We start from the raw sequence: 144,179 nt of genomic DNA on the forward strand, positions 1-144,179 counted from the left end.
AAACGGGGGAAGGGAAAAAAACAAACAAACAAAGGCACCCAGTGTTCTTTTTTACATTAATTGCTCTTTTTCACTTTAATTATTATTCTTGTTCATTTTGTGTGTGTGGTAATGAAGGTGTCAGGGATTGATTTTGGTGATGAATGCACAACTATGTAATGGTACTGTGAACAATCAAATGTATGATTTGTTTTGTATGACTGCATGGTATCGTATGTGAATATATCTCAATAAAATTAATCATAATTAAAAAAAGGACCTACTTACAATGGGTTCACACCCACAGGAATGGGTTAGATTTAAGAATGTGTTTTTCTGGGGTACATAGAGCTTCAAACCACCACACCAGGGTTTTGTCCTTCCCACTTCTCTTTTCATAGTATACACTCCCCTTATCTGACCCTATCCATAAGCATGGCTTTAACTACTACTAAAGACATCTACATGTCTAGCCCAGGTGGCCTGCCTGATCTCAGGACCATTATACATTATACCCATTGTATGTCTCCAACTGGATGTCCCCAGCTATATTCATCATCTTCTGATATGTTAGTTTCTGTTTCAATAACAGGTAGTATACCGGTTTGTATATATTATGACCCCCCAAAAAAGCCATGTTCTTTGATGCAGTCTTGTGTGGGCAGACGTATTGGTGTTGATTGGATTGTGATTCTTTGATTGGGTGTTTCCTTGGAGATGTGACTCACCCAACTGTGGGTGATAACTCTGATTGGATAATTTCCATGGGCATGTGGTCCCACCCATTCAGCATGGGCCTTGTTTCATTTACTAGAGCACTATATAAATGCAGAAAGAAGGAGCAAACTTGCCACAGCCAAGAGGGACACTTTGAAGAACGCACAGGAGCTGAGAGAGTAGCTGCAGTTGAGACAGACATTTCGAAGACAGCCGTTGGAAGCTGATGCAGACATTTTGGAGAACGCCATTTTGAAATGCAACCTGGGAGCAAGCAGATGCCAGCCATGTGCCTTCCCAGCTAACAGAGGTTTTCCAGATGCCAATGGCCTTTCTCCAGTGAAGGTACCCTTTGTTGGTGGACACTTTATGGCCTTAAGACTATAACTGTGTAGCCAAATAACCTCCCTTTTAAAAGCCAATCCATTTCTGGTGTTTTGCATTCTGGCAGCATTAGCAAACCAGAACAGGCAGTTATCAACCAACTAGACACCCAAGCCAAAAAATTGGGAGCCCTCCTAGACTCCACTGTCTCCCCCTACTTTTTCTTTCACCTTCCTTAGGTAATCAGTTATTCTGTCCTGTCAATTCTATCTCCTGTATATTGCTAATCCAGTCCCTCTTTTCCACCCTCACTGTGCTGCTTTGTTTAATTCTTCCTCATCAAGACCTCCCAGGATGCTTGAAGGAGATTCTACTTATTTCACTGCCTCCAGTCTTATTCTTCTACAATCTCTTCCCCAGAGAGTGATTAAACACACACAGACACACACAGACACACACAGACACACACAGACACACACACACACACACACACACGGTCCTATTTTTCTTCTACTTAAAAGCACTCAGTGGCTAATGCTTGCCAGCAATATAAATTTCAAACATCCAGGCTCGACATGGCTGACAAGTCCATTCATGCGTTTTGCAGCCTTGTCTCTGACCACTTTCCTAAACACACCCTGAGCTGCAGTCATTCAGGCCTACTTGTAATTCCAAAAACAAGCCTTGACCCTTCATGCCTTTGTGCTGCGGCGCATGCTGTGCCCTCCACCTGGAACACCCTCCACTCCCTTCTCCTCTCCCTCCTTTTTGCCTGTTTTTTTTTTTTTAACTTTATTTATTGAAAAATTAAACAAACAACAACAACAAAACACAACATTTCAAAACAAAGCAAAGGATTAAGAAAACAAATAACCTAAGATAACTACTTTGCTTCTGATATGTTCCTTCCATACCCCAAGAAAATTAATGAACTAAACTCAGCTAAAATGTCACCTTCTTTTAGAATTATGTCCTGATTGCCCCAAGCTACTCTGGAGCCTTCTGCTTTGTAGTTCTCTGTATCAGCCTGTGTAGAGCTCTACCCTACTTCTTATCAAACTGTCTTAATATTGATTTTCTTTTATAGGACACTTGCTAGGCTAATTATTGAAGGCAGGAACTGGGCCAAGCACATGTTTGATATATAGTTGGTAACAAAAACATGCCAAAGGCATGCTTCTTGCCTGGAAAAGCAACCCTTTTAGCCCAAATAACAGTAGGTCGGTAGACAACCCCTCCCAGCTCAGAGAGAGATGCCCTGAGGGCTCCTTGAAACCCCAAGGTTGGAGGGAAAAGAGGAATTGATTCAGACCTGAGAATCAGATCAGATTTAATGGACATTAGAGACATAAGAAGGACAGTAATGAAAATAAACCTGGATTATTTGGTGTGGCTGTTTGTCAGTGTAACTGGGGGCATCTCTTGTTTTTGCCTCCCAGCAATCCTTCCCCTTTATTTTATACCGTATGCCTTTGGAATACCAACCCTCTTTCACCAACCCAATCCTGGTAATTCAGAAGGGGCTAATCCCAGGGTCCACTGCAAGACTTATGACCTAGGCCAGTCCAGTCAGAGCACTCCACTCCTTTGTCTTCAGCAATTGGTTCAGAAATAGACACATGACCTAGGCCTGTCCAATCAGAACGCTCCACTCCCTTGTCTTCAGCCACTGGTTCAGAGATAGACACATGACCTAGGCCTGTCCAATCAGAACGCTCCACTCCCTTGTCTTCAGCAATTGGTTCAGAGATAGACACATGACCTGAGCAGATCGAAGGTGTGAAACACCAGGACTTTCTCTGGAGCTATCTAGTGAGAGTTTTCCTTTTTCTGCTGGGGTTGTTTGGTGGAAATATAAGGTAGATTCTATAAGTTTGTAGTGACTGGTTGTCATCTTTGTCTCCATATGTTAGAAGTCTTGAGAAAAGTTACATGATAAAATAAGTTCTCCCTTTTTAATTAGGTAACTTGATATGGGTCTCTTGTCACATGCAACCGAAGAGTCTTTATTAATACAGAAATCAGGATAGTCAGGAAAACCAGAGAGAAAATGTAAATACAGAGAACTCTGGTTTTGTAGCCAAGAGACAAGGATGTTTTACCCAGTGATCCTCTGGATATCTGGTAATTTCATCTCTGGACATATGGTGGAGTTAAGAGTTCCCTAGGGCTAAAGTGTATCTCAAATTGCTTTAACTACAGCCCACTTAGATGGAGTGCATCTATCCCATTCACACTTTCCAAAAAAAGTAGTTTTCAAAAACTGTTGTTAACAGAACTGGGCCTTGGATTCCATCCAGCATGACTCAGCGAGCACCCTTATACTGGGCCAGTCATGAGCAGGCTACGGGTGTCAGTGAGACCCATGTCCTGTCCCCCAGGAGCTCCCAGTCTCAACCCATGGGCCAGTGGTCACATTGGTGAGTCAGGGACATGCAGGGCCAGGAGAGCTGTAAGGCCTCGGATTCCACCAGGCAACAGGGGTCTAAGGCCAGAGGTGAGTCCTGAGAGGCAGGCACTAGAGCAGGGAACCATCTAGCCCGCTGGTGCCCAGCCAGAGACTATTAAAACCTGGGGGATGTAGCAGCTAGCCCTGGGGGCAATGGTAGGACCTGGATAGTCACAAGGTTTTGAGGTCACTAGTCAGGAAACCAAGGTTCTAGTCTTATCTTTGCCAGGCACTCACTGCATGCAAACTTTTGCATATCACTCACTGTTCTCTCAAAACAAGAAACAAAAAAACCAAAACCCCCCAAAACTCCAAAAACTTATTTTGTTTTACATTTATTTATTTGTTTATTTGTTTTAACCTTTTTATTTTGAAATAACTTCAAACTTACAGGATAGTTGCAAAAATCATACAAAACCCGTGTGGAGAACTCCAACATACTCCCCACCCAGATACCCCAGATACACCAACTTTTAATATTTTGCTACATTTGCCTTATCATTCTATTTATCAACTGATTGATCCATCTCCTCTTTCCTTTTCTAAACATTTGAGAGTAGGTTGTGTACACCATGCCCCTTCAACACTTAAAACTTCCATGTTTTACATTTATTTTGAATTACTAAGAAATGCATGAATACATTTTTCTTGTAAAAATGGAAATATTATAGAAAAAGCAGAATGTCTCCTGAATTTTACTTGACCTTGCCCCTTCAGAGGTCACTGTTTATTCAGCTTATCTCCTTTAAAACCTTCCCTTTAGCTCAGAATAGGCATATATAGGAACAGAGAGGTTTGTTTCACACAGTGGCCTTCTAGGGGATAGTGACTGTGATTATGTAGGTTCTGCCTACATATACACTAAGAGTAACGTTGCATTAAAAAGTCCCAGATGCAGAAAACACATCCCTTCTCCATCCTTCCAACCCCAGGAGTATCTGAAACTTGAAATCCCTTTTATGTACTTAGGAATCCTCTCTAAAAGTCTGCTATTAAAAAGTTTCCAGGAAAGGGGAGGATGAATGAAACTATATTTTTTCTTGTGTTTTTCCCCTCATTAAAAGATTACATAAGTAGTATATGGGTGCTCGCTTAATGCATAAGATTTTAAAAATACAGAAATACATGGAACACAAGGTAAAAAAATTCACCTCCATCTCACAATCTCACCATTCCCCTTCTTATTATATCTTGCATTTTCCAGTCCTTTTTCTATGCCTTTTCCTTGTATATATGTAATCCAGCAATGTATTTTGGAAATTTTTCCATGTCAGTGTCAGTATCATAAAATTAAAGGATTAACTTATGAAAAACAGAATTTGCCTTTAGGTAATGGGTTACAGGATGGGCAAGTTTTGGAGGGTGGGGAGCAGCCAAGAAACTGTAATACACAAGAGACCCATAGGGAAAGGTGGGCTGGGTCTGGTATTAAGAGTTTGAGGTGCAGCATTCAGTGGGGCTGTGCCAAAAGCAAACTTCTTGACTTCCCACTTTTTCTAACCCTTCTTCTCAGTTCCTGAGGCCGAGAGGATGGTTGTGCTAGTGGCAGTAATGGGACTATCTAATTGTGTCTATTCCCAATTGCTATTTAATGTTCAATTATGTTATATATGTGTGTATATATTTTTAAATTACCATAACATTTCTTCATGCCTTCTGTGGATAAATCAAGCTAGGTATCTTTTTTTCTTCCTACTTGCTAATATTGTAACTTGAGATGGAAGGACTTTGATGAATGACTCTTGTTTTGAATTCTCTGGTTCATCTGGCAGAAATTTCCTCTTCCTCATCCTCCTCTTCCTTGTTCTCTTCTTCCTCCTCCTCTTCTTCATTACTCTTTCCTTCCTCCCAGTATTTAACATTTTTGGGGAGAAAGGGGAATGCATTTTCTTTATTTTCTTTCCATTTAATTCAGGTTCAATCTTATGATTACTTATCTCATCTGCTAACTATTTTATACTGAGGCTTATGGAATGCCAAATGCAGATCTGAAATATATGAATATATGGGCATTTGGTGTGATATAAGCCATTACAGCAGGATTACTGAGAATGATGTCCAGTTCTGGGAAACGATGTGGTGCCATGGACAAAATCATGGACCAGGTTTGACCACTCACTAGTTTCAGGATATCCAGAAGGTACCTAACAAAGTCTCAGTTTTTCCTTCATGGGGAGGTTATCAGATTAAGTAAAATAATATACATGTAAAACATTGGTTCAATGAATGCTATTTTTCCATCCAAGCATTTTGATTGATTTAGAGAACAGTCAATGGAAATTTCAGGTGTCAACTTGGCTAGGTTATGGTGTCCAGGTGTTTGGTCAGCAAGCAATGGCCTGATGGTTACTGTGAAGGTATTTTGTGGATATCAATCATTAGTCAGCTCATTGCATCTATGGCTGATTATATCTACAGTCAACAAAGAGATTGCCTTCAGCAGTGAGAGAAGTCCACGTGAAGGCCTTAAAGGGAGAGCTGATGATTCAGCAGTCAAAAGGATTTTGATCTCTATTCCAGACAGCCAGCTTCTCCTGGGGAATCCGTTATCTCGGTGGAATTTCCAACTTGTGGCCTGCCCTATGGAATTCAGGCAGGCCAATCCCCACAGCTGCATGAGCCAACACCTATAATAAATCTCATAATATATGGCAGTACGTATATATATATATATATATACACACACACACACACACAATACGATACATATTTATATGTATACACACATATCCTGTTGTTTCTGCTTCTCGAAGAACCCTGACTAATACACTATCCATCAAGTTAACAATAAAGGACAGAAAAGGAGACAGTGATTCAGGGCAGATCTGTCCAGAAGGAAACACTACTTTATGCTCCCCTTTTGCTGTATTTACTCAGATACCCAACTGTGCCAGTTTGGATGTATTATGTCCCCCAAAACTCCATGTTCTTTGACGCAGTCTTGTGGGGGCAGATGTATTAGTGTTGATTAGGTTGGAACCTATTGGTTCAGTGTTTCCATGGAGATATGACTCAATTAACCTTTCATTGGATTATTTCTATGGCGGTGTTGCCCCACCCATTTGGGGTGGGTCTTTATTGGATCACTGGGAGTACTTTAGAAAGAGCCACACAGACCCAGACGCAGAGCAGCTGTGAGTGACATTTTGGAGAGCAACTTAGAGATACATTTTGAAGATGGCCATTGAAAGCAGACTTTTGCTCAGGAGAAGCTAAGAGATGACAAACGCCCGAAGAGCAACATTTTGAAGAACCCACAGGATCTAAGAGAGGAGCTAGAACACAACCCAGGATCAGCAGATGCCAGCCACGTGCCTTCCCAGCTTAGAGAAGTTTTCCTGGAGGCCACTGGCCTTCCTTCGATGAGGGTATCCAATTGTTGTTGCCTTACCTTGGACACTTTATGGCCTTAAGACTGTAACTGTGTAACCAAATAGACCCCCTTTATGAAAGCCAATCCATTTCTGGTATTTTGCTTAACAGCAGCATTAGCAAACCAGGATACCAATCCTAGTACAGGAAGAAAAGGAAGCCTAGAAATATGATCCCTGCTTTGCAGGGAGAGGATTGTGCCAATTTGAATATATTGTGTCCCCCAAATGCCATTATCTTTGATGTAATCTTGTGTGGACAGACGTTATCAGTGTTGATTAGATTGTAGTTCTTTGAGTGTTTCTTTGGAATGTGCCCCACCCAGCTGTGCGTGAAGACTCTGATTGGATAATTTCCATGGAGGTGTTGCCCCGCCCATTTCGGGTGGGTCTAAGTTGATCAGTGGAGCCATACAAATGAGCTGACATAACAGAAGGAACTCAGTGCAGCAGTGAGTGATGTTTTGAAGAGGAGCTACAGCTAAGACGGATACTTTGAAGAAAGCACAGAAGCTGCAGAGGAGAGACATTTTGAACATGGCCGTTGAGAGCAGACTCTTGCTCTGAAGAAGCTGAGAGAGGACAAATATCCCAAGTGCAACCAAGAGTGACATTTTTGAGGAATTGCAACTCAGAGAGGAACATCCTGAGAGAAAGGCATTTTGAAACCAGAACTTTGGAGCAGACGCCAGCCACATGCCTTCCCAGCTAACAGAGGTTTTCCGGACACCACTGGCCATCCTCCAGTGAAGGTATTTGATTGCTGATGTGTTACCTTGGACACTTTATGGCCTTAAGACTGTAACTGTGTAGCCAAATAAACCCCTTTTATAAAAGCCAATCCATTTCTGGTGTTTTGCATTCCGGCAGCATTAGCAAACTAGAACAGGATGATAGAATATGTGAGAAAAACAACTGGTAATCAATTAATGACTGAAGATCCAGGAACCAGCATAGTGCCTTGCATATAAACATTTGTTTACTAAAGATATAATGCAATTTTACAATAGTAATAGGCTGCCTTCCTCAGCTACAGTGACTTTTATTTTGAAATCCTCCATTTAGAATTTTTCTTGTTTATATACAGGAAGTTTAAGTGGCTAATGACCGAAAACTAGCATAGACACACACACACATCTGAGTGTACTGAGTATTTTACTGGAAAGAATGGGAAGGTGTGGTATCCTCTAACACCACTAGATCTGGGGATTCTGACCACACACTTTCCTGGGCTCCCCTCTGTGAGTGTGGGTCTGAGGGCTTCTGAAAGAGAATACGTCTTAGGAAACCAGTCAACTTCCAGCTCAGATCATAACAACTCAGCCACTCTCTTAGAATACAGATGTAAAATGCCAAGTATGGACTCTGATTGGTCCTCCTCGAATCATGTGACCACCCTTTGCACCAAACCTGTGGTGAGGGGGACGGGATGCTCTGGCTGGCAGGTGGGGTTCTGTACTAAAGGCTGTGGCCAGTGTGGGCAAGGTTTGCTGAAAGGAAGTTCCACTAGAAAGACATGACAAGGATAGGCGGGTCCCCAAAGGGAAGGAGGTTGCTTTTAATAGAAAACATGGGGGAAGGGTTGCTGGGCAGACAATGCAACAGATGTCCCTGCTAGAGATAATCTTTTATAAATGATCTTCTGGACATAATTTTAGTGTGATTGAATAGATTAAAATGGAGCTTTGAAATTCATGTATCATTTGTTTTATGCCTTACAAGTGTGGGGTTGTCACATCGTTAATTGAGTAAACATATCCTAAAGTACTGAGGGAAACTATTATTTTCCAGAGCTTTTTAAACAGTGGCAATGATGCAGTGAAGGGCTATACTAGGGTATCTCATCCAAACCAACAAATTCTCACCATTTGTCCATTTGGTGGTTTGCTTTTTTCTGCCCTTGCTAAGAGCAGCTGACTGAAACGTGGATAAATGAGAATTTGTGATTTTTTAGTTAAAATCAACCCATGGTGAACTACTTTGATTTTCTTCAGTTAACACCAGGGTGAAAAAAGAGGTGGGGGAACATGTTCTGACTTTGTGAGTGCTTGCTGACATCACTCATTCAGGCCCTTTTGAAGATGGGAGTGGGGAAGGCTGCCTTTGAGAAAGCTAGGATCACTTTTTGAGAAACATGGCTCTTTTAAACATTTAAGTACATCTTTCTACTTGGCACAGATGCTCAGCAGTTTGGAGGAGCACCTGCCTTTTGGATGAGTAGGAAACAACCACTGATAAACCTCAGGTCTGTCCAGCCATCACCCTTCCTCCCAGCTGTCCCCTCCGTCTGTGGAAAGCTCCATCATGTCGCTGTTCAGAGTGTCAAGGCACCAGAAATCAGGGATACCGTATCTGGTGTCTGGGTCAGTTGTTTTTTAATTTCCATCCCTGGCATTCGGTGTAAGTAACAAGTAAATATACATTCGATGTATATTTTGAGTCAGTTCTTCTCAAACTTTAATGTCTGAGGTATGAGTCTCCTAGGGATCTTGTGAATCTGTGGATGTTGATGCAGTAGTTCTGGGGCAGGGCCTAAGAACCTGCATTTTGAACCAACTCCAAAGTGAGGCTGATGCTGCTTGTCTATGAGCATGTTTTACATAACAAGGCACTAAAGTCACCGTTAAGCTCTCCCAAGTTCTAATAAAAGTTGTTCTTACCTTGGTGCAGCAAATTAGAAACTCTCACCAGATTTTTAGTTAATGCTTTGAAACTTCCAAAACTGATGCTAGTTTGAGAAATACGCTCTTAAACTAGGTGTGATAATGTAAGGAATACAAATGTGTTGTGGGTTAAATATGACAGAGAGAATACATAAAATGGAGAAAAACACAAAAATACATTTTTATATTTGTATGGATCCTAGAAATGTTCACAAGAACATTAGAGATCCAGTATAAACAGGAATTAAACTAGCAGGAGACACATAAACAACCTTCACAAGTTCATTTAAAAAAAACTGGGGTTTTACAGCATGATCTTTGTTAAGAAATTTCTGGACTAAAAACTGACCTTATAATGATAAGAAAAGTACAAATGATAAAGTTTTTCAATAGTCAAGATCTGGAGGAGCAAGAGAGAAGATGCAAAAATGCTTTCTTTGCTTTGACTTTGACTGTAACTCTCATTTCTGTCTGTCTGATGCCTCTAGCTTTGAGGAGGTGGAAAGAGAAGAAAAGAAGGAAAGAAAAGTGGCAGGGAGAGAAAAAAAGAGAGTGAAGGAAGTGGTGTTTCAGATTGATTGGTACCTTCTCAAAAGTGGAGCAGTAAAATTAAGAAACACAGATCCTGGAGTAGATGCTACCCTCTTTTGCATACCCAGCATTCTTTCCTCTCACCTGAGGGAGGTTTTTCCAGCACTCTTCCCACTCATCCTACATGCTGTCTACCATGGTTGACCCCACCCCCACACTAAAGATAGGACCTGATTAACTTAAGCCAGAGAATTTTCTCTCCTCCTGCCCAAGACTGGTTTTGAGGTATCGATGGCAGGTTAATTCAGTCATAGCCAATCTGATGCAATGAAGTCCCTGGACTTCTGAGAATGATAGGCTTTCTTTCTTGTGGTTGATTTGCTGATTTGAGGAAGAGCGGTTTAGAGCTTCTGCAGGTTTGGACAATGAGGTCAACCCATGAAGGAAGGCAGCCCCAGAAGGGAGCCTGTTGACTTGTGAGCTGGACAAAGAGGCACCAGAAGCAAACTCTACCTCTAAAGTTTCAATTACATGACTGAATAAATGCCCCTGTTAATTCAAATCACCTTGATTCGGGTTTTCTGTCCCGATGAGAATGAAAATGATCTTAATTGGCAAGGATATACTTGGAAGAGCATTAGTATCTCATTCTTCTTCCTGTCTCTTACCCCACTGGGCACAGCACAGTGTTTTTGCACATAGTAGGTGCTCATGAATAAATGAATAGAGTGGAAGTAGCTTTGGGTTGGGAGTTGAAACCTGATGGTCTCTTCCTAGTTTTTGCATTAAGGGACGTGTAACTTTGGATGTCACTTTTTATTTGGACTCCATGTTCTCATAAGAAATGAAGGGATTGAACTGGTTCACGTATTTTGCCAGTTCTCACCAATATGGCAGTACTGGTTGTTAACATCCTGTGTTGCTTTTGATTGCTACCAGTACCTATCATGTTTGGTCAGTGCGTCTGCTGTCCTGGGTAAATATTTTAAATGCTTACTTTAACAAACATCTATTGAGTGTCTGCTACATGTAAGGTGCTACACGTGGGCAGTGTGCTAGGCCTGGGATATAGTGGTGAGAGAAGCAGATATGGTCTCTTGTTTTCATGCCTCTTACAGTCTAGAGCTGTGCTTATCAATATAGTAGCCACCAGCCACATGTGGCTCTAGAGCCCTTGGAAAGTGGCTAGTTCAAATTGAGATGCACTGTAAGTGTAAAATAAACCCTTGATTTAAAAGACTTAGTACCCATTGTATGTATATTTCTAAAATAAAAATTAAAATAAAAAATCTTCCAAACCAGACCAAATAAAGGACATTTGGGGACAACTGAAAAAATTGGAATATGGACCGTATGCTTCATGTCAATGTTAAATTTCTTGAAATTGATAGCTGTACTTAAGGTGGTTTAATAGGGAGTGTCATTCTCAGGAAATGTACCTGGATGTGTTATATGTTAGAGGAGAATGATATATAAAATCTACTCTCACATTTTTAGGTAATAGATAGACAGACAGACAGACAGATATAGACAGATACATACAGATAGATAGAAAGAATGAGATAACAGATGTTGCAAAATGCTAAAAGTTGGTAAATTTGGGCATCTGGGTGAGGGAGTTCTATGTATTGTTTTTGAATTATTGTTGCAACTTTCCTATAAGTTTGAAATTATTTCAAAATAAAAAGTTAAAAAAAGACTCAGTACCCCCAAAAGGTATCTTAATAATTTTTATATTGATTGCAAGTTGAAATGATAGTATTTTCAATATAGTAGGTTGCATAAAATATATTATTAAGCTTTATTTTACTTGATTTTTTTTAGTTTTTTTTAATGTGGCTACTAGAAAATTTAAAATTACTTATGTGACTCCATTATATCTCTATTGGGCTGTGTTGGTCTAGACCAGTAGCTTAGCGATTCCCAAACTTTAATGTGTCTATGAATCACCTGAAAAATTTTATTAAAATGCAGATTCTAGTTCAAGTAGGTCGGGGTTGATTCTGCCTTTCCTGCAAATTCCCAGGTGAAGCTCCTGCTGCTAGCCCGTGGGCCATAGCTTGAGAACTAAGAGAATAGAAGGCATTCAAGACTCTTCTCAGCGTGGAATTCTCTGATTCTCTAAAACCTAAGGACAATGCTCTCTAGGACCAACAGTAGCTTATGAATGAGGAAAAGATGTTACAAAATACCTACATGATGAAGTTTGTGCTAGTGAATTAAATATTCGTAAGTCAAAATTTCGGTCAGAATTAAAACAGAAAATGATTATTCTTACTGCCACAAAATGTAGAACCCACAATTTTTGCTCTTCATATCTACTTTAAGAAATTCAAGATAATACTTTATCAGTAGAAGGAGGATTTGTGCAATTAGTGATTTCTCAAATGGCAAATTAAATGAGATTGAAAGATATGATTGAGAAGAAATATACAGGAATGAGTTCATTGTAGAAAGCATCAATATTAAAATAAACTATAACAGAAGAAATAACTGAAGAAAAGTAGCATTTGGAAAGTCTTTCAGTTAAACTTTTAAGAAACATTTTGCTGTATTGTGAGAGATTTAGATCTCTATCAAAGTAGTGGAGTTGACGTATCCCTCTAAATACGTGCATGTATGAGCTACTGTTTGTGCAGGTGTTATAACTACCAGCACATTGGGTAGATTTGGGGGATAAAAAGATGAAGAAGACTTGCTTCTTGCTATCAAGCAGCTCATCCTGCAGTTAGAGAAAGATAAACACAACTGACCACATATAGTGCAAGAAGTGCTAAGCTCACAGTAGCGGCCACCATGTTTTTGCTCCTGTTCACCTTTCTGCTAATGTTCACATGCTGATTTTCCTGTAGGGAATCTACACCCCCCTCCCAAACACATTCTCACAGTGCTTTTGGGGTGCAGACTCTTGAACTCCACATCAGGATCCAAGGGTGGTGCAAGTGAGTCAGGCCTGGGCACAGAGATTGGGCAAGGAGGGGAGCAGAACCCAACAAGAGGAAATGGGTTTTCTGGAAGAGACTTTGAGTTTCTGGTGGGATAGGACTTTGAGAGGGCCTCTCAGCCATCTCGTTGAGGACCCCACGGGGCTTCAGGTTGAAGCAACATCAACCCCAAGGGAGCCAATCCCAGGAAAGAAGAGAGTCAAAATTACTCTTTCAGATGTAGTTTGAGCCCTGAATCAAGCTGTCCCTGAAGGCAGATATACTCCTGGGCTGTTTAATTTTCTAAGCCAATAAATTCCATTAGCTTAAAGCAGTTTATTTTGCAATTTTGATTTATCATAACCTAAAGCAGCCTAATCTTAAACCAATAGTTTGAACAAAACATACAGAGAACAGGGCAAGTCGTTTTGCTTGGGAGCTTCATAGAAGACGTGGTATTTGAGTTAGTCAAATGATAAAGGCTCTTTAGATAATAGAACTGAGTTATGGATTCTGTAAATTGGGCAGGATTCCTAAAATTGCCAGGTCAAGTGCACCCAATACAAGAATATGTTCTAGTCCCTGAGAGAGTCTCTCTAGAACTGGAGTATGATTTTCCTGCTATACTTAGCAGCCAGTTCCTCATTAAAACATAAATGTCACCTTGCTGAGTTGTCTTCCCTGACCTCCTATCCCAAATCACCTCTATTCCTCCTTTTTTGCAGTTATCCTGTTGAAAGGTCCCGAAATCACTTTTGACACTGACATAATCTTGTTGGTATATTTATTTGTAACAGTTATCTTATGTTAGAATACCAGCTCCTTGATGGATGGGACCTTTTCTGTCTTAAAGTGCTGTATCTGCTGCTAGCACAGTACCTGTTGTCTGGTCACACTTAAATATTTGTTGAATTAATGTCCAATTAATTAGAGCACTGAGTCCATCCTTGGCTTCCACACATTTTATAATAATTTAGAGAAACCACAGCAGGCTCAGAGTAAAGACACAAAAAGCATAAACGGAGAAGTAAGTTCAGGAAAGAACTCCAAAAGAAATTAAGACATGATTCTGAAGAAGAGAAGGCTCAGGGTTCTTTATATAGTTCACAATTATATGAGGGTCTGTATCAGAAGAATGGAGACCAGATCCTCTCTATTGTCACAGACTTCTAAAACAAAAGGAGAAATAAACAGGGGTACTTCCATTGGTCCTAAGGAAGAACTCGAGAATCATCTGATTAGAATGAAGCATTTCAGTGTCCATCGTATCGTGGGTTGCATCAGCTACCCCACATTTATCGAGGGACCAGAGATTGTTGGTTGCTTACGAGTTACTGTTCTTTCCTTCATAGCTAGTAAAAGAACCCTAAATTTCCTAGCATCTAGGAAATTACATTTTGCAACCTCCTTTGTATGTGATGATATTCTGGTTAATGAGATGTAAAGTGAGGCGTTATGTAGAAAAAACTCCTTATGGAAATCACAGGGAGTTCATCTCTTTTGTGTTCTTCTATTTTTCCTTCTTGATCCCTGGAATGCAGATGTGATGGCTGGATCTCCAGCAGCCGTCTTATGATCTTGAGTATGGAAGTTACACACTAAGAACGGCAGAATAGAAAGAGAGAAGCATCCCATGTCCCTGATGATTTCACAGAGCCTTGCCAGTGCCACAGTCTGAGGACTCACAGAGTGTCTGACTTGCCATCATAGAATGCTATATAATGTTGGCCTGGAATTCACTTTATGATGAAAGAAGAGCAACAAAGGGTAGGTTACTGTGGGATCCATGGGTATCACCATGTACTTTATCACCCAGAAGTGCTGCCTGATAGAACTCTTAAAAGTTCTTAAAGGTGCAGCCAAAATTCAGAACTCTCAAAAATCTCTATTTAGGTTTCAAATAAAAATAAATATACTGAAGCACTTTCTAGAAGATAAGCAATTGCACATGTACTATTTTATTTAAAAACCAAAAGTCTAGAGAGCAGAAATATCACTTTTCAGTTCAGCCTAAGTGATAAACAGTAAACAAGATGAGAAATCTGAATTTTCTTAATTCCATGGAATCTTTTCTTTAAAAAATAAATACATGTTTCAGAAATCTATGTAACTGTTCGGTTATTTCTAAAATTAATGGCTTATATATATCAAAAATTGCACTTCGGCAACAGCATGATCCAAGTCCATAATAGAAAGAGAAAACGAAGAAAGATGTTGCTGGAAATTTACTAGTCTGCCTTATGTTTATTGATGGAAAGGTTCAAAATTAGTTTCAGTCCCTTGGAGTTTACTTGGTTTTTCTAGAGGCTTTCCCTGGTTCTGGAACGACCACTTGTAACACATACTTCCTTTGCAGAATATGGGCAATCTTCTCAGATAAAAAAAATTTTGCCTTATATTTATCTACAGGATGTATCCTCTGACAGCATTTTGACAGATTAATGAGCAACGGAACGTCCATATTTTCTAGTGGGAGAACAGGTTGCTCAAGTGAAGTATCCATCCCTTTAGGTAGCTAAATTGCCTTAGGGCCCAAGGAGAGTGAGCTTTCTTTGTGCAGTGCATCATCACTCCACCCAGTTCAAGTTCTGGCTGCTTCATGGATTTGGAACTTTTCTGGGAAAGTGAAACCCTGGTTTACCCTGAGGCTGGCTCACGAATATCACTTTTCATGTACTTGAAGAAAAGTTTTTCATCAGAGAAAGATTTACTACTCGGAGTAGCTATTTCTAGCTCCTTCACTACTGTCCTAGTTTGCTAATGCTGCAGAATGCAAAACACCAGAGATGGATAGGCTTTTATAAAACGGGGGTTTATTTCACTACACAGTTACAGTCTTAAGGCCACAAAGCATCCAAGGCAACACATCAGCAATCGGGTACCCTCACCGGAGGATGGCCAATGGCGTCCGGAAAACCTCTGCTAGCTGGGAAGGCAGCTGGCATCTGCTCCAACGCTCCGGTCTCAAAACGGCTTTCTCCCAGGACGTTCCTCTCTAGCAAGCTTGCTCCTCTTCAAAACATCACTCCCAGCTGCACTCTCTTTCCTCTTTGAGTCAGCTCATTTATATAGCTCCACCGATCAAGGCCCACCCTGAATGGGTGGGGCCACGCCTCCATGGGAACATCTCATCAGAATCATTGCCCACAGCTGGGTGGGGTACATTCCAAGCAAATCCAACCATCACCAAAACGCCTGCCCCATACAAGACCACAAAGATAATGGCATTTGGGGGACACAACACACTCAAACCGGCACAACTACTTAAAAAAAACAAAAAACAAAAACCCTAAAACCAGAAGAACGGTTTTTATTTTTCTTGTGGTGTCATATCTGATTTAATGTTATAACTTTGTTCACAGACCAACTAAAATAGGACCCAACTCTATTACTACTAGGGTAATAAAAGTCTTTGAATAAGTTTATACTGCACTGTAACTGTTTTGATATGTTTTTTTGTTTGTTTGCTCCTGGAGAGGCAGTGCATCTGAGCTGGGTGCCTTTTCTCCATCATGTAGTGTCCAAAATGCGAGATAACAGCAAACTCTTTAAAATGCAGAAACACTTTTAGAGTCCGAAGAAAGAACGTCCCAAACCAATAATTTGGAGTAAATTTTATCCTTTGAAAACAAATAGCAAACTTGTATACAGTGAGTGCATTCGGAGGAGAATGGGTTATATCTGGCTTAGGTGAAGACAAAACAAGACAAATTATAATGGAACATGCTTTGAGTTTGCAGCCTCCGTCTTAAACCAAATATTTTCAAAAATCATTTTATTTTACAAAATTTGACAGAAATTTGTGCTAGCACAGGATAGCTAATCTGATCCAGTTAGGAACGGAAAAATAAGGTGCATATTATTTCCTATTCTATTAAGATTTATACTCTATGGGAATAATCGTGCGTTTGCATTTGTTTTTTGGGGGGTGGGAGGAACCGTCTTTTCCCCATAGGGGGTCCACCTTCTTCCAGACCCATTGGTCTGGCTTCTCCTCCTCCCACGCTGTGGCCACAGAACGGCAGCCCCGTGCAGCTCCCGCGCCGGCCACCGCCCAGTCCATCCCGTCACGATCCACTCGCCCCGCTCCCCTCCGGTCCCACCCTGTCTCCCCACCCCCACCCGCGCCGGCTGCGGCCAGGATCGGTCTGCCGCGGTACCGCCGAATGCCCGGTAGTAACCCCGCCCCGCCCCGGGCCGCCGGCGCCGCGCTCCCCGGCCGGAATTCGATAGGCCCAGCCCCTCACGCGCCACCGCCCGCGGGCCAATGGGCGGCGGCCTCTCTGCATATGCAACGAGCGCCGGCCGGGGGTGCGTGTCCCGGGCAGTTCGGCTCAACAGACGCTGGCCTGCTGGCGCTGGGCAAAGAAACTGCTGTTGTCGCCGCGGCCGGGGCTGGGACGTGGCGGCGGGGGCGGACTGGGGAGCAGAGGATCGCCCCTCACAGTGCGGCCGCGGCGACTGCGCCAGGGTCCCAGGGGCGGCAGCGGGGCGTGAAAGCTCTGGGGTGCAGCCAGGCCTACGTGGGTCGGAGGTCGGAGGAACCGGGGCCCCGGCGTCTCGGTAAGTGCGGCGCCCGTGGACGAGGAGGCGTGGGAAGGATGGCGGTGTGGCCTCTGCGTGCGGCCGGGCTGGTCCCGAGGGCTGCCTGGGCCTGGGGGAGGGCCGCGGGTCGCCGAAGAGGCCGCTGGGCCTACCTCGGAGGGGGCGCGCAAGCGGCCGCAGGGGTCCTGGGTTGGCCCGTGGCGGAGCCGGGGAGCAGCGGGGCAGGGCGGGGGCGTCTCCGGCTGGGATGTGGGGCTGGCGCCAAAGGGCCTGCGTGGGCCGGGGGAACCGCAGCGGGAGCGGCGTGGGGCCGCGCGAACCCTGCGCTGTCCGGGGGCGGAAGGATGCGCGGGGTCCCTCCCCGCTTTTTGTTGGAGGGGAAGGAAGAGGGGCTGGCAACTTTCATTAAATGGGCTCTGACGTGGCCTGAGCCCTGCTGTGTCCGTTGGAGGAAACTGAGCCCTGCGAGGTTGGAAAACCGGCGTTGGAGGGGTGGTGGTGTCTGTGCCTGGGGGGTGTGAGAAGATACCGGGTGGGTGAGCTGGGTCGACCTTGGTATTCGTTTTGACCACGGTTCGTGGTGGTGGGACTTGGATTAAGGCTGTTTTGGGGTAGAGAGTTGTAGGCTTACTTTTTCCTAAGTACGTTTAATTATACCGTGGTAATAGGATGTATAACATTTAGGGAGTAATTTTGTTGGGTAGATATTATCAGGTCCGTTTCATAGATGAGGAACCTGAGGCACAGAGAGATTAATTGCCTCGCCCAGGCGACCTGGTTCCAAAAAATGTGCTTTAAGCCATTGTGTATATGGCCTTTCAAAAATAGAAAGGGTAATAAGTAAACTCCTTTAAAATTAAACGGCAGCTAGAAAGGGGTGAGCCTTGTGAAAGTGATTGCAGCTGAATAGAATAACAAATAGCTGACATTTATTGAGCCTTTATTACATGCCGTGCATTGTAGTAAGTGCTTTATATGGATATTTTTACTCTGTTGTAGTTTTATTCTGTTTATAATCCTCAAGGGTGGTGACTATTCCCATTTTACAGACGGAGAAATTGCAGTTTGAACGCATTAAGTTGTCCCAGATCACAGCTGGTAAGAGGAGAAAGCTGGGTTTTAGTCAAGCCTTTCTGCTGCCTTTCTGCTGCCTCTCTTTGGTGGCTGGCTGACGAGATTCCTTTAAGTGGCTGGGAGAGCTGTAGGTTGATGAGGCTTTCTTTCATAATCGTCACCTTTTACGTTTCCCCAGGTTAGTTCTGAGAGTTGAAGGGCGCGGCTGAGTTACTCCTGGAAGTGTTTTATTGAAGTTTATTATAAGGAAGAAATGTGGCATGGGAAGTCTTTTGCATAGACTTGATTCTTTTGTTTTCTGGCATCTTCTTATGTACTGCCTCACCTTTTGGTATGAGTAGGGCTTCACTAGTCAGTCGGGAACACTTTCTCCTTAGATTATTTCTAGTTGCCTTCTTCCATAAAAAGGATTCGTGCTGTAGGATGGCACTGTGGTTGGTGTAGTTCAGAGAGGTCCATTGAATGTGACAGTCAAGGTGAAAAGTCACCTCGCCGTTTTGGGTCTGTTCTGGATCTGTAAGATATTTTGACCGTGTAACTTAAAGCTCAAGCATTCTGTGAATCTGAAATGTTCTTCTTGAAGGAAGGAAGAAGAATGGTTGGGAGAAATGAAGGGTGGACAAATCATGATGGAAAAATCATGTTCTTTTGGGTTGGAGGGGAGGGGATCAGAGCTTTAAACTTCACAGTTTAGCTCATTGGCTCACGTGCTTCCCTGCTGTCCTAGAGTTCAGAGAGGAATCCAGTTTTTGGTTAAGGTTAAATAAATAATTAGTTCATTCTCCATTTAGTTCATTACTCAGCTAGAGCCTTTTAGCTCCTGTTATACGTCAGGCATCATGTTAGGTGCTGGGAATACAGCAGTGAACAGAATTGATATGATCCCTGCCCATATGGAGGAAATAGAATTGAAGCAAATGATCATAAAAATAAATATATAATTGCCTGTTATGTTACATATGAGGAAGGAAAAGTAGTGTGTGAATGAAGATTATAATGAGGGTTGTGATTTAGATGGAAATCCAGTCTTGGGAGCTTTTTCGAATTGATGTACAATTTTATTAGATGGTGATCTCACATTCTGAGGGTAATTAAATGTACATAAGGCATGGGTTTGGGAACTTTTGAGAAATGGCCATTCTTTTCATTTCAGTGCCTGTACCCACCCAGAATGTCACGCCAGCTCACATGGCAAGATATGAAAATGAGATAGGGAATTCTTTCAAGCAGTCATTCTGGTTGCCTTCAGGGATTTAATATTTACATTTTCTCCTCTTAAAATGAACAGTTGGAAGTGAGAATCTTTTTTTGTGAGATTTGTACTTGAGGACAGGGTTTGGGTATTTTGGGGAAAGCCAAGTCAAAGTTGACAGGCTTTTCTAATTTTAGAAAGGCAGCATCATAATTATCAAAAGTATCCAGTAGTTAACCTCATCTCTTAGGAGACAAAACCATCTCACCTCTTTAAGAGACAGAAACAGTGACTTGGATTGGGAAATACAAACTGTTAAATGCAGTTGAACATCTGTTGAGCCAAAACCAGTAGTTCATTGCTGAATGCCATCTGCTTGCAAAGCACTGTGCTAGGTGTACCATGTGGGATAAATAAAAAGATGAGCATGGCAAAGTCCCTGCTTTCAAGGAGATTTCAATTTAGTGAACACTTAATACTCATATTTAAGTTTTTTTTTTTTCTTTTTGAAAGTACCTCATATGTCTACTTATTTGATCTCTTAAGAGCTTTATATTCATTGAGCAGGAGTGTTGAGAATATGGAGATTTAGAGGTAAAATTCAGGATGTGGTGATAGTATATGGAGTGGAGAAGGTGTTGACTCATGCAACTGAAAAGATATATGTGTTATTCACTGTGATGGGATTTATTGGGAGAGAGCTAGATTTTGGTATATGGGGGGGTGGTCGGGGGTGGGGGAGTGGGGGTGGGGATGATGCATAATTTTAGCTTTGGAATTGTTGAGTTGGAGCTGCCTTTGAGACCTCCATAGAGCTACTTAATGGTTTAGTGCTCAGAGAATTGGGGTGGGCATTTACCCTTTTGGGGCCGTCATTGTAGTGGTGGTAACTGAAACCACAGACCTGGGTGAGAGTGCCTATGGAGAGACCATGAAATAAGAACAAAAGGAGGCCTAGGATGGAGCCTTGGTAGAGCTGGGTAGAGGAGGCTGAGTTTGCAAAGAGAACAGGAGGAGTGGCCAGAGAAGTGAGCGGACAGCCAGGAGAGGATGTCCTGAAGTCTTGGGGAAGAGGTCCTCAGTGTGGAATGCTCCTATGAGAGAGGTGAGACCCCTCTTTCTCCCCCATTGGATTTGACAATGTGGAGGTCATTGTGACCTTCACAAGAGATGTTGATATGGGTGTGTGTGTTGGGGGGGAGCAAGTGGGAGATGAGGAAAGTGGAGACAGCAGATATAGAAAACTGTGTCCAGAAGTTTTGATTAAGGATGTTTAAGTGCTGGTGGGGGAAGGGTTTGACTGAGAGTGAGAGGTTGAGTACAGAGCATGAAAGGGTTACTTGCTTGACCAGTTTCTGAAAAGATGGGAGGGGCCGGGATTTGAAGTACTAGTGAAGCCTGTGCCTTAGCTAAGAGGAGGGACTCCTTTTCTGTAGTAACAGAAGATAGACCTGTAAATGAATGGCAAGAATCCTGGAACTCTGAGCAGATTCCAAAAAATTGCTAAGAACTGCTAAATCCTTAAAAATCAGCCCAGTTTTAACTTACTCATGACCTAGTTTTTTAGAAACCTTCAGCACAGAAGCATCCTGTGAAATCTGTAGCTTAGTCTTGATTTCATCCACCGCAGTAGGGTATATAATTTCATCTGACTTTTGATTATGGCTTATTTCTCTTTCTGGAAAAGGAGACCACATAGATGGTTCTGATTTAAAAGTTTTTGGACTGCTTTTGTTTTACTGACTTTTTAAGTGCCTTAATTTTTTTAATTTAAAATTTTAGCTTCTGTTGTCACTGGAATATGTTTACTTATATACTTTGTGTTTCCCATTTTGAGGGATAACTGGTGGATGTTTCAGGGGGCTCAACTGACCTGCACATTTTTATTTAAAACTAAAGACGTAAATAACTTTTAGGATAAGTCACCTCCAAATACAGGTTTCTATTCATGTGTGAAGGTTTTTGTTATAAGGTTATATGGGGCATTAATTGTTAGGCACTAAATACATGAATGAATCTATTTTGTAAGGCAGGGAATTTGGAAATACTTGGAGATAGCCTCTGCTTTCAAAATGCTCAAGATTCTTGAAGGTACAGTGTAATGGAAGACAACATGTAAGCAGATATATTACAGTATCATGTAATCAATACATGCAGTGAAAGCTGCTGAGATATACAGAGAAAACACAGAGCAGGCAGAGCAGAGGAGAAAAATGGGGAGACCTCCTAGTAGAGGGGATGACTGAGCTAGGTTTTCCAAGATGAATTGGGTTTTTGCCAGGTGAACAAGGGAGCCAGGAAATAGAATGTTTTACCTTGAATCGGGACAATAGAGAGAGTATGTATGTGTGTACAGGTGTGTGCACATTGGAGGTTTTGTAACAATATATTGTTAGAGAAATTTAAAAAATGCTTATCTCACTATGCTAACATTGGTTGTTCAAACAGGCAGAAAGCTGCCCAGTTTTTATGTGGAAAGTAATGAACTTAATTATTGTATTCTACTGATACAAAGCCTGGGTTTTCTCTTTCTAAATTAACTATCCTTGGAACAAGGATAATAGCCAACCCTTTGGAGTACTTCCCGTGGCCAGGCACTGTTGTAGTTTTCTTCTCAATCTTATGAGCTAGGTTCTATTATCATTCTTATCTTACAGATGAGGGAACTGAGGCATGGGGGAGCTTAAGTGTCTTGCCCAAGTGTGTACTGGATTTTATCCCAGGCAGTCTGGACGCAGAGTCTGTGATAACCTGGGTGTAGCACCTCCTTTCTGGGGTGACAGGTTGGTTTGAAGCACTTTCTCCCTGTTTGTATTGACCTCTGAAGACATGATATCTGGAAAGGAGCTGTGATGACATTTAGGGATAATGCTTATATCTGTTTTAATTACACATAGTTATTGCCCCCAAATAATCCCTGTTTTTTACAGGGTGGAAAAACATAGGGTAACAAACTGAGAGAATTTAACTAGAATTTTCTTCTTGCAATCGAACATGAATACTTGATACATTATCCCTTAACATTCCTTCACAAGAGTCATCGTTGCCTCATTAGATACCTCCTTTGGATCAGAAATATAAAGGAATTCGTGAGGCCATCTGCTAATTCCGTTTCTTTTAAAAATTGGACATGCTCTGAAGTATTTCATAATAATCTGGATAAAGAAGACCTCCCCCAGTATCCAAATCCTTCATTTACCCACTGCCCTGAATTTGGTGTTTATTATTCCTGTGCATTTCATTGTAGTTTTATTCCATGTGTATTATCCCCAAACAGTGTATATTACTGTTTTGTGTGTCTTTAAACTTGATGTAGATGGTACTGTATGACTGTATGTATTCTTGTGCAGCTGGATTTTTTTGCAGTCATTGAGTTTCATCGATGTGAGTATATTTCTGTATAGTTCATTTATTTTCACTGTGACATGGTATTATATTTTATGACTATATCACATTTCCCCTTTGTTCTCTTGATAGACCTTTAGGTTGTTACCTTATTTTTTTGTTGTTATTACAAATATTGTCATAAGTCTTCTTGAACATGATTCATTGTCTTAATTCCGTTTTTGACATTGTAGTTGTGCCCTTGTTCTTTGTTCTTCACGTGCTTGTCTCGGCCTTCCCCTGATCTTTTCGTTATCTGACTTAGGGTACTTTCACAAAACAGATTGGGCAATTTTCCTCTAATGCTCTTTTAGTAACCTTTTTTTAATTAAGTTCATCTTACTGTCTTTTTTTCCTTTTTTGGGTTCTTAGTTGTGTATTTTGGAGATATATCAAATATTTCACCTTTAATTCTGTAAATGGTTTTAGGGATAATTAACACGTGCCCTTTTTTGGAAAGATTTTCTTTGTTAATCTATTTTTGATTTAGCCATTTCAGTATCTTAGTTCTTTTTCGTCCCAGTATTTCCCTCTAAAATGTAATGTCTTTTCCCGTTATAATTTGTTGGGAATTAGATACCTAGATTCGAATTCTGGCTCTGTTCCTTACTAACTTTGTGACCTTAGGTGGCTTATTTCATCTCTCTGTGCCCCAGTTTCTTCATCTGTAAAGTAAAGATTACGACAGAATGTACCTGTAGGGTTGTTGAGAGGATTAAATGAGATATGTGTCTGGCACATAGTGTTTAAGAAATTTGAACTGTTATTAGTTTTATTTATTTTTAGAGTGTGCAGTATTTTCTTTCTAAGTCTGCTGTCTACTCGATTATTGCCTTCTCTTTTGAAGGGCCATTATCATCTTCATATATACAAATGTACTTCAGGAAACATCTAATGTATTATAATCTCTTTAGTGGAAGTTGAGATGAGATTCTGTAAACTGAGGGACGCTAACTAGATATTGTTATATTTTAACATTAGTAATTTAGGACTTACCTTGTGCTTTAAATTTCTTGTAAATGTATGTAAAGCACCTTGAAAGTAGGTTGACATAGTGTACTTCTTATTCAGGTAACTAACCAGAGTCTCTGCTTGTTAGTTTAAATACCTTTTGTAATATTAACCTGATAATGATTTAGGTGACATTCCTAAATATATTAAAATCTTTTATCCTGGATCGTTAACTTTGTATTGTTGAGTGGAGAAGAAACTCATTTCCATCTTTATACATAAAACTTGCTATGTAAATTTAGTATGGCTTCTTAACCTTTTTTGTTTCAGTTTTTTGCAACAAAATTTTTATTTCTTAGCTCCCAGGGTTATCATGAGGATTGAGGGAGATAGGAGGTGGAGGGATGGAGACAGTAGTGGTGAGGGGGACAGTAGAGGTGAGGGAGACAATAGTGGGCACTCAGGTGACCCTGATGTTAGTTGCCTCCATCTCTTTCTTTCCTTTTGTCTTCTTACTTTCCTTCTCTCCTCTTTTCTCTCTTCTTCCTTTCTCCCTCCACTCTCCCTTCTCTTTCGTAGTTTTTTAGTAGGCAGTAACATGCCGCTTTGAATCCAGCATGTGTGTGAATCCATTATAAAAGTAAAAGCGTCCATCATTTATAGGGAACCAGGAAATCTTAATTTCACAAGGACAAGAGTTGTTTTCAAGCTGTATAAAGGTGCAAATAAGGATATGGTCAATGTTAAATGAGCAATACAGAGGTTACTTTTGGCCTGGAGAGCCAGGAAAAGATTAACCAAGCAAAATGAGACTTATGTTAGATCTTGAAGTAAGAGTTGAGCTTGAGGAAGACACCCAACTGGGGATGTCCAGGAGCAGGTGGAGTTTGGAAGAGTAGGACTGACATATAATTGAGTACATTTCTGTTTAGTTCATTTATTTTCACTGTGTCGTGGTATTATATTTTATGACTATAAACTGATAACATCAACTGATTAAAAGGACTAAGGAAGCTGTGAGGATGAATTGGGTCACAGAAGGGAAACAAAGGACGGAGACTTGGAAGATAACAACAATTAAAGCCTTACATAAATTCGTTTGTTTATTGATTCATTCAATTCAGGAAGAATTGTTGAATGAATAAATGAAGGTTCTAGGAATGGGATAGGAAATACAGCAGCCAGCCTGGAAGGAGAACCAAGGCGGATTCTGGGATGTTCTGGAATGAGCACTGGGTTTCTTACCTTGCCAGTGTGGGTGGTGGTATGGCATTGTCCACACCCGTCAGCCTTTGAAAGCCTGTTTCTTTTTGTAATTATCTTAGCTCAAAATGTTGTGATCTGCTTTAATGTCGCTGTTCTCTAATTTTTTTTATTTTTATTTTTTTTACTTCCCTGTTCCTTGCTTTCTTTTACTTGGCTCAGAATTTTTGTTAACTGTGTTATATTTCTTTTTTAGGTGTCTTTGATGTTTTTATCACTTAGGTTTGTGCATTTCCCCTTATGTGATAATTTATGTGTTTACTAACTAAATGGAATTCATTGGGTATTTCCATGTGTTCTTCTGCTACAAAAATTTCAAGAAATAAGATTTTCAGAACCCATCCTAGAGTCAGTCAGTGGGTAGTAATTAGATGGAGCCAAAGATGAGGTATACTCCCTGATTCGAATGCAGGAGCTTATAGGCATTTTGAGATATGTGATAGGTTCACAAATGAGTGCCCTGAGGGTTCAGCAGATTGATAGAGAAGTTCAGTCCCAGGCTGGGGACAGTGGAGGTTTTGGTATTGGAGAATGTCTAATCAATTTAGATGCTAAGAAATTATTAGAATTGGGAAATACATAAGAGAAGGGAAAGAATCCCAGTTTGAGTGAATAGAGGCAAAGTGAGCAGATGCAGAGAGGTGGGCAGAGTTGATGCAAGTATAAAGTGTATGGAGGAGAGAATTGGGAGGTAGGTGAGAGGTGAAAGGCTTAAAGTTGGCTTCAACTTGTGGAAGGCCTTAAATACTTGACAGAGGAATTTGGATTTTTTTTTTGTCTTTTTTTTAGGAGAGGGGCAGTGAAGAGGAAATTAAGACTCTTGAGTTTAGTGGGGGATTGACACTGTAAAATTCGGGTTGTAAAGGAGTAGTAGTGCCACACTGGCAATATGGGTATGGGATATATTCATGGGGTGGGGGAGGGGAGGTTAGGGTAAGGCCCTGAATTGCAAGATTACAGTGAGAATGGATAGGAAGGGATGACAATAGTAGTGAAAGGAATCATTAGTTCTTGACAGCCGATGGGATGTATGAAGGGTAAAGGAAAGGATATTTCACTGAATACTTTGAAATTTTGAGCTTCGGTGTTTGAAGAATGGTGACAGCATGAAACAGAACAGAGAAGGTGGTGGAGGAGTGGGTTGGTGGTGGTAAGGGAGGTACATCAGTCCATGTACTACATTTGGGTGATGTCATTCGGGGAGATTTATAGTATAGTGTGAGCTAGCATCTGTCATGTTGCTGGGAGAGAGATCTTGAAGTTAATCAGCATAGAGGTGATAATTGAAGGAAAAGTGAGAGGATTTCCCGGAGAGAGAGGAGGAGGAGGACTGAGGACAGATCCTTAGGAGCAGGTGGAGCAGGGAAGCAGGCAAGAGGATGGCTGAGAGAAGGAGGGAATGGAATGTAGTGTCAGGGAAGCCAAGGGAAGCGAGGTTACATGTTTTGACTATGTGTCCTTTTAGAGTCAAGGTGGAAGGAGGGCTGAGGAGGGGAAAACAACGGATTTTGCAATTCTTTGGTAGTTTCTGCTCTTGGAGAGTTGTATTAGCAGCAGATGGATTAGCTGGGGTGTTAGGAGTGAGTGGGGGTAGAAAGTGGAGGCAAGTATATTCTAAATCTGGGTGTTAGAATGCCTGGTGATTCCGGGCCGAGTTGCTGTGATTCTGTCTATTGTTTTCTCAATCTTTTTCCCCAGAAAGTTTGGTGGTGAGGAGACAGTGGTGAGGTAGCTTGAATGGGGCTGGGATCAGGGAGGCAAATTATAAGCGGGTTTGGGGACTGTTATGAAGGAGCTGGGGGAGAGGGAGATGTAAGGACTTGACAGTAACCTTTGGAGCAGGGTTCTAGAGATGGATTTAGCTTTCCAGCTTCTCTGGGAAAGGTAAATGGTGGTGTAATTATGAGAGTTACAAAGAGAATTCAGTTTTAAACAAACATTTTTTAACATGTGAAGTGTGATAACTGGGATCTCAAAGAAGGCTAGAGGAGGGGTCAGGATAGGTGAGGGTACATTGGAGAGTGAAGGAGAATGGCAAAGTTCTGGATTTAGAGATTTGCAGAACTTGGTAAGTCAGTGAAAGATGTATAAATTACTTGTCACTAGGATCCTGCTAAGTATAAACATGTGACATTGAGCCTCATTTGATAACTTTCCCCATCTGGCAGCTTTGAAGGTAGGAATGGAGAAAATGAAAAGAATCTACAAGGAGAGGTAGTGTTTTAGAGCTTTAGAATAATATATGTTTTGGAGTTCTCATCAAGGACACGATTGCCAGAGAGAATATCCTGGAAATGATTGGTCCTTTGGGGTAGGCCACCCAGGGGACAAGTGAGGCCATAAGGAAATTGGTGGCCAAGATGGGATAGGAGAGCAGATCCAGTGGGTGACGGGGAATGGAATAGTAACAGAGCCCATTCTCATTTTGTTTGTTCATTTTTAAGGCTTGGATTTATTTTACATTGATAGGCATTATATTTCTTTGGGATCGCAGATGTGAAATGTTCCTTTCTCGGCTTCTCTGCTTTTACTTGTGTAGTTTGGGTCACTGCCATTAAAAATGCTGCTATATTGTGGCATCTGCATACCCTGCCTCCCCCCATTTTTGGTAAACATAATGTTCACCATTAAAAAGATAGAATTCATGGAAAAACTTAAGTAGGTCAAATGCTTGACAGGAGAGATTCATCACTTAGAATTATAGGTACACCTTAGTAGTTTATAAAATAGATATTCTACTCAGAAAGTTACATAATTTTTGTAGGAAGAAAATTAAAATGTCTTAAGGAAATTTTTTATTTAAAGATTTCATTGTTTTTAACCTTATGCATCCATCCATTTGTCCATGTGATGGATACTTCCGCCAGGCGCTGTGCTAGGGGCCCCAGGGATAGAGTGAAGACTGAGGCAGATACGGTGCCTCTCGGGGAGGGTGGACATGAAGCAATTCCACAAATAATTATTTAATCACAGCTGCGATTTGTGGTGTGAAGGCAAAGTTCAGGGTGCTGAGAGTGGGGCGCCAGACTGGGCTGTCTCGGGAGGCTTCTGAAGAAGTGGCCAGAGGGAAAATCCAGACCAGGAGAGGTGGTGGGGTGGGGGTGAGGGTGGGCAGGCAGCTGTCTGGGCAGAGGCTTAGAGCAGTCTCGTTCAGGGTGAAGTTTGGCACAGTAGAAAGTCCTCAGGAGGGCCAGTGGGCAGGCGTTGAGTGCAGAGGTGGTCTGAGATGAGGCTGGCTGCACAGGACAGCCACACCAAATGTAAGACAAAAGGAAAAATATAGCGCTCTGTTCTCTTAAAAGGCATCCACTGAGAGTAGAGCGGAGAGATTAGGGATTTCAGAGGTCTGGTTGTGCCACTAGCTAGTTGTATCTACATCAAGTCAGTACATTTCTTTGAACCTTTGTTATTACAAAAATAAGTTTAAATACTATTAATTATATAATATGGAAACAGAAGAACTTTAATTTTTTTCTTTTTTGTGGTTTTAGTTGTGTGATTAGGAATGTTAAAGCTTACCAAAATGATCTTTAGTATTAAAGCATCTGTAAACACTTTTTTTTTGGTATTGCTCACGTATTGAGTTGACTAGAGGGGAACTCTTCAGCTAGACTGGACAATAGTTTATAATTCTGTAGAGTTGTGTATAGGTTTGGATAGTGAGTATACTTGAGATGTTTCAAATACGTGGTGGATCAGAGTGATCTGAGTATGGAACTCTTTCCCAAGGTAAGGTAAGAGGAATGAGTGAATCGTTGCACCCTCACTCCTGACTGTTGTAGGGAAGCCCCATTTTCTGATGTACAGCAGCTCCCATGTGCACATCTTGCTTTTTCAGATAAAGATTTGCCACTCAGAGTGTCCCTGGAGAGTGTCAGTGAAATCAGTGGGAGCAACCAAGTTGAGGTTGTAGAGGAACCATCATCTTTGAGCCGTCATCAGCTTCCTCTGTCCTAGCTGTGAGGACTGGGAACCCAGAACAGGAGGGTCAGGGTCTTGCTGCCAAGTTCTTTTCTCCCCTCTTCCCCTCCTCCCCTCTTTCTTCCCACAGCATTGAAATTGACCTCTTATCTATTATTTTTTTTTACCTGATGGGTCACTCAGGCTAGTCTACAAGCTGGTTGGTAACAAAGTTGAACCACTGAGGATAATTATTATTTAGTAGAAATGTTCCTGGAAACCCCTAATTTGAATAACAATTTTGTAAATTATATTTTAATACATTAGGGATTTTATCATTGATACAAAATGTGGAATTATTCTGTAAAGTAAGTTCCTAATTTCTCAACTTTTCTAAATCTGAGCTTTTCACTATTGGAATTTTAGAAAGTACAACACACTTCTATGTTTATTTTTGGTGAGGAAAAAACCAGGTTGGCATTCTTTTGTTAGATGCTGACTACGCTGGCTGCTATATTATATTATATATTATATATTATTTTAGTTCTAAATGGATTTTGTAGGTATGTAACAGTTTTGGAGGTATGTAACTTTATGTAGTGTAGTACCTGGGTCATAAAATATCCAGTATCATTTTGGCCAAAATTGTGAGAAGTTCGTTCTTCAGTCATAAAAGCTTTTTATTTGTGCTTTTTAAACTTTTTTTGGGGAATTGCAGTGATCCCCATTCTGGACCTCAGTATTGACTTTTCTTACTGTCAAAGTAAAACATCCTTTTGGAGGCATACTTGATCCCTGGATTTTTTTTTTTTTTAATTCAGTTTTATTGAAATATGTTTACATACCATACAGTCATCCATGGTATACAATCAACTGTTCACAGTACAATCATATAGTTATGCATTCATCACTACAATCCATTTCTGAACATTTGCCTTACATCAGAAAGAATCAGAATAAGAATAAAAAATAAAAGTAAATAAAGAGCACCCAAACCATCCCCCCCCCATCCCACCCTATTTGTCATTTAGTTTTTATTCCCATTTTTCTACTCATCCATCCATATGCTAGATAAAGGGAGTGTGATCCACAAGCTGTTCACAATCACACTGTCACCACTTGTAATCTACATTATTATACAATCATTTTCAGGAGTCCAGACTACTGGGTTGGAGTTTGGTAGTTTCAGGTATTTACTTCTAGCTATTCCAATACATTAAAACCTAAGAGGTGTTATCTATATAGTGCATAAAAATGTCCACCAGAGTGACCTCTCGACTCTTTTTGAAATCTCTCAGCCACTGAAATTATTTCATCTCATTTTGCATCCCCCTTTTGATCAAGAAGATATTCTCAATCCCATGATGCCGGGTCCAGATTCATCCCTGGCAGTCATATCCTGCGCTGCCAGGGAGATTTACACTCCTGGGAGTTGGGTCCCACGTAGAGGGGAGGGCAGTGAGTTCACCTGCCAAGGTGGCTCAGTTAGAGAGAGAGAGAGGGTCACATCTGAGCAACAAAGAGGTACTCGGGGAGACTCTTAGGAACAATTATATGCAAGTTTAGCCTCTCCTTTGCAGTAATGATCTTCGTAAAGGCAAGTCCCATGAAAGAGGGCTCGGCACATCAAACCACCTGTCCCAATGTTTGTGACAACTTGATCCCTGGATTTTGATACATGTTATTTTGGGAAATAAGGTAAGGGATTTGTTCTTTCTAAGATGAAGCAAGGAGTTTATTTTAGTTCCATTTTAGTTTAGTTCTGAACCAGAATGAATTAATCTTAGCACTGTACTTAATTTTAATGTAAACAGAATTAACATACTCAAACTAATTAAATTATGCATGGATGGTAATACATGGAATCATTTTTACATGCTCACAATTAATATTTCTGTAAGTTATTTTCCTAATGCATTATAGCTTTTCATATTGCTTGTCTGTTAGTCTTTAAGAATCTGCATTCATCCTTTGCTCTGAAATGAGGCTTGACATGTAGATTGAGGCCTGTTTTGACTTTATAGCTCTCCTTAGAAGTTCACAATGTTTTGTTTGTCAGTTTCTGAGGCATAAAAGCAATATCTATCCTGAGTATCCTGAGGTAGGAGGGATGTTGGGGGTGGTGGCCGGCTGTGGGAGTCAGAGAGAGAGATCAATAATACTTCAAGTAGAAGTAAAAAGATTGGCGTGGTAGAGAGGAGTGCTGAAGAACTTGGGCTTTGAGACCAGACTGATGCTTGAATCCAGATTTGGCTCCACTTTGTTCTAGTTTGATGAGTGTTCCAGTTCGCTAATGCTGCTGTTTTGCAAAATACCAGAAATGGATTGGCTTTTATAAAGGGGATTTATTTGGTTACAGAGTTAGTCTTAAGGCCATAAAGTGTCCAAGGTAAGGCATCAACAATAGGGTACCTTCACTGAAGGATGGTTAATGGCATTTGGAAAACCTCTGTTAGTTGGGAAGGCATGCGGCTGGAGTCTGCTTGCTCCCAGGTTGCATTTCAAAATGGTATTCTCAAAAATGTCAGCTTTCAATGGCCATCTTCAAAGTGTCTGTCTCAGCTGCTCTCCAAAATGTCACTCACAGCTGCTCTTGGCTCCTGTCTGTGAATGCTTTTATAGGGCTCCAGTGATCTAATCAAGTCCCACCCTGAATGGGTGCGATAACCCCTCCATGGAAACAATCCAATTAAAGGTCTTACCCATACCTGATTGAATCCAGTGTCCATGGAAACAATCAATAGGTTCCAACCTAATCAACACTAATACCACTGCCCCACAAGATTGCATCAAAGAACATGGCATTTTGGGGGATGTAATACATCCAAACCAGCAAGATGAACAAGTTACTTAACCTCCGAGTTTAGTTTCTTTAAGGTGGAGATAATGTTTGCTTGCAGAGCACGTGTTCTCCAGGTGTGCATGCAACCAGTTGCTGGGGTGCTGGAAGAAAATATAAGAAATTCTATTTCTTTTTATGTTTAAGAAAATTTCTACATTTTATGTGTGATTTTTACATTATTCTAGTACCATAGTGCATGTCCATAATATTAAAAGTACACAGATTCTAAATACCAACAGTTTTTACTGAAAGGAGCTTGTGATCCTGAAAGTTTATGACCACGATCCAGTGGATTAAAAGCTAGGCCTGTGCTTTGTGGCTTATTAGATTGGGGGCAGGGTTAGGGATGAATTAAGATTGGGTTGGGGTTGAAGAACTTGGGTTAGTTGGCTCTGGGAAGTGAAAGGTATATGTTTTAGGGAGCTCCAGTCCCTGCAGGCACATTTGAAAATGGTGGACAGAGTAAAATTGGCATGTATGATGGTTTAAGATACTTTTGAGAGTCTTCTACTATATTGTGTGTTAGAGTAGCATGGTAGAAATTTGGATAGAACACCACCCAGAAAGAAGAGTCAGTATTAGGGAGTTGCCTTTGATGTGTGGATAATTTACCCGCAGGTAACTGAGAGCTGACTGTATGTGTGTGTAGGTTAATAATGTTTATCTGCATTATATGACTCCAGAGAACAAGCATGGTAGCTGTAGGAAATTAATTAAAGTCTTGTGTTTCTTGTTTTAAACTTCTCAAATAACTTTATGAAATAATTATATTTGCTACCTTTTTTGGTTTAGTCTAAAACATAGTGTGTTTCTTTTGGACACTTTAAGGGAGAGTAGCTGTGTTTAATTTATTTCTCTCCCAGGAAGAAAGCTCCGTGAGGACGGAGATATTTGTGTTTTATTTGCTGTTGAGCATGTAGTACCTGGCATATCTGACACACTCATTGTTTATTGAAGGAAGCTATCTCTACATCCCTGACCTAGCATGGTAATGGACATGAGATACTCAGTAAATGTTTATTGAATTTAGTTGAAAGAATTTGAGGATTTGAGCATATTGCTAGAAAAATTTTGGAAGGCCAACAACCTGATATCAAAGCAGTCAGTATGCGTTGAAGAATGGACTTACTGGTCCAGAAGAATTGACTTTTTTTTTTTAATTCAATTTTATTGTGATATATTCACAAACCATACAGTCTTCACAGTGTACAGTTGTTCACAGTACCATTATGTAGTTCTGCATGTATCGCCACAGTCAATTTTTGAACATTTTCATTACCACAAAAAAGAGTAAGAATAAAAAGTACAGTAAAAAGGAGCACCCAAAACATCCTGTAACCCCCATCCCTCCGTATTATTTGTTTACTTTGTGTCCTTATTTTTCTAGTCATCTTTCCATACACTGCATAAAGGAAGTGGGAGCCACAAGGTTTTCACAATCACGAGGTCACACAGTGTAAGCTAAATAGTTATACAATTGTCTTCAACAGTCAAGGCTACTGGGTTGCATTTCAGCAGTTCCAGATATTTCCTTCTAGTTATTCCAAGACACTAAAAACTAGAAAGGGATAGTTATATAACACCTAAGAATACCCTCCAGAATGACCTCTTGACTCTATTTGAAGCCTCTCAGCCACTGAAACTCTGTTTTGTTTCATTTCTCTTTCTTTTCCGTTTTTGTCCGCGAAGGCATTCTCAATCCCATGATGCCCAGGCCAAGCTCATCCCCACGAGTCATGTCCCCTATTGCCAGGGAGATTTCCTCCCCTGGGAATCATGTCCCACGCAGGGGCAGTGAGTTTACCTGCTGAATTGGCTTAGGGAGAGAGGCCACATCTGAGCAACAAAGAGACTCTCTGGGGGTGACTCTTAGCCACAATTATAAGTAGGCTTAGCCTCTCCTTTGCAGTAACAAGCTTCTTAAGGGCAAGCCCCAAGACTGAGTGCTTGGCCCACTAAATTGGTAGTCTCCAGTGCTTGTGAGAATATCAGTAATTCCCCAGGTTGGGGAAGTTTAGTATTTCCACATTTTCCCCCAGTCCCTCAAGGGGGCTTTACAAAAATGTTTTTATTCTTGGCCCAGTTTACTCTGGGCTGTATCTGGGCTTCACACTAACCTGTACAGACCAACCAGATTTCACTCCTTATTCAATGTTCCCTATTCAGCGTTCCATGTAATTATGGTGTTTGAATAAACTGACCATCCAAGTTGAATTATATGCTGTGCTACAAAAAATATAGATTTTTTTATCTAATAAGCATCTCTTCCTTTGGTCTCACACAAAAGTTGAAATTTTAAAACACTGTCAGTATCGTCCTTTACCCTTTAGTCTGATTTACCCTTTAGCCTAACCAAGTCCATTTCGTTCGTATCTCTTATTGAAGTCTGATCTCTTTTTCAGATTCTTTAACATTTGCTATAAGAGGTTATGTGCCACACTGGCTCTGAGTCTCAGGTGTCACACAGATACCCAATGCTCCATGGACTGAGCAGGTTATATACAAATAGCTCAGCATCTCAGAATTTAGAAATAGGCATTACAACTCAGGAGTAGATGTAACTGCTTAAGAGCTTATAATCTAGGAACCTTTGCAATAAGCCTTCCCCCGATAACCTATGCTCTCAGATTCAGTTCTCAGAGTTTGCACTTTATAGTTAGTCCATATTAGTAAGGGATTAAAATGTTTGTCTTTTCATCTCTGGTTTATTTTACTCAACTTACTGTTCTCAGTGTCCATTCACCTAGTTGCATACCTCACAACTTCATTCCTTCTTGTAGCAGCTCAATATTCCATTGTATGTATACACACAGTTTGCTATTCCGTTCGTCAGTCGATGTACCCTCAGGCCACCACCATCCACTGCGAATTGTGAATACTGCCACCATAAACCCCACTGTGTAAATCTCCACTCGTGTCCCTCTTTTCAGTTCTTCCACATATGTATCCAATAACAGAGTTGCAGGACCATATGGCAGCCCCGTGCTTAGCTTCCTGTGGAATCACCACACTGCCCTCCAGATGGGCTGCACCATTCTAATTCCCCATAAATGGTGATTAGGTACATCCCTCTCTCCACATTTTCTCCAGCACTTGTGTGTATCCATCTGTTTATTTTTTAGACAGTTTTATTCACACACCATACATTCCCTCCTAAGTAAACAATCAGTGGTTCCCTGTATAATTACATAGTTATCCATTCACCACCACTATCTATTTGAGAACATTTCCATTTCTTCCACAAAGAAAGAGGAAGAGACAAAAAAAGAAAAAAAGAAAAATATGATAAAAAAAAAAAAACAAAGAAAATACAATACAATAAAAAGGACTGACACACCAACGCCAAGAATCCCATACCCCTCCCTTATATACCCCTCTTATGGACATTTAGCTTTGGTATATTGCCTGTTACAATTAACAGTGTTACTGTTAACTATAGATTCTAGTTTACACTGATTGTATTTTTTCCCCAATATTGTCTCATTTTCAACACCTTGCAAAGCTGACATTCTTTGGACTCCCTCATGTGAAAACATTTTATATTTGTGCCCGTAATCACGATCATTGACCACTCTAGGTTTCACTAAGTTATACCATCCCAGTGTTTATCTTCTCTTTCCTTTTGGTGTCATATGTGGCCCTAACTTTTCTCTTTCAACCATACTCACAGTCATCTTTGTTCAGTGTATTTGAGATATTGTGCTACCATCACCCAGTATTGTTTTATCCATTTCTGGATCTATACAGTAAATCCTGTTGAACATTCTGTACTCTTTCAGCATCAAATGCTTGATCTTTACCCTCTTTCTATCTCCTGGTATCTTCATTTCTACACTTTACTCCAAACCTCTCTCCTGCCTTTTCCTGTCTGTCTATAGCACTCCCTTTGGTATTTCCTGTAGAGGAGGTCTCCTGTTCATGAATACTCTCCTTGTCTGTTGATATGAAAATATTTTAAAGTCTCCCTCATTTTTGAAGGACAGTTTTGCTGGATATAGGATTCTTGGTTGGCAGTTTTTCTCTTTCAGTATCTTAATATGTCATACCACTGCCTTCTTGCTTCCATGGTTTCTACCGAGAAATCTGCACTTAGTCTTATTGAGCTTTCCTTGTATGCGCTGGATCGCTTTTCTCTTGCTGCTTTTAGAATTCTCTCTTTATCTTTGACTTTTGACAATCTGAGTAGTAAGTGTCTTGGAGTAGGTTTGTTTGAATCGATTCTGTTTGGGGTATGCTGTGCTTTTTGGACCTATAATTTTATGTCTTTCATAAGAGCTGGGGAATTTTCATTGATTATTTTCTGTATTATTATTTCTGCCCCATTCCCTTCTCTTCTCCTTCTGGGACACCTGTAACATGTTATGTTGTGAGCTTCATGTTGTCATCCAGTTCCCTGAGACCCTGCTCGTATTTTTCCATTCTTTTCCCTATCTATTCTTTTGTGTGTAGGATTTCAGATGTCCTGTCCTCTGTTCAGTAATCCTTTCTTCTGCCTCTCCAAGCCTGCTGTTTTATGTCTCCATTGGTTTTTCATCTCTTCTCTTGTGCCTTTCATTCCTGTAAGTTCTGCTATTTGTTTTTTTCAAGCTTACGAATTCTTCCTTATGGTCACTCAGTGCTCTTTGTATCCTTTATCTCTTTTGTCACATTTTCCTTCAACTTGTTGATTCGATATAGAAGACGTGTTTGAACATCTTTAATTAGTTGTTTCAACTCTTGAATCTCAGTTGAGGTGTTAGTGTGTTCCTTTGACTCGGCCACATCTTCGTGTTTCCTGCTGTGGCTCATGATTTTTTGCTGTCTAGGCAGCTGACTTTCTTGGTTAGGTTATTCTGGAGGTTGTTTTCTCTCTTTTGCCTTGGGTTTTCTTAATGGTTTTCTTTGATCTCTGTATTTCTTTGTTTCTCTCACTGGCCAGTTGTCAGATTAGCTCTGCCCCTCTTTCTTCCCCCCAAATGGGGCACCCTCAGTGGCTTGCCACAGGGATGGAAGGTAGTCACTGGGCACCCCAAGTCTCTTTGTCCCTTACTGACCTGGGCCTTGAAATGTTCTCCCCTGTCCCCCAGGTCTTCAAATAGTGGGGGTATGTCTCACTGCTTTGAGAGATTTTAAATCTGTGTCTCTGATGGGAGAGGTCATGTCTGCTGATACCGTGCCTTTCCCACACGGAGATCAAGTAAGCAGGAGGGGAGAGGACTGGCTATTCTGGGATGGAAGATTGCTACCTGATATTTCTTCTCTTTTTTCAGTTCTTTATATGCAGTGTCCTTCTCCAGTCCATATCCTACTCCAGAGTTTCACACAATTCATAATTGTCCTTTTTTTCATTGTATCTCTGGAGAAGAGTTTTCAGTAGCTGTTTATGTCGCCATGTTGATGACGTCACCACGATTTGACTTGTTGACAAAATATGCATTTAAATAGCTCGCTGGTTCACTAATATATAAAATATGATTTAAAAGTTGTGATAAAGAAGGCAAGAAAGTGACAGATTGTTTCAGGGCGGATCAGCTGTTTGCTGTACTTTAATATCATGACCACTTGTCTTCTTAGGGGCCTTCGCATTTCTGACAACACCTTCGTTACCCTCAGGTCAGCCTTTGTTTCCTATAGCACTAGTCTTGGTTTCTTTACCTTTCTAGCTGGCTCTTCTAGCTTCTGTCATTAATTCTTTTATTTAAAAACCATTTATACTATTTCTGATGGATTTCATGGTTTCATTCTCATGAATAAGAATTGGTGATGATTTTAAAATCTTCATCTTAGCTCTGTCTTGAGCCCCACCTCTATATATTTTTAGCAATATACTGAATATCTCTTCTTTCCCCATGAACTTAATATCCATCCCTACACTTATGATGTCTACTGAATTCCTTGTATCTTTTACAACTCTTCTATTCTTCCACACTAGAAATGCTGGCATTAATTAATCTTCAAAGTCCTTATTCTCTGTATCCTACCTGACAGAAACGATTGGTTTTACTTCCGAAAGATCTTTAAAGTTGATCATACTTTTTTTGTTTATATATACTGTCTTAAATTCTGTACCTCTTCATCCTTTACCTGCGCTGTTGTAATTACCACATACCTGAAATTGCTTCTAGTTTGTTTTTTATGTTGACCCAAGTCATTCAAAAAACAAAAAACAAATTTGGACAATAAGCACATGAAAAGATGTTTAACATCATTCGCCATTAGGGAAATGCAAATCAAAACTACCATGAGATACTACCTCATATGCCTGAGAATGGAAAATAACAAGCGCTTATGAGGATGTGGAGAATTAGGAACCCTGGTATATTGATGGTGGGAATGCAAAACAGTGCAGCTGCTGTGGATAGCAGTTTGGCAGTTCCTTAAAAAGTTAAACATAGAACTACCATATGACTTGGCAGTTCCACTTCTAGGTATATACCCAAAAGAATTGAAAGCAGGGACTTGTACAGATATTTATTATTTATACACCAATGTTCATAGCAGCATTATTCACAATAGTCCAAAGATGGAAGTACTGCAATCTCCATCAGTAGATGAATGAATAAACAAAAGTGGTCTATCCATGCAATGGAATATTATTCAGCTGTAAAAAGGAATGGAACTTTGATACATGCTTCATTCCTCAAAGAAGGACTGAAGAAGACTCAAAGACATTTTGGCTGAACCTCAAAGACATGTTGAGTGAAATAAGCTAGACACAAGAGGGCAGATATTATATGATTTCACTTAGATGAAATAAGTAGAATATGTAAATCCTGAGACAGAAAGTAGAGTAAGGTTACTAGGGACTGGAGTGGGAATGGTGTGAGATTGAGGAATGGTGAAAAAGGAAGTTAATGCATAAATGGTACAGGGGTTCTGTTTGGGGTAAAGGAAGAGTTTTGCTAATGGACTGTGATGGTATCACAATGTTGTGAATGTGCTTAATGCCACTGAATTGTATGGTTGAGACAGGAAATTTTATGTTGTGTATTTTACACAATTAAAAAGAGACACTAAAGGATGGTAACAAAACTAATGGATAGTGACAGTTAAATGCATTATATGATCCTGGACTGGATTTAGGAATTTAGGAGGAGAAAACGTCCAAAAGGACATGATTGTGATAACTGGACTGTATGCTTTACCTCTCTTGAACTTGATAGCTGTACTAAAAGGCGATTATATGAGAAGTATCCTTTTTCTTAGGAAATGTAGGTGGCAGTGTTAAGTGCAGGAGGAGCATGATGTATACAACCTACTCTCATGTTTAGAAAATAGAAACAACAAATACTACAAAATGCTAGTTAGTTTGTAAATCTGAGTATCTGGGTGGAGGGTACATTGTTCTATGTATTGCTTCTGTGTTTTTGTAACCTTACTGTAAGTTTGAAATTAGTTCAGAATAAAAAGTTAAGAACTTTTTGTTCAAATGCACTGTGTGAAAAACCTCTCTCATTCTACCCTGAACGTGTTTCCACATACCACTTTTGTTTCTGACTCCTCTCGTATTTCCTGCATTCCCATTGTCTTACGCTTCTTGAGATTGCTTAAGCATTTTGTGCTGTTCATGTCTGGGTGTGTTAGGCAGGAGTAGAAGGAGGAATCAGAGCACAGAGGGATGACTGACTTAGCTCTGTCTTTGGGACCAAGGATGAGTTTTATTTTGGCAGTCCTCTCAACTTTTTAATTCTCCGCAATTCTATTCCCCAGTTCCAATTTTTGATATGGGCCTCACTGGTCATAGGTTGTTGGATACCTCTGATGCCCATGTTTGCCGTAGTCTACTGGAGGGAAGATGGGAGCCAAGTGGTGTCATGTAGGATCATACAGAACTACTGCTTCTCTCCCCCATGGATTCTTAGGCTGGGTAATGTGGGCTGTGTGTCACATCTCTGGAGACTGCTTTATAATCAGAAAAAAGACACAGTAACAAATACTTTTTCCATTTTTGGGATGTGGGCTCTCTAGAAGAGTTATTGCTAGGCTGATAGTGTTTAGGGATCTGCATCTCACCTTTCCAGGACTTAAATCCAGCCATTATCTCAGTTCTACTTTTTCTTTGATGCTGTGCAATTTATTGAATAATTTTATCTTTTACACACTGGGCTGAGATGCCACCATCACCAGATATAAAAGTTCCAGGACTGTTTTCTTTTTTTTTTAATAGATTCTGTACCAGTACAGTAGTGTTTATTTTGATATCTAATAGGGCTATAGATTCTGTACCAGTACAGTAGTGTTTATTTTGGTATCTAATAGGGCAAGTATGCACTAATTATTTTTTTGTCTCAAATTTTATTGGCTCATCTTAAAATTTTTTCTTCCACATAAACTTTGGATTAATTTATGAAGTAATCATAGCAAAACAAACAAGTAAAGTCCCAGTAGGATTTTGATTGGGACTGCATTACGTTTATAGATGAACTTTGGTGGAATTATATTTATCCTTTCCACCCAGGACCTGGTTTGTATTTTCATACAGTCAGGTATTTTTGGTTTCTCAGTACTTCATTCATTTCATTTCTAACTGGTTTTTGCTTATTTATTAGAAAACTGTTGAATTTTATTATTTATCAAGTATCCAGAAATCTCAGTGAATTCTGGTTGGATAATTTTCTGGTTATTTTGGATTTTCTAGTCAGGTAACCGATTATCTGCAAACAGTGATGATTTTAAACTTTTTTCCCAGTATATTTATACCTCTCATTTCTTCTCATTATTGCATTGGATGGACAGTATTGCTGTCCAAAAGACAGTGAGAAACGTAATAGTGTGCCATACATGTAATTTCAGATTTCTAGTAGTAGGCATACTAAAAATAGTAAAAAGAAACAAGTGGAATTAATTGTAATATATTCTATTTAATCCATTGTTTCCAAAATACTGTCATTTCAGCATGTAATCAAAATAAAAATCATCATTGAGATATTTCTTTTTTAGTGCTAGGTGTTTGGAATCCTGTGTGTTTTTTATATTTATAGCTCACCTTGATTTGAACTAACCTTGTTTCAGTGCTTAGTAGCTGCATGTGGCTAGTTACTGTCTTATTGGATGGCACGGGACATGAGAGCCTTCTTTACAATGGCAATAATGGTCATAGCCAGCCTCCTTGTCTTGCTCCTGTCTTGGAGATTGCCTCTGAGTATTTCACTGTTAGGCATGATATTTGCTGTTGATTCCTGATAAATACACTTTTATTAAAATAAAATTTGTTTCTGAATAAGAAGTTCCTTTTAAAGTTAATAAGTCATATTTACTTTTCTTAAACACTTCTTTTTAATGTATACTGAGATGATCACATCAAACACACACACACACACACAAACACACACCCCAGTCATCCTATTAATACAGTGAATGATATGAGTCCAAATGGTGAACATACACCTGGAGTAAACCATGCTTGGGTATATTGGGTACAGTGTATTATTCTCTTAACTCATTGCTGTATTAGATGTACTGATATTTAAGTTTCTTTTTTTCTTTTCTCATATTCACTAGGGAGATTGTCCTATGTGGTATTTCAGGTTTTGAAATCAGCATCCTATTAATTTTGTAAGATAGATTACAAAATGTGGATCAATACTGGCTTTAAAAAATTGTCTTTAAAACTTTCATCAGAGTAATTTATGTACATGGTGGAAGATTTTTTTAATGTAGATTCTTATTAAGTATGTTTGTAGAATATAAGTTTTTTGAAAGTCTTTGTGTTCCAGTTTGCTAATGCTGCTGGAATGCAAAACACCAGAGATGGATTGGCTTTTATGAAAGGGGGTTTATTTGGTTACACAGTTACAGTCTTAAGGCCATCAAGTGTCCAAGGTAACACATCAGCAATTGGGTACCTTCACTGGAGGATGGCCAATGGTGTCCAGAAAACCTGTGGTAGCTGGGAAGGCATGTGGCTGGCATCTGCTCCAAAGTTCTGGTTTCAAAATGGCTTTCTCCCAGGACGTTCCTCTCTAGGCTGCAGTTCCTCAAAAATGTCACTCTTAGTTGCTCTTGGGGTGTTTGTCCTCTCTTAGCTTCTCTGGAGCAAGAGTCTGCTTTCAACGGCCGTCTTCAAGCAGTCTCTTATCTGCAGCTACTCTCTCATCTTCTGTGCAATCTTCAAAGTGTCCCTTTTGGCTGTAGCAAGTTTGCTCCTTCTGTCTGAGCTTATATAGTGCTCTAGTAAGCTAATTAAGGTCCACGCTGAATGGGCAGGGCCACACCTCCATGGAAATTATCTAATCAGAGTTATCACCTACAGTTGGGTGGGTTGCATCTCCAAGGAGACACTCAATCAAAGAATTGCAATCTAATCAGCATTAACATGTCTACCTACACAAGACTGCATCAAAGAACATTGCCTTTTCTGGGGGACACAAATATATACAAACCGGTACACATCCCATACCCCTTAACCCTCCCCCCTCTTTTATTGACCCCTAGCATTGGTATGGTACATTGTTGATGAACGAATATTAAAATATTGCTGTTAACTGTAGTCCATAGTTTGCAATAGGTTCATTTTTTCCACATACCACTGTCTTACTCTTTTATTAACTCCTTGTACTAGTGTTATACATTTGCTGTAGTTCATGAAAGAACCTTTTTTATACTTCTACAGTTAATCACAGACATTGTCCACCACAAGATCTACTGTGTTATACATACCCGTGTTTTAACCTCCAACTTTCTTTCTGGTGACATACATGATTCTAAACTGCCCCACTCCACCACACTCACACATATAATTCAGTGCTATTAATTATACAATTATACTTTCCGTAATGTGCTACCATCACCTCTATGCATTTCCAAACATTTAAATTCAACCTAGTTAAAAATTCTGTTCATGTTAAGCATCCACTCCCCATTCTCTAGCCTCATTCTATCTCGTGGTATCCTGTATTCTAGATTTTATCTCTATGAGTTTACATATTATAATTACCTCAGTTTTTATTTATCTGGGAATGTATAAAGCTCTGTCATTTTTTTTAAATTTAATAGATTTTATTTTGAAATAAATTCAGTCTTATAGGAAGAGTTGCAAAAACAGTACAAACCCCATACATAGAACTCCATCATAACCCGACCCCCCTCCTCCGATCCACCACCTTTAACATCCTGTCACATCACCATTTCCTTCTTTCCCTCCCTCTCTCCCTCCCTCCCTCTCTCCCTATCATCCATCATCTATTGCTCTGTCCTCTGAACATATGTAAGCAAGCTGCACATATCTTTGAACAAACAATATAATTCACATATACCTTTCCCATGGACAAGAACATTCTTTTATGCAATCTCATTAAACGCAGCTAAGAAGTTCAAGAAAGTCAACATTGATACAAAGCTTACATTCTATATTTCGTATTTTTGTGTGTGTTTCCCACCTGTGCTCCTTTGAGCCTCCTCTCTTCCATCCTCAGATCCCATCCAGGATCATCCTTGGCATTTAATTGTCATCTATTTAGACTTTTTTTTTTAATTGTGGAAACATATATATAGCCTAAATCTTCCCATTCCACCCCCTCCCTGGCATTCCATTAGTGGGATTAATCACATTTAGAGTGTTGCAATGCTATCACCTTCCCACCATCCATTTCTAGAAGTTTCCCTTCACCCCAAACAGAAACCCTACTCTCATTTATTAACACCCTATTGCCCCTTCCCCCACTTCTCGGAACCCCTACTCTACTTTTCATCTCTATGGTCATATTCTCTGATACTTTCTTTGTGTTTACTGTGGGGCTTAAATTTAACATCTTAAATCTTATAACAATCTTGTTTTTCTTTGATGTCAACTTAACTTCAATATGACACAAACTATGTTCCTATACTCCATTATTCCCCACCTTCATGTAGTTTGTGTAAAAAATTACATATTTTACATTGAGTCCAAAACCACTGATTTATCATTACAGTTTATGTATTTTAGATCCTGTAGGAAGTAAACAGTGGTGTTTTAAATAAAAAATGCAGTAGTATTGGTATTTATATTTACCATGTGATCTTTACTGGAAATCTTTATTTCTTCATGTAGTTTCAGTCAATTGTTTAGTGTCCCTTCCTTTCAGCCTGCTCAACTCCCTTTAGCATTTCTTATAGGACCGATTACTGGTGATGAAGTCCCTCAGCTTTTGATTATCTGGGAATGTTTTTATTTCCCCCTCATTTTTTTTTTATCTTCATTTTATTGAGATATATTCACATACCACACAGTCATACAAAACAAATCGTACTTTCGATTGTTTACAGTACCATTACATAGTTGTACATTCATCACCTAAATCAATCCCTGACACCTTCATTAGCACACACACAAAAATAACAAGAATAATAATTAGAGTGAAAAAGAGCAATTGAAGTAAAAAAGAACACTGGGTACCTTTGTCTGTTTGTTTCCTTCCCCTATTTTTCTACTCATCCATCCATAAACTAGACAAAGGGGAGTGTGGTCCTTATGGCTTTCCCAATCCCATTGTCACCCCTCATAAGCTACATTTTTATACAACTGTCTTCGAGATTCATGGGTTCTGGGTTGTAGTTTGATAGTTTCAGGTATCCGCCACCAACTACCCCAATTCTTTGGAACCTAAAGAGGGTTGTCTAAAGTGTGCGTAAGAGTGCCCACCAGAGTGACCTCTCGGCTCGTTTTGGAATCTCTCTGCCACTGAAGCTTATTTCATTTCCTTTCACATCCCCCTTTTGGTCAAGAAGATGTTCTCCGTCCCACGATGCCGGGTCTACATTCCTCCCCGGGAGTCATATTCCACGTTGCCAGGGAGATTCACTCCCCTGGGTGTCTGATCCCACGTAGGGGGGAGGGCAGTGATTTCACCTTTCAAGTTGGCTTAGCCAGAGAGAGAGGGCCACATCTGAGCAACAAAGAGGCATTCGGGAGGAGGCTCTTAGGCACAACCATAGGGAGGCCTAGCCTCTCCTTTGCAGCAACCGTCTTTCCAAGGGTAAAACCTATGGTAGAGGGCTCAACCCATCAAACCACCAGTCCCCTCTGTCTGTGGTCATGTTAGCAACCATGGAGGTGGGGTAGGCGAATACCCCTGTATTCTCCACAGGCTCCTCAAGGGGGCACTACATCTTTTTTTTTTCCTTGTTTTTCTTTTTTTTTTTTTTTAACTTTCCCTTCTTTTTTAAATCAACTGTATGAAAAAAAAGTTAAAAAGAAAACAAACATACAATAAAAGAACATTTCAAAGAGACCATAACAAGGGAGTAAGAAAAAGACAACTAACCTAAGATAACTGCTTAACTTCCAACATGTTCCTACTTTACCCCAAGAAAGTTACCTAATATAGCAACATTTCTGTGAACTTGTTCCTACTATATCCATCAGAAATTAACAGACCATAGTCATTCCTGGGCATCCCCAGAACGTTAAATAGCTTATCTGTTCTTCTTGGATTATTGTTCCCCCTTCCTTAATTGCTCTCTATTGCTAGTTCCCCTACATTCTACATTATAAACCATTTGTTTTACATTTTTCAAAGTTCACATTAGTGGTAGCATATAATATTTCTCTTTTTGTGCCTGGCTTATTTCGCTCAGCATTATGTCTTCAAGGTTCATCCATGTTGTCATATGTTTCACCAGATCGTTCCTTCTTACTGCCGCGTAGTATTCCATCGTGTGTATATACCACATTTTATTTATCCACTCATCTGTTGAAGGACATTTGGGTTGTTTCCATCTCTTGGCAATTGTGAATAATGCTACTATGAACATTGGCGTGCAGATATCTGTTCGTGTCACTGCTTTCCGACCTTCCGGGTATATACCGAGAAGTGCAATCGCTGGATCGAATGGTAACTCTATATCTAGTTTTCTAAGGAACTGCCAGACTGACTTCCAGAGTGGCTGAACCATTATACAGTCCCACCAACAATGAATAAGAGTTCCAATTTCTCCACATCCCCTCCAGCATTTGTAGTTTCCGTTTGTTTAATGGCAGCCATTCTAATCAGTGTTAGATGGTATCACATTGTGGTCTTAATTTGCATCTCTCTAATAGCTAGTGAAGCTGAACATTTTTTCATGTGTTTCTTGGCCATTTGTATTTCCTCTTCAGAGAACTGTCTTTTCATATCTTTTGCCCATTTTATAATTGGGCTGTCTGTACTATTGTCATTGAGTTGTAGGATTTCTTTATATATGCAAGATATCAGTCTTTTGTCAGATACATGGTTTCCAAAAATTTTTTCCCATTGAGTTGGCTGCCTCTTTACCTTTTTGAGAAATTCCTTTGAGGTGCAGAAACTTCTAAGCTTGAGGAGTTCCCATTTATCTATTTTCTCTTTTGTTGCTTGTGCTTTGGGTGTAAAGTCTAGGAAGTGGCCGCCTAATACAAGGTCTTGAAGATGTTTTCCTACATTATCTTCTAGGAGTTTTATGGTACTTTCTTTTATATTGAGATCTTTGGTCCATTTTGAGTTAATTTTTGTGTAGGGGGTGAGGTAGGGGTCCTCTTTCATTCTTTTGGATATGGATATCCAACTCTCCCAGCCCCATTTGTTGAAAAGACCATTATGACTCAGTTCAGTGACTTTGGGGGCCTTATCAAAGATCAGTCGGCCATAGATCTGAGGGTCTATCTCTGAATTCTCAATTCGATTCCATTGATCTATGTGTCTGTCTTTGTGCCAGTACCATGCTGTTTTGGCAACTGTGGCTTTATAATAAGCTTCAAAGTCAGGGAGTGTAAGTCCTCCCACTTCGTTTTTCTTTTTTAGAGTGTCTTTAGCAATTCGAGGCATCTTCCCTTTCCAAATAAATTTGATAACTAGCTTTTCCAAGTCTGCAAAGTAGGTTGTTGGAATTTTGATTGGGATTGCATTGAATCTGTAGATGAGTTTGGGTAGAATTGACATCTTAATGACATTTAGCCTTCCTATCCATGAACATGGAATATTTTTCCATCTTTTAAGGTCCCCTTCTATTTCTTTTAGAAGAGTTGTGTAGTTTTCTTTGTATAGGTCTTCTACATCTTTGGTTAAGTTTATTCCTAGGTACTTGAATTTTTTAGTTGCTATTGAAAATGGTATCTTTTTCTTGAGTGTCTCTTCAGTTTGTTCATTTCTAGCATATAGAAACATTACTGACTTATGTGCATTAATCTTGTATCCCGCTACTTTGCTAAATTTGTTTATTAGCTCTAGTAGCTGTATCGTTGATTTCTTAGGGTTTTCTAGATATAAGATCATATCATCTGCAAACAATGAGAGTTTTACTTCTTCTTTTCCAATTTGGATGCCTTTTATTTCTTTGTCTTGCCGGATTGCCCTGGCTAGCACTTCCAGCACAATGTTGAATAACAGTGGTGACAGCGGGCATCCTTGTCTTGTTCCTGATCTTAGAGGGAAGGCTTTCAGTCTCTCACCATTGAGTACTATGCTGGCTGTGGGTTTTTCATATATGCTCTTTATCATGTTGAGGAAGTTTCCTTCAATTCCTACCTTTTGAAGTGTTTTTATCAAAAAGGGATGTTGGATTTTGACAAATGCTTTTTCAGCATCTATTGAGATGATCAATTGATTTTTCCCTTTTGACTTGTGAATGTGTTGTAATACATTGATTGATTTTCTTATGTTGAACCATCCTTGCATGCCTGGAATGAACCCCACTTGGTCATGGTGTATGATTTTTTTAATGTGTCTTTGGATTCAATTTGCAGGTATTTTGTTGAGGATTTTTGCATCTATATTCATTAGGGAGATTGGCCGGTAGTTTTCCTTTTTTGTAGCATCTTTGCCTGGTTTTGGTATTAGATTGATGTTAGCTTCATAAAATGAGTTAGGTAGTGTTCCATTTTCTTCAATGTTTTGAAAGAGTTTGAGTAAGATTGGTGTCAGTTCTTTCTGGAAAGTTTGGTAGAATTCCCCTGTGAAGCCATCTGGCCCTGGGCATTTATTTGTGGGAAGATTTTTGATGACTGATTGGATCTCTTTGCTTGTGATGGGTTGGTTGAGGTCTTCTATTTCTTCTCTGGTCAGTCTAGGTTGTTCATATGTTTCCAGGAAATTGTCCATTTCTTCTACATTGTCCAGTTTGTTGCCATACAGTTGTTCATAATATCCTCTTATAATTTTTTTAATTTCTTCAGGATCTGCAGTTATGTCACCTTTTTCATTCATTATTTTGTTTATATGGGTTTTCTCTCTTTTTGATTTTGTCAGTCTAGCTAGAGGCTTGTCAATCTTGTTGATCTTCTCAAAGAACCAACTTTTGGTGATATTTATCCTCTCTATTGTTTTTTTGTTCTCTATGTCATTTATTTCTGCTTTAATCCTTGTTATTTCTTTTCTTGTACTTGGTTTAGGATTGGTTTGCTGTTCATTTTCTAGCTTCTTCAGTTGATCCATTAGTTCTTTGATTTTGGCTCTTTCTTCCTTTTTAATATATGCATTTAGTGCTATAAATTTCCCCCTTAGCACTGCTTTTGCTGCATCCCATAGGTTTTGGTATGTTGTGTTCTCATTTTCATTCATCTCTATATATTTAGCAATTTCTCTTGCTGTTTCTTCTTTAACCCACTGATTGTTTAGGAGTGTGTTGTTTAACCTCCAGGTATTTGTGAATTTTCTAAGTCTCTGATGGTTATTGACTTCTAATTGTATTCCATTGTGGTCAGAGAATGTGCTTTGAATAATTTCAATCTTTTTAAATTTATTGAGGCTTGTTTTATGTCCCAGCATATGATCTATTCTGGAGAAAGTTCCGTGAGCACTAGAAAAGTATGTGTATCCTGGTGATTTGGGATGTAATGTCCTGTATATGTCTGTTAAATCTAATTCATTTATCAGATTGTTTAAGTTTTGAGTTTCCTTATTGGTCTTCTGTCTGGTTGATCTATCTATAGGAGAGAGTGATGTGTTGAAGTCTCCCACAATTATTGTGGAAACATCAATTGCTTCCTTTAGTTTTGCCAGTGTTTCTCTCATGTATTTTGTGGCACCTTGATAGGGGCATAGACATTTACGATTGTTATTTCTTCTTGTTGAATTGCCCCTTTTATTAGTATGTAGTGGCCTTCTTTGTCTCTCAAAACATCCCTGCATTTAAAGTCTATTTTATCTGAGATTAATATTGCTACACCTGCTTTCTTTTGGCTGTAGCTTGCATGAAATAATTTTTTCCATCCTTTCACTTTCAGTTTCTTTGTGTCCCTGTGTCTAAGATGAGTCTCTTGTATGCAACATATTGATGGTTCATTTTTTTTTGATCCATTCTGCGAATCTATATCTTTTAATTGGGGAGTTTAATCCATTTACATTCAATGTTATAACCGTGAAGGCTTTTCTTGAATCAGCCATCTTATCCTTTGGTTTATGTTTGTCATATTTTTCCCCTCTGTCTATTAATATCGTTTATTGAACCCATACCAAATCTCTTTAGTACTGAACCTTTCTCCAAGTCTCTCTGTCCTGTCTTTGTTTCTCTGTCTGTAGGGCTCCCTTTAGTATCTCCAGTAGGGCGGGTCTCTTGTTAGCAAATTCTCTCAGCATTTGTTTGTCTGTGAAAAATTTAAGCTCTCCCTCAAATTTGAAGGAGAGCTTTGCTGGATAAAGTATTCTTGGCTGGAAATTTTTCTCACTCAGAATTTTAAATATATCGTGCCACTGCCTTCTTGCCTCCATGGTGGCTGCTGAGTAGTCACTACTTAGTCTTATGCTGTTTCCTTTGTATGTGGTGAATTGCTTTTCTCTTGCTGCTTTCAGAACTTGCTCCTTCTCTTCTGTGTTTGAGAGTGTGATCAGTATATGTCTCGGAGTGGGTTTATTTGGATTTATTCTATTTGGAGTTCGCTGAGCATTTATGATTTGTGTATTTATGTTGTTTAGAAGATTTGGGAAGTTTTCCCCAACAATTTCTTTGAATACTCTTCCTAGACCTTTACCCTTTTCTTCCCCTTCTGGGACACCAATGAGTCTTATATTTGGACGTTTCATATTATCTATCATATCCCTGAGGTCCATTTTGATGTTTTCAATTTTTTTCCCCATTCTTTCTTTTATGCTTTCATTTTCCATTCTGTCATCTTCCAGGTCACTGATTCGTTGTTCAACTTCCTCTAGTCTTGTACTATGAGTGTCCAGAATCTTTTTAATTTGGTCAACAGTTTCTTTAATTTCCATAAGATCATCCATTTTTTTATTTAGTCTTGCAATGTCTTCTTTATGCTCTTCTAGGGTCTTCTTGATTTCCTTTGTCTCCCGTACTATGGTCTCATTGTTCATCTTTAGTTCTTTGAGTAGCTGCTCTACGTGCTGTGTCTCTTTGGATCTTTTGATTTGGGTGCTTGGGCTTGGGTTATCCATATCATCTGGTTTTTTCATATGCTTTATAATTTTCTGTTGTTTTTGGCCTCGTGGCATTTGCTGAACTTGATAGGGTTCTTTTAGGATTTGTAGACCAATTGAAGTCCTTATCTCTAATTTATCAGATCTACAGCTTCGTGGAGTACACTTTCTCTAACTAACCAGCAGGTGGCGTCCACAAACCACCTGTTCTCCACAAGCCAGTTCTCCCCTGCTTAGCCTTTTTGGTGAGTGGGGGAGTGAGTCTTGTGGGGTCCAATTGGTGTACCAAGCTTGTGTGTGTACTTGGTGTTGCCTGCCCTGTATATGGTGCGTGTTTCTGGGCAGTCAGGGAGGGGGGGTGGCCCTAACAATCCAATCTCCCTGGTGATCCTAGAGTTTTAAAGCTGCTGCAATAGTCTAATCCTTCAGTTCAGTCCTGCCACAGTTTGTCTCTGCCACTGACCCACAAGTCCTTGGTATTGGCGTATGGCTCTGAGACTTGCAAGTGGGCCCCCCTTCCATGCTGTGCACCCCGGGTCCTCTGTTGAGGGATGAGTGTGCTATGTCACAGGTGAGTGCCGTCCCCCCAGGGCGGTTCTGGGCTGCTGGGCTGTGTAGGGAGGCTCCCAGTCTGCTGAAATGATGGCTGAATGGGGCTTTGTTAATTCACACTGCTGCACCTTCCCAACTCTGGGACAATCAGCTGAGGTTGTAGGGAAGGCTAATGTCCACGCCCAGTTTTGTGGTGTGTGCCTGTTATTTGAAGCACTTCCGTCACACTGGGTTGTCTGGGGCAGCTCTGGGCTATGGGGCTGGCGATGGGCAGCAGTGTTTCCTGTCCACCAGGATGATGGCTGTGAGCAGACACCCCCCTTTTCTTGGGAAGTTGTGGTGTTTAGTGAATTTTCTCAGCCACTGGATTATTGCCTTTTGTCTCAGAGCTCTCTTAGTTCTGCTCTTGACTTGACCTGCCCAAATTGCAAGTCTTTGAAGCTTTCTGTATTGGGCTTCTTAGAGTAATTGTTTTAGAAAAAGAAAAAAGGATTAAAAAAAAAACAAAACAAAAGAGCCCTCCTCAGAGATCTAATGGGTTATTGAAATGCTAAGAGACAAAGCAACCAGGGCCATTAAGGAAAGGTCCACAGGGCAGAGAGATCAGCTTTTCTTCGGGATTTGCATATGCGCCTCAGGGCCTGAGCTCTGCCCTTCCCCTTTCTATGTTCACCAGAACTCCAAAAATTCTCTGCTTTTGTTTTGGAGTTTTTGTGTTGTTTTTTTTCTTTGCCTGTCTCCTCTCTGCTGGGCTGGCTGCTCTCAGATTCTCTGGTGTCTGGTCTCAGTCTATCTATGGTTGGAGTTTGGATCAGTAGAATGAGTTTCCGATAAGGGCTGCCACTGCAGTTGTCCCTTCTCCTTCCCGGAGCTGACAGCCCTTCCTCCCATGGGACTGAGCCTGGCAGGGAGGGGCGCGGGTCCCCTGGCCGCAAAAACTTACAGATTTCGCTGATCTCAGCAGTTCCACGTTTTCATGAGTGTTGTATGAAGTATGCCCAAAGTCAGATTGCTCTGTGATGTCCAGTCCACCCAGTTCCTGGCTTTCTACCTACTTTCCTTGAGGAGTAACTAAAACATACAGCTCACCAGTCTGCCATCTTGCCCTGCCTCCCCCCTCATTTTTATCCTCCAGGTGTTTGTGAGTTCTCCAAGTCTCTGATAGTTATTAACTTCTATTTGTATTCCACTGTGGTCAGAGAATGTGCTTTGAACAAATTCTTTTTTTTTTTTTTTTAATTTATTGAGGCTTGTTTTTATGTCCCAGCATATGGTCCATTCTGGAGAAAGATCCATGATCACTAGAGAAGAATGTGTGTCCCTGTGACCTGGGATGTAATATTCTATATATGTCTGTTAAAATTTTCTATATCTCTCTCTCCCTTTCTTTGTTTCTCTGTTGGTACGGCTCCTTTTAGTATCTAAAGTAGGGCAAGTCTTTTATTGGCAAAATCTCTCAGCATTTGTTTGTCTGTGAAAAATTTAAGCTCTCCCTCAAATTTGAAAAGAGAGTTTTGCTGGATAAAGTATTCTTGGTTGGAAATTTTTCTCTCTCAGAATTTTAAATATGTCATGCCTCTGCCTTTTCGCCTCCATGGGGCCGCTGAGTAGTCACTACTTAGTCTTATGATGTTGCCTTTGTATGTGGTGAATTGCTTCTCTCTTGCTGCTCTCAGAACTTGCTCCTTCTCTTCAGTATTTGAGAGTCTGATCAGAATATGTCTTGGAGTAGGTTTATTTGGATTTATTTTATTTGGAGTTCGCTGGGCATTTATGCTTTGTGTATTTATATTGTATAGAAAGTTTGGGAAGTTTTCCCTGACAATTTCTTTGAATATTCCTTCTAGACCTTTACCCTTCTCTTCCCATTCTGGGACACCAATGAGTCTTAAATTTGGATATTTTATTTTATCTGTCGTATCGCTGAGATCCATTGAGTTTTTTTTTTTATTTTTTTCCCCATTCTTCCTTTTGTTCTTTCAATTTCTGTTCTGTGGTCCTTGAGGAGGCTGAGTTGTTGTTCAGCTTCCTCTAATCTTGTATTATGAGTATCCAGAGTCTTTTTAATTTGGCCTTCAATTTCTTTAATTTCCTTAAGATCTTCTATTTTTTATTTACTCTTGCTATTTCTTCTTTATGCTCTTCTAGGGTCTTCATCATGTCTTTTATATCCTGTGCCATGCTCTTCTTCATGTCCTTTATATCCTGAGCCATGCTCTCATTGCCTGTCTGTAATTCTTTGATTAATTGTGCCAAGTACTGTGTGTCTTCTGATCTTTTGATTTGGGTGTTTTGGTTTGGGTTCTCCATATTGTCTGGTTTTGTCATATGCTTTAAGATTTTCTGTTGTTTTTGGCCTCTTGGCATTTGCTTTACTTGATCCCTAGTTCGACAGAACTGCAGCTTGGTGGCGTACACTTTCTCTAACCAGCAGATGGCGTCCGTGAGTCACCTATTCCCCTCAAGTCAGTTCTCCCCCACTTTGTCTTTGGGTGTGTGGGGGTCTGATTCTTGTGGGGTCCAATTGGTGCACCAAGTTCGGGTGTGTTGCTGGTGCTGTCTGCCCTGAATGTGGGACGTGTGTCTGGGTGTTTAGGCAGGCAGGGCAGCTTTAATAATCAAATCTCCCAGGTGTTCCTGGAGATTTAAGGCTGTTCTCTGCCACTGACCCACAAGTCCTTGGTATTGGCGTAGGTTCCCTGGGATTTCCGAGCGGTTCCCCCTTCCCATCTGTGCTCTTCTAAGACCTCTGTTGAGGGAGGGTCATACCAGCGCACTTCAAAGATGGTTGAATGGGAAGTGTTAACTTCCCCCTTTTTGTATAGCTCCGCCCTTCCAGCTCCGGGACAGTCAGCCATGGGTGTATTAAAGGCCACTGTCCATGGCCGATATTGTAGCTTGTGTATAGTGTTGCAGGAAAGATTTCCCGTCACACTGGGTTTCTTGGCGTGGCTCTGGGCTGTGGGTCTGGCCCCGGGCAGGAGCGTCCCCCGCCCGCTGGGGAGATGGCTGCAAGGAATGTGTTTTTTTTTTTTCTCCTTTTGGCTCCTCTCTGTTCCTCTGGTCTTGAGACAATCAGCAGCAGGTGTGGGTAGGGGTATCCTCCACGCCAGACAACGAGGCGTTAGCACAGCCCGCTCCCACCGTGCTTCACTGTGCGGCTCTCCCCGTCGTATCTGCAGCCACTCCCGGGCTTTTTGTTTTTTTTTAAAGAACTAGTTCATCTCCAAACGCCAACCCACCGTTTCCCCACACCGCAGCGCGGCCGCAGGACTTTCAGCTGACTCACTCACTCGTTTCAGAATGCAGGCTCCTGGTTTCACAAATGCATGTTCCCTGTGGATTTAGCAGACCTTGCCCAGCTGGTGCATTGCTGGCAGTGGTGTTCTGGGTCACTTTCTGGTTTTTATCTAGTATTTTTCACGGAGGTGTTTTTTTGCCCTGTCTCATCTAGCTGCCATCTTAGGTTCTCCTCTCTCATTTTTGAAAGACAGTTTTATCAGATGTAGAATTTTTGGGTGGCTTTTTTTTTTTGTTTTCAGTACTTTAAATATGTCATCCCACTGCCTTCTTGCCTTCAAGTTTTTGGAAAAAATGGTACTTAATCTTATTGATGCTTCCTTGTATGTGACATGTGGCTTTGGTCTTGTGGCTTTCAGGATTCTCGCTTTATCTTTGGCATTCCACAGTTTGATTATAATGTGCTGCAGACTGGGTCTGTTTGGCTTTCTTTGAGAGTCTTGGATGTGTATATCCGCATCTTTTGTTAAATTTGGAAAGTTTTCAGCTATTAATTCTTTGACTATTCTCTTTGCCCCTTGCTCTCTTTCTTCTCTTTATGGGACTCCCACAGTGCAATGTTGGTATGCTTGATGGTTTCCCAAAGGTTCTTCGGGCTCTGTTCACTTTTCTTCATTCATTCTTCCCTCTCTTCCTCAGACTGCATGATTTCAGTTGTCTTATTTTCAAGTTCCTGGATTCTTTTTTCTGCCAGCTCCAATCTGCTGTTGAACCCTTGTAAGAAATTTTTAATTTTTGTTACTGTGGACTGAAGCTCTGTTTGGTTCCTTTCATGATTTCCAGCTCTTTATTGATAGTCTCTTTGTGTTTATCTAAATTTTCTCTAATTTCCTTTAGTTCTTTGTTCATGTTTTCCTTTGTTCTTTGGGTATATTTAGGACCATTTTCTTTAAAAAGTCTTTGGTATGTTTCAAGGCTGGTCTTCCTCACTGATGGTTTCTGATGTTTTAATCTTGTTCTTTGCTTTGGCTGTTGCTTCCTGTTTCTTTGGTACTCTTTTGTTGAAATGTAGACATTTTGATATTAATGTGTTATCACTGGAACTTAGACTCTGAGGGATCTGTTTGCAATCAACTTGCAGTCAAACAAGTGTTGTTACAGAGCTTTTCTTGAACACCTTTCTCAGTTCCTGCAGATTGACTTGCGGAAGTGTTCTCCTTCAGAGCTTATCCATGCGATGAGTTCAGAGAATAGCTACAGGCCAAAGCCTAGGGGTCTCTCTGATCCTTTCTGCACAAACGTTTGGTCTTGGGCGTGTGTGTGTGGCCCTAGGAATTCCACCATTTGCAGGCTACAAATATCCCCTCTTCCCTGGGAAACAGTTTCTCAGGAACCTGGGCACTCATTGTCCTGCCTTCAGCCAGCAGTCTGTTACCCCAGGCAGCTATGACTTGACTGCTGTCCTACAGCATTCTGTGGAAGAGCTCTGTGAGTGCCTTTTGTATGCAAGGCAACTTCTGGTTTAGTCTCTCAGGCCACCACCAGATAGATTGGGCCAGCATACATGCAGTATGTGCATGAGGGTAACTCTGCTTACTCCCAGACCAGGGACCAGGGATCTGTCCTGGGAGAGCCAGTGAAGGGATGGTAGGAGGAGCCGTCCAAGGTGCCATGAGATCCTACTGCTTTTAAGTGGCCCTTTTCTTGTTTCAGTGCTTGCCCTTTAAATCTTCTCTGGACCTTTGAGAAAGATGTTTCTGCCAGTTCTTGCTGTTGTTCAAAACTTCTGTGGGAGACAGGCCCTGAAGCTCCTCATTCCGCCATCTTTATTTGGGTGGGGGTCTCTTTACTTTTTTTTGTTTTTTTCTCTCAAATATTATACTCCATTACTTAAAAAAAATCCTGGGCTTGGATAAAAATTAATACCTAAGAAAGAGAATTTATAATATTTTAAACTAGGAAGAAACACATTCTTTGTAGATCATTAGACATGTGGTCTTCTCTGGCAATTTGAATTTGTACCTTTTTCTTCATGTCTTTTCTCTTCCTTGGTTTTTGTATGTTGGTTGAATGATATTGCCATTACCAAATTCGTCATTTACTCATGTTTATCATCTCAGGAAGGGTTGTGATGCACCATTCACCTGCTTAACCCTTCCTCCTTACACCTGTAGGATGAAGTTCATGCTACTTAGGCTTCGTTTCTAGTGACTTCCCTTTAATCCCCCATGTGTGTGGAGTCCACACCACAGCATCTTTTCCTCTGTTCTCCACAGGTGTGCAGTACATGATCTTGTATACACCTGCCTTTGTGTAGCTTTAGATCTCTTGTGTAAAGCCTTTTCTGTTCTTCCAAATACGGTTTGGGATATACCTTTCTTTCAACTCTTTTAATAAAAAGATTGGAATAAAGTTTAAAAATAAATTATACTGGATAACTGAAGATTAGGTAGAGTTAGTTGGCCCAGTTTTCAATTTGAATGTATTCATGGGAAAGATGTGCTTAATTCCTCTCCTGCCTCTTCTTTCCTTTCTCCTTTACCCCTTCTTTTTCTCTCAATTTATGTCTTTAGGGCCAGCATTGCATTTTGTGAGCTTAGAAGAAATATAACCTGGATAGTTTCCTTAAAAAGAAAAGATCAAATTATTTCTTCATTAAACTTCCTAGTTGTGAACTGATTTAATCCAGATGGAAATATAACTAAATCTTCTAAAATATTTAATTGACTTTCATGTCCAGAATTTCTTGACCATTTTACTGGTTGTATTAAGTAGCTATTTGCATGGATCTTGATTTTTCAGCTGTGTAGTTTAATTTCATTCATAGAGCAGTTGCAAGAACTGTGGGGTCAGAGTTAAAATTGTCAAAGATGTTGAAAGACTGTGTTAATATTTCGGGTTTTAAACAAGGAAAAATACTTTTTATTATAGTGAGAACCACTGTATTATGTAGTACTAAGATAACAAAATGTTAGCTTGTATGTATGTACTTGTAAGAATTTTTGAAAATTCATTTTGGTTGAATCTGTTCATTTTTGGATAGCAGGGCATACATATAACCGATGACTATTTTAAAGCCACTTTCCTGAATCAGACATGATTTTTTTTCCCTCATTTAAATTATACCTTTATCTGGGGAGCAGAGAAGCAAATGTATTCATCAGAGCCGGGTCCCACCTGTAAAGAAACTTTCCTGATGCCAAATCGTAGTTGCTGGTTGCATTTTTCATTACAGCTGTGGGAGATTGGTCCTGAGAAGGAAATTGTTCTTGTTGCCCCTCTTGACTTTAGTTCCTTAATGTGATTTGGGTTACTCATCTGGTACTTTCTAGTTTCTATGGAATGCGTGTAACTGTGGCTTACTTTTGTGGAGTGAAGAATCAGTAGAAGTCCTCACTTATTTATTTCCTCTCAATAAAGTGTTTTACCGTAGACTTTATTCAGAGAGTATATAGGAGTTTAGAAGGTTTGGATAGGCTTTTAGTCAGTTCTCCTACCTCCTAGCTGTAAATGCCTTAGGGCACAATCTCTTTGAAATTAGGTTTTCATGAGAGTTAAAATAAGACAATATAAAAGCTCTCTGTATGATGCTTGCTTTGTCAGTACTCAGAATTGTTTCCCCTTTGTCTTAGTTTGCCAGGGCTGCTATGACAGATAGCACACAGTGAGTTGGCTTAACGATGGGAATTTATCATGGTCTTATGGTTTTGGAGGCTAAGTGTCCAAAATCAAGGACTCAGCGGGCCGTGGTTTCTACTGGAACCTGTAGCGTTCTGGGGGCAGGCTTGCTGCGTTCCTTAGGGTTCCTTGGCTTGCATCTCTGCCTCTGTCACACAGCTTCTCCTTCTGGCTTCTGCTTTTGCTCAGCCATGTGTGATTTTTGTCTAGATTTCCTCTCCTTATAAGGACTGCAACATACGGATTAGGCCTATCTTGCTTCAATTTGGCCTCATCTCAGTAGGATCTTTGAAGATATGAAGATATTCACAAATGGGTTCACATCCACAGAATCGTGGATTAAGGCTTAAACATGTCTACTGTGGAGTACATTGTTCAGTCTCCAATATCATTTCTGGCCAGGTTGTTCAAAGATTCGAGGCACAGATTCCTTATTATCATTGTGTAGTCCTTCTTTATACGTCAGTAGGGATAAACTGCTAAGCAATATCTTCTTTGCAGATAGAAAATTATATAGTACTGATTCATGTTTGGATGTTATAGGCTGAAAGGAAAACATTAGAGGAGGAACTCAGGTTGGTTGGTGGTCAAGATTAACCAAGAAGTCTTCCCTGGAGTAGCAAGTTGCCCCCTTTGGAGCACTTCTCTGCACCTCTCTTCTCTTTCCTGAAGTACTGCCTCTGCTGCCAGTGAGTTTGTGGGAGCATTATCAGTGTGGGGGTTCCTCCCCTTCTCTGGAAGTTGAGCTCTCAGTTTCGTTTTTTGGGGAAATAGAAGATCCATTGTATTAGCAGGTGTGAAACTAATGGCCTTATTGACCTTTTCTCTCCTGTGGACATTGGCAAATGCTTTAGATTCTGAGGATGACTCCCATTTTCATTGTTATGTCCACAGACTTTTTGAAGTTAATTTCAAAGTCCTATCAATTTTGGATTGAGGTACTATGCTGCATCTCTCCTAAGTTTAAGAGTTTCTTGAAATTTTTACTTTTAGATAGTGGCAACCAGGTATAAACAGGTAGAACTACTTACATTTATTAGTATGGACTTCCTCTCCCCCGCCCCCTCTTCCCATTTGTCACTTCACCCCACTCACCCGTTGCCCCATTAGTAAAATACATGTCTCTTTTGGAAGCTATCCGTAGGATATGTAATTAAAGAAAAGTATGGAGTATGACTGTGATTAATAATACTCCTTAAATAACAATTTAAAAACAAAAATTTTTATTTTAACATCAGAATTTCATATACTCTGGAAGTGTATCATTTGAGGCTGATTTTATAGGTTGGTATTACTCTCTCACATTATGTACAGGCATTTCCATAACCCCAAGATCTGTCTTCAGCTTTGTTAATTTTAGGACTTCTTTGTATTTGTCATGTGTTATTCTCAGTCTTGTTTTCCTTTTGATGTTTTTCTTAACTGTGTGCTTCACCATACTGAAATGTTAAGTCTTTACAAGTTATGTGGAAGAATAAATCTGTAAGAACTGACAAAATTTTGAATAATAAGGGTCCTAAGGTATAAAAGTATCAGAAAACTTCCACCAGCATCCATGACAGCTTCTGACACCACTGGAAATACTGCAGTAACTCAATTCAGTCTGACTTTTAAGTATGCAGCCAGACTCTGCAGGGTAAGGGCAAGTGTCTACAGAATTTCCCTTCGTGCATTAGACCAAAGCTTGGGGACCCAGCCACCTGTGCTTCTGACCAACTGGCTACAAATTCAGGGGTTCTCACTACCCCCGTAGGTTTGATAATTTGTTAGAATGATTCACAACTCACTGAGAGCACTGTGCTTAGGATTATAGTTTTATTATAGTAAAAGAATGTAAATAAGAAGAGGTCCAAAGAAGAGATGTAGAAGATGAGGTCTGGGAGGGTGTCAAAGGCAAGTTTCCATGTCTTCTCCAAGTGGAGTCAAAACACATCTCCCTCCCAGCACAGTGATGTATCTTCTCACTCATGGAAGCTCATCACAAGGCATGTGATCGACTGTGTCCACGTGATTGAACTCAATCTGCAGTCCTTCTCCCCTCTCAGAGGTTGAGGAGGTGGGTTGATGTGACATGGCTCAGAGCCTCAACCCCTTAATCTTATGGTTGGTCTTCCTGATGTGGCCAGCCCCCACCCTAAGGCTGCTGGTGTGACTGGCACTACCCTGTCTTTTTTGTTAGGATGTGAACTATGTGGTAAGGTCCCCAAGGGCTCACCAAGAATAACAAAAGATGTGCCTATTCACCAGAAATTCCAAAGATTCAGAGCATCCCTCCCCAAGAACTAGGGACAAAGACCAGCCTGGGTTTTCATTATGCTACATAAGGTTTTTACCAGATATTTAAAGGATTTACATAAAAATCACTTGGTTACTGTTTAAAAATACATGTTTCTGAGCTGGCCACTAGAGTTTTTGACTAATAGGTATTGGGGAGTTAAGGAAGTGTCTGAGGAATCTTCATTTTAAATGAGCCTTTAAGGTAATTCTGATATGGTTGGTCCATGGATTGACCACATTTGAAGAAACCCTGCTGTAAATCAACGATATCTGGACCACTATGGTATTAGCAAAGGAAGAGACCAATAGATCAGAGAAACAGAAAAGCACCCAGAAACAGATCTAAGTGTGGATGAAGACATGGTGGTGGTGACATTTTGATTAATTCAGAGATGGTTTATTTAACTAGTTCAGGTGATTCATGTGATAGAACATAAAGTTAGATCTCTCATACAGAAAAATGAACTCCATATTGATTAAAAGTCTAGATGTAAAAATTATGAAAATACTAGAAAAAATATAGACCATTAGTAAAACCTTGGGTTGAGTGAGGTCTTAAAAATTAGATAGGAAGCCTGAAAGGTATAAAAGAAAAGATTGACAGATTGAAGTGTTCGCATTTCCTTTTTGAAAAGTGATAACCCATTCTAAAATGCAGTAGCATCACAAAGTATCCATGACTGATTTTCTACCCTTAAATTTTCCTTAACCACTTTAGCCAACGGGCTGCAATTGGCCAAAGGTTGATTACTTATCTAAAACATTTTAGAGAAATTAAATGTCTTACTTGCGTGTATCTGGTATCTAGGGCTCATCTGACACTGTTGAGCACTTATTCCTTGGCTATCCCTGCCCTTGGCTTTTGTGCACCATCTTCTCCAAGTTTTCCTGCTTTATTCGTTTCCTTGGTGGGATTATTGTTCTTTCTGTCCCAAAGTTTTCTGGCCTTGAACTTGGAGATTTTCTGCATGTTCTCTTTGGGTAGTCTCTTCCTCTCAGTGTGTCTGCAAAGTCTGTTTCTATCTCTGACCTCTCTGTCTTTTTTTTTTTTTGATTCTTTTTTTAAATGCAATTTTTTTTAGATATATTCACATAACATACAGTCATCCAAAGTGTGCGATCAGTTCACAGTATCATCATATAGTTGTGCATTCATCACTAGAATCAATCTTTGAACATTTTCGTTACTCCAAAAAACAAAAATTAAAATAAAAAAGAACATCCAAAACATCCCATTCCCCCTCTCACCATTGTTCATTTATTTTTTAATACAGTTTTATTGAGATATATTCACACACCCTACAGTTATCCATGGTGTACAATCAGTTATTTACAGCACCATCATACAGTTGTGCGTTCATCACCGGAATCAATTTTTGAACGTTTTCCTTACTCCAAAATAAAAATAAAAGCAAAAAAGTACACCCAAAACTTTCCATCTCCTCCATTCTACCCTATTCTTCATCTAATATTTATCCCCATTTTTCCACTCATCTGTTTTTCTATCTCTGACATCTGTTAGTCTTCAGAGTTTAAAATGCCTATGAGTAATCTAAATATATCTAAATCTGTTATTTTCAAGAATATACTCATCGCCTTAGCACCAACCATGCAATTATCAACTAACCACTTCACTTCTTGTATTTCTTTCTCAGTTGAAGGGACCCCCAAAGCATTTTCCCTACATTTTGCTGCCATTGCTCTTAATTCAAGCCTTTACTCTGTTCAGGATTCAGATACAGATAATAGAAACTACACCCTAACCTGAGGAACAGCTGCTACCACTGCCACTGTTGGAAACTGGACAGTCAGGAGCTAGGAATCCTAGCCACTGTGTCTTTGTCATACCACCTTAGCCTCCTGATCCAGGAATAAAGATATATTTAATCTATCTTTGATCTAATTTCCTTATCTCTAGCTTCTGCTACCTCTAGGTTCTATACAGAGTCCTTCTACTGTATACATTGTGAGAAAATATGGACTAAGTTCCTTCCCTAGATCAAAAGCCACAACAATTTGACTTCTAGACCCTGAACATCCTGTTCTCATTTCCGTATCTCCACTCGGCTTCTGCTGGTTTACTTACTGTTTACTAATACATGCTGCTTTTGGTGCTGGTTCAAACTGTGTGGTCATCTGCCCCCACCCCCCACCCCACCATTTGCTCTCAGCTTTTAAGGTCATTAAATTACTACTTGTTCCAAGAAGACTTCCCAGAAAGTGACATTGGGAACTAGCTTCTACCTTTTACTGTATAGTCTGAGGCACTATTTACACTCAATGCTTAGTTAGCATTTCCTCTTGTCTTGCCTTATTACAATAAATACCTATGGGTCTCTTTTTTTCCTCCAACTAGTGGAGGGCAGTAGCCTTATGGGTACCTATTATTATTTTGGAATTGCTGTCTTCGTCTAGCAAAAATACCTTGTACATAGTAGGAGCTCAGAGAATATAATTTGAGTTGAATTCGCTTCATGATTATTTAGTATAACTTACTTTGTTTTCCTATATAACTGATAAAAATTTTCTCTATTTGCATAGATAAGAGGTTAATTGTTTTTGTCCATGTAAACAGATTTTTGAGTTTTAGTTACTGTTTTCATGAAAGTATTCAGGGCTAGGTTAGCATGGACACTGGTAGTAATCTCTTTTTTTTTTTTTTTTTTTTAGGAGCTTTATTAAGGTATAACTCACGTGCCATACAATCCACCCATATAAAGTACACAGTTAAATGGTTTTATTATATTCACAGGGTTGTGCACCTATCACTATATTCAATTTTAGAATATTTTCATCACCCAAAAAGAAACCCTGTATCAATTAGCAGTCCTATCCCATCCCCTGTTCTCCCCCTTCCCCCAGGCAACCACTAATCAAATCTCCTTTCTGTCTCTAGAGTTGTCTGTTCTGGAGATTTCATTTACATGGAGCCATACAATATTTTTTCTTTTGTGACTGGCTTCTTGCACTTAGCATTAGATTTGGAAGGTCCTTCTGTATTGTAGCATGTGTCAGTACTTCATACTTTAATTACTGAGTAATATTCCATTGTGTGGCTGCACTACATTTTAGTTACCAATTGTCAATTGATGAACATTTGAGGTTTTCCCACTTTATGGTTATTGTGAATGATGCTGCTGTGAACATTTGTGTGCAAGTATTTGTGTAAGCATGTTTTCAGTTCTCTTGAGTGTATATACCTAGGAGTGGAATTGCTGGATCACATGGTGACTCTATATTTAACTTTTTGAGGAACCACCAGACTGCTTTCCAAACAGCTGTACCATTTTACATTCTAAGATACAGTGGTTCTAATTTCTCCATATCCTTGTTAATACTTGTTATTGTCTGTCTTATTAATTATCATCACCCTAGTAGGTATGGTATGATATCTCGTTTATATTTCCCTGGTGGCTAATGATGTTGAGCATCTTTTCATGTGCTTATTGGCTATTTGTATATCTTCTTCAGAGAAATGTCTGTTCGGATCCGCTGTTCCTTTTTTAGCAGGGTTATTTGTCTTTATGGTTAAGATGTAAGAGATCTTTGCATATTTTGTATTCAAGTCACTTATCAGTTATATTTGCAAATTTTTGTTCCCATTTGCCTTTTTACTTTTTGATGGCATGCTTTAAAGCACAAAGGTTTTTAATTTTGATGAAATCTAGTCTATCAGTTTTCTCTTTTTTGTTGTTGTTCTTTGTGCTTTTGGTGCCATATGTGAAAAGGCTTTGCCTAACCTAGTGTCACAAGCATTTACTGCTTTTTTTTCTTCTAAAAGTTTTATAGCTTTTAACTCATACATTTAGGCCTATGTTTATTTTTGTTTAATTTTGTGTATAGTACAAGGAAGTGCTCCAACTTCAATCTTTTGCATTCAGGTATCCAGTTTTTTCCAGTACCTTTTGTTGAAAAGATTGTTGTTTGCCCATTTAATTGTCTTGGGACCCTGGTTGAAAATCAGTTGTCCTTCACGTAAGGGTTTATTTTTAGACTCTTATTTCTGTTCCATTAGCTATATTTCTTTTCTTTTGCCGGTACTACACTTTTGATTACTATAGTTTTGTAGTAAGTTTTGAAATCAGAACATGCGAGCTTTCCAACTTTGTTCTTTTTGACATGTGAATCTGCTAACTTTGTTGTTTTTTTTCAAGATTGTTTTGGCTGTTCTGAGTACCTTGAAATTCCATGTGAATTTTGGCTCAGCTTAACAATTTCTGTAAAAATTTGGGCTTGGATTTCTATGTGAATGGTATTGATTCTGTAATTCAGTTTGGGGAATATTGCCATTTTCATAATAATAAGTTTTCTTATCCATGAACATGGGATGTCTCTTTAGGTCATAGGATGTCTTTTAATGTAGTCTTTTAACATCCCTTCAATAATGTTTTATAGATTTTAGAGTACAAATTTTGTCCTCCTTTTGCTGTATTTATTTCTAAGTATTTTGTTTTTGATGGTATTGTAAATTGTTTTCTTGATTTTATTTTGGATTATTCATGGCTAGTGCATAGAAATACAATTAATTTTGGTATATTCATCTCGTGTCCTGAAACCTTGCTGAACTTATTAGCTCAAATAGCTTTTTCTTTTTTAGTGGATTACTTAGGATTTTCTACATAGATGATATCTCATCTGAGAATATAGTTTTATCTGCTTTTCAATCGGGTTATTTTTAATTTCTTTTCCTGGCCTAATTGTCCTGGCTAGAACTTCCAGTACTATTGAATAATAACATCAAGAGTGGACATCCTTGTCTTGATTTTGATCCTAGGAGGAAAGCATTCATTTTTACCATTGAGTGTGATATTACTTGAGGGTTTTGTGTGGATGTCCATTATCAGTTGAATTTCTGTTCTGTTTCTAGTTTGTGGACTATTTTTTATCATGGAAGAGTGTTAAATATTGGTAAATGCTTTATTCTGTGTCTGTTGAGATGCTCATGGTTTTTGTTCTTTATTGTATTTATGTGGATGTTAACTGATTTTTCAAATGTTCAATCAGCCTTGCATTCCTGGGATAAACTCAATGGGTCCCAGTGTATAATCCATTTTATATGTTGCTGGATTCCTCTTGCTAGTATTTTGTTAAGGGTTTTTTGCTTCTATATTAATGTCTTGTGATATCTTTGTCTGGTTTGTTGTAATACTTTTATCTCATGTTGGTATTTGAGTAATACCGGCCTAACAGAATGTGTTGGGAAGCTTTGATGATTGCCAAAAACCTCTACAACTCCCAGCAGCTTCTAATGCCAACTACACAACTCAGTTGAATTCAGTTTTGACTCTAAACTATCTGGAGTTATGCTGGACTCCACTGGTTAAGGGCAGTCCTCTACAAGCTTGTCCTTTAGACATTAGCCACAAGTTCAGAGGCCCTGGCCACCTGCACTTTTGACCTGTCAGGGATGAGAACCCCTTGGATTCTATTAATTTGCTAGAATGACTCACAGAACTCACTGAAAGCGCTGTGCTTAACGATGATAGTTTTATTATAGTAAAAGGATACAAGTAAGAAGCCCAGAGAAGAGATGCATGGTGTGAGGTTTGGGAGGGTCTGAAATGCATGCATTAGTGTCCTCTCTAAACGGAGTCAGAATGTGTCACCTTCCTGGCACAGAGATGTATCTTATCAGTTGTGGGAGCTTTATAGTGTTGCTCAGATTTTCTGTTTCATTGTTGATCTTTGGCCTAGTTCTATCTGTTATTGAAAGTGGGGTATTGAAATCTCAAACTATTTTTTTTGAATTGCCTACACCTCTTTCAATTCTGTTGGTTTTTGTTTCATAAATTTTGGGGTGCTGTTTTAGGTGCATATATGTTTATAAAATTAACTTCCTGTTTGGTTGACCCTTTTATCATTATAAAATGTCCTTTTTTATCACTAGTAATAAATAGTAATGTTTTCTGTTTTAAAATCTATTTTACATGATATTAGTGTAGCTACTCCAAGTTGCTTATAATTACTATTTGCATAGTTTATCCTCTTCATTCTTTTACTTTCAACCTATTTGTGTCTTTGAATCTAAACCATGTCTCCTGTTTACAGTATATAACTGGATCATGTTTTTTCGCTTTTGTCTGACATCTGTGCCTTTTTATTGGTTTGCTTAATGCATTCATATTTAAGTTTTTTATTGATAAAGTTGAATTTACCTCTGCCATTTTATGTTTTGTTTTCTATATATCTCATGTCTTTTGTTTCTGTTCCTTCTTTACTGCTTCGTTTTGCATTATGTGAATATTTTCTAGTATAACATTTTCTTTCATTTTTTTTCCACAGTTTTTAAAGTTATTTTCTCAGTGGTTGTTCTGGAGCTTACAGTATACATTTTAACTTATAATTTCACATTTATGCTAATTCCACTTAGACATAGCACTGTTACTCCTATAGATCTATTTTCCTATTCCTTTTTTTGGTTCTGTTATATATAGTATCACTATATCAGTTAAAAATCCAACAAAATGTTTTTATAATAATTTATAATTTTATGTCTTTTAAGAAGCTGAAAGCAGATAGCAAATACATATGTGTATAGAGTTTGCTGTATTATTATTCTTATTTATTATTTCTGGCTCTCTTCATTTCTTCCTTTCAATTCTTATTCTCAGAGTTGTTGTGCTCCTGCCCACTTGTCTTCTTATAATCACATATGTTACATGTATATGTTATAAGCCCAACAATGTAATTATTTACATACTGTTCTATTCAATTACTTTTTAAATCAAGAGAAGAAAGGAAATATAAAATTATGCTTACTTTTATAATTACCTGCACAATTGTTTTTATTTTTACCAGCGCTCTTTACTTTTTCATGTGTATTCAGATTACTGTCTGATGTCATTTGATTTCAGCCTGAAGAACTTCCTTTAGACTTTCTTTTAAGGTAGGTGTGCCAGCAACGAATTCTCTGTTTTTATTTATTTGGGAATGTTGCTGTGACACTTTAATTTTTAAAAGATAGTTTTGCTGGATATAATCTTGTTAGATGCCCCTCTCTCCATTTGGTTATTTTGAATATTATCCTTCCATCTGGCCTCCATTGTTTCTGATGAGAAGACAGCTTTTAGTTTTATTGGGTTTTCTTGTATGTGATGAGTTGTTGTCGTTTGCTGCTTCAGGATTTTGCTATGATGTATCTGTATGTGGATGAGGTTTCTTGAGGTTTTTGTATGTGTAGGTTTAATAGTTTTCATCAAATTTGAGAAGTTTTCAGGCATTATTTCTTTTGAATATTTTTGTCTCCACCTTTCTTTCCTCTTCTGGTACTCCCAATGTGTGTAAGTTCGTATGCCTAATGGTGTCCCACATTTCTTTGAGGCTCTGTTCATTTTTCTTGGCTCTTTTTGTATCTTTCTTCGTATTGCACAGTTGGTTGATCTGTCTTCAGGCCCACCAGTTCTTCTTTTCTTATAGTTCAAATCTATTACGTTCCTCTATTGAATTTTTCATTTTGACTGTACTTTTCAACTCCATGCTTTCTTTTTTGTAAGTACTACAATTTCTGTCTCTGGTGATAGTCTCTGTTTGATAAGACATTGTCGTCATGCCTTTTTAAGAGTCTTGAAAGTGTGGTTTCCCTTAAATTTGAACATATTTTTAAATATCTACTTTGAAATTTTTCTGTTAAGTTGAATATCTGCGCCCTCTCAAAGGCAATTTCTATTGCTTTTTCCCTTCTGTGTATGGGTCACACTTTATTTATTTATTTATTTTGCATGTCCCATAATTTTTTGTTAAACTGGACATTTTAGGTAATATTTCAGCGAGGTCTCTTTCCTCTGCAGTGCGTATCCTCTGCTATTGCTCCTGAGAGTGCACAGTCTTGGTCATCACAACAGTCATGTTGTGAAATGCCCCCCTTATATGGGATGACATAGTTTTAGCAGGACTCACTTGGTCTCTTTCCAAGATCTCCTTGTTAACCTTCTTGGGCTGCTCTGCCTCTTGGTATCATCCCAGCAGTTATTCATGGCCACTTGATTGCTCTTGTTTTGGATGAAGCCCTGGGGCATAAGTGCTCTGCAGGTTGACCCAATTAAGTTGGACCCCCTTTGCTGGAGTTATCTTTGAGGCCTTTGTGGCTTGCCCTGACTCCACGAGTCTTCTTAGGTGTCTTTCCATCCTCCCTGGTTCTCTCCATTAAACCTCTAGTTGGTCTGTTCTTTCACTTGTTGCCATCATGGAGCTGCCATCCTTGTCTTAATTGCTTACCACCAAAATCTGCATCTTTTTCAACAGTGCCATTAGGCTTGAACTTCCCTGTGCTCCATTCCAAAGTGAGTTCTCTTAAGGATCACTAAGTAGCTATTTGTTCTTATGGTTTGTCTCTCTACCCCTGTACCACTGCTCTGAACTTGGGGTCAGGAGTAGCAGCTTGATTTTCTGCATTGGGTGGTGGCTGTAGCCACTGTTTTTCTGGGCTTGGAAGTTCTCTCCATGCATGGAACCTCTACCTTATGCCTGAGCAAGCTGGGGCAAGGGTGCTCAGTGCCAAATGTTCTTGACCTGTCTTGTCTGTGGTAGAGCTTCCTCCCTGCTAGTGGGAACTGGGTGAAAGAAGGAATTCCCAGGACCTCTTGACTATGCTTGCATAGAGTAGAACTTCTGCAACACAGAGCTGGGGGGCTGGGGAATGCTGGCACCCTGTCTGGGGAGAAAGCATAGTTGTAGTTTGGGAGCCCTTTCTTGTCGACACCTGCATGGAATAGAGCCTTCATTTCACTGAGGTGGGTAGGGCAGGGGAGTGAGTGAGTGATCATGGCTCAAATGTCATAGACTCCTGCTATTCTTACCTAGATTTAGTAGATTTTCTTAAATAACTTTTTAAAATAGGTTTTTTTTTTTTTTTTTTTTTTTTTTACAATTTTCACCGCTTATGTTTGTTTTGCTGAGTAAAGGGTCCATGGAGTTCCTCACGCCTCCTTCAGAAGTGCTTCTATTCAACCAGTAGATTCTTATAGGGTAATTGGCCTGAAAATATGTTTAGATGCTTCCTTAAGTTGTTTTTAATAATGATCTAAGTTTCTTCAGTTTAAAAATTTGTAAAGTGCAGACTATTTGCTTTTCTTTTTTCTTTTTCTTTTTTTGTGATAGTATGTATGCCACATTGTATTTCCCATTTTAACTAACTTCACATATACAATTTGGTGGCATTAATTTCATTCACATTGTTGTGCTTCTGTCACCACCGTCCATTACCAAAACTTTTCCATAACCCCAGACAGAAATTCTGCACCCATTAAGTATCAACTCCCTATTCTATTTGCTTTTTTAGTGTTGTGAAATTGATTGACATTAGAGAAGATAATTGACTTTATTAGGAGACATAAGCTTAAACTTTGTTCAAATGCTCTAAGAGTGTAATGTAATTAGTAGTCTGCTTCAATTTTTGTTTGTTTAGAAATGTTGTTATTATGTACATCCACACAAAGGCTGTTTCCTTGCCTGACACACTTTTCCCCAGACAGGCTCATGGCCCGCTCTCCCTCTCCCTTTGTAAGGCTCTATTCAGGTACCGCTTCCCAGAGATGCTCCCCCGATCACCTTTCCAGGATTGCCCCAGTTTTATTTTCCGTCATAGCATTTATCATCACCTTAGCTTACATACATTCTATGTACAAATATACATAGATGTTTGTTGTCTACATTTCCCAATGAATGTGTAGGCTCCATAAGAGCAGGGACTTAGGCTTCGTTCACTGTGATATTCCCAGTACTTAGAAAAGTATCTACGTAGTACTCTCCATAAATCAGATAAATGCAAAGTATACTGCCTTAGGCTTCGTTCACTGTGATATTCCCAGTACTTAGAAAAGTATCTACGTAGTACTCTCAATAAATCAGATAAATGCAAAGTATACTGCCTCCTCTCTTAACAATTTAACCTGCCTATTTGAAGAATATTTAGAGCCACTGTAGGAAATAGGTTTCATGTTACCTGCCAACTGCAATTTCTCGCCCTCTAGGGTGAGAATTAGGCTCATTGGGAAGGACTGTTGTAATTACTTAGCTATGACTGCTAGGGCCATGAGAGGAGAATGTGGTACGTGTGCAAAGTTCTTACCATCCCTAATGCAGTGAGACACTGAAGAACAGGATATGGGTAAAAATTTTGTCTCCATTCTTTTGTGACCCTTGGTGGTTCTCTGACCACTGGGAAGTGTTTGAGGATAGTTGGTGTAAGGTTGGAAAGACCACTTTTTTCCATACGATGTGGAAAGTGGCGGGGGGGGGGGATATTTATTTCCTTACTAATGTGAATAATTTTTCTTTAAAATTAATTAAAAATGATGTTCTTTCCTTTCTTCCTTCTAGATTCTTGCTGAGATCTGTTCGATATTTTGAGCACTTATGAATAACTACGTATCTTCAAAACCATCCACAATGAAGCTAAAGCAGACCATCAATCCCATTCTTTTATATTTCATACATTTTATAATATCACTTTATACTGTTTTAACATACATCCCATTTTATTTTTTGTCCGAATCAAGACAAGAAAAATCAAGCCAAATTAAAGCAAAGCCTGTAAACTCAAAACCTGAGTCTGCATACAGATCTGTTCACAGTTTGGATGGTTTGGCTGCAATATTATACCCTGGATGTGATACACTAGACAAAGTTTTTATGTATGCAAAAAACAAATTTAAGGACAAAAGGCTTTTGGGAACACGTGAAATTTTAAATGAGGAAGACGAAGTACAACCAAATGGAAAAATTTTTAAAAAGGTAAGGTGAGCTTTCATTGCCTTTGCATTTCCTCTGGGAAGAAAAAAAGAGACGATCTTTGTATTAGTTAGGGTTCTCTAGGAAAACAGAATCAACAAGGGATATCTATAAATATAAGATTTATAAAAGTGTCTCACGCAACTGTGGGTATGCATAAGTCCAAATTCCGTAGGGCAGGTACCAGACTGGCAACTACAGTGAAAATGTTTGATGAACTCCTCAGGCAGCAAACTGGCAACTTGGATAAACGTGTTTGATGAACTCCTCAGGCAGCGAACTGGCAACTTTGATGATTCCTCAGGAAATACTTTGCTGGTCAGCCAAAGAAGAAGTGAAGGTCCTCTGTCTGTCTTGCTTAAAAGTCTTCAACTGATTGGGTTAAATACAGCTAACTGTGTTCTCTCATCGTGGAAGACATGTCCTTTGTTGATGTAATCAGTCACAGCTGCAGCCAATTGACTGATGATTTAATAAACCAGCCTTCTGGTTTATTACCCAGCCACAAATGTCCTTGTAGTAATGGTTAGGCCAGACAGCTGGGTACCATCACCTGGCCAAGTTGCCACATAAATGTAACCATCACAATCTTGTATTGCCTTTGAATTTCCTTGGAATAAAATGCACTCTTAGAAATGGGGGTGAAGGGAAAGCAGAGCCTGCTTCTGTGGGAATTTGCTGATGTTCCATGAGAAACAGGGAAGGAAGGGAATTAGGCTATGCTCTAATCTCTTTCCATTAAAGAGAAGCCTGGACTTGTTCTGAATTTTCAGAATGAATGAGGATGGCTTTCACTGGTATGGAGTACTTCTCAACCTAGATGAAAACCAGGGCTGGGGTAGAATGTCTAGGACAGTTTTGGGTATGAAACCATTATTTGCTGATAGTTGCAGAAGTTCCCCTGTTCTTCATATGCTCCTGGTTTTGGGATGTGACCTGCTATCTCTGATTTTAGTGTGGGATGCTTAATGTTTTGGTACTTTGGTTATGGCAGTTGCATGGCTTTGTTGTTATTGTTGTTTTTGGCTTACATTATTTTATTCATTAAAAAATATATATAGTATATAGTATTATAGTAGATCTGTTTTATGATTAATGTGTAATAATTGATTCTGTCAAATAATCATACCATGGCTATTGTGGTAATCTCCAAAACAGATTTAGGTAAAATTACATATTTATGTACTTCAAAGGCTACCAAGCACTTAAGACTTCATTACTGATGATTTGAAATTTGAGGCCAAGCACACAATTCAAAATATGCATTATAACTGACTTAAGGTGAAAAAGTAGGCTGAAAGAAACCACAGGATTCAGAACAATTAATCCATGTATTTCACTTGTGTTAGAGCCATAACATGAACAGCAAATATTGGGTGTTTGTCACAGCTCTTTTATTGTGGTGTGAAGGGCTTCTGGACATCTAAGGTGACTACACAGTGGGTGGGGAAACCTGCTGGAGGCCTCGCCAAGAGCTTGTTGCTTTTTTGTCTCTCCTTTCTTGGGTTCTTGTTTCAGTCTGTAATCAGCCAGGACAGCCTTGATTGCATCTTCAGCCAGCATGGAGCAGTGCAGTTTCACAGGAGGAAGGCAGAGTTCCTTGGTGATAAGTGTCTTTTTGATGGTCAAGGCTTCTTCACCTGTTTTCCTTTTCACCCGTTCAGTGGCTAAGGAGCTGGAGGCAATTGTGGAACCATAGCGAAATGTTTTAAATCTACCATCCACAATCGTCCCCTTTTCATCACTTCAATCTGCAATTTCACTATGTTACCACAAGCTGGAGCCCCCACCAGTCCGGTTCCAACATTTTTAGTTGTCTTGTCAAGGGATCCCACATTTCTAGGATTTTCATAATGTTCAGCAACCTTCTTGCGATAGAGCCGGGTCAGGGTGGACAACTCCTGGGCGGGCGGGCACTGGCTCTGCAGTAGCAAGGCCGATGCAGACCCCCTTAGATGACCCACTCCAGCCACCATCATTTTGTAGGGACGTGCCTGTGCCATCCAAGAGTTGCATGGTTTTAAAAATTCGTTTCTACAAGTAGGGAAGAACCTGCCAATGTTGATTTGAAACAGGAGAGAAGACATCTCTTAGAGGCAGTATAAGGTAGTGGTGAGGAGCCTGGACACTAGACTTACATTATGGGTTTGAATTTCTGCTTTGCCACTTACTAGCTGTGTGACCTTAGAAAAGTTATTTAGCAAATCTGCTTCGGTTTCTTTAGCCGTAATATGAAGATAACAATAACTGTTGGCATTTTTTAGTATTTATCATGAGCTACCACCACATACACACAGAGACACACGATGTGCTTAGTACAGTTTTTGGCATATAGTTTGTTACTATTATCTTGAGAATTCAATGGGGGAAATTAGTGGTTACATAAAAGTTAACATCATGGAGTAGTGCAGGACTATGAAGAATAATAAGTGTAGAAATGGCATTTGTGTCAAATGCTGTTTCTGAACTGGACACGTGAGTTTCTTACAAGTGGTTCTTGAAGCTCTGATATGGGTAAAAATTGAAAATACAGTTGTTTTTAAGAGGCAGTAAGATTATCTGTAGTTGGTTGATATTTTAGCTGGGTTGTAGGTTTAATTTCTGTGTAGGCCAGGTTGTTTTTTCTCTCATCCTTTCTTTCCAGCTACAGCCTGACACCGGTCTTCTTTTTTCTATCAGTCATGCAGCGACTCACAACTATGAAATGAAAAACGCAGAGCTCCTCCCCTTACTGGAGGGTCAGGGAATATTGCTGAACCTATTTAATGTCCCATTAATCTTGCAACTTATTTGCAAATTCCATACCTCATTTTCCTCTAAACATACTGGAGATGGCAAGCAAATTAATGTTAGTAAATCCTAGAAACTAGAAACAGTTTAACTCTGGTCCACAGAGTCTGTAATATTCCTCACTTTAAATGGGGTGGGTGACTGTATCTTGTTTTGCCTGGAACAGTCTGATACATTCTTCTTGAGTCTGTCTTGGAGAGATCTGGTAGTTATTTATAAAAGGTACCAAAGCCAAAGCATTAGTCTAAGCATATATGACAGAAATTCTGTTTTAGCAGGAAACTTAATGTTTCTCCAGTAAGCCATGCTTATGCATTCTATGGGGCTAATGCTATCTTTCAGTCTTCATTTAGTGCTTAAAGCAGCAAAGTAGCTCCCAAGTATGTAAAAAGGATAAACATTTGCATGGTGAATATGAAGTTTCTTCTTAATTCATGTATCAGTATATTTAGGACAAAATAAAATCTCATCCCTAAATTTGGCAGAATAAACACAAGGAAGTTTTGTCCCCCCCTGATGTGTTTGTGTGAGTGTATGTGTGTGTGTGTATGTGTGTGTATGTGGCTTTTTTCTATTCAGTACAGGGATTTTTTTAATTTCCATATGCCAGAAGCTCTGTCTACCAAAATTGGCATTTGTGTTTATCAAACTTTGTTCAAAAGGCTTTATATACTCTGATGTGTAGAAAACTTGTTTTATCTTCCTTATCTGAAATTAGGATCGTTGGGAAAGTAAAATTAATTTTTAGGTTTTGTGTATGGCAAATGAAGTACATACATATTTTCTGTATCTTATTTTTTTTTTTAATCATCATTTTATTGAGATATATTCACATACCACGCAGTCATACAAAACAAATTGTACTTTCGATTGTTTACAGTACCATTACATAGTTGTACATTCATCACCTAAATCAATCCCTGACACCTTCATTAGCACACACACAAAAATAACAAGAATAATAATTAGAGTGAAAAAGAGCAATTGAAGTAAAAAAGAACACTGGGTACCTTTGTCTGTTTGTTTCCTTCCCCTACTTTTCTACACATCCATCCATAAACTAGACAAAGTGGAGTTTGGTCCTTATGGCTTTCCCAATCCCACTGTCACCCCTCATAAGCTACATTTTTATACAACTGTCTTCGAGATTCATGGGTTCTGGGTTGTAGTTTAATAGTTTCAGGTATCCACCACCAGCTACCCCAATTCTTTAGAACCTAAAAAAGGTTGTCTAAAGTGTGCGTAAGAGTGCCCACCAGAGTGATCTCTCGGCTCGTTTTGGAATCTCTCTGCCACTGAAGCTTATTTCATTTCCTTTCACATCCCCCTTTTGGTCAAGAAGATGTTCTCCATCCCACGATGCCGGGTCTACATTCCTCCCTGGGAGTCATATTCCACGTTGCCAGGGAGATTCACTTCCCTGGGTGTCTGATCCCACGTAGGGGGGAGGGCAGTGATTTCACCTTTCAAGTTGGCTTAGCCAGAGAGAGAGGGCCACATCTGAGCAACAAAGAGGCATTCAGGAGGAGACTCTTAGGCACAAATACAGGGAGGCCTAGCCTCTCCTTTGCAGCAACCGTCTTCCCAAGGGTAAAACTTATGGTAGAGGGCTCAACCCATAAACCACCATGTATCTTATTTAAGAGGAAAGTGTGCACTACGGCCAGTTAGTTAAAGCTCTAGTTTCTGTTGGTCGTGTGTTGCAGCTGTGGCAAACTGGACAGTGGGTATCACAACTGCATGAAAGCAGGTTAGGGATGTTTTTTTCCTTCTTCTTTGTTTCATGTTACACTCATATTGCAGCAGCAGCAGCATTTGCTGTGATAGGATATTGATAAGGTAACCTTTCACAACTGCGTGGAGTTGCTTTGTGGCGTTGTTAACTTCTGTCATTAGTGCCTCCTGACAATCTTAGCCTCAGAAGCGAGGGTATGAGGCATGTTTATGACCAAGGGTACCTTGATAGGGTGATTTTGAACAAGTTATATACTTTCTCTGTGCCTCAGTAGTCTCATCTGTAAAATGTGGGTAATAATAGTAACTTACCTACTAGCATTATTGTGAGTTTAATTAACATTTGCAGAGTACTTAGCACACAATAAGCATAGTAAAGCTTAGCTGCCCCCATTATCATCATCACAATTATTACCAGCCATCCAGAATATTTTCACTTTTTCTGTCTCCCTTACAATAATTTGTTAATAATTTTTTTTTTTTTTTTTAAAGGGAATGGTTAAATGAAGTCAGTTGTGCTTTGTTGAAGAAATCAGGAAAGTGTATAATATAATTTTGGAATATTTCTATCCCCCCCCAAAAAAAAAAAAAAAAAGAAAAAGTCTTAGTACTTAAAGAGGTTAAATTCACCTGAAAACTTGGTCTTTATTAGACTTTCATCCTTCAGGAGCCTGAATGGTCAAGTTTTGTAGTGCTTTTATTTTTTAGGATTCCTCTATATGTTATCTCCATTTTATTTTTATAGTTTTCCTTTGAAGTAAGAGACCATCATTATCAGCATCATCAAAGCATCTAATTATACTTTGTCCCTAAGTAAATTAAATTATAAGGTTCCTGTGTCCCAGACAACTTAGCATTGATCTTTACACATGTGCATGTCATAGCTGTCAAAGAATAAAAATGTGAGAGAAGAATATAACTTTAGGGACCATCTTAACCCACATCCTAACTTTATAAGTGCAGGCAGAACCTGTTCAAAGACTGCATAATAGTCATTCACTTAGCCATACTAGTCATTCATTTTCCTGCCTCCCAGTGTATGAAAACGGAACATATTTCTGTCTCATGTTGGTCTGGGAAAGCGTGTTTAAGAGGTGGTGGACAAAGAATGTCTGACTGGCAATCAGAACAAAAGTAGCTATAGGAATTAATGTTCATATGGATATTTTTTTAACCAACCTTTTTAAAAATGAGGCTGCTAAAGAGGAGAGAAGGTCAGATGACACCCCCAAGGCACAGAAGTTGTTTAGTTACACCATCTGTTCGTCCATTCCACACATTTAGCAAATAATCACTGTGGGTCAGGCAGTGTTCTAGGCACTAGGGAGAAAGTAATGAACAAGTCACACAGGTTACTCTTCTTGTGCAGCTTTGTGTGGAAGCACAAGAGACAACAAATAATACATTAACAGATAATAATAAACATTGACAAAATACAGCATCTCTGAGTAGGCTTTGAGGGCTGAGTGGCAAGAAGGAGCCAGCTGTGCAAAGATCTGGCAGTGGGACAGGAGAGTGTATGGGTTGTAAGTTGGGTGAGGCATGTAGGGTGCAAAATTTAAGAAGTTACCTGAGAGTGAATGCCTCCTTATATTTTGTACCCTTGGGGCCTGTCTTGCCTCATCTTTGTTCCTGCCCTGGCCTATTCTGTCTGAAGACAAAGTTGTAGTTTCAGGAAGTGTTTCAGGGGAAGATTTGAGATGAACACAGAGGTGGGCAGAGTGTAGATTCCTTGGGGCTTTGTAGGCCAGGGTAGGGTTTCTGGATGCCATTCCTAATGGAAAGAGAAAAGGGTGACCTGATTCATATTTATAAAAAAATCGCTTGCTGCTTAAAGAGTATAAAGTTATAGGGGAATAAGAATGGAAACAGGTTGATCAGTTGGCACGTGTTGGTTCAAGGGAGAAATGGACTAGGATGATAGGAGTGGAGGTGGAAAGAAATGGCTGGATTTGGGGTATATTTTATAGATAGAGTTGCTAGTACTTTCTGATGGATTTAGAAGTGAGTTGTGAAGAGAAACTTGATGGAGAATGACTTCTGAGTTTCTGTCTGAAGCAATTGGGTGGATGGTAGTACCCTTCACTGAGATAGGAATGGCCAGGAGAAGAGAAGGGGTGTGTGTGTGAATTAAGACGTTTTCTTTCAGAGCATGCTCAGTTTGATGTTTCTACTAGACCCTGTTTTAGTTTCCTAGGCTGTTCAAGCAAATATACAGTGGATCGCTTAAACAGTGGGAATTTATTAGCTTATGTTTTGAGGCTAAAAGAGTCCAAATCAAGGTGTCATCAAGATGATGCTTTCTTCCTGTAGACTGGTGTTCTGGGGAAAGCATAATAGGATTGTGGAGTGGTGAGATCTGTGACTGGATTTAACAAGGTTGGGTGTTTTTCTTCAGCAGAGTTCAGTAGTATAGGCAGGGAATAAATAAATGGTCATTTATTTGCCGATTGACTGATCAGAGGGGCAAAATTGACATTAGACACTTTTTCCGTCATATGTCAAAATTACGGTGTAGGTATGGTCTTCTGAATGTCTTTATGGGAAAACTAGAAGAGTTAGTAGTGATTTAAAGAACTAAAGTAGTTTCCAGATTTTGGTTTATACTTTTTATTTATGAGGAGACCTTGCGCTTGAATTCAACTCATGGGTTGATTTCTTTGCCACATGGTGGCACCGTCACATGAGTTCTCTATGTATCTAATGCCTTTTCACACAGGCTTTGAAATATAAAGCTCATAATTTAGATTCTAGAATCCTAGGAGATAGCTCATGCTTATCTTTGGACTGTAAAATTCTTAATAATTGTAATGCAGTTCCTGCATGTTTTGGCCAAATTCTCATCTGTCTTCTCACACCCACAGAGCTCCTTTTGAAGTCATTGGAGCTCCCTGTGCTGAGCATTTCATGGGGGTGCAGAACAAGATGAGAGTTTGGGACCACTAAAGTTTAGTAAATGTCCTCTTAAATACAGTTGCCTTATCCATCAGAATAATAATTTATTCACGTCCATCAGTGAAAAGGACACTAGAGGGCAGCAGTTACCTGTTTTCCATGTGTATCTGTCGTCCAACCTCTTATTTCTAGAAATCCCTTAAATGTTTGCATTTTTGAAAATGAATGTGGTCAGTTGGTTTAAGGTGTGAGAGGCATATATTAATGGCATAGCCATGTTTGAGAACTATCTGTATGTTTTTTCAGATTGAGGAGCTTTTTATCCCATCTGTATAGAGATTTATGCTCTGACCTAAACTGGAGAAAAGCCCTAAGGACAAAAATACGTTAACCATCTTTAAAAGGGGGTATGACTAATGCAAAGTCGATGTTACCTGCACTAGCACAAAAAATAGTGAAAGCCTAGGGGTACCAGTGAGCATTTAAGGCTTCAGCAGCAGAACTTTGAGTAATAAAAGTGGTCTCCACCAGGGTGAGTAAATAGAGACTTGTTTACTTTGTTTCTCCAGAGTTAGAGGCAGTAATTCAAATTAAATAGTCATAAATATTTATCTTGGGTAGGGCCAGTTGCTTTTTGTGGCTCGTATTATACCATCTAATATTGAATTTAGGAATTCTAAGTTGAGTTAAAGTAAAATTTTGGCATCTGTAGTACTTGGCACTAGATTAAATTTTAAATTAGTACTTAAATCACTTAAGTAAATAAAATGTGTAAGTGAATTATAGTAGTATATGACCATTTGGCAAACCCTGAATATTTTGGGGTAGGGGGGACAACTCATTTGGAGTTAAAGATTCAGCATATGTTTTGAATTGTCATGGAAGATGTCACAAAATAATTGAAATTTTAAAAAAATAGATTTTTCAGTCCAAACTTACTTTCTAGCTTTTTGTTAGGAAAAAAAAAATACATATATATATGAAAATATAAGGTGGTTTGTCATAAAATTTGGACACATCCTGGTTTCTTTCTGTAAATTAATATTTCAGTTGTATTAAAAGCTGCCTGTACTTTTTTGTTTCATCAGGTGATTCTTGGACACTATAATTGGCTCTCCTATGAAGATGTCTTCATTAGAGCCTTTAATTTTGGAAATGGCTTACAGTTGTTGGGTCAGAAACCAAAGACCAACATTGCCATCTTCTGTGAGACCAGGGCTGAATGGATGATTGCTGCACAAGCGTGTTTTATGTATAATTTTCAGCGTATGTAGGCGTTCTTATTTTGTGGAAGAGTGGGCTTATGTTATCATGGGGGAGATGCTACCAACTTTTTGTTGAAAGATTTCACTCTTGAGGTTACAATTCTGATGTTAATGGGCATTTTGTTTTCAACTTGCAATCAGTGGAGGACTCTGTTCTTTAAAAAACTTGGATTTTTTTGGTCCATTTTGGAAAGGAAACCTGTTGTGGAACAAATTAAATCGTTGTGGTGAGGGCACTTGGGAGAAACATGCGTAGCTTTTGAACCCTACCTACACTTATGGGTCATTGCTCTGCCACCATCTCTCAGGAATCCCCTTTTACAATTACTGTCATTTTGTTAGGCTGCTTCTATTATTAGTAACAGTTGATATCTAAAACACTTTCGTACTTGAACCTAGTAAACTTCAAGGTGCTAGGTTAAATGATAGAACTTATAATATTGCAATTATTTGAATAATAATCATGATGGTTCAGTTTGTGAGATAGTCTTGGAAACTTACTGCATAGGGCCTAGTGCCAAAATGTGATGGGAAGTGTGGACGTTGTCTCATCCTTCAGATGAAACATAAAAGATACATTTACCAGATTTCTTGCTGTAAATGACCCCATATTTTTTTTAAGTATGTATACTTTTTTGTTTTCATGGATTTGAATTTTATGTCATGTTTCTTTTGAGAAGCTTTAAAAGAATTGTTTTTTTTCAGAATCATTTTATGTCTTACCTTGAGTTAGGAAGAAAGCAAATAAAGATCTATATCATTATTAATATTACATAATTTCAAAATTTCCAAGAAAATTTTTAATTAGATTTTCTATTTTAGAATAAGCAATAGTGTCACTTGTTCATGCTGTTTTCTAATCAACATTAATACCTTAAATCTGACACTCATTTTGTATATGTTCTTTTTCTTATTTTAGTACTAAGGAGTCAAGAATTAAGACTCTGAAACTTTACAGTTATAATCCCATCTGAGTGTGATCGTCCCAGAGTAACATCTGTAGGTGAAACAAAACAAAATTTTAAAAATTGTAATTTGTAAATGTTAGAAATATTGGGAAATTAGGAGACGGTGAATAAGCATAATATTGATTCATATATTATAACCTAAAAAAAACCAAAAAACTCAGCACTGTTTCCCACAGAGTATGGATTTAACAATTTAGGACTCAGTATATGCTCCATTATGATTCACGTCTGCTTTCAGAAAGTATCTGTTTATATTTTGGTGGTTCAAAGTTTGAATATTTGACTTCCTCTTCTTTTTTCCCTGTAGTTGTCACATTATATGCTACTCTAGGTGGTCCAGCAATTGTTCATGGATTAAATGAAACAGAGGTCACGAACATCATTACCAGTAAAGAACTCTTGCAAACAAAATTGAAGGTGAAGAATGTATTTACTTTATGACTGTGTCTGATACTTGAGAATTTTCAGTGTCACGAGGATCCTGTTACACTTAGTTCTTTTATGAGCTTTTAAATTTTTAATATTGTTTCAAGCTTTTATATCATACTTTAATCCTTTAAATGAGAAAAAGGATTTCATTTGTATTTATATATAGAGTCCATACATAATTGTTAGCTGTATTAATCTATTTTGTCCCCCCCAATAAAAATGTCATTTTGAAGAGTTGTTTAAATTCAATTTTATTGAGATTCATTCACATACCATGCTGTCATCCAGTGTGTACAGTTGTTCACAGTACCATTATATAGTTGTGCATTCATCAGCACAATCAATTTTTGAACATTTTCATTACTGCAAAAAAAAAAAAAATAAGAATAAAAATTAAAGTGAAAAAGAATACCTAAAACATCCCATCCCTCCATTCCTCCCTATTATTAATATAATTTTTGTCCCCATTTTTCTACTCATCTGTCTACTGGCTAAGGGGAGTGTGAGCCACAAGGTTTTCACAATCACACAGTCACACCGTGTAAGCTCTATAGTTATACATTCGTCTTCAAGAATCAAGGCTACTGGGTTGCAGTTCAACAATTTCAGGTATTTCCTTCTAGCTATTCTAATACCCTAAAAACTAAAAAGGGATATCTATATAACACATAAGAACAATCACCAGAATGTCCTCTTGGCTCCATTTGAAATCTCTCTGCCACTGCCACTTTATTTTGTTTCATTTCTCTTCCCCCTTTTGGTCAAGAAGGCTTTCTCAGTCCCTCATTGCTGGGTCCAGGTTCATCCCCAGGAGTCATGTCCCACTTTGCCAGGGAGATTCATACCCCTGGGAGTCATGTCCCACGTAGTGAGGAGGTCAGTGAGTTTACCTGCAGAGTTGGCTTAGAGAGAGGCCACATCTGAGCAACAAGAGGTTCTCTGGGTGACTCTTAGGCACAATTATAAGTAGGCTTAGCCTCTCCTTTGCAGTAACAAACTTCATAAGACAAGCCCCATGATCGATGGCTCAGCCTTCTAAACTGATAGTACCCAAGGCTTGTGAGAATATCAGTGATTCCCCAGGTGGGGAAGTTTAATATTTCCACATTTTTCCTCAATCCCTCAAGGGGGCTTTGTGAATATATTTTTATTCTCTGCCCAAATTACTAGGGGATATATTGGGGCTTCACACTAACCTGTACAAGCCAATCGGAGAAGGATTATTTTTTAAGCTAGTAGTTCATTTATTTTGTTTCTGAAGCTTTGAGTAATTATGCGTTTTCAGAATTTTAAAAGGAAGAAAAGACTCTTTATGAAACTACAGTAAAAGGGTTTTTTTTTTTAGTTCCTAGACAACTCTGAAAACAGGAATGTCTGGGCTACTGTTTTGTTTTGTTTTGTTTTTTAATAAACAAATTTACAAGTGAATTCACTCCCCATTCCCTCTTGAAAACATGGTGGGGGTTTTGGCTACTTTATAGTTCAGGTACTCTGTCTTTACATGACCATTTCAGAAGGAAGTAACTTTGTTGATGAGGATTTTACAAATGTCCAGGGCTGTGCACAGTATGTCTAATTCTATAAAATAGTAATTCAAATTTCAGGTCAATGCTTTTTTTTCTGAAAAAAGTGGCATTTATGCCAGTGCTTTTCTACCTCTTTCTGTTTTTTTTTTTTTTTTTTTTTTTTTCTTTTTTTTTTTTTTTTTTTTTTTTAATCATCATTTTATTGAGATATATTCACATACCACGCAGTCATACAAAACAAATTGTACTTTCGATTGTTTACAGTACCATTACATAGTTGTACATTCATCACCTAAATCAATCCCTGACACCTTCATTAGCACACACACAAAAATAACAAGAATAATAATTAGAGTGAAAAAGAGCAATTGAAGTAAAAAAGAACACTGGGTACCTTTGTCTGTTTGTTTCCTTCCCCTACTTTTCTACACATCCATCCATAAACTAGACTCTTTCTGTTTTAAAAGATTATTTTTATTTTAGTAATATATATGGCATAAAAATTGCCTTTTTAACCATTTCTAAGTGTTTAATTCAGTGGCATTAATTACATTTACAGCGTTGTGCTACATCGTCACCGTCCTTAATAAAACACTTGTGTCTCCCTAAACTGAATCTCTGTATCCATTAAGCAGTGCCTTCTCCTCTCATTCCCTCTACCCCAGTCCCTGGTAACCTGTAATCTACTCTATTTATTTATTTGCTTATTCTAGCTATTTCATATATGTGAAATCATACAATTGACCTTTGGTGTCTGGCTTATTTCACTGAATATGTCCTCAAGGTTTTCCATGTTGTAGCATGTATCAGAACTTTGTTCCTTTTCGTGGCTAAATATTATTCCATTGCATGTATATGCCACATTTTGTTTATCCATTTATCTAATCTTTTAATGGGTACTTGTGTTTCTTAACCTTTTGTCTGTTTTGAATAACTTATATGTACAACTTACATATACAAGTATCTGATTGAGTCCTTTCAGTTCTTTTGGGTATATACCTAGAAGAGTAGAATTGCTAGGTCATGTGGTAAATCTGTATTTAATTTTTTGAGTAAGTGCCAAATTGTTTTCCACAGCAGTTGCACCATTTTACATTCCCACCAGCAATGCATGAGAATTGCAGTTTCTCTAAATCCTTACCAATGCTTGATATATTACAGATTTTTAAATAATAGGCATCCTATTGGGTGTTAAGTGGTATCTCTTGTGGCTTCGGTGTGTATTTCTCTAATGTCTAATGATGTTGATCATCTTTTCTTGTGTTTATTGGCCATTTGTATATCTTTTTTGGAGAAGGTCTATTCAAGTCTTTTGCCCATTTTTAAATTAGGTTGTCTTTTTGTTGTTGAGTCGAAGCTCTTTATATATTCTGGATATTAAGTCCTTACCACATATGTGGTTTCCAAATACTTTTTCCCATTCTGTAGGTTGTCTTTTCATTTACTTGATAATGTCCTTTTGATGATTTATGTAATATATTGTTGCTTGCCCTTTCCCTTCCCTTTTTTGGGCTATTCACTAAGCTCTCTGGTGAAGAATAATGAAAACAATGAATGTTGTGTTTTTCTAGGATATTGTTACTTTAGTTCCACGCCTGCGGCACATCGTCACTGTGGATGGCAAACCACCAACCTGGTCCGAGTTCCCCAAGGGCGTCATTGTGCACACCATGGCTGCAGTGCAGGCCCTGGGAGCAAAGGCCAACCTTGGTATGTCTCAGTTTTCTCTTTTCTTATGTGTGTTCTGCAGTGAACGTGTTCCCCAGAATTACTTCAAGTATTTGATCATATCAGGTTTCTAGACTGTCAGTTTGAGAAATGAGGTCACTCTAGATATTCTTCCATCTCACCTTTACAGAAATGGTTATGAAATAATAGAATCATTGATTTATCAATGTTCTAAAAGTAGTGTTTATTTGAAATTAATTAAAAATACTTTCTTTTATATTAGTCAATTTTCCTGACTCCTTTTTGTGATATTTTTGGAGGGATGACTTAAAGTTATTTTTATAAATAACGCCATTAAACTTGTCCTACCTGGTTTACCTGTAGATATTAACAGATAGCTAGAGGGGCTAAACCAACATCCCTACCTTTACTCCCTGCTCCAACTCTACTCTTGCCAGAGGAGACATCTTTATCCTCCAATTAGCACACCTAGGCATGGTGACTCTAGAAGTTCCTACTCTCAGATGAGTGTTAGAAAATATTTGAGAAAGTTCTGGTGTTTAGGGGTATCTTGAAAGCTACTGAGATTTTGATACTGTATTTCCTCTCTAGCTGGAAACCAAGTGAGTAATTGGATGTAGGCATTCAGTCAGCTTGAATAAACAGGAGGAGGAGCAGATTTTCTTTGGCATGGGGTTGTATTATTAATTTTGGGCATGTTGGAATTTAGGTGCTGATAGAATATTGGAGATATCCAGTGGTCAGTGACATATACTAGTATCTGGATAGATAATACTTCAGAGTTAAAGATGGTGTTAAATTTAGAAGGCAGACACATTCAGGTTTTAATTACAGCTGTGGAAGTAGGTGAGAGCACCCAAAGAATCAGTAAATGAATGAATGAATGACTTGAAGAAATAATTATGGAGTGCTTACTCTGGACCACTTCAATTGCTTGTGTTCTCTTCCTCACAGTTGTAATGTTAATAAGGTTATGCCCAGTTTCCTGTGAGAGAATGCCCACTTCCTCTGTCGTCCTTTCTTCTGCCTATTTGAAGAGCTTGAGTTTGGTTGAAGTGGCAGTTATGATTGGTTGATTTCATGTCTTTCATTAAAATTTCTTTGCTTAAGGGGAAACATTCTCTTTTTTATGGAAAGTTCAGAATGTTTTGTGGGCCATCTTGAATTCACTTCCCTACTTTCATAAACTGACTGGAAATGAAGTTTAGAATATCCTACCTGTAAGGAAGACTGGTTATCAAAATTTGATACTTGATTCAAGTGTTATTAATTCTCCCCAAGTTGCAAAGGAATGTTGTGCTGGGAGGATGCTTTCCACTTGAATAATAATTTACATTTATCATATTTAGAAGTCCCACATGTAAGATAGTTCCAGGATTAATTTCAGGCTGATCAACAATGTCATCTATGACCCTTTGTATTTCTTCTGTGGGGTGTTGACTGCTGTTCTTAGGCTTGTGCCCTTTGATTGTTAGTGGGCACCGTTATTTGTAACCCAGGACTCTGAGGTAACCAGGTTAATTTCACCACTGTGAAGCAGAGAAAATTTTTTAGCAAATTGTCTAGGTACCCTAGTCCAAGCCACTCTTATTTCTTATTTGAATTACTGGAATAGCCTTTTGTCTCCCTACTTTTTCCTCTCCTTTTCTAAAATGAAGTAGCTACAACAGCAGCCAGTGTGATCCTTGTCCCAGATGATGACAAGCCCCTGTTCAAAATAGCATTGCTTTCCATCTTGGAGTGAATTCCAAAGTCCTTAGCATGACCTTAGCAAAACCCTACAAGACTTGACCCACCTGCTACTTAAACTTCATTTCCTGCCAGGCTCCCTCTTGCTCACTCCATTCTTGCCACACTTTTTGCTGGTTTTCACACATGCCCTGCTCCTTCCCCCTCACTCAGGGCTGTAGCACCTCCCCATTTCCTTCTACTTAGAACATTTTTTCTCCCAAATCCAGGGTTTTCACGGCTCCATTCCTCATTTATTCTGGTCTCTGCTAAAATTTCAGGACTTCCCTGTCTTTTCCATCTAAATAGCATCTACTCTTACCTTGTCTTGCTTAATTTTTCTCCATAGCTCTTATTACATTATAGATACATCTGTTTTTCCCAGTAGAATGTATGTTCCTTATGTGCAGGGACTCAATCTGTTTTGTTGACCCCCTAATAAGTACAATTATCAGTTATTAATTGAGTTAATAAATAATTATGAATTAGTGATATGGCTGAATTTCTCAGAATTGTGTGTTTTTCCCCCTCTAATACAGAAAACAAACCTCATAGCAAACCGGCACCTTCAGATATTGCAGTGATCATGTACACGAGTGGATCCACAGGGCTTCCAAAGGGAGTTATGATCTCACATAGTAACATTATTGCTGGTATAACAGGGATGGCAGAAAGGATTCCAGGATTGGGGTATGTCGTGGGAAGTTAATACGAGTAGTTCTTTATTTATATCCATTGCTATAACATTAACATTTTGTAGTATATAGTTAAATTATTCCTTCAATTTCTGTTTACAGTAGGCATTTCCTTAAAAGACGTTAACATTAATTGGAATAGTTGTGAACTTTAGTTTTTGGATATTGTTGTTAAAATTTACTTTTTACTTTAAAAGTACAAGTTTTAAATGACTTCATGGTTGTAACCCTCTTAATCTAAATTATTTTCATCAGTTGGTGTTGTTCCCTTTGTAGCCATTTTTATACCTAAATATGTTATAATTTAGGTGAACAAATAATTTAATATATCCAGTAAATATTTATTGAGCTTTTGTAGGCCCAGTCTCTGGTTTTTCTTTTTATTTTCTTCCTTCCTTCCTTCCTTCCTTCCTTCCTCCCTCCCTTCCTGTTTCCCTCCCCTCTCAAATTATGTACACACACCTTTTTATACACCTCTTTCTCATATATGAAGATATATTTTATTTGAAGATATTATTTATAATTTGATTCAGTGCTCAGAACAAGACTCTCTTCTCTAGAATTCCCTGGCAGACAATTGTGGATTCTGTTTGAACTCTTCTGGTTAGTGGCCCACTAGCCCCAAAGACAGTTTTCTTCCTTGGATGATTTCTTCTGTTCTTCAAAAGGACCTTCCAACCCCCCCACCCCTCACAAGCTCCAATTTCTTGCCTTAGCATTTTGCATCTGCAGCACTCCCAGTTAATGGATGCCTTCGAGCAGTACTGGGAACCCAGAACATAGAGCTCACTTAACCACTTCAGTTTATGTTGTGCTATAGTTCTTTTTTCCCCACCCCCCTCCCCGCTCCACACACACACACTCACATACATATACATTCCATCAACAGGGAACCTCAGTTGAGACCCTTGGGGCCTTTCCATGTGCCTTTTCAGTGTATCTGGCTAGGGCCTGTCATTAGCCCTAACTTGCTCTCCATTAGTCACTCTGCTTCACTGCACAGATATGACATCTGACCTTTGCTGCTTTCATCTCTTTTTTTTTTTTTTTTTTTTTTTTTAGAGAAGAAGATGTATACATTGGATATTTGCCTCTAGCCCATGTTCTAGAATTAAGTGCTGAGCTTGTTTGTCTTTCTCATGGGTGCCGCATTGGCTACTCTTCGCCACAGACTTTAGCAGATCAGGTAAATATCTGTGACTTGAGATTCTTAATTAGGACTTTTTAATATTGTTTCTGTAAGTTTGAAATATGTTGTACAAATGACAATTCGTTTTAAAATAAGTGTTTACCTTTTACATGCTTATTAAAATATAAGTAAATGAAAATGATGAATTGATTATAGGCTTTTTGATCTAAAAATTACATTAAATATTTAAAATAAGGATTACTGTATATGGCCTGTTTTTTCTTCTTTGTAGTCTTCAAAAATAAAAAAAGGAAGCAAAGGGGATACATCTATGCTGAAACCAACACTGATGGCCGCTGTTCCGGTAAGAATTGGGCATTATTTAATACTGAATACTAAAGAAGTATTATCTGCTACAGAATATTAGTTTATGTGGAAAGGATATTGTTGTCAAGGTAGTTTATGCAGGATTTAGTCCTTATTGGTTATCTATTTTGCCTTAAACCATATAGGACTTATTCAGTCTTGCTTTTATCTTTTTCTCTATTTCCTGAACACCCAACTTAATTTCAGCTTTCATATGATATTATCAACTCCTTTCTTAATACAGTTTCTTGTTAGAATCATTTTGTGATAGCTGTTTGCTGATGAGTGGAAGAAACCTTAAGCCCAGCAGGGGATAGGAGCAAAGGTTGAGATCACCTCCTTCTAAGCAAATCCAATGATGACCTCCTGAGTCCTCAGGGGAATGCCTGGCCTAGACACCACACAAATGATGAGAAGCTGGTGTGACATTGAATTACCTGAGACGGACTGTACATCCTAATGTAACATGGAGGATGGGCAGAGCTTGGAAATAAAATCAGTAGAAATGGAAAGCTATGATTTTGTCTCCTCCTAATGTGGATTCCGTTTAGTTTTTAGTTCAGGATAGACAAGATAAATGAGATAAATGAGCAAAGCAATATGAAGTGTCAATAGTGGTATATTCCTGCCCTATTTTATTTTTGTTTACTTCTTACTCTTCATATTAGTGCCTAGGTATACTTCTGATATTAAAACTTCAGTTTTCAGAGTCCTCATTTTAAAACCAATTGTGTCTTTATTTTAAAAGTTTGGTCTTGATGGAATATATCTTTTTAAAAAATGCCTTAATATTGGTGGAAATATAAATCTGATGTTGGAATTTGAGGTGTATGGCAACTGGTATCATCATCATACTAATTCATTTTTATATATTAAGGAAATCATGGATCGGATATACAAAAATGTCATGAATAAAGTGAATGAAATGAGTAGTTTTCAGCGCAATCTATTTATTCTGGCCTATAATTACAAAATGGAACAAATTTCAAAAGGGTATAGTACTCCACTCTGTGACAGGTAAGTAAAGGGTTTCTCCCTGCCCCTTCCTTGATATTTTAACCTTTTAATTTGCACTAATAGCACAATTAATTGAGGTAGTTATAAGAAATAAATTTGTAAAAAAAAAAAAAAAGTCAAAGGGACTCCATAAAAACCCATCCTTCCTAAGATACAAGCAATTAAAAAAAAAGTTTGCTATACAGTTTTGCCATATTTAATAGGGTTCCCATATTTTCTGTGGACACTTACATGATTTTGAGCAAAGTTTCTCTTTGCTTTTAAATTTATTTCAATTGAACATAAAATGGCAATTAAATGTGATAAAATGTTTTATGTGTAAAATATTAAATGACCAGTTTTACCTCAGACCTGTTAATTTGTAGTGTTAATACAGTAAATAAATTTACAATTTTATTATAGAAGAATTTATTTCTTTAGTGAGATATAACCTGCCCTGGGAAGTCTGTTAATGTTACTTTTTTTTTTAAATTCAATTTTTTTTTTTTTTTTTTTTTTTTTTTTTTTCTTTTTAAATTCAATTTCATTGAGATATATTCACATACCATACAGTCATCCAAAGTGTACAATCAGTTGTTCACGTACCATCATATAGTTGTGCATTCATCACCCCAGTCTATTTTTTGAACATTTTGCTTGTACCAGAAAAAGTGAAAATAAGAATAAAAAATAAAAGTAAAAAAAAAACACCCAAATTTTCCCTCTCCCCCCCATTTTTTTTTTTTTGTCCCCATTTTTCTACTTGTCCATCCACACATGGGTAAAAGGACTACAATCCACAAGGCTTTTGCAATCACACTGTCACCCCTTGTAAGCTGCATTGGTATACAATTGTCTTCAAGAACCAAGGCCCTACTGGGTTGTAGTTTGATAGTGTCAGGTATTTATTTCTAGCTATTTCACTGCACTAAAACCTAAAAAGTGTTAACTATGTAGTGCATAAGAATACCCACCAGAGTGACCTCTCGTCTCCTGTTGGAATCTCTCAGCCACTGAAACTTTGTTTTGTTTCATTTTGCGTCCCCATTTTGGTAAAGAAGATGTTCTCAATTCCACGATGCCGAGTCCAGATTCATCCCTGGGAGTCGCATCCCACAGTGCCAGGGAGATTTACACCCCTGGGAATCAGATCCCACATAAGGTGGAGGGCAGTGAGTTTACCTGAGTTGACTTAGCTAGAGAGAGAGGGCCACATCTGAGCAACAAAGAGGTACTCGGGGAGACTCCTAGGCACAATTTATAAGCAGGTTTAGCCTCTCGTTTACAGTAACGAGCCTCATAAGGGCAAGTCCCATGACAGAGGGCTTGGTACATCAAACCGCCAGTCTTCAATATTTGTGAGAACATCAGCAACAATCCAGGTGAGGAAGCCCAACACCTCTGCATTTCCCCCCAGCTCCTCAGGGAGGCGCTGCATGTATATTTTTATTCTCTGCTCAAATTACTTTGGGATGTGTCACTATTTCACACTAACCTGTGCAAACTTACCAGGTCTCACTTTCTATTAAAAGTTCCATGTAATTATGGTATTTGAACAAACTGTATGAGTTAAATTGTTCAGGAAATACAGATCTGCACCAAATAAACATCTCTTCCCAGGTCTCACATGGAAGTTGAAGTTTTAAAACCCAGTCAGTATCATCCTTTACCCTTTGGCCTGATTTGCCCTAGTCCTAACCAGATCTACTTCATTCGTATCTCTAATTGAAGTCTGGACTCTTTTTCAGCATTTTTAACAGTTGCTACATGCGCTAATACTGATATTCATATCTGCAGAGTTCTAGCTCTGAGTTTCAGGTGTCCCCTAGATACCCAGTGTTCCAGAGACCAATCAGGTTATACACAAAGGGATCAGCATCGTAGAGTTTGGAGATAGCCATTACAATTTGGGAATAGATGGGACTGCTGTAAGAGCTTACAATCTAGGAACCATTACAATAAGTGTTCCCCTGATTATCTGTGCTTTAAGGTTCAATTCTGAGTTTACTCTTTGGTATTTTTTGCCTTTGTTTCTGGTATACTTCACTCAAAATGCTTTTCACAGGTTCCATTCACCTTGTTGTGTGTCTCACAGCTTCATTCCTTCTCGCCTGCTCAATATTCCACTGTATGCACACACAGCAGTTCACCATTCTGTTCCTCAGTCGATGTACTCTTAGGCCACCTCCACCCATTGCAAATCATACATACTCTCTCCATCAACACCAGTGTGAAAATGTCCATTCATGTCCCTACTCTCAGATCCTCCAAGTAAATACGCCCTATTGAGGTTGCAGGACCTTATACCCCCACATACTTAGCTTCATGTGGAACCACCCCACTGTCTTCCAGAAAGGCTACACCATTCTGCCTCCTAACAGACAGTAAATACATACATCCTTCTCTCCATGTTTTCTTCAACATTTTTGTCCCTGTTTATATTTTTCCATACAATTTTATAGAGCTGTATTCACAAACCATATAATTATCCACAGTGTACCATCAGTTGTTCTTGGTATCATCATAAGTTGTACAGTTATCACCACAGTCAGCGCTTGAACATATTGATTACAAAAAAAAGTGTTTTTTTTTAAATGAATAATAAAAAGGATAATAAAAATGAAATATCATACAATATAATATAGTGTCAGACAACAACATCACTAGCAAGAATCCCATATCCCTCCCTTATATTCCCCTCTTATACACATTTAACTTTGGTATATTACCTTTGTTAGATTTAATGGAAGCATATTACAGTGTTACTGTTGATCATAGACTGCAGTTTGCTTTGATTATATTTTTCCCCACCATCCCATTTCCAACATTCTGCATGGTTGACATTCATTTGTTCTACCATGTGCATGAACAGTTTTATATTTGTACATTTAGTCACAATCATTGACCACTCTAGTTTTTGCTAAGTTAAACAGTCCCAGTCTTTATCTTCCATCTTTACCTCAGGAGTCATTCATGCCCCTAGCCCCCCTCTTTCAGCTTTACTCAAGACACCTTTGTTCAGTGTAGTTACAATATTGTGCTACGATCATACAGTATTATGCTATCTATTTTTGGATCTATACAATCAGTCCTGCTGAACATTCTGTAGTCCTTCAGCATCAAATGCCCTATCTCTACCCTCTTATCTGTCTCCTGGTAGCCTGTGTTATCAGCTTTTAACTCAAAGTTTGCTTATTAATGTTAGTTCATATTAGTGATATTAGTATTTGTCTTTTTGTTTCTGACTAATTCCGCTCAACATGATGTTCTCAAGGTTCATCCGTGTTATTATATATTCCATGTCTTTGTTCTGTCTTACAGCTGCATAATATTCCATCATGTGTATGTACCACAGTTTGTTTAACCACTCGTCCTTTGATGGACATTTGGGCTGTTTCCATCTCTTGGCTATTGTGAATAATGCCGCAATAAACATTGGTTTACAAATTTCCTTCCTGTCTTAACTTTTAGTTCCTCTGAGTATATACCTAGTAATGGAATAACTGGGTCATATGGCTAATCTATACTTAGCTTCCTGAGGAACTGCCACACTATCTTCCAGAGTGGTTGCACCATTCTACATTCCCACAAGCAATGAATAAGTGTGCCTCTTTCTCCACATCCTCTCCAGCACTTGTAATTTTCTGTTTTTTGGATAATGGCCATTCCGGTAGGTGTGAGATAGTATCTCATTGTGGTTTTGATTTGCATTTCCCTAATAGCTAATGAAGTTGAGCATTTTCTCATATGTTTTTGAGCCATTTGTATTTCCTCTTCAGAAAGCATCTGTCCATGTCTTTTGCCCATTTTTTAACTGGGTTGTCTGTCTTTCTCTTGTTGAGTTGTAGGATTGCTTTATATATTCGGGATATTAAACCCTTATCTGATATGTGGTTCCCAAATATTGTCCTCCATTGTGTAGGCTGCCTTTGTAACTTTCTGACAAAGTCCTTTGATGTACGAAAGTGTTTGATATTAAAGAGATCCCATTTGTTTGTTTGTTCTTTGGTTGCTCGTGCTTTGAGTGTAAGGTCTAGGAAACTACCTCCTATCACAAGATCTTTAAGAAATTGCCCTACATTTTTTTCTAAGAGTCTTATGGTCTTAACTCTAATGTTGAGGTCTTTGATCCATTTCGAGTTAATTTTTGTATAAGGTGTGAGTTAGGAGTCCTCTTTCATTCTTTTGGAAATGGGTATCCAGTTCTCCAAACACCATTTATTGAAGAGGCTGCTTTGTTCCAGTTGCTTTGGCTTGAGTGCCTTATCAAAGATCAGTTGTCCATAGATGTGAGAGTCTATTTCTGAACACTCAGTTTGGTTCCATTGGTGGGTATATCTATCCTTATGCCAGTACCATGCTATTTTGAGCACTGTAGCTTTGTAATATGCTTCAAAGTTGGTAATGTGAGTCCTCCAACTCCGTTCCTCTTTCTCAAGATACTTTTGGCTATTCAGGACACCTTGCCTTTCCAATTGAATTTGGTTATTGGTTTTTCTATTTCTGCAAAGTAAGTTGTTGGGATTTTAATTGGTGTTGCATCGAATCTATAAACCAGTTTAGGTAGAATTGACATCTTAATTATATTTAGTCTTCCAATCCATGAACACGGTATGTTCTTCCATTTTTTTTAGATCCTGTTCAATTTCTTTTAGCAGTTTCTTGTAGTTTTCTTTGTATGGGTCTTTTGTGGCCTTGATTCTTGTTTCTTTTGGTTGCTATTGTAAGTGGAATTTTTTTCTTGATTTCCTCCTTGTTGCACATTGCTTTTGTGTGTAAGAACACTACAGATTTTTGCGTGTTGATCTCATAGCCTGCCACTTTGCTGTCTTCATTGATTAGTTCTAATAGCTTTGCTGTAAATTTTTCTGGATTTTGTACATATAAAATCATGTCATCTGCAAACAGTGAAAGTTCTACTTCTTCCTCTCCAATTTGGATGCCTTTTATTTCTTTGTCTTGTCTAATTGCTCTCACTAGAACTTCCAGCACAATGTTGAATAACAGTGGTGACAGTGGGCATCCCTGTCTTGTTCTTGATCTTAGAGGGAAAGCTTTCAGTCTCTCCCCATTGAGTACAATGTTAGCTGTTGATTTTTCATATATTGCCTTTATCATATTGAGAAAATTCCCTTCTGTTCGTATCCTTTGAGCTGTTCTCATTAAGAAAGGATATTGAATCTTGTCAAATGCTTTTTCTGCAACGATTGAGCATTACTTTTTAAATGATTGCCACTTGCTCTTCATCTTTAAAAAAACACACACAAAACTTTTTTCATAGACAGATAAATTAGATGTTTAAATTGTTTTCTTTTTCTGATTCCTGATAGATAATTTATCAGGTTTTTAAATGATAAACACTTTAAAACTTGAATTCTTGAAGTTCTAAAAAGAGCTAATTACAATATACAAATATGTACACATTTCTAACAAAATAAGCTAAAGCAGAAAATTAGATTGTAATACTAAGTTTTATGGAGAAATAACAGGATGGTTCAATGTTAATGTTATGTATTATATAATAGATATTTTATATTTTATGTAATGATATAAAACTAATTGCCCTGGCTCTATGCAAGGGATCCTCATTACTATACAAAATTAAACCTGTCAATTTTGATAAATATTACTGGAAAAGTTAAGAGAAAATCACATATACTTTACGTGGTTGAACTATTAAAAATTAAGATTTTAGTAGAGAGTCAAGGGAATCTCCTGAATTTGGATTAATCAATCAGTCTCAAAATCTCATGTATCAAAATTGGAAGATTAGTCTAAATGATTTGGAAATTCTGTTCAACTTTAAATTCCTATGATTTTCTGATTAATTTTTTTAGGTTTATATTCTGGAAAGTACGAAGCTTGCTAGGGGGAAACATCCGGCTTCTGTTGTGTGGAGGTGCTCCACTTTCTGCAACCACACAGCGATTCATGAATATCTGTTTTTGCTGTCCAGTCGGTCAGGGATATGGACTCACTGAATCTGCTGGAGCTGGAACAATTACAGAAGGTTAGCGTTGTCCATGAAATAGAATGTCTAGCAAAGGCTGGATTATTGTCATCAGCTTTTAGAATGTTTTAGGTACATTTATAGTTATTGGCCATATTAAGAATTCATCTAGAGGAGTTTATCATGTTAAACTATAATACGTGGTCTTAAAAACCACTGGCATTCCAAAAAGAAGTATTAAGCAGTAACAGGTAGTAGCTGTGTTGTATACATTGATTTTCTCATGAGTTATTAAATTTTTTTACATGGAAAAGTAAACATGTTTTTTCAGTTGTTTAAGTCTACATGTTAAGGCTCAGATTCAGAAATATTCATGGGGTTCCATATAAATGTAGAGAGAAATGAGAGTCGGGTGTAGAAGAGAGTAAAATTACTGGTATTTATCCTGGCGATGTGGTTGAGGAGGTGATCACTGAAATCAGTGGTTCTCACGTGAATTACCTAGTGCCTCATGTGTCCCTTTTATGGAAGACAGTTATCTTGATTCCTGGTACACAGGCAAAGCTATGCTTCTCCTCGTTTGTGTTTTCTAACTCAACCCCTTAATTGATCATTTTTCCCTATTTACCTTGAATTTGTCTGTGTATTGTTCTTATGCCAGGCTTATCTTACATTTGTTCTTTATTTTCTGTTTTCCTGTAATGTGTTATGTATTTTATATATTTTTGTAAGCTACTTCTAAATCCTAATTTGCAGGAAATAAAAAGCAACATTAAATACATATGTAGTTCCTTTCTTCTGAGGAGCCTTAATTTCTTCTATTTTTAAGATTTGAATTGAATGTTACAGTTTGTGGTAAATAAAAATCTGTTAAGTATTAAATATCAGCCTTTCATTTTTGATATTTGTGCTCATGGAAGAGAAATATAATGCAGTAGTAATTCATTAGTGGTGAGTTCCTTTCCCAGATCCTTGAAACAGTTAAAAATCTCGATCTCCAGCCTCAAGTCTCTGAACTCATAGGATTTAATAGGGTGTGATAGCATAAGAAGATGCAAGGCAGGCTGTGGAGGTCTTGCTTTGAAATAGTGATGCATGGGAGAAGATTGGAGAGGTTATTTGTTTTGCCAAGTGTCGAGCCTAATAAGAAAGTGAAATAGGTATAAACCATTGTGCTTCCATTATCCTTTAAAATAAGGATATTTAAAATAAATTGATAAGCCAGGCTGCTACTTAAATGAGTGAAGTGGGCCCGATGTACAGCGGACAACAATGCGATGGGCAAAGTTTGTGGGGAGTTGTGCAGGCGTGCCCTATATCATGGGAGCCCTCAGTTGTTGCTGTACTGGAAATGTGGGCCTGTTGTTACTGGAGAGTCCAGGCATATATGTAAAATTTCTTAATTTTTAAATGGCGATACCTAACTCAGATTAAAAAAACAAATCTAAGTGTGGGCCAAATAGAAAGCCTATGCAGGCTACACAGCTTGTGGTTCACCAGTTGTGACATCTGCCTTGAAGCATATCTAAAGCTTTGGGATAAACCATCAGTTTTGGAAATTAGAAAAAGGAAGCAATTTATTAACTACTGTTTTCAAATATCTTTTTTTCCCCTTAGTGTGGGACTACAATACTGGCAGAGTGGGAGCACCATTAGTTTGCTGTGAAATCAAATTAAAGAACTGGGAGGAAGGTAATAATCTATTTTAAACCACAAAGCATTAATTTGTATAGTATTAAACTTTAAAGTTAGAATTGTGCTTCATTTCTTTCCTCATCTTATTTTAGGACTATATGAATGCATTTATTTTCCTTATTTCAAAGATATTTTGCAGAACTAGAATTGTTTTTATTTTGCTTACTATTTTATTGCTTTAATGCAAGTAAGAATTTAATTCAAGAAAAGAGCTAAATGAATAATGTGAATAAATTAGGAGTGATAATAATTTTGTAGAATTTATTTATTCAATAAAACTGAGGATTTTTACATGTTTTTTTTTCTTTCTTTTCTCTGAAGGTTTCAACCCAGACTTTATCAGAAGGAAATTTTCACTATAATTCAATAAAAGTTTGTTGCTTAAGCTATTTAATAAATACCAGTAACTTTTTTTAAAGTTCATTTGATCTTATTCTTAACATGTAAAAATTATCCTTGATTTGTTAAGACGTACCTTTACTCTATACAAAGTACATAAAGATTCTGAAGACTCATATGTTATTTTCAGCTGTCCTTGAGCAGAATTAGTGAAAAATACTCAACAAATTTAAGCTTAGATTCCTTCTAAAATTTTCTGAAAGTATAAATGTTTTAAATATAAAAGAATTTGATTTTATACAGATTTATTGTTGAATTATTAAATGCATGATTTAATATTTTTATCAGTTTATTGGTATAATATTTAAGAATTTCTACAGAATTAAAAAAAAAAACCTGTTTAGCACTTGTAATTATTTTATATTATAAATGGGGTTGTTCAATTTTTTTTGTGTGTGTGATTTTTTTTTTTTTTTTCTTGGAATCGTAACTTTTCTAGTCACTTAAACAATAGGCATAATTTGCACCTCGTTTGACAAACTTTGTCCACTAAGTCTGCCTTGTTTCCTTTGGAAAGGTAATTGGATTAAAGTAAAATGTCCCAATTTAGAAAACTAATAGTTTCACATTTTCCCATGTGGCTTACAAAGGAAAAGATAGTGAATTGACTAAATTAATCTGTGTTTATTAGGTGGATACTTTAATACTGATAAACCACACCCGAGGGGTGAAATTCTTATTGGTGGTCAAAATGTGACAATGGGATACTATAAAAATGAAGCAAAAACAAAAGCTGATTTCTTTGAAGATGAAAATGGACAGAGGTGGCTCTGTACTGGAGATATTGGAGAATTTGACCCAGATGGTTGTTTAAAGATTATTGGTAAGCATCTAAAATTTTTTGAAAGTGAATATTTCTGAAATAGTTTTACAAAACACTGTGTATTTAGTGAAGTTGTTTAATAATATTAAAACATATACAGTGTTGGTGTGGTTTTGTGTATCATCCCTGGACATAATATTTTTTTAGTAGTGGCTGTGTGGAATTTATAAATCTTGTCATATTATGAGATCTCAAACTGTTTGACAGTAGTGGTATTTTTAAATTACTCTTAGATAACCCTTAAATTGTCAAATTCTTTCCTGCCTATGTATTCTTTGACATTTAGAGATTATTGGGTATGGTTCTTGTTAGTCTGAGAGAATTGAGGAAAGCCTGGTGGCAGAAGCATTATGACTCATTTGGAATGCAAAATACCTTTCCCTGCTTCTCCAGGTTTTTCCTCAGCTAATGGCATTTTGATTTTCCCAGTCACGCTAATAGGAACCTGGGCACTTCTCTTGCATCACCTCCCCATATCCAATCCATTTGCTCCTGATTTTTCTTATGAAATATGCCTCAAAATATCATCCTCTTTTCTTTTTCTGTTTCTCTCACCATGATTGTAGTCAGACCTGCACCTTCTGCCATCCTGACCATTGAAGTAAATTGCTCTCTGTTGCTCGTGCTTGCCACGCACACACACACTCCTGCACGATTATTGAATGCTGGTCTCACCAGGCCACTTCTTGCTGAAACCTTTTAGTGGCTCCTAGAAGCTAAGTTCAGGGTGCCTCTGTTATGTGGCCTCGGTTCACTTCTTCATCTCCAGCTGTTTCCTTCCTCCCCACTCTGTGCCACAGCAGTCTGAGCCCATACTTTTCTGTTCTGGCCTTTTCTGTTGCTGTTCCACCTGGCCAGCTCTCTCTTAAGACTCAGCTCAGGCCCTACTCCTAGGAAGTCTTTCTGAATCCATAGATTGGAGAAACTTAACACTAGTGTTTATTGTATTGAAATAAGATGTTTTGGCAGTCTGCATCTCTCCAGATGGTTTCCAGATGGCAGTGGGTAGTGTTTCATTTGCGGGGTGTATCAGTGTTTACTAAGCAGTACATACCTGAAGCCCTGATGACTGGGTCCCATAAATGGAAGCTAATTGCTTTTCTTTAAGAAGAATGCATATAACAGTTCAAAGAAAATAGGACCTAATTTTATTACATACTTTTAATTTCAGCATTACCATTATAATAAACTTAATTGATTGAAAACTATTTAGGGAATGGCCAATATTTGTATTATTAAAGGTATTAATATTCATTCTCCTCCAATGTGTCCCCCTCCCCTGCCTCTGTTTTGCACAGATCGTAAAAAGGACCTTGTAAAACTTCAGGCAGGAGAATATGTTTCTCTTGGGAAAGTAGAGGCAGCTTTGAAGAATCACCCACTAATAGATAACATTTGTGCGTATGCAAACAGGTAAGAAAGTGGAATTCATACTTACTTTTACTTAAAATATGTAGTACTCTCTTGGCATTTCCTACCTGTATGGACCTTCTTTGTAAAATCATCTGAACAACTCTTCTTCTTAACTCTGGGAGTGGCCTCTTCCTCACAGCCGTTTGCTGATTGTTTCCTTCTGATACCTCCCCTCTGCGTCTTCTTTTGACCCTGTTTTCTGTTTTACATCTCACCACATTATCTTGTGTGATAGGGAAGTGAAGAAGAAGTAACTAGCTTCTTTCCCACTGCCTTGGTACCTCTGGCTCCCTGCACAGGAAGCTTCACAGAACCAGTCCAGAGAGAAAGGGGGTAAAGAATAGAGTTGGGGTGGGCACCGTGAGTAGTACCCTGTTCAGTTCTTACTACTCTGCTTTAACTTGAGTCTGCTTAAGACCTGGTCAGGGAGCCCTGTGGCTTAACATTTAGTGTCCCTAGCCCGTGAAGAGATAGGGTCTGTTTGGAAAGAGCATCTTAAAGTCAAAATCCCAGAAAAGCATTCTTGGGAAATGTGGAATTTCAAATTGGAACTCTGTTTCCATTTTCCCGTAACAGTATTGCACGTGGTAATTATTCTCCACTATTAATAGTCCAATATTTAGTGGTTTAGTCTAGAAACAAAGCTGACTGCAGCAGTTGACATCATTATTATGGGAAAATAAAATCCTGTATCAGAAGAACGAATTAAGAACTAGACCTTGTGGTAGAGCCCATGTTAAAGATTACATTGATTTATAAATGATTCGGCCCTTTAGTTGGCCATTTAATTTTTTCTTTAATGATGTACATTTCTGGATTTTACTTATGCAAACATAAACAGCACTGTCCTTTTCCTGATGTTGCTGCCATTTCTTCAGGTTTCTATTTTATGACCTTCAAAACAGTATCTGTCTTCAGTGGGCATACTCAATGTAACTCTATCAGCCTGAATTCCCATGATAACAGAAGGAAAAAAGGAGTATAATCATACTGTTTTGATTAACTGCCTAACTTCTGTAGATACAGTTTCTAAATTATATTAAATGTAATTTTTGTTCAACCTGTTCTATATATTTATTTTTAAAGATGAATTTTTCAATACCATATTTGTGTAATTTTCTGTTTAAAAATGGCACCATTCAGATATTTCTGCGGAGTTGAAATTTGTCATTAAATAAAAGTTTGAGGTTTCTTTCACAAAGAACTCTCCCAAAGCATTGGAAAATATTATGAATCAGACAATAAAAATGACTCTTGCATGAAATGTGTGTGCTAGTACCAAACATGCCACATGTTTTTTTTTTTTCCCAGTAAAGAATGAATTACCAAAAGTCAGTTTAATCAGTTAATTGCCGTTAATCACATGGTGTACCATTTAGTTCCTTAGCTAAGTTAACTTTTAAATATTTCAGTTATCATTCTTATGTCATTGGATTTGTTGTGCCAAATCAAAAGGAACTAACAGAACTAGCTCGAAAGAAAGGACTTGAAGGAACTTGGGAGGAGCTGTGTAACAGTTGTGAAATGGAAAACGAAGTACTTAAAGTGCTTTCTGAAGCTGCTATTTCAGGTGAGTGGTTGTTAAACTGAGTCTTGAAACTGAGGTGGGAGGAAAGTACTTTCAAATTTATTTAACTTGTTCTATTACAAGGCTTAGGGCAAATAATTTCTTGCTTAGAGACCATGAGTATTTTCCTCCCTTTAGTAGATGGAGAACATACCCATTCAGGCCCTTCCACAGGACACACAGATCATCCACTCTAACCAAGATTGATGGTTCCCTGTCAGCTCTATGTATCTTTAATGTTCTCATCTCTGCAACCTTTGATTTCTGGATTGGCCTGATCTCCACTTGTTTCAGCTGTTCTTCAAGGCCCTGCTCAGTTTAAAAAAAAAAAAAAAAAGGCAAAAGATCTAAATAGACAATTTCACCACAGAGGATAGAGAATGGCCAGTAAGCACATGAAAAGATGCTCATCATCATTAGCTACCCGGGAAATGCAAATCAAAACCATGAGAATACCGCTCACTAATGTGGCTATAGTCAAAAAGATAACAGTAAGTGCTGACAAGGAGGTGGAGGAATCGGAACCCTTGTGCATTGCTGGTGGGAGTTTGAAATGGTGCAGCCGTTTTGGAAAATATTCTGGGAGTTCCTCAAGTGGTTAAAGTTACCATATGACCCAGCAATTCCACTCCTAGATATCTACCCAAACACGTATGTGTGAACAGAGAAGTTATACTACTTGCTAAGAATGTTAATTGTACAGTTTTAATGCCTTTGCATTTTAATTTTTTTTTTTTTAATCATTCAGCAAGTCTGGAAAAGTTTGAAATTCCAGTAAAAATTCGTTTGAGCCCCGAACCATGGACCCCTGAAACTGGTCTGGTGACAGATGCCTTCAAGCTAAAACGCAAAGAACTTAAAACACATTACCAAGCGGACATTGAGCGAATGTATGGAAGAAAATAATTATTCTCTTTTGGCATCAGTTTGCTACAGTGAGCTCAGATCAAATAGGAAAATACTTGAAATGCATGTCTCAAACTGTGAGGCAAACTCCATCCCCATAATAAACCTAAACTGTTATTTCTCATGTCATCACCATTTTTAACTGACAGGATTAGTAAAATATTAAGACAGCAAACTTGTGTGTCTCTTCTTTCTTTCCCCCCCCCCGCCAATTTCCTTTACCACCTATGACTGTACCTGTCAGTGTGAGGATTTTCCTGAACATACTGGGAAAGCAGTGATTTTAAAACCTCAAGTTTTTAAACATGATTTATATGTTCTGTATAATGTTCAGTTTGTAACTAAATTTTAAAGTTTGGATGTATAGAGGGATAAATAGGAAATATAAGAATTGGTTACTTGGACTTTTTTTACTTACAATATTTAAAAATACAAGGGTATTGATGTGAAATTATGTAAATTTGAAATGCTTATGAATCAAATCATTGTTGAACAAAAGAGTTGTTGCTGTGTAATTATTGTCTTGTATGCATTTGAAAGAAATAAATATGCCCAGACTTACGTTTTAAGAAATTGAGACCTTTTGAATATATGCCTGACAGCGTCGTCTTTATGTATTTATTTTTAGCAGAAAAATGAAGTTTGGTTTGTGCTGCATGTAACCAAAGAGAAGCAGAGAGTCTTGGTTTGTAATAGTTAAGAAGATAATAGAGCAAGTGGAACACCAGTTGATAATAGTCTGTAGGAGCTTGCCATCAAACTGTGCAATATTCTTTTTAGTTGTTGAAACTAGGAAAATATCCAGACTTAAATAGAAGCAATTCATGAAAGAGTAGAATATAAAAAACAAATTAGAAAGCTATTCTTTTATTGACCATAAGTACATTGAGTTGTGTTTATATATGAATACATGTTAATATTGGAAAATTGTTCTACTTTAAATTGCCCTATTCTACTTTATTATAGATGGTTTAATCATAAATCTTACTTCAAAATTAAGTTCTTTTTTTCCTTTTTGGTAGTTTTCACTGGTCTGTGTGTGCATGTGTCAGTGACAGTAGCTTATTAAAAAGCACCTTAACCTTTCTACATGAAATGAAATAATTTAGAATTCTTCTGATAATAGCATTCTTGCTAAGATACATGCAAATTTAACTTTGTAATGAATCAAGATTTAAATTTGCCAGTTTTTCTATCAGTATAGTTATTTGTGATTCTAGAAGTAGTGTCATGATGTATAATAAGTCTTTTCATATGTAGTGCTTGCCTGTTGTTATTTTGGGATCATCAAAGGTATATTGCACCAGTTAAGATGTGTTACCATCAGGACTTAAACAATATTAGGCAACACATTTTTTTGTGTGTGTGTCAGACTAGTTACCTTATTGATTCTTAATTATGTTTAGGCATCAAAATACAAGAAACAGGAAAAAATATGAATACAGATCTTGTGTAAAATACGGGATGTTGAGAGGGCCCAGGGTAAGGGATTTTTTTGGTCACGTCACAAACACATATCTGGAAGCATTGTGATGCAGTGTTTTGTTTTGATTTGGTTTTTCTCATTTTAATTTTTCTTGTATTCTTGTATATCATGTTTTGAATTCTTTCACTTGTGATGGTCTAATTTTTAATAAAGTTTAGAAAAACTGCCAAGAAGTGAAAATACCAAAGAAATTCGTTGGAACTCTGCATGTTGTGATCTAGAAGAATTAAAGTCAGGATTGGTGGAGAGAATTTTGTTTTGACGCTTTGTCTTTAGAATAAATTGCTTTCAAATTTTTAAAAAATTATATTTAGAAAAAATAGCTTTTAATGCTTAAAGATATTAATAGTGTGACTTGAAATAGTTCTACATACATGGGTGTGTAGTTGATCACTGATTCAGAGTAAAGATCTTTGTTTGTTTTCAGAAACATCTATTGAGGTTTAGTCTGCATCTAGTCCCATTTTATTTCTCATATGATTGAAGTTTATAATTCCTTTCAGTCCTAAAATGTCAGATGTCAAGATGCCAAATGCCACATCTGAACATGAGGTTATAAGTAGAATCCTCTTTTCATGCGAATTATTCTCTACCCCAAACAATTTTAAGTGACTTGGAAAATAATGTTACCCTTTCTAAGAAGGAAAACATTGGTGGATCAAATAAAACAAACACAGCTATAATTTTAAGAAATACTGATTTAACCAGGAGGTAGTTGAGGAGGAAAGCTTTCAGGAGATTCCAGAAAACCATTGTTTCCTGGAAAATAGCTTTAAGAAGTCTTAAACACTTCTTGATATAGTAAGTTTAGTAGTTTATCGCACACAGACTGGTGGCCCCCACCACTCCCCTTTCCCAATCTCTGGTATATTTTAGCTTAAACTTCATTAAAAAGTTTTCACTGACAGAACAAAACTAGTATTTATGTTTCAACTGCTACATCCTTTTAAGTAGGAGAATTGGTATCCATGATGTTTTTTAAAGCCTGTCAATTTTTTCAGAAATGTTTAAAAATAATTTAACCTGGAATAAGTTTTGGTTGCTGCTAAAATCCATATGCTTTTATAGTTAGAAAACAGTTCTTATGATACAACCTAAATTTTTTTTTTTTAACTTTGTGATCTCCTTTGTAAAAAAATTCTGTACATGTGATGTTTTAAGGAGGCTCCACTTTTAAACAGTGTATAGATTGTACCACTTTGATAAGATTCAATACTTACAAATTGGCTATTTACTGTGAGTTCATTTTGAGTGTTATTCTTGCTTATTGATTTTTTGCATGAAGAAGTGTACTTTGTAAACAAGCTACATAGCTTCATGGTATGGACTATTTGTAACTTGATATCAAGTTTGAAGAATAAAGATGTGGAAATTAGTTTCTGATATGAAAACTCAATATTTTATTTGTTTCTCCATAAAGGAATTTGGGGAATTCTTTCCTGTCACTTATTGTAAATTTTTAGATGTAGTTTTTTAAGCTTAATAATCCACCTTTTTTTTTATTCTAGAATTTCTCTGCTCTTAATCTGCTTTATTTTCTAGCATTCTTGAATTCGAATTTTGCCCTAACCCTTCTTGAGTCCCTTCTTTCCATTCTTCCCTTTTGATTTTGAGTATGCAGAAGCCTGTGCTCTCAGCATTTTAAGTCAGTGCTGATAGAATGTTTCTTCATTTAAAGTATTGATGTAGCAATGAGGTCTTGAATAGAGATGATAAAAAAAAATTTGTGGAGTAGAAGAAATGTGGTAGCAATAAAATGTAATCCTGTTATTATGGGAGAAAGATATGCTGTGATATCTCAGAAAAAAACAAACCCCTACCTGCCTTCAACCACTGGTTAATGTTTTATTTCTGGCAAAATTGGGTAGATGTAACTTTATATGAAGTTAGGATTTCACATTTTATGAAAGTAGGTCTTTGTATGTAATCCTCTTAACTACAACAAAACCAGTTAAGGTATTTTTACTAAGCATCTGGCAGCTTCATTGTGTTTTTCTGGCTTTTTTTTTTTTTTTTGCTTTGCATTAACTTAAGCAGGTAAAGTTTGTGTCTTGTTTCTCTGCTACTAACTTAACTGAGGTTATTATTATTATTATTTTTTAAACATTCAAACCACACCAAACACAAATATAATTTTCGGACTAGGAACTAATTTGTCATGGAAAGATTCTAATGACATAGTATTTTAAAAACAGCAGGCTGTATGCACATACGTAGCCTCACTTAGTAAAATACAATAGCTTCAAAACAGTCTGAACAGCAACTAAAATGCCCATAAAACTTTCTTACACCTTTTCAGTCAGTCCACATGCAAGCATGGAGGCTGCAAGGGCGTGGCCATTTTAGTCAAGCTCTGGTTCCAGTGCCTTAACTTGGTGTATGGCCCCAATTTCTATGCTCTTAACTATATTTAAGTTGTAATGTTGACAAAATTATGACAGTGCACGCGTCTTATTTAACGTTATTTAATGTGTTTTTCTAGGTCAGGTCAGACTTCTCAAAACACTTCAGAAAACTCTTCCCCGATTGGTATCATTTAGTGATACCTTTGAATAATGTTATTTTTGGTGGGATTCATTTAAAGCAATTTCCCCCATTTTGTGCTTCTTTGTTTGATTAGTCCTCAGTTCTGTGCGAAGAGAGGAGTGAGATCTCAGATTGAAACTTTTTTTGCAGATTACCTTTATAGGGTTTCTCTCCAGTATGAGTTTTGATGCTGAAGATTTATCTGCATTTCACGCATAAAGGGATGAGCTACAGCTACAGGTGTTCTCACATTGTCTCCATTTGTAGGTTTTTTTTCCATTGTGAGCTCTTTCAAGCTTTAAAGGTAAGCTACAAGTGAAGATTTCCCCACATTAACCACATTCATGGAGTTTCTGTCCAGTATGAATCCTGGTGCTGAATAAAGGATGCGTTATGGCTACGAATTCTCCACTTTACATTCGTGGTTTTTTTTTTTTTTTTTTTTCCCGACCCCTTGTTGAAGAAGGGAGGGATAACCCCTAAAGGCTTTATTTATATTCTACCTTCATAGGGTTATACATGGGTATGATTTTTCACGTGTTAAAGAAGCAGCTATGTAACTTTTTGGTTTCAGGCTCCTTTACACACTTAAAAATTATTAAAAACATAATTACGGAGGACTCCAAAGAGTTTGTTTGTGGTGTTTATTGATATTTTAAATGTCGCAACCTTTATTTTTGTTTTAAGTGTTTTTGCTTACCATAAAATGGATGTAGATTTTTAAAATTACTTTTAATTACCATGGTCATATTAAGATTTAAAAAAAAAAAAGTGAAAGGCAGGATGGGGATAAAAGTATAGTTAATTACAAGTTCCTTTTATTAGGGGCTATCAGGTGGTACTTAAACCAAAAGTTTTTAATCTGGAATGGATCATGGGGCTTTTTCTTTTTTCTTTTTTTTTAATTTTGAAATAAATTCAAAGTTATAGGAACAGTTGCAAAAACAATACTAACCCCATACAAAGAATTCCATCATACCCTGACCCCCCTCCCCTGATAGCTCAATCCACCAACTTAATGCTGTCACATCTCTATTTCTTTCCCCCCCTCCCTATCTATCATCCATCATCTATTGCTCTGTCTTCTGAACATATGAGAGCTAGCTGCACACATCCTTGGACATACACTATAATTCACGTATACACTTCCCATGAACAAGAACATTCTTTTATGCAATCCCATTAAGCGCAGCTAAGAAGTACAACAGGTTCAACAATTGATACAAGCTTACATTCCTATATTTCCTTTACCTTATGTCTCAAACTGTGTCCCTTTGAGCCAACCTGTCCTCTAACCTCTAATTCCATCCAAGTTCATCCTTGGCATTCAATCATCTATTTAGACTGTCTTTTTTTTGTTGTTGTTAGTTGTGGGAACATAGATACAGCCTAAATCTTCCCACTCCACCCCCTCCCTAGCCTTCCATTAGTGGGATTAATCGCCTTTAGAATGTTGTAATGCTCTTTCCCACCATCCATTACTAGAAATTTCCCTTCACCTCAAACAGCAACTCCACCCTCATTTCTTAACTCCCCATTGCCCCATCCCCCATTTCTCTTAACCCAAACTCTACAATTCATCTCTATGGTTACATTCTCTGATAGTTTCTTTGTGTTTGCTGTGGGGGTTAAAATTAACCTCTTAAATCCATATCAATCTTGTTTTTCTTTGATACCACCTCCACTTCAATAGGACGCATAAACTATATTCCTATACTCCTCCATTCCCCTACCTTTATATAGTTATCTAAAATTACATATTTTACATTGAGTTCAAAACCACTGATTTTTCATTAGGGTTTGTGTAATTTATGTCATGTAGGAAGTAAATAGTGGAGTTACAGTTCAAAAATTATTGGCTTCTATTTGTATTCCATTGTGGTTGGAAAATGTGCTTTGAGTATATTCAATTTTTTTTTTTTTTTTTTTTTTTTTTTTAATTTCTTGAGGCTTGTTTTATGTCCCAGCTTATGGTCCCTTCTGGAGAAAGATCTGTGATCGCTAGAGAAAAATGAGTGTCCTGGTGCTTTGGGATGTAAGGTCCTATATATTTCTGTTAAAATTCTCTTTATCTGTCTTCTTTCTGTTGTTTCTCTGTTGGTAGGGTTCCCTTTAGAGTCTGAAGTAGGGCAGGTCTTTTATTGGCAAAGTCTCTCAGCATTTGTTTGTGAAAAATTTAAGCTCTCCCTTGAATTTGAAGGAGAGTTTTGCTGGATAAAGTATTCTTGGTTGGAAATTTTTCTCTCTCAGAGTTTTAAATATGTCATGCCACTGCCTTCTCATCTCCACGGTGGCCGCTGAGTAGTCACAACTTAGTCTTATGTTGTTTCCTTTGTATGTGGTGAATTGCTTTTCTCTTGCTGCTTTCAGAACTTGCTCCTTCTCTTCAGTATTTGAGAGTCTGATCAGAATATGTCTCAGAGTGGGTTTATTTGGATTTATTCTATTTGGAGTTTGCTGGGCATTTATGCTTTGTGTATTTATATTGTGTAGAAGGTTTGGGAAGTTTTCCCCAACAATTTCTCTGAATACTCTTTCTAGACCTTTACCCTTCTCTTCCCCCTTCTGGGACACCAGTGAGTCTTAAGTTTGGATGTTTTATTTTATCTATCGTATCCCTGAGATCCTTTTCAATTTTTTTTATTTTTTTCTCCATTCTTTCTTTTGTTCTTTCATTTTCTGTTCTGTAGACTTCTAGGACACTGAGATGTTGTTCAGCTTCCTCTAGTCTTGTATTGTGATTAACCAGAGTCTTTTTAATTTGGCCAACAGTTTCTTTTATTTCCATAAGATCTTCTATTTTTTTTTATTTACTCTTGCAATGTCTTCTTTATGCTCTTCTAGGGTCTTCTTTATGTTGCTTATATCCTGGGCCATGTTCTTCTTGATGTCCTTTAAATCCTTTGCCATGCTTTCGTTCCTCGATTGTATTTCTTTGATTAATTCTGCGAGGAACTTTGCTTCTTCTGATACCTTGATTTGTGTGTTTGGAGTTGGATTCTCCATATCATCTGGTTTTATCATATGCATTGAGATTTTCTGTTGTTTTTGGCCTCTTGGCATTTCCTCTGCTCGACAGGGTTCTTTTAAAATTTGTAAAAAAAAAAGTCTATCTAATTTTTCAGAAGCACAGTTTGATGACATACACTTTCTCTAACTAACCAGCAGATGGTGTCTGTGAGTCACCTACACCTCTCAAGTCAGTTCTTCACTTGTCCCCGCCGTGAGTGGGGAAATGATTCTTGTGGGGTCCAGCTGGAGAACTCAGCCTGGGTGTGTTGCTGGAGTTGTCTGCCCTGAATGCGGGGCGCTTGTACGGGTTGTCAGGGAGGAAGGACAGCCTCAATATTCAAATCTCCCCGGTTCCCGGAGATTCAAGGCCGCCACAAGAGTCCAAGCCTTCATTTCGTTTCAGCCCCAGCCCCTCTCTCTCAATGTCCCACAAACCACCGGACTTGGCGTAGTGTCTCTGGGATCTCCAAGCAGGTCCCCCTGCCCAGCCGTGCTCCTCCAGGACCTCTGCTGAAGGAATGCCGCGCTACGTCATCAGTGTGCACCGTCCCTCAAGGGAAGCCCCGGGCCACCGGGCCGAGCCAGCTCGCTTTCAGCCTGATGCAAAAATGGCCGCACGGGGTGTCTCCACACCTCCCTCCTCGCACGGTTCCTCCTTCCCAGCTCCGGGACAACTGGCGGGGCTCTGGGCTGTGGGCACGGCCCCGGGCAGGAGTTTATCCAGCCCTCCCGGGAGCGAGCTGCTAGCCGCAGGGATTCTTTTGGCTTCTGGCTCTCCGCTCCGTTCCCCCGGCCCCAGGGATATCTGCAGCGGGCTATCTTCCAGGCCAGACACTGAGAGGCTGGCCCAGCCCCCTCTTGCTGTGTTTTACTGCGTGTTTCCCATGATCGCACCTGCAGTCAATCACACCTGCAGCCACTCCTGGGTTTTCCCCTTTTTTCTTTTCTTTTTTTTTTTTTTTTTTTAATTAAAAGAGCCTGTTGGTCTCCAGACGCCAAACCCTGGCTTCCCCGGATCGTCCCGTGGCTGCGGGACTTCCAGCCAGCTTACTCACTCGTTTCAGAATGCAGACTCTCAGTTTCACCAAGTATACAGCCCCTGGGAACTAGCAGATCTCATCCAGCTGGCACATCGCTGTAACGGGTATTCTGGGTCACTCTCTGGTCCTTATCTAGTGTTTTCCATGGAGGTGTTCCTTAGCCCTGTCTCACCTAGCCGCCATCTTGGTTTCTCTCCTCATGGGGCTTCTTAACAGGCGTTTCTGAGTTAGGGAAGCTCCAGTTACAGAAACAATTTAATACAGGCGGTAAGAGCTGAATTTTCAGGCATAGAATTTTAAGAATTTTAAATCATAATTGGAAGTTAATTTTTTAGAAAGAAATCTGTTCACATTACAGAAAGGCATAAAATGTCTCATCTTCATCTCTACTCACAGAAGATAACCATTGTTTTGTCTGTAGTGTATCCTTTTATAAAAAAGTTTTTGTGAGAGTACTGATCCCCCCAAATATACATACACTTATTTATATATTAGTATGGGTGTAACAGATGCTTTATATGTTCTTTACAACTCCATACCTTAATTTGTAAGTAATAGTCACTTTAACAAGTTATTTCCACATATCTTTGTGTAATAATCCTCAACCCTCTGCCATTCTTTGGAAACTAGCTTTTCTCTGAATTTCCTGACACCTTTGGTGATTGGATATAAGGAATATTTCTACTCTCTTCCAACCTCCTCTCTTCCTTTCCTCTCTGTAGAGGTGGGAAAGGAAGAGTGTGTATGTGTGGGGGGAAGCAAGAAGGTCCTCACGTATGAAACACCAGCTCTAACAATCGAGCAATGTGTTGTCCTTGAGGACCCCATATCAGGAGCTGTCCTCGTGATCCATCAGCCTCCCAGCCCAAGTGTGGGCTTCTGGCCCCTCTGAGTACTTCCCAGGCGAGCACATCCCTTTTCTCAGCCAGGTGCTTTGCTGCCCTCATAATATCCTTCTGCCTCACTTTAGTACTGGGATCAGCACTGACACCATCATCACTTACCAACCTCTTTTGATTGAAATGTCTTCTGTCTTGAGAGAAGTGGGGCAAGACCCCTGGGAATAAAAATAAACGTTCCCACAAAAGCAGAGAAAGACAGCTTGTTCTGTAGCATGGACATGTTTCGAACCTGCTATCAATAGCTCACCTCATTTTGGAAAGCAAATGCATCAGAGGCTGAACAATGTTCATACATTTGTCCATGAATTCCATAGTTCTAGGAACCTATCTTTAGGAAGTACTTGAGATGTGGATGAAGATTTCTTGCATAAATATCTTCACTGTGAAGTTATTTAAAATAATACTGAATTGGAAGCAACCAAAGTGTCTAATACTATAGAACATCAGTTGATTGATTATATAGCCATGAAAAGTGTTCATGAACTTTTTTATAACATGAGAATTTTTTCATTTTTTAAATTGATTTGGGAAAGAAAGGGAAAATCAAAATTCAGGAGACACTTCAGTTATAAAATATGTGTGTGTGTTGTGTGTGTGTTTTGTGTCTATATTGCATAGAGAAAAACCTTAAAGGAAATGGACCTAGATGTTGACAGTTATGGCATTGTGGCTGACTTACTTTTCATTCTATTCATTGTAATTTTTTTTTTTTTTGCAATGACATTAGTTCCTGTCATAATAAAAATTCAAGTACCTAAGGAGAATAGCTTAAAGCCTTAATTTTTTCTTATCCTAGAAAAATTATTAATTTATAAGAAATAATATCTTGAAATTATCTCATGTTCCAGGAGAGGAATAACCAGAAACCCTTTGGTTTCCTAATCTCATTGTATTTATATATTTTTGAAAGCTTTCTTCAGTTATTCCCTTGTTTATCAATCTTGTCCTGTTTGTTTTATCTTTATAACATGATATTTGGGTATCTGGGCCTGTGTTCTATTAAAAAAACAAATTTCTGTTGGTAATTCTTCCACACTCTGCATGTCTTTATTTTCATGTTCTTAGTCTGATTTTTTCTCTTATTTACTGCTTCTTTACTTGATTTGAATTTTTTTCCATAACTGAATTCCATGGAGCCTTAGCCACAAAACAGCTCTTTCTAAAATCTTAATGTTTATCCAATAGATCTGTTATGTCCCTCCTCTTCCGCCTTTTTAAGTAGAACTTTATCAATATCAGGTCAGATGGTATATTTATTTAGGCCATCTATTTTAAAAAGCTCCCACTAGAGCTGCTCATCTTAAAAACAGCTTAAAAGCTTAGCTTTTAAAGCTGCTAATCTTTTAAAACACCTCCCACAAGAAATGGGAAATTCAGAGAGGTGCTTTCCTTCTACCTTTGTTCTGAAAGTTGCAGTTCTCCTTTGCCTTTTGTTTTTGGCTGACTTTCTGGTTCTGGTTCTTGGCATCTGCTTTGACCTTGAATCCCTCCTCTCCAGCCTCAAGGTTAGTGGCCGGTCCCTGTGATGTGATTGCGCCAGATGTCCTTCCAAGGATCAGGCCTGTGGTTCCTTCCCTGTTGCCATATGTGGTGGTGTGAAGCTGTATGTACCCCAGAAAAACATGTTCTTAAATTTAATCCATTCCCGTGGGTCTGAACCCTCTGTGAGTAGGAAGTTTTCGTGAGTTGCCTTCAGTTCAGAAGGTGTGGTCCGCCTCAGTCAGGATGGGTCTTAATCCTATTACTGGGTCCTTGATAAGCTGAGTGAAATTCGGACAGCGGAGAGAGAAGCCACAGGATGTAAGCTGAAATGAATGAAATCCGGAGGCCGCCATGTGCATTGCTATGTGACAAGTTAAGGACTAAAAATTGCCTGCAGCCAGCCCCAGAACACCACAGTGTTCAGGGAGAGAGCATCGCCTGATGATGCCATGATTCAGTCTTTTAGCCTCAAAACCATAAGCAAATACATTCCCATTGTTCAACCCAATCCATTTCATGGTATTTGCTTGAGCATCCTAGGAAACAAAAACACCATACTTTAAAAACAAAAAATTTTTTTTTAAATTTTTTATTGAGATATATTCGCATACCATACAGTCATCCATGATGTACAGTCAACTGTTCATAGTACCATCTTATAATTGTGCATTCATCACCCCAATCTATTTTTGATCATTTTCCTTATACCAGAAAGAATCAGAATAAGAATAAAAAATAAAAAAGAACAACCAAATTATCCCCCCCATCCCACCCTATTTTTCATTTAGTTTTTGTCTCCATTTATCTACTCATCCATCCATACACTGGATAAAGGGAGTGCGATCCACAAGGTTTTCATAATCGCACTGTCACCCCTTGTAAGCTACATTGTTATACAATCGTCTTCAAGAGTCAAGGCTACTGGGTTGGAGTTGGTAGATTCAGGTATTTACTTCTAGCTATTGCAATACATTAAAACCTAAAAAGTGTTATCTATATAGTGCATAAGAATGTCCACTAGAGTGACCTCTTGACTCCATTTGAAATCTCTCAGCCACTGAAGCTTTATTTCATTTCATTTGAAGATGAAATCAAGAGATCAAGATGATGTTCTCAATCCCATGCTGCTGGGTCCAGATTCATCCCCGGGAGTCACATCCTGCGTTGCCAGGAGATTTACACCCCTGGGAGTCAGGTCTCACATAGGGGGGAGGGCAGTGAGATCACCCGCCAAGGTGGCTTAGCTAGAGAGAGGCCACATCTGAGCAACAAAGGGGTACTCGGGGGGAGACCCTCAGGCACAATTGTAAGCAGGTTTAGCCTCGCCTTTGCTGTAACAAACTTCATAGGGGCAAGCCCAAGACAGAGGGCTCAGCACATCAAGCCACCAGTCCCCAGTGTTTGTGAGAATATCAGGAACAATCCAGGTGAGGAAGCCCAACACCTCCGCACCTCCCCCAGCTCCTCAGGGGGGCCCTGAATGTATGTTTTTATTTTCAACCCAAATTACTTTGGGATGTGTTGCTATTTCACTCTAACCTATACAGATCTGTCATATCTCACTTCTATTCAGAGTTCCATATAATTGTACACCATACTTTTTTATTAAAAAAAAACTTTTTTTGGGGGAAGTAATTTCAGACTTATAAAAAAAGTTGCAAAAATACCTTTAATTTCTAAAAGAATTGCTTATTTAACATAATTATGAATTATGCTCATTATATAATTTCTAGCAATTAAAAAATGATTAACTAGAAAGGAAAGCCCTTCATATAAACATAGGGTTTTTAAAGAACATAACTGGATTATGGGATGTTTTGTAGCTTGCATTTTTCATTGAGGGTATGCATTGGCCATTTTCCTGCGTCAGTACACATAAATTGGCTAATTAATAAGGTGAACTTTTTAATGGCTACACAGTCTTCCATAGCATGGATGTATTATAATGTATTCAATCATTCCATTATTGCTGGACATTGGTTATTTTAATTTTTACTATTAGAATCAGTGTGATAATAAACAGCCTTTACTAACATTTGTGTGCTTAAGTGGAAACTCGTCTACAGGATAACTTCCTAATAGTGGAATGGCTAGATTAAACCTTAGAAGTTTTGCAAACTATCAGTTATTACCATTTTGGATACATCTATCCTCAGATAAATTATAATTCCTGCTGATGTGGGTACTTGGTTCTTTTTGTCCCTCAAGTTTGGTGTGATTGGTCTTTCCTCTAAGAGATCCTGAATAAATGTTCGCTATAGTATTGTTTTCATCAATTAGAATTTAATCTGGGCCCAAATGCAGGGAACAAGGAGCAAGATGGTGGGCAGTGTGACTCAGGCACGCGGCATCCCTCTGAGCCTCTGTGGACCCTGGGGTCTGGTCAGGTTTGGGGATCATGGATTTCCTCCTTCCCTCCCTCTCTGTGATTGTAGCTAATAATTCCATGTGCCTTTTGAGTCATTTGAAGAATTATTTAATTCTACTGATTCTCAGCAATACACTAATAATGAGTAAAGTAAAAATGAGTACAGTATTTCTCATCGACAGAGGCTTGTGCAGGAACTTGATGTAAACCCCGAAGGTGGCCTTGCCTGTGTATGTCTTGCCCCTCTCCTCCCGGCCTTACGGGAAGCAGCAGGGCTGCCCGGGGATAACTGATGTCACCCTTGGCTGCATCTAGCCCCCTCTTCCCCACCTGTGAATCACCAGCCCGTGATGCTGTCCAGCCCTGCAGCTTCCCGTCTCCTCGCAGTGGCAAGTGCACAGATCGTTTCTGGCACAGGATGATGGGAATCTGGGGTGGTGGGAAATGCTTTTGTCACAGGTAGAAAGGATGGTGACAGACTCACCCCTAGTAAGACACTCATGATCCCTCTGACATCAAAAACTGACAATTAGATCTGATTACGGACATGTGATAAAAGGGCAGATTTTGGATTGCAGTGTTAGTAACAAGAACTGCTTCTAATGTGTTTTTTTGGTTCAGTAAACACGCCAAACCGGATCTGCCTCATAGGAACTGTAGTGTGAACTGAGCTCCTCACACCAGAAATTGGTCTCCTTGAGCTGAGCCATGTAGAATATGTTACTGAGTGTTTTCTCCACAGTAATCCCTCCACCTTTTGTTTCAGTGATTTACAAACCCTGTGTCATATGTATAAGTGCAGCTCTGAGGTTTAGGAAAATTGAGGCTTAGAGATATTACGTGAATTTGATGTGTCACACAGCAGAGATGTATGCAAACTCCAGATTTGGGAGAAAGAAGGAACAAGGAAGAAACCAGCGATAACCTGTTTTCTGACACTGGGGAAACAGCCGGATTAAAACAATGATACAGTTCTATGATGGAGTTTTCTGCAGTTGTTCCAATTCATCTATCCAAAAATATTTAATTTAGCAGTTAGAAGCCACAGATTAGATGGAGTATAGAAACATGCTGACTGAAAAATTAAGAATGACATGAGATGTATAACACACATGCACTCCAGAGAGCAATGCACCTTACAAGAGCAAATATGAACCAAAAGGAGAATGGTGATAAAGGGGTCATGGGTTAGATTGTGATTCCCCCAAAAGATATATTAAAGTCCTAACTCCCAGTAACTGTGAATGTGACTTTATTTGGAAATAGGGTATTTGCAGATGGAACTAGTAAAGTTAAAATGAGGTCATAATGGGGTAAGGTGGGTCCTTAATCCCACATAACTTGTGTCCTTATAAGAGGGCAAGGGGAGATATAGATGGACACAAGTGAGGAGGCCATGTGATGATGGAGGCAGAAATTGGAATGTGCCACCAGCCAAAGATTGCTGACCACCCACTGGAAGCTGGGAAGAGACAGAGAAGGACACTCCCCTATGGATCTCAGAGGGAGCAGGACCCTGCTGACACCTTAATTTCAGGCTTCTAGGCTCCAGAACTGAGTTCTGTCATTTTAAGCCGCCCAATTTGTGGCACTCTGCTATGGAAGCCCTAGGAAACTAGGACAAAAGGAAATGCATTTTAAAAACACTGTTAATAAATAAATATTAACTGCTTGCACATTCAAAAAAGCGTAATGATAAGGTGAGGGCTCATGATAATTGTTCTAGTTTGCTAATGCTGCAGAATGCAAAACACCAGACATGGATTGGCTTTTATAAAAGGGGTTTATTGGGCTACAAAGTTACAGTCTTAAGGCCATAAAGTGTCCATCAACAATTGGGTACCTTCACTGGAGGATGGCCAATGGTTTCCGGAAAACCTCTGTTAGCTGGGAAGGCACGTGGCTGGTGTCTGCTCCAAAGTTCTGGGTTCAAAATGGCTTTCTGCTAGGATGTTCCTCTCTAGGTTTCAGCGCCTCAAAAATTGTCACTCTTGGTTGCTCTTGGGGTGGTTGTCCTCTCTTAGCTTCTCCGGGGCAAGAGTCTGCTTTCAGTGGCGATCTTCAAACTGTCTCTCATCTGCAGCTACTCTCTCAGCTTCTGTGCATTCTTAAAAGTGTCCCTCTTGGCTGTAGCTCCTCTTCAAAATGTCACTCTCAGCTGCACTGAGTTCCTTCTGTTTGTCAGCTCATTTATATGGCTCCAGTGATTCAACTCAGACCCATCCTGAATGGGTGGGGTAACACCTCCATGGAAATTATCCAATCAGAGTTATCACCCACAGTTGGGTGGGGCACATCTCCATGGAAACACTCAAAGGATTCCAATCTAATCAGCACTAAAATGTCTGCCCCACAAGATTACATCAAAGAATATGGCTGTTTCTGGGGGACATAATACATTCAAACTGGCACAATAATATTCCATAAAACCAGGAACATATAAAACTGTATAGAAAGCATAATCCCAATTTTATAAAAGGGCATATATAAGTGTGTCTACAAATGTGAAAACTGGAGTGACCATCATTTTTGGCTTTACAGTTTTCTGTATTTTGTGTGTTTTCTTGAAGGAATATCCATATATATTTATGTTTGTGAAAGTTATAGGTAAATAGGCAGCAAAGCTAAAGAGCAAAGGAATGGTAGTCTAGGCAACCTTTCCCCTCAAGCTGTATTTAGGTATTTAGTCTTATAAGTTCCTTTACTGCATAGGGCCCTCGTCTCCCTGGGCAAGCATTCAAGTACAGAGTGAGCTCGAATAACCAACCACTACTCTGTGCCATCCACAGAACTCATAGGCCAATATTTTTCATTCTGTTTCTTAAAAAAAACTTTATATCTTGAAATAATTTTAGAATGGAAGCCATACATCAGGATGGCTGGATCAGCAAAATAGAATGAGTCTATGTCCCTGATTATCAAGGAGCCCCATTTTAGGCCCACACTGCCTGACATGGGACTTTTTTGTGAGATTGAAAAAAAAAAAAAAAGGCAACAAAACTTTTATCCTATTTAAGCTATTGTTTTGAATTTTCATTTACATGCAGCCAATCATAATTCTAATGGATCCTTAGTTTCTTCATCGGCAAAGTGGTGATTAGATTCTATTACCCTGAGGTGTTATAAGGATTAAATGAATTAGTACATGTAAAACAAAGGCTGCATATAGTAGGGCCATAGTAAATGTTAGGTTCCTTCTTCTTCCCTCTTTGAACTTCAATGTCCTCATAAATTAAATGGGGCCAACAATGAGGTTTGGATGGGCTACAGTGTGAGAGTGTCCTTTTGCAAGCTGTAGATAGAAGACCAACATCTTCGCCTGCTCTTTTTTTCTTTCCAAAATCTTAATAAATTATCCTTCCCTTTTTTGAATAGCCAACCCCTCTTTCATCTTGATTCCTCTCACTGATTGTAAACATGCTCAAGTTGTTTTCTTTAAATTAATAAGCATCCCGTGTTCTCTCCAGCTACTACTAAAATTATCTTCTATCCTTCAACATTACTATTTTTCAAAATAGTATTTACTTACCTGGTGTCAGTAAATGTCAGTGCTCTATCCAGAGCCCCTTGGCTCCCTGCTCCCTGTGCGTGTGTCTGTGTGTGCACACAGGTATGTGCCTGCCGTTCAGCATGCTTTTGCTTTTAACACACAGCACTGTGGCTCTCAGGAGGAGTTGCTTTTGAGCTAACCCCCACACCCTACAGATCTGAAGGGCCTAGAATTGACTTTGCCCTAGGGTGCCCCTGACTGATGACTGACAAGGTGGCTGTATGAAAGCCAGGCCCTCTTGCCTTAGGTCGGGAAACTCTGAGAAGTAACTCATACTCCAGAGCTACCCTGCAGGATCAGGCTGGAGTCACACACCCCCAGTGGGACGTTGCATGAGATTGCATCTTGCTTGTCTTCCTCCTCCTCCCTGGTTTGCCAACCCCTATTTGTGTTTTCTTGGAACATTTTAATCAATCACTTGCACTTGAATTCTTGTCCCAGGTCCTGCTTCTGTGAAACTGAACCTAACCCAAGACACCTGATCTCTACTTCCTTACCTCTTGCTCACTTTGACAGTCTAGCTTCTGGCCCCATCATTTCAATGAAGTGGCTCTCACAAGCTGCCCAGTGACCACCATGTCCACTAAATCCAGTGTACACGGTTTACTTCTTATCTTAATTTCACAGCACCATTGGATCCTCTTCCTCAAGGAAGTCTTCTCTGAGCTCCCTGATTAGTTCAAACTTCCCCTGTTGTTACCATAATGACACCATGCATTATTCCAGCTCTGTAGCCCTTGCTGTAGTTACAATCTTACATTTTGCTTGTAGTTTTTAACCTACTGCCTTTTTCTCCTACTGGCTCCATGATAGGGGCCATGTCTGTTTTTGCCCCCCTTTTGTGTCTCCAGCCCTGCACAGTGCCTCGTGCTCAATAAATATCTGTTGAGTGAACTGGTTCGTGATTGAAACTGTTATCACCCCCAATCTCATTCTTAAGTCTCAAGCAACATCCAGTCTGGATAAGGATTTTCTGAACCTTACGTCATGGAAACACTATAAATCAGTCCAGCTAACATATGCCACAATGATTAACAATAAAATGGTACAGCTTTCCCAAAGACCACACCAGCAGCTGAAGAGAATTCCACTGGTGGGAGGTGGATGAACTCAGAGGCTTATTGGAAAATGAACTCACCAGGGATGAGAATATTGTTTCCCAATGGAGCAAGGAATCCCGGGATCAGCCATTTAACTAAATTACACCAGGGTTAAGAAATGTGTATTTCAGCGTCACAGGCACATAGCTTGGCTTTGAGACATGACACCTCCACTGACTTCCTGTCCGATTGCTTCTGCTTGGGAGGAATTGAATTTAATTAGGTCAGGATGTAAGCTGAGCTTCCCCCTTCCCTCCCCCAAACTATGAAACTAGAGAATTAAAAAAAAAAGCATCACCCCCCCCCCACCCCCCCATCCTGCAGTGTGTTTGAGGAGGAGATAAATGTAGTTAGAGCTGAAATGGCACTGGGAGTGAAGGTCTCGTTGACGTCTGAACCTTCCTTCCAAGATTCTAAACTCTCTGATAAGAAATCTCTTCTGGTGGGTCAGGCTCTGAGCAGTAATGCCAAAGCTTCGGGAGCCCCTGGGGATACTGGTGTGGGAGAGACTTCCCCAGGACTTCTTGTAGACTGGAAGAACTCAGGGCTGCTTGGAGCAGCGTTCCATCTCAAGCCTCATCTCGGAGCTGCTTCCCGAGGTTAGATGTCCATCTTGTGGAGGCTGGGGTCCCCAAGGAGTAACACTCCACATCCTGTGTGGGGATCTGACCACTCGTCCCCACCAGTCAGTGCTGGCCCTCACCTCTTTCCCCCTGGTCTCAGGTAGGTTCCTCAGAGTCAGACCTTGCAATGAGGATTTGTGTGCAAGAGATTCAAGATGCACCAGGGATTCCCAGGAGAGAGTTGTTGGGGAGGGAGAAGCAGGGCACAGAGGGAAGCTCCCATCAGATCCTACAGTGGGCTCTGGGATGTAAATAACACCCGGGAGATGCTTGACCCCAGGCGAGAGAGCTGGGCTTCATACCCCCTGCTCCGTCATTGGTTATGGGTCTGCTGGGCTGGGGTGAAGGGGACACATAAGTGTCTCAATTTCTGCCCAGCACACCTGTGTGCAAATCGGCCAGGTTCTGATGACAGACTGCATTAGAAGAGCTGCAGGTGCTGGCTGTTGAAGCTAAAATACAGTGTGGGGTCTACACAAACGGTAAACAGGGATCCAAGGGGACCTGGATGGAGCAGGGACACTGTTCCCTTACACTTTCTAGGATGTGTATCATGGTTAAAGGAGAAGGATGACAGAGCTGTTGTGTGTTCCCCAAGCCCTACTGAAGCTGCTTGCCTTCCATCCTCATTCTTTCATTCCCAGGACCACTACCCATGGTCAGCCCCACTCCTTCATGCAGAAACCATAGGAATAACTCCATAGACTGCATTTCCTGACAGATGGCTCCCACTTGCTGCCAGCTTAGTTGTCCTAAAACACTATTTCCTCCATGCCATTCCCTTTTCAAAAATTCCCAACCTCCAGTCATTACCTTGATACAATTAAAGCTTCTTCACCAAATGTCTGAGGCCTCTGAAAATCCATCCTTAACTTCTCTTTCTAGTCATAGAGCCTTCTTTTTCCTCACAAAAACCCTCAGCTCCAGCCAGATGAATGAGTAATGGACTCGGAGCCCCAGGACTTCATGGGCTTGAATTCCACTCTAGCACTGACTGAGTGTGATAAATTGCTTCTTTCTCTGGGGCTAAGTGTCCTGCTCCATAAATGGGAGCTGTGAGATAGTTGTGAGGATACCATCAAATAGAATCTGAAGGAGCTTGGACCTGTGCCTGGAGAAGCTGATGGTAAGGTAATAGTGGTTGATTCTAGATCTATGCAATCTTCATGGACACATGAAGATCTTCCCTGCTCTGGATTCCTTGCTTGGGCTGTGTATCCCCTGTAGATCCTTGCTACTCTTTGTTGTTGGTCCTGCACATACTTCAAAGCTGAGCTGAAAACTCCCCTCCTTTGTGATGTGTTTCCTTATTACCTGCACCCTCAGTGATCAGTCCCACCTCTGAATTTCTACTGTTTTGTATTATTTCTTTGGTAGTTTCTTTCTCTTTGATTTTCTGTTTCTTTTTTTTTCCTAGAAGTCCTTTTAACTTGATACTGGATCCAAAGATTGGTCTTCAATGTCTCTTACTTTTTCTCTCATCCTTTTAAATCTCTTATTCTTTGGACCAATTTTCTGGGATTTTATTTCCCCAGTCTTGTAACGAGTTTTTCTATGTTTGCAGTCATTTAAAAATTTCCAATATCTTTTTTTTTAAATACAATTTTATTGAGATATATTCACACACCATACAATCCATCCAAAGTACACAATCAATGGCTCATAGTATCATCATAGAGTTGTGCATTCATTGACACAATCAATTTTAGACCATTTTCATTACTCCAAAATAAAGAAAAAATAAAAAGAACACCTAAAGCATCCCATATCCCTTATCACCTTCTTTATTTATATATATTTTTTGTCTTTATTTTATTACTCATTTGCCCATATGCTGGATAAAGGGAGTGTCAATCACAAGGTTTTCATAATTATATGTTCCCACAATAAAAGTTACATAGTTATACAATCATCATTAAGACTCAGGTCTACTGGATTGCATTTCCACAGATTCAGGTGTTACCTTCTGGCTATTCTAATACACTAGAAACTAAAAAAGGATATCTATATAATGCATAAGAATAACCTCCAGAATGACCTCTCAACTATTTGAAATTTTCTTAGCCACTGAAATTTTATTGTTTCATTTCTTTTCCCCTTTTTGATCAAGAAGGCATTCTCAATCCTATGATGCTAGGGCTAGGCTCACCCCTGGGAGTCATGTCCCACGTTGCCAGGGAGACTTACACCCCTGGAATCATGTGCCACATAGGAGGGAAGGTAGTAAGTTATATGCAGAGTTGGTTGAGAGAGAGAGGCTACATCTGAGCAACAAAAGAGGTTCTCTGGGGGTGGCTCTTAGGCATAATTATAAGTAGGCTTAGCTTCTCCTTTGCAGGAGTAAGTTTCATAAGGGCAGGCCCCAAGATTGAGGGATTGACTTATTAAACTGGGAGTCCCTAATGCTTGAGAGAATATCAGGAATTCCCCAGGTGGAGAAGTTTAATATTTCCACATTTTTCCCCAGTCCCTCAAGGGGACTTTGCAAATACTTTTCTATTTTCTGCCCAAAATACTCTGGGATGTACCTGGGTAATACATTAATGTGTAAAGAATAACAAGATCTCATTCCTTATTCTAGATTCCATGTAATTATATTGTTTAAATAAATTGACCATACAGGTTAAATTAGATAGCGTGTCACTTGTTCTTAAGCTTTATGTGTTTGGGGACCATTTGCATAAAAGTTCTGTATTCTTCTCCAGCATATTCAAATTTCAAAACAACTTTGTAGTTTTGAGTAACCTGATGACTAAATCACTAAATCAAATATTTACAAAACTATATAAATGAACAAAAAACCAACTCAATGTTGTATATCTGATCATGAGTCCTACAGAAGAGACCCTTAGAGCAGGTTTATTGCCCAAATATGTCAATGTTTTATTAGCCAAATACTCCACCCCTCAACCATGCTAGTAATTTTTTTTTTTCACTTTTATAAGGGGATTTATTAGGTTACAAATTTATAGTTCTAAGGCCATAAAAGTGTCAAAACTAAGGCATCAACAAGATATCTTTACTGAAGAAAGGCTGACGGTGTCTGGAACACCTCTGTCAGCTGGAAAGGCACATGGCTGGTGTTTGCTAGTCCTTTGCTCCTGGGTTCTGGTTTCAAAATGGCTTTCTCCAAAATGTCTCTGAGCTTTGGTCTCTCTTAGCTTCTTTCTCTCAGTTCCTGTGCATCCTTACTTGTTCTCTCAGGGCATTTCTCTCTAAGCGTCTGGGGGTCCTCTCTTAGCTTCTCTGGGGCAAACTCTAGGCTTCATCTCTTAGCTTAGTATCTCCAAATGTCTTTCTGTCTGCATCTCCAAAATTCTAGTGTCTGTGTTGGCCCCTGAGCTCTCTTAAGGGCTCCAGTTAACTAATCAAGACCTACCTTGAATGGGAGGGGCCACACCTCCATGGAAATAATCTAATCAAAAGGTCTCACCCACAGTTGAGTGGGTCACATCGCCATGGAAACAACCTAATCAAAAGATCCCACCCACAATAAGTCTGCCCCAACAAGATTTCATTAAAGAACATAGTCTTTCCTGGGTATATAACAGTTTCAAACTGGCACATAGCCACAAGCCAAAGCCTGGAGTCCAACATATTTCTTCTTTTTCTTCAATTCAGCATTTGCACAGTCCTTCTCCAGACTCTATCCTCCTCCAGAGTTTCAAACAATTCAGAATTGTCCTATTTTTCCATTGAATCTCTGTTGCTGGGAGGGTAACATTGTACTGAAGAGTAACAAAATGATAGGCGCTTTTGCTGTTATCTTGAACATGAGTCCCAGCAAGAAGACCGTTGCCACACAGGAGACGATGTCTGCTTGATTCTGCAGGATGAATTCATGGCTCAGCACCGGGGGATTCTTGGTGCTCTTCTTGCGAATCGCCATGGTGGGGCCACCGCCTGTGCCTGCAGGTGCTTCGCTTCAGCTTCGCTTGTTTCCAGCTCCTCACAGACTAGCCGCTGCCCCACCTCCCCCTGGCTGCTGCTCACAGCCCCGCCACAGCTGCTCGCTGGGGCTCCACTTCCCATCCCACAGCCAGTACCCCAATATCTTTTTTTCAGTCATTGATGTTTCCTCTTCCTTTTTATAGCACCCTATTCTTGTTTTATGGGTGCAATTATCAGAGTTTTTTTTTCTTTTTTTTGTTATTTTTCTGTATACCAATTTATATTGGCTGGAGTAATTTAATAAAGTTTATCTCTATCCTAAAATGACTGGCCATCCTTGTGCATTTGAATAGAAGGGTGAGGAAATACAAAGGTCCTGTAGGGGGGCAGGAGCGTTTTGCCTTTGGGTGACTGAGAGCATCCTAAATGCTAGAATGCAGAGATGTTTTCAGTGGGGCCATTTGACTTGTTTTGAGGAGAACCCTCTGATGATGAGACTGGTGAGTGGGGTGGGGCTTGGAGCAGGTGCCTGACTTCCAGGTGTGCAATTTCCAGACTGTTTGAGTTTTCACCCAGTGACACCCTTTTATTTTCTTTATTGTTGTGGATTTATTGCCTTTTAAGTTTTCTTGCTCTCATTTTAATGAGAACTCAGGAGGGAGAGGAGTTAAACACATGAATTCAGTCATCCATCTGGAACCAGAATTCCCACTCTTTATAATACTAATTATTTAATTAACTATTCAAATCAGGATAGTCTTGTGTTTTGAGGACTAGATTTTTAAAGATGCATAACTAGATTATCATCTCTACTGGGGCAGGGATCATATTTACTCTTTGTTTGCTTGATGGAACCTAGCCCCCATTTTTTTATGTGACGTGTGCTCAATTAGTGTTGATCAATCAAGCTGGTTTTAACATTTGAGCGCTTCTGTGTTTCTTCCAGTTGCCCACTGTATCTGTCTTTACTAATGTGATTTCTTATAGAACGGACTCACACAGCTGGAGAGCTATTCTGGTCTCCATTTCATGGGCTTTTATATTTCCAGTCTTGAGTATATGCTTTTGCAGGATTTGAAAGAGATGAGAAAATAGGGTAAGGGCCCTATGTAGAGAAATTCATCTTCTGTAACTTGTCTTTAGTTATACACCTCTTTGCTTATTTTCCATCCAGGGAAAAAATATAACTTGGGCATTTTATTATCCCTTACCTTTGCTTTTTGGTTCACTAGAGAGAGGAGGTTATTTCCTCTCATAAGCTCAAGCATTCTTTGAGTTCAGGGCATTCTTTGCTTTTGTCCCTACGGGTGTGCACACATGGATGTGCACAGTTGCACGTGTACTAGTTGCATGCTCTTGTATACTCTGGACATTTTCTTCTCCAAATAAAACCAAGTTGAGTGATTTCAGCTCATTCCAATAAAAACCATCCAGTGGAGCAGTGTGACATGGTCCTTAAATCACATGGGTCACATTTTTGGCAAATAGCTGTGTCCTGTAACTGTCATTCCCATGATGTCCAGCTTACTCATCATCAAATGCACGACATTTTCTTGGCCTTGGAATGTTCCACCTCAATTAAAACTGGAAGGAAAAAAAGTACATCATGGAGACTTTTCTCATGGAACTGTAGAAGAAGAGAAATTGCCTGCCCTGCTTGGGTCTCCTGGGGGAGACAGCTGCTCCGGGATGGAATCAGGTCAGGAGGAAAACTGGAAGATTCCCTTCTACTTTGTATTGTGCAATTTGAAAAATGTTCTGTAATGTTTTTCCTTTGTGTGCTTTGGTAATCAATAAACCTACAATTAATTCACAACATTTAGTCAAAAAACTTTTCACAAAGAATAAAATTTAGCAAATCCATTATTTAAAAAAAAATTAGGATTAGACAATTTGGTAGAAAGAATCTTGATTTTGGGGCTGAGTTAGAAAGACCTGACTTTCGATAGTAACTCAGCACCATTTTACAGATGAGAAAAATTAGCCTCAGAGGGGTTAAGCTATGAGTACAAGGTCAAACATCTGGTTTCTACAAACTGTGAGATTTAGATAAACAGGTATGTAATGTGCCTAGGATAGTGCTTTCCATAAGTAGGCTCTCAGTAAATGTTAAGTCCCTTCCATTCCTCTTCATGTGGCAATTCTGATATGGTGACCTAAAGCTTAAGTTTACTTAAGTCTCCACAGTTTCTCTTCATTTTCTTTGTAAATATTCTAAAAGTAAATAACCCTCCAATCTTGTATAAAGTGATTCAAGAAGCTTCTCATACTTCAAATGTGTGTGTTCTTTATAAACAATTCATGTATTAATTACAAATCATGGTTTTCCTGTCTGCAATATTTTTCCCAGGTAGACTTTGTTGGCTGTAGTTAATATAATTTGAGGATTTTGAGGATAATTGAATTGCTTTATAAATTATAAATTATTTTAATGTAGAATTTTCACAAACGATGACTGACCTGCCCCCTTTCCCCTCTCAATTCTGAAATATACTGGATGGAATTAGTGAGACCAGACTGTGTGTTATAGATAGGATGAGGACGAGAGAAGTTGTAAGGTGTGTATGAAGTTGAATTTGGAGGCTTTTCTTTGTCCTCCTTCTTGATGCCCACTTTTAGCACTTCCGTTCTTGGTGACAAGTGGCCTTTCTCCTCTTCCCTCTTCTTTTCCTCACTTATCTCTAGAGCTAGGTCTGCTATTGGTCATTGAGGTCAGTATGGTGGGAAATCAAGCTGTTAACTCTGTCAGGAGGTAAAGGTTCTGATAGCAGAATGAAGGGCATGTTATTGAATTCTCAACAGGCTGGTGGGTATGGGGTTTTGGGGGCTGAAGGGAGACAGTCTCCTTCAGTACCACTAAGTCATGCCTCGTAGGAGTGTCACTTTGGATATGGACTGTCAAGACTGATCTTACCCATGGGATTTCCTGATTTAGGGATAAGAAAGGGATGAAGTTGCTAAGTGAAGAAAAATCTGGGAGAAGTCAAAACCTCAAGCAGCCTCAGTTCTTTTCTTGCTGGGCCAGGGGGAAATTTTTTTTTTTCCCCTGAAAAAGAGTGAGAATCATCCACCTAAAACACTCCCAGTCAAGGAGAGTTTGAGAAATCAAGGATGGAGAGGAGAAGAGTAAAGGTATTGCTTTGGGGGCTGAGGGGAGACATCAATAAACAGGCATTTCACAAGCACATGGGACACAGGAAGAGACCATCTTTTGGGAGGTGTAGTTTTCCGGGCTGTCCACAAGATGGCGCACAAACTCTGCTCACAGGCTCTGCCAAACCTGGCCAGTTGGTAAGCTTGCTAGGCAGGCTTGATGAAGACTTCACTGTGGTGAAAATACCTCTGATATTCTAAACATTCAAATTAAATTTTCAATTTAAAATTGATTGCGTTCCTAATAAGGTAAATATAATAAAAATTGATTGAGTTCCCAATAAATGATATGTAATTACTCATGAGCATGAAAAGCTCCTTGTCTAGTGCCTGGCCTATGTAAGACATCAATGACAGATAGGGAAATGCAAAAGGAGATGCAAGAGGCTGTGTGGGATGATGCAAAGCACCTCTTGTTCCTAGAGAATCTTGAAGTCTAATTGGGGATTCATTCATTCATTCATTACATTGGCTATTTACTATGGACAGCACTAATCTACTTCCTGTAGATGCAGCCTTTACAGAGCTTGCATCTTATTGGGGGCATCAGGGAATAAATTTAATAAGAAAAATAACTAGTGTGCAGATGGTGATGAGTCCTTTGGAAAAAAAAAATCAAAGTAGACAAGTGGTCATGGAAGATGTCTTTGGAGAACTGAGGGAGCAAACCGTGGGGGAATCTGGGAGAAGATCATCCCAGCCCTGAGTGGCTGCCAAGAGGAGTGAGGGGGAAGAGTGGGAGGATATAAGTCAGGGTGTCCCACTATTTGGGATAGATTGGGGAATTTTGAAAGAGACAGATCACGTAAAACCTTGTAAGATACCATACGGACTTCGGCTTTTACTCTGAGATTGATGGGAGCGATTGAGGGTTCTGAGTAGGGGGTGGCTCAAGATTTCCATTTTAAAGGATCTCTCTGGCTCATGTATTAAGAAGGGGATAAGGGGGAAGGGGGGAGCAGAGAGACCAGCCAGGCAGCTATTGCCACAATCCAGGCAAGAGATGATGGTGGCTTGGGCCAGGGTGGCAACAGCAGAAGTGGAGAGAAGCAATCAGGTTTTGGATATATTTTGATTCAATAGGATTTGCTGATGGATTGAATGCATGCTTGAGAGAAAGGGAGGGGTCAAGGATGATGGCAAGATTATTTCCCTGAGCAACTGGGCAGAAGGATCCACCATTAACTGAGATGAATAGGTCTGCTGGAGGAGCAGATTTTTTTTTGGGAAAGCTCAGGAGCTCAGATTTGGACACGTTGAGCTTGAGATGCCTTTAAGACATCTGAGTGGAGATGGTTAGATCTATGAACCTGGAATGTGGGGGATGGGGGCTCTGATATAAATTTTGGAGTGGTAGGTCTATGGATGATACGTAAAGCCATGTCCCTGGAGTCACCAAGGGAGTGAGAATAAGTAGAGAAGAGACAAAGTCCAAGGACTGAGCCTGGGTTTACTACAAGGTGTGGAAGTTGCGGAAGTAAAGAGTGGCTAGCATAGGAGACTGAAGAGGGGGTGGAGGGGCAGTGAAGAAGGAAGAGATCCGTAGAGTGTGATGTCCTGGAAGCCAAGGAGGAGGGAGAAGTCAGCTGTGTCAAATGCTGCTACTGGGTGTGCACACAAATCCCTCTAACGCAGAGTTTCCCAACAGCGGCACTGCTGACTTTTGGGGCTGGGTCTCCCCCGGTTGTGGGGCCAGTCTGTGCACTGCAGGACGTTCAGCAGCGTCCCTGCCCTCTACCCACTAGATGCCAGTAGCATCCTTCACCCAGTTGTGACAAACAAAGTGTCTCCAGACATCACCAAAGGTCTCCGGGGTGGGAGTGGGGGCAAAATCTTCCCCAGTGGAAAACCATTGCTCTAACTCAAGGCCCAAAGAGCTGCACAGCCAAGCTCAGTAGGAGTCCAGGGGAGGAAAGATCACTTCTGAGGGCAGGGCAAGCTGCAGGGAGAGGCTTGGCACCTTCGAGTTTGCTTGAAGAGGTGGATAGAATATTGACAGAGACTAGTTGGGGTTGGGTGGGGAAAGCATCTCAGCCAGGGAAAAATTCCTGATGCTTGATCAATATGTCCGAGTAGGAACCAACGTCTCCTTTTGGAGTCATGGAAACAGGTCATTTTCAGAATCTCTTGCTTGAAGCACAGGCACGGTTTCCATGACATCTGTCTTCCCCACAAAGGATAACTGGAGGGTTAATGATTTTTTTTTTTCTCTGGAATATAATTAGGAAGCTTTAGGCACCATCATGCATGTTATACCATTTTAAAACTGTGATTAAAAAAAACAAAACTGCTGCCCCCTGCTCCTACTCCTGCCTTTCTCAGCTCCCCACCTCTGGCATCTTTCCAAAATAATAAAAGAGAAACTTGTCTTTCCCCCAGTTTCCAGATTTAAGGTCAGATTGTTTTTCCTCCAGTAAAATATAAAATTAATTTATTGCTTTGCTTTAATTTGACTCAGAATCTGTCCTCCCCTACAACAACACGTACACGTGCACACACACACATGCATGCTCTAAGTTGAAATATAACACTGGCTGTTTTTAAGATTTTTTTTTTAGATTAGAGAAGTTGTAGGTTTACAGAAAAATCATGTGTAAAATACAGAGTTCCTGTATACCACCCTTTTATTATATTATTAACACCTTGCATTAGTGTGGTACATTTGTTACAATTAATGACAGAACATTTTTATAATTGTACTATTAACTATAATCCATGTATGACACTGTCTATAAAGCAACTCCACAGGCTCATTAGGAGGTTTTGCTGGGCATCTATTAGAGGGATTAGTTCTCTGTGGCTATTTTTCTGGACATTTGGCCAATCTGTTCAGGGGGAAAACACATGTTGCCTTTATAAGAATCTCAATAGAAAATGTCTGCAGGTTGAGAAGGAATAAACTGAATTCCACTTGGGGTGTTGGGTGTTCAGATAAGACTCAAGGTAAAGGCTGACTGAAGTGGAAAGTGTTAGGACTTTGGAAGGAGGGATTTTTCTTTTTTTTGCAGCAGAGAAGCAGGAAAAGCCCTGGATAATTAGAAGGGACTGGCTATTGGCCTCATATTATCTTCTTGGAATTTGCTAGGTCAGCTTCACGATGGCGTGTTGAAAGGAGAAGCATTAATGAGGACACGGAATTCTGCAGATTCCATGAAGCTGGGCGTGGAGACGGCCTATTCCAGGGCTTCCCAAAGCTGGTTGCCCACCAGGATCATCAAGGGTGTTTCAAGAGGCAAATACCAGCCCTCAGCCCCACTAGAGATCCCAGTCAATGTGGGGTAAACTCATGGACCCTGTAATCCATACAATTCTCCAGGTGATCCTGACCAACTCTGGACTCCACATTGGCATCTGGGAATTATTTGCCTACTACATTATTCTTATAGAAATGAAGGCATTCAGGTCTGAGATGAGGAAGAGGGTCTTTAATTATGGGAACCCAACTTCATTTTTTTTTAAGTTGAGAAATTGGTACCTAAACCATGATGATAAGATCTGAGCAGATATAGAGCTGAGATAAATGGTTTTTCAACTTTGTATTTTAAGGAGACTTTAGTTGAGCACATGGCAAGCTTATTTCTTCTTTTTTATTTCTCCACTTTGTCTTGGTAATGAACACTACCGTCCAACCCTGTGCATGCCTTGGCCCATGATGCCCTGTTGAATGACCCTGGGGCAAAGGTCAGAACCAATAGCTGAGACTCTGCTTGCCAAAGTAGTTTATAAATATCAAGGTGCATTTGTCACTCACCTAAAGTAATAGTGACTTCCTGCTACCCTCTTTTTTTTTTTTTTTTGAAGGATGGATTGATTTTTAATGAAAAAAGGATTATTTTAATTTCTGAATATTTTATAGAAGAAATCATTACACACAAACACAAAGAAAGTCAATATGGTTGAGATGCCATGTATCAATGGCTATGAAAATTCATAGTTGAACAAATATGAAGAGAATAATTCAATATGTGGTTGACAATTGCTTATTTTGTGCCAAAAATAATCCAATGATGGGACATCTCACTTCCATTAAAGGAACTCAAATGAGGAATACAGAACCAGAGGATGATTAGCAGTTAGAGGGAAGCCAACATCCCCCTTTTTGTTCAAGATGGCATGTCACCCTGCTACCCTCTTTTAAGGCAGATCAGCCTTCAAGAATTGCCCATCTCTCTTGTCTTCTTCTGAGTATCCTCTGCAAGCAAGGATGGGTAATTCTAGTCCTCAGGGCTGGGGAGGTCCTCAACAGGGAGGCTGTAGCCAAGAGCTTCCCAATGAGTGGCCAGAGCTGCTCCACGCTCTTCTCCTTAATTATGCAAACGTTGTAAGTCCCACTCAGCTGGCAGGTATTACTGAACTGCCCTGGGTCTGACATCCCTATTTGTATGCCACCATATACCAATCCTAGAGATCTTTCTCCAATATCAGTGGAAAGACAAGGTTAATGAAGGACCACTTTTCAAAGACCTGACCTGCTTTGGAGCCATAATCATACAATGAAGCGTGGTGATTAAGGAGCAGTTTCTCTGTGGCGTATCAAAGGCTCCGTGCTAGGTCCTAACTAGCCTAGATCATAAGAGTTATCTTCTAAGCATGAAGGCTGTAATCTGTACTTATGACCAGGCTCATTTGTGGTTTTTCCCCTTCAGCAGGGATCACTTCTTTCCCTGGGCAAGGTCATGACTGCAGAGTTGGCCACACTCATTGAAGAAAAATGGTTAAAGTACAAGATATTTTCAGAGAGTGATAGAAATAGTGATAATATTAGCTGATTTCTGTTAGCACTTATCAGGAACTAGATGCCATACTAGGCATTTTACATGTCTTATCTCATTGAATTCCACAACCACCATATGAGGGAGGTACTTTTATTATTGCCATTTTACGGAGGAGTAAAACTGGGGTTCAGAGAGGTGAAGATGCTTGAGGCTGGTAAGAGGCATCACTAGAAGTCGAACCAGGTCTGCCTGACTCTGAGCTCGTGTTCTTGAAACATTTTTGCTGTGCTGCCCTTTATGAGCATTTGCCACAATTGCTGCATGATAAGGGCGTTGGGTCCACAGGGGCTGGCCAACATGGATTCCTGAGCATCTTCCATCTGTTAGCAAAGACCACTAACCTCAGTATGACCGCTGTTAGAGTAGGGGTAGAGGGAAAACACAAGAGGGTAAAATTCTTTATTCCTCCTGCTTTGTAGCATTAGACAACCCCCAGTATAAAGGATCCTATCAAAGAATAAAATGACCCATCCTGCTGCTCATCCAATCACTCCAGAAAAACAAGTTAAAGATTAAATCCTGAATACACCAATATTATTAGCTATCCCAATTAAGGGCTTTAGCCCATTGGGGAACATCAAGTCCATGACATGTCACAGATTTCTTAATTAGCAGCATGGGACCCACAGCTAAAAAAGGGAAGACAAAATCCATGACCCTGAATTCTCCTAATTGCCAATCAAGCTGCTCTCAAGGGCATGTTCTGTATATTTTGAAAACTTCATCCTGCCACCAGCAATTTCATGATCACCCAGGAAACTTTCAAACATCTTTAAAAGACGTTGCTTCGCTGTGAGTGTTTTTTCTGCTAATGAGACCTGAGGGCAAGGCGACCTTGTCTTCCTCTCTCAGAACTCAGAATCCATCCATCTCTGTCTGTTCTGCTGCCACAAAGAATGTCCTCGCCTAGTCTCTGTTCCTCTGAAATGTCTCCTTGAATTTTAAGCCATTTATTTTTACTTCTCTCAGAGAAGCCGCAGTGCCTCAGGCTCAAGATGGTGTGTTTCAGTGCAGCCGGATGCCCGCCAGGCAGACCCTACCCTTCGGGGTCTCCCTCAGCTCCAAGGCTCCACCAGCCGCGTTCCACAACAGCGAGTGGGTTCCAACTCTGCACAGCCCCTGGGGAGTGAGTGTACACAAGATGAAAAGACCCAGCTTCTGTCCTCAAGGAGTTACCGTCTAATATGGAGGAAAAGAAAAGTGTACAAATAAACACAATACTAGGAAAAATATAGTGGCTGTGTTTAAAAAGCTTTTCATTAATGGGCTATAGAAATCAAGAGGAGGAAATGGTATTTTCATTCAAGCTATGTCTTTCAAATGCATTGGCTACTCTTTGTAAAATTCTCTAGCACGGTACTAAATGCATTAAACCTAAACCCAACCTGATTCTAATTCTTTCCTACAAATAGACCTATGTTTGAAAACCTAAGTCATTTCATGTCGCGGTAGGTTTTCCTCAGGATTGCTCAGGGAGGTAAATAAGCCCTCTCCAGGGGGAAACAGGCGCTGGAGGGTGGTCCCCCAGTTTGCTCTCTGCAAAGGGATTCAGATGGCAGTGCCGTGGCGGGACTTCCCCTCACCTTGACTGGAGCCTCGATGCTGCTCCTTGTTTTTAAAGCACCCAGAAAACACGTAAAAAGATCGGGCTATTTGGTGAATCTTAGTTCCACTAATGAGGCTGGAGGGTTCCCTTTCCCCCAATACCCCTATTCCTATCCTTCTTTGGCTCTCAGATATTACCCCAAGACCTACTCTCAACTGGCCTCTGTGTCTTCCTCCTTCTCTGAGTTCTTTTCTGAGTCTCCTTCGCTGGCTGCTTCCCCCAACCCACCCACCCCCTCCCGCCTTAAGTGCAGGGGTCCTCAGGACTTGCCTAACCCTGAAGCCACCCATTCACCCATTTCACTGGATTAATTCCCCATTGCTTTTCCCCTCATTTGTAAAAATCAAGGTATAACTCACATGCATTAAAGTGCATACATCTTTACTGTACAGAGAGATTAATTCTTACTTCTGCACCAACCCTTGTGGCCACCACCTGGATGGAGGTTAGAACATTTCTTCTCCCCCAGAAGGCTCCCGCATGACCCCTCTTGGTTGGTACCACCATAGTTAGCTTTGCCTGTTTTTGAGCTTCATACACATGGAATCAAACAAGATGTAACTTTTGTGTTTAATTCTTTTACTCAACATTATCTGTGAGATTCATCCATGTTGCATGTACGAGTAGCTTATTTTTCATTAATGTGTGGTATTATATTTTAAGAATATTTAAAATTTTATTTATCCATTCTTTTTATGACATTTAGGTTGGTCTTAGTTTGTGGCTATTCAGAATAAAGCTATTATGAATAGTTTTTGATGGACCTAAGTGCTTTTGGGTATACTCCCAGGAGTGGAATTGCTGAATCATAGGGTTTACATACATTTAGCTTTTGTAGGTACTGTTGCATATTTTTCCAAAGTGGTTGTACAAATTTCCACACCCACCAGGAGTGTAAGAGAATTCCAGTTGCCTCTTATTCTCTCCAACACTAAATATTGTCAGCCTTTTCAATTTTAGCCATTCTGGTGGGTCTGTAGTGATATCTCATGCTTTTAATCTGCATTACCCAGATGACTAACGATGTCAAGTACTTTTTCATATATATATATATTTTACTATTTTGATATTCTTCTTTGTGACATGTTTGATCACGCCTTTTGCCTGTTTTTTGAGTTGTCAGTATTTTTCTTTTTGAGTTGTAGGAGTCTTTATCTAGTTTAGATATGAGTACCCTACTGCTTTTAAAATAAAATCCAAAACCATCAGCAGTGCCAATGATCTGGCTGACTCCTGCTTACCTCTTCAGCCTCCTCTTGCACCACTGACCACTTTTCTTTGCTCTCTGTCCCCTCTGTCTCTTTTCCTGCCTCAGGACCTTAGCACTTATGTTCTCTCTGGTCCATTCTACTGTTGAAGGGCATTTAGGTTGTTTTCCTAAACAACCAGTCTTTCCTCCTCTTGTTATCCGACCAACCCCTACTCATTCTTAAGGTCTCAGCTTAAACTTTACTTCTTCCCAGACTAATTAAATCTTCCTGTTACAAGTCCTCATCCCAACTGTGCTTTATCTTTACATGTTACTTATCATAAGAATCTTTGATAATCTGTCACCCTGGCTCCACTGGAAACATTCAAAAGGTTAGGGTCAAATCTATTTTGCTCCTTAATGTATCTGCACCACTTAGAATGGGGCCTGGCATATAGAAATTGCTCAGTAAATGTTTTTTGAAAACATGCAAGAATGAAAGCATGAACAAACCAAGACTTGAATTCAGCTCTGCCTGATTCCAAAATCTGGGCTCTTTATGATCAAGAAGTCTTTGTTTCTAGAAAACATACAGAGGGCAAAATCTCAAGAATTATGGGTCAGAAGGCTCTTTATGTGATCTGCTGAATGTGAGATTGCATAAAGGGTGATTATAGTGCTATTGGCAAAGCTATCGCATGGGAGAACCACAAAAACAAGGGAAGTGAAAATAAGAAGAAAGGCTTGGTGGTAGGGGTCTGGAACAGGAGGGCAGGCAGAAAGGAGGGAAGAGGTTAGGACAGTGGGAGAGAGGGAGGGTTGAGAAGGAGGAGGAAGTGAAAGAGGAGGAAGAGGAGAAAAATTGCACATTTGGTCAAAAATTGCAGAAGCCACTGAATTCTCCATGAGAATGAGGACTGCAGTAGAGGGGAAGAGGGAAATTACCAAATGAGCAGTTGGGCTTAGAAAGAAATACAAATAACAACAAATTTGTTTACTTGGCTTGGGAATTCCAAGGGTTTTTTTGGATTTTAAGATTACCTCAGGCAGTGGTGAATCTTTGGTGGTTATAGTATAGTCTAGAACTGTTTCCAGCCTGATGACTCTGAACCCAATGATACTTTAAGATGGGGTGAGGCTGTTTTCCTTGGAGAATGATAATATCCACATCACACTGTCCTGTGCCCTGGTGCTTTGGTGGAATGTGGTTGAATTGTTAGATGCCTAGACCAGCATTGTGTGTTTTTAGCAGAGATGGGACCTTGTGCTCTTGGGAGCTTTAAATTTGAGGAGCCAGTGAATCTCTTTGTGCCCCAGGCATTTAGACATCATGAATAATATGTCTGGCAAATATATTTGCTGCCACTTTTAAAATACGCATAAATTCTCTTCTAATTGACAAATATACATTTGTTAGTCTAATCAAATCCATAGCTTTCTGCCATTGGATTGTTTTAAAAATGAAACAATAGGAAAAGTACAACAGTATCCATGTAGACAGGTTTTGGAAATTTTCTGGTGTTAACATACTGTTTTAGTTTGCTAAAGCTGACAAAATGCAATATACCAGAAATGTGTTGGCTTTTAAAATGGAGATTTATTAACTTAAAAGTTTAGAATTCTGAGGCCATGAAAATGTCCAAATCAGGGTGTCAACAGGCAATGCTTTCTTCCTGAAGCCTGGCTGTCAATGATCCTCAGCTCCTCTGTCACATGGCCAGGCACATGACAACATCTGCGAGTCTCTCCCTTCTCTCCCAGATCTTGTTGCTTCCAGCTTCTGGTTTCAGCGTCTTCTCTGTTTCTGTGGTTTCTCTCTGTCTTCTGTGTGTCTTCTCTTAGCTTCTCTGGCTTTCCTCTCTGAACTTCTCTTCTTTTTCTCTTAGCTTTTGTGTTTTTTCCTCTCTATTTCATGCTCTTAGAAAGGGCTCCGGTAAGAGAATTAAAACCCACCTAGGGCACACCTCAACTGAAATTACCTCATCAAAAGTTCCTACCCACAGGTCTACACCCACAGGAATGGATTAGCTTTATGAACATGATCTTCTCTGGGGTACATACAGCTTCAAACCATCACACATAGGGTCTTTAATACCTGGAAAAGTTGGGAGCCATCTCAGTTTATTGTGACTAGAAAGTGTTTGGGGTTCAAAATATGTTTGTTGACTGTTGAACTAATGAGGAGATGGTACTCCTGGAAGAGTAAGTGATTAGACCAAAGTCTCATTGCCAGCTGATGGATGGACTGTGGTAGAAGGCAGTTCTCATAACCCCAGAAGGCCTAAAGTGTACCTTTCACCCTGCATGGGTAGTCGTTCCCAGGAGAACTGCCCGTGTGTCTGGGTTCTTGTGACTAGGCTCCCTCCCTTGGCCATGGAGCTCTTCTATAAATCATGTAAGTCTTTAAAATTAAAAACAAGATGGCACTATTTTGTCCTAGTGCAAATGTTAACATTTAGGAGCAAATGCTATGTTTTAAATAGAATAGTATGATTGCTTTTTAGCGATTTGATTCGAGAAGATTGGAAGGTTATTTGTGCACAAGGAGCTTAACCTGTAACTGCCTAGCAGCCTTGTCTTTATCCAATTGTCTCTTTAAAAGGAGAAGCCCACTGGCTCTCTCTGTGGGGCAGCCTGACCCAACAGAACTACTTTCCAGCTGCTGCAAATGTGTGTGTCTGTCATGGAAAACTGCTGCTCTTCCCTGCTCTTCTCCTAGTCCTCAGGAGACACTGTTATCACTGAGGATTATCTGCAGTGGTTTCTGCAATGTTTGAAAGCTTCTGGGACAATCTCCAACCCAGCTCTAGCCCCTGGGCCTCACCCAGCTCTGAAGAGTGTTCCATATCCTGTGCCAAGACCTTCGTCTTTCTTCCCAGAGTGCCTCAGGATTCAGGAAGGCAGGCATAGGGCCCTGCTCCCTTTTCTACTCATATCTGCTAAATCTTGTTCAGAGAGTGAGGATATACCCCACTGGAGGCAAAAGACCTTCTCTCAGCCTCACCTGCAGAACCAGGACACTTTGGTCTCGTACAAAACAGATGACCAATAAAAATTGCCTGGAAAAAGATTCACAATGTGGAACAAAAAACCAAACCAAACCAAACAAGGCAAGACGATTCTGAGAGTTTCCTGAGTGTAGCATTTTTCTCTTCCTGGCCCGGTGGCCCGAAACTTGACTTAAGGGATTTTTCAAAGACTTAAAATAAGTCTCTTTGTTGTACGATTAAAGAGAATTTCCTCTATAAAATAAAACTAAAAACTCAGATTAAAGAAAGCAATACTGCCAAATCTTTCAATCGTTGGCTACATCAGCAGCTCTTTACACCCCAGGATCTAAGATGGAGCGACTTCTAAAAACTCTCATCGTTTTAAGTCCCGTTTCTGTGGTGACACCAAGGGCACTGGGATATCCAGAGGACACCTGTTCTGTGGGTGGAGGGCACTCCAGCCTCTTGCACTGGATATAATCACTTTGATTTTCATACATGACCTGGTAGAACTGATGGCAGCCCAAGGTCTTACATAAACAACTGGCTTTTGTAACCAACCAAATGTGTTTTTCATCTCTTCCTGCTCTGGCTCTTTCTTCTAATCCTCGAAGGCACACTGGCCCATTTGGAAATCCAATAACTGTACTTTGATGTCCAGGAGAGTGAAGGAGTCTTGAAGTCATGACAAGATGGCCGTATTTGGACTAAAACTAAGGCTTTAAGATTTTAAAGCTGGCTTATCTATTAGGACTCCATTTTTTTTTTTTTAATGTCATAGTTGGTAGCCATCTATGAAGCACACATGATGAGTTCTGGGTCACTCACCTTCCCACGGCATCCTCAGTTTTCCCAGAAACTTTCTGGCTCTTTGCAAGCCTCAACAAAACCACTTCCTCTGCATGCAGTCCCCCGTCTCCTGCTTGTTACAGCCTTCCCACTGCCCTTTTGTAGAGTTCCAACCATTAGTCACTGCCCCTCTGCCTGCCTCTCCCTCTACCTGCTCCTTTAAAAACTGGACCTTGTCTATTCTGCTCTTGAGGGTGGTGAGTAGAGGTCGGGAAGTGCTCCCAGACTTGCTTTTTTGGAATCCCAGTAGATCTGAATGCCTCATTCAAGGAGGACATTGGCTTTGATTTTTCCTCTCTCAGCAAAGGGCTTTAACTAGCAGCCTGTTCAGAGCTCTGGCCACTTTTTATCATAGCCTTGGAGCCATTTCAGTCTGGCAAAAGGAAGGCCCCTTCCCACATAGCATCGACAGTTTTCTCTTTGAAGCTTACTCCTTGCAACCTTGAACTTCCGTCATTGCCTTGTTTGGCTGGCCACCCTGCAGCTTGACCTGAGTATGGTTGTTATAAAGGTTCTTCTCTTTACCAGGAGGCCCACCTGGCCTCCTATGGGAGCAGTGGTATCCGTGTCACAGATGTGAGCAGGAGCTCTGCACTCAACACTCCTGGTGGAAATCATAGATTTTGGCTGTGTGACCTTGAGCAAGTTCATTAATCTCTCCGTGCCTGTGCGTCCTCCTCTGCAAATGAGGATAGTAATAAAACCTACTCATAGCATCATTTAGAGGATAGGACATCTAAAGAGCTGAGAATAGTTTACGGCATACAGTAAGTACTCAGCATTTTTAGATAGTAGTCAAAATAGAAGTAGAAGGAGATTTAATCTTTTTTATTACATTTGCAAAAAATCAAGTCACACCATCATCATTATCCAACTCTGGTTCATACTTGTACCAAGGGAGAAGATGTCAGGGCCCACAGCTCTGGGCTCCCTTCCTCCACTTGTGAAGTAGAAATGTGGACACCTTTCTCTTTTCTGCAGATACCAAGGGCAGGATAGATAGTATATTCTACGGCAGCGTTTCTCAAACTTGAATGTGCATAGGAATCATCTGAGGGCTCTTATAAAAATGCAGATTCTGATCTGTTAGGTCTGGAGTGGGGGATGAAGTTCTGCATTTCTCACAGGCTCCCAAGTGATACTTCTGCTTGTGGTATCACATTTTGAGCAGCAAGGATCTGTACGGTGCTCTGAAACGGAGGAGGGAGCCTGTCTTGGATGAATAGTGTGTGAAGAACAACAAGAGCTCATCTGCTCTGGTTTAGCTGGTGCTCCAGGCTCAGGAGTCACCCCCAGAAATGCAAAGATGGAGCCCTGCTACCAGGTCTGAAGTGGCCATAAAAACTTGGAAACTCTGGGCCCAAAGACCATCTAATTTTGGGATCAATCTTTTTTTTTTTTTTTTTTTTTTTTTTAAATTTTAAAGATTCAAATATAAGTATTTGAAAACAGGGGAGTCACAGTCAGCATTTAAAAAGGGACTCACATATGCATTTTGAAAGCAAAGGCAGTCACAATGAATAGAGATAAAATACATTTCTGAAAAGTGATTCAGAAATACATTTCAAAAAGAAAATGTCACAGTTTTTCTGTATTTTTAAGTTTTAGGAATACATGATGTGAAATTCTTTTGACTCTGGGAGGGCTTATTTTCCTCATTATTCTCCCATCTTTATATATACAGAGCACATTCATACATATATATTCATTTGGCTAAAATTATGTCTTTTCAAGGGTTGTGATTCTTCAATGTCACTCTAAGAGAACCTTGAGGGATGTGGACAAAGTGAGGGGAAAGATGAGAAGCAGTAAACGGAATGAGGTCAACACTTTCTTATTTCGGCTAGTGTCATCAGCTCAGTGGTTTTCTGGAACATACCAGCAGTTCTGATATTTCTTGTCCCTTGTCTCCATGCAGTTCTTTGAGACTTCATTTTCATCAGTCATGGATGCCAAAGGGGCTCCGTTCTAGACTTTCAAGGTTTTAAGTGGCATCTGTGATTTGCAGAAGAGGGAAGACCGTCTTTCTTTGCTGGCACTCTCAGTTGGGTGAGTTTTGTTGACTGTGGGTCTCTGGCCCATGGTGTCTGGCTGACCTGGGTGGGAGGCTCTGTCCATGAGGGTGGCCGGGCGAACTTCACAGGGCCCGGTGGACCCATTCTGGGTGCGTTGATGTGAAGAACACTGTTGGCCTGGAAACACACCTTCAGTCTGGAAAGGGACAAATGCCAGCAAGGTGTCTTCTGGGTGTTGGAGGGAACAGCTGGGAAAAAATTGACACCACCTTGAGATGAGTCCCACATTCCTTGAAACTGTAGCTTACATGTTCGTTTGCACAAATGGAAGAACCGTGGACACTTGAAACCAGTTGTGCTACCATTTATATTACACTAACAGAGATTTGGGCTAGAAGGCTGGCTAGATTCTTGTTTGTGACCTTGATAGTTTGTGTTAACAAGGATTTCTTGACTTTATGAAAGGAATGATCACTTATCACACTTCCTTGAATGTACATTACACGGTTTTCCTATTTTTTCTGTCTGCTCATAAGCTTTCTTGATATGTACACATTTTTTCCTTCTATGTCTAAATCTTTGAATTTGATGTGATCCTAAGAAATGTAACTTTACAGACTTTAGGTTCTTAGGACTATACAACACTTAAAGGTACATAAAGTTATATCCTTATTGGATTTTGAGTATTTTACATGGCTTTATCTGATTTGGGGCAGAACTAATGGTATCATTCTAATGTTATTCCTCCTTGAGTTAAAAACTGCTTTTTAATTGACATTTTAGTATTTACTCATTTCTCTTTTTTGTCAATACAGGAAATAAATCAACTATCTAAACATGATTGATTAATAAAACGCAGCAGTATTTTACCTTCACTTCAAATGCTATATGTTAACTCTTTCCCTTTCTGTGTGTAATAAGCATATTTTGAAAAAACACTGATTCTCATACTCCTTTGAGAATCTGTTAAGCTACAGACCTTCTGACCAGAAAAACATGCACACACAAGCCTTTTTGTCCTCATTTGGTCATCACTCTTTGTTGTGTTGCTGTCTTCCCATGATTATATTTTCTTATTCACTTATTCTTTCTTTCAATACACATTGTTGAACCGATGACTGTGTTCTGGATGCTGATCAAGGATCTTATTTTAGGCTATATTATAAGCACACCACATTGTATTTTTTTAATTCTTAAAAGTTTATTTCAACATAACTACACTTACAGAAATACACTCATATCAGTTAATAGAGTGCAATTTAAGTTTAACTTATGCTACACAATTTGAACCCAAAACTTTGGAAGTCATTTAAGATTTTAAAAAAAGAAAGAATTTGCAATCAGGTTTATTTTTATCTGTTACAAATGTGTAAAAGATTCTCCCTTAAATGTTGCTTTAGCAGACAGCAAGAACCATGAGAAATTTACCTTTGGTTTGCTTCAGAAAAGCACACATTGCACTGTAAAAATTTAAAAAATTGTTGCCGTCACATTGTATTTAATATCTATGTATTATAACACAGTTATGAGCCCAGTGCTACAGATGCATGGAGAACCGAACAATCAACTATACTTGGGGATCAGAGAAAGTGGCAAAGAGGCAGTTATGAGCTTGGAAATGGACACTGAGAGATGAGCCAAAGCTTCCAAGGCAGAGTAGCTGGAGAAAAAGACTCCTAGTTAGATAGAACAGCATGTGCAAAGGCAAGAAGGTGTGGAAAATCTGGTGAAAGTTCAGCAAGAAGGGGCATTGGTGGTAAAGGTGTCTGGGGGTCTAATGGGAGCAGTGGAGAGAAGAGCAAATGTCAACAAGAACGCATGTAAGGAGGCCCCTCACTCTGAATTTATGTTCCAGCATCATAATCTCTGTGGGTGTTTCCGTTCTTTGGTTTGGATATTCAGCAGTGCCTGGAGATGTCCTAGTTGAAGCCATGAATGGCCTCAACCAATAATGGTATCTTTATCTGTAAAGATACAAACTCAGTCCTTTTGAAGTAATAATTGGTTTCAGTTTTATTCAGGTTGATTTGAAATTTGATTCTAAATGAATTGTCATTGCTACCACCACCATCATCATCATCTTCATCATTGTCGTCATCATCGTTGACAACCTCCACCACCACTCCCTGTGTAGGAGAGCTTAGTTTTAGGCTCAGGACAAGAGAATTATTAATAAAAGTGAGCAAACACCCAATCCTTGCCTTGAGATGCAGATATTCTTTTGTCTGCATCGAGGGAAAATATCACCTTGAGAACTGAGCAATAAATAAGAAGCCCTCCTGTCCAACTCCCACGCCACCGCTCTAGTTCAGACCACACCGCCTCTTGCTTAGACTGTTGGGGTAGCGGCCTCACTAGTTTCCTTTCCCGGGTCTTGGCCCTGCTGCATTGTCCCCTGCACTGTAGCGAGAGTAATCTTTCTAATATGCAAATCTGATCATGATGCTTCCTACCTCAAAATCCTTCATTCTCCATAGGACAATGCCAAATCTCTAAATACGGAGCATAGGATCTTCTATAACCCTGGCTTCCCCCTATTTGTGTGGTCTCATCTCTAACATTGCTGCTAAATGCAATTCCTTGAATAAACAGTTATTTTGCATTTTCTCATCTTTTCAGATGATTTTCCTTTGGTTTCATAAGCCATTTCATTTTTTTTTCCAACTAGAGAATTACCCGTCATTCTTTAAGAGCCAGCTCAAATGTCACCCCTTCTAAGAAGCCTTCCTTGATATCTCTAGGGACAAACCGGAGCTTCTTTCACTGCATCCCCATAATGCCTTGTTCCTCTCTTTGTGAAAACATTAAGACATAAATGCATCGTTGTAGCATTGGAAGTCCTAGGATATCAGGGTTTATGCTCTGTTCACATTTATATATTTTGTACAGGACTGGGTACAGAGTTGGTATTTAATAGTTATTGAATTAATGAAAACACATATGTTGTTTAAGATAATCTCTAAGGATGAACATCAAAAGTTTATTTTTATGATGGGAAAGTTATCCTTTTTTTTTTAATCCCTTCTGAGAATTCTTTTTCCATTTACTTTGGTGAGAATGGGATGGAGAGTTAAGAACAGAGCTACAAATGATGGAAGGCAGGGAGGAAATTAGAGGAGACTGAAGTGAAACAGTGAAATTGAGAGAGAACGGAAGTTAAAGCAAGGCTATTCCTTTTTACATTAATCTATCAGGTTCAGGACCGAAGAGAAAAATCTCTATGGATTTTCAAAAAGAGAGCTGAGTTTCCTAGTCTGGTTGCGTGGCAGAGCTGTGTCCATCCCTGCCTGCTTCCGAGGGAGGAGGGGAGAACATGTGAGGTCTCCCTGTACAAAGTTCAGAAGGAACTCGGGCATCCACACTACAGCTGTCTCTCCATTCTGTTTATTTTCCTTTTCATTCTTCCTCCCAGCACTTAGGAGCCTTCCCTTTCAGGCTGTTCAGCAGAAGATCACCAGAAAAAAAATAATCATGGCAACCCCAAGAGGCCTTTGGGGCACCTTCAACCTTCCATTCCTTCCAATGCAAGAGCTAGATTTAATCATCTTGCACTGAAGACTCATTGTGCTTGAGAACTGTCTGCCCAATGTCCTGGCAGTGCTTGGTAGCCATATGGAAAGATGCTGACTTTTCTGGTGGCAGGACTGAGTGGACATCTGTGTGTGCGAAAGAGCAGCAGAGCTGTTGACCTGCCTGGAGATAGGGAAGCAGGGTTGGGGCAAGAAGTTTTAGTGCTATGTTGTTTTACTCTTTATGTGTGAATATCAACTGGAAATGTTACTTATGGAACAGGC

The 144,179-nt window shown here is 39.3% G+C and overlaps 1 protein-coding gene and 1 pseudogene across 1 annotated transcript; one reads left to right on the forward strand and one right to left on the reverse strand.

Annotated features, from left to right (window-relative positions):
- The first annotated feature begins 17,381 nt into the window (after positions 1–17,381).
- ACSL3 (acyl-CoA synthetase long chain family member 3) lies at positions 17,382–104,690 on the forward strand. Its single transcript, XM_037849526.1, has 15 exons — positions 17,382–17,521; positions 70,455–70,868; positions 79,373–79,550; positions 80,825–80,934; positions 84,044–84,182; positions 86,429–86,579; positions 87,647–87,770; positions 88,006–88,077; positions 88,957–89,096; positions 94,913–95,085; positions 96,643–96,717; positions 97,751–97,942; positions 99,241–99,355; positions 100,768–100,925; positions 101,671–104,690. Exons 2-15 carry the CDS (start codon positions 70,491–70,493, stop codon positions 101,826–101,828), a joined length of 2,163 nt encoding a protein of 720 aa, XP_037705454.1. The 5' UTR covers positions 17,382–17,521; positions 70,455–70,490; the 3' UTR covers positions 101,829–104,690.
- LOC119544518 lies at positions 72,249–72,844 on the reverse strand (annotated as a pseudogene).
- Positions 104,691–144,179: the final 39,489 nt, after the last annotated feature.

The sequence above is a fragment of the Choloepus didactylus genome, chromosome 9 (assembly GCF_015220235.1).
Source record: "Choloepus didactylus isolate mChoDid1 chromosome 9, mChoDid1.pri, whole genome shotgun sequence".
Taxonomy (NCBI): Eukaryota; Metazoa; Chordata; class Mammalia; order Pilosa; family Megalonychidae; genus Choloepus; species Choloepus didactylus.

What these genes read in the sequence shown, in the direction of transcription:
- ACSL3 (XM_037849526.1), top strand. Translation starts at nt 70,491, where the DNA reads ATGAATAACTACGTATCTTCAAAACCATCCACAATGAAGCTAAAGCAG. An exon ending in GGGAGCAAAGGCCAACCTTG is followed by an intron (nt 84,183 to 86,428) that starts GTATGTCTCAGT and finishes CCTCTAATACAG; the next exon opens with AAAACAAACCTCATAGCAAA. An exon ending in ATTAAAGAACTGGGAGGAAG is followed by an intron (nt 96,718 to 97,750) that starts GTAATAATCTAT and finishes TGTGTTTATTAG; the next exon opens with GTGGATACTTTAATACTGAT.